Here is a 144,179-nt window from a genome sequence, read left to right on the forward strand (position 1 = left end):
CTGGGCTCTTGGTTGCCTTTTGAAAGGCAGGCAGCAAGATCCCACATTTGGTGACAACGTCACACATGCTACTGAGGAAAACTCACACTTTGTCATCCTCAAAGAACAGACACAACCCCCACCCATCCCCGATGAGGATATAATATCAGAGGGGATAAAGCGGTGTGGGAGTGAACCCAGGGGATTGGGCGGATGGCAGAATGACTACCATTCCAGACCACGCTGCCTCTGCAGTCTTCAGTGTGGTCCGGTGGTATCTGCAGAGCATTGGGTTCAGGTTCAGGCAGTACTTTCATGACTGTGACTAAGTAGAAAGCATTTGTCATGGAGATGAATGCAGTCATGGCCGGGGACCTGTGAGTTTCTAAACTCAGGTTTACACCTTGGTTCACTTTGGCGTCAGGACCCAGCAACTCTGTATGATACTTGGCAAGAAACTCATGGAGCATCCTGAAATGTTTCCTTGGATCTCTGGCATAACTGTATCTCATTTTTAAAAGAGCCATCTGATAGAATCCCCCAGTGGATACTTTTCCCACAGTTTTCTAGCAGACAGACTTTCTGTATCCCCGACTCACATCACATGAAGTCTGAATTCGCCGTGTGAACACACATCTGTTCAAATGCGCTTCATATAAGGTGCTGTGCTCAGTCGCTCAGTCATGCCTGACTCTTTGTGACCCCATGGAGTATAGACCACCAGGCTCCTCTGTCCGTGGGATTCTTCAGGCAAGACTACTGGAGTGCATTGCTATTCCCTCCTCCAGGGGATCTTCCCAACCCAGGGATCAAACCCAGCTCTCCCACACTACAGGTGATTTCTTTCACATCTGAGCCACAGGTCAAGCCCTAATGTAAGTTATGTGTGTACCTCTCTCCTTTCTGTAAAAATACTGATCATGTGAACACATCTAGTTTGTATTGGGGAAGCTGTAGTACATACCGCAACCTTCAGTTAATTTTGTGATCTTCTGTCCATCATCATTTTCAAAATAAAGTACCAGGATGTTGTCTGATACATGAATGATTTGCAAATAATTTGCACCTTCGACTGTGGCAGAGGAAAAACAAACAAACAAACATCAAACCTCAATATGATTAGCTTATTTTCTTTTCATTCGAGCCTGACTTATTCTTCACATGCTATCGTGAGTCTTGCCTTGGATGGTGAACTGTATCTCACTGAGATTTCTAGTGATGCGTTGTTAGAAGTAGTTAAGACAGCTAGTGAACTAGGAAAGCTTTCTCCACCCCACCCCCTCTTCTCCTGAAGATGAAGACTTCCAGTCTTCTAGACTGAGCAGTCTTTGAATGAAAAAAAAGTTGTCTATTGTGACTCTAGGAGGTGTTGAACCTCAGCCATCTCATAGGACCTCACAAGAACTGACTGTTAAATTTTCAAGAATTTTGTAACCCAGTTTGCAAGTACAATCATGGTTAGAAAGGAATTCAAAAATTTAAATGAATGATATTAAAATAAATGTCAGTCCATCATCCAGAGTTATTTCCTAGGACAAGAGGAGATAAAAGAGGTACAGATTAGTCTATTGCAAAATGTTGGGCATATATAATGTGAAATGCTTGCAGATTAGATCCTGCGGCTCTGTGTCCACAGTTGAAATTAAAATAAATGCATAAGACCACGATTAGAGTGCTCTGTTGTACATTTTTTCCCCATAAAAATGAAACATACAGACATTTGATCACTGAATAGACTATTACAGTACTGATATTAATATTTGAGATTTATGTCCTCTTATTTTAATTATAGGTAGAAATCTATGTTAATCCCCCTTTTAAATTATGTATTAATATTCATATTTGAGAATTATTTCTCCTTATTTTAAGCTATAGAGATAGAAGTCTATGCTAAAGTCCCTTTCAAATTATGTAAAAAATGAGGTTGAAATTTTGGCTGTTATTTTAACTGTTTCCATTTTTGGACTTTAAGTTAATCATGTTCTACTTACTAAACCTGTTAATGAAAAACTTTTAATATTTAAAGAATTTCTTTAGTCCAAACAAATTTAATCATGTAGGTCAAGTAAAAGAAAAAATTGTAAAACAGTCATTATTATCCTAAGTAGGTGATCACACTTCTCCATGCCCAAGGAACATGAGGAGTCCATGTTCTGGGGCTTTTTCTCAGAGACCATCAGTGGCCACATTCCAACCTCGGACTTCATCCTGGTGTTGTGGGACGGAATTGATTGCTGAAAAGTTAAATGGCTTTTCCAAGGTTGCACTGGTAACAAGTACAGGAAATAGTCCACCCATCGAGACATCTAGTTGTTTTGGGTGAAACACAGACCATCCATCTGAACATGCTCCATGCTTTGGGGAAGACCACCTGTCCGAGGAGCTGGAATACTCACATTCTATGAAGTAAACACCTCCTTCTTGTCTCTTTAGCACTCCTGAGAAAAACTGGCATCTCCCGTCAGATCTGAAAAACACAGCAGACAAGACAATTCCTTCCCACCCGTTCACTCCCCAGGGCTTGAGGAGGACACCCTTCTGGGAATAGAGTTCGCACACCCAGCTTCACAGCCATGCCTCACATCTCTCGCTGCACATTGGAGCCTGGACCCCATGTCAGAAGTCAACAGACTGCTGGCTTTCAGCTGAGGAGGACTGTGCTTACTTGACGTAAAATGAAATGGAGAGGTGTTCGCAGTCATCAGTACATTCGATCTTGCGATTGTAACACCTCAGCGGGCCCCCTTCCACAATCTTCTCCTTGTTATCCGCGGCCGAATAAATCGTGCGCCACTCGCCTGTAACCTAAGAAGGAAGTTCCTCATAAACAGCAGTCAATCTCTTTTCTGCTTACTTACCAATACACAGCACCGCTATGCTTCTGCGTTTACCACAGAAGAGAAGCAAATTGAATCTTATTAAAGCAAAGAGGAGTCCCTCCCTCTACCTTGCAGAACAACATGACAGGAAATCATCTTTCCTATTGGAGCGCAAAGCGTAGAATTCAGAAAGTTTTGCAGACAATTTAGAGTGTTTTGAAATAGCTAAAAGCACGCCTGTAAAGACCGTGACAGTTCATATCTTTCTGAACGTTAGCTTGTTAGGCTTTTTGTTTGTTTCTTTTGCCTACAGATGAATAAGATAAATGAAAAATAACCAAGAACAGATAAACAGAGGGCAATATTACGTTCATGTAGATATGTCGACCACAGAAGGTACACAATCTGGTCATACATGTACACAGAATCATCTCTGTCAGATGCACACACAGCCTCTCACACACACATGCACACACACACACACACACACACTCGATCAAGCAAGCAAGACCTCCTAGCAGATCAGCTCATGCTGGGTACCTTTGAGGGGTCTATCTCAGCTGGAGTTTCCTGGGCGGCACAAACCAGGACAAGGACGAGACTCAGCAACAGAACCTTCATCTTGTGACTCTCGACGTCCTTCTTCTACAGAATCTGAGGGCTCCCCGGTTACTGGAGAGTATGTGCACTGGTCCCGCTTTTTATAGGATACATCCCTTGGCAGAATACATATTGGTCAAACAGTGGCTAATGGCACCATCACGGTGACCTAAGCATAATCTTCTGACATCCTGGTTGGCAGCGGAGCAGTTTGGCATTCTGTCCTTCTTATACAACTCCTGTGTTATTTCTTTCACATTGAAGAGGTCTGTTTAAGCTTATTTTCTAAAACGAATGTTGGCACCTTTGGTTTAAGAAGATAAATAGGAGGTATCTCTACCAGGAATCAGTTACCAGGGAATTCGTCAGAGGGGTCAATATATATATTTTTAATATTAAAATTGCACTACAGATGATGTACAATATTTTTTTGCTACAAGTGTAGCACATAGGTATTTATAATTTCATTTCTACCTTTAGACTTATAAAATATTGCCTTTTTTATTCCCTATGTTTTCCAATCTTTATTTTTCAAATAATCTTTGTATGTTATTAAGAGTTGGGCACGACTGAGCAACTGAACTGAACTGAACTGACCTCTTATTCCACTCCTTGTCTGCGTGTTACTGACTTCTTTCCCTCAGCATATTCATTTGAATAAACATCTATGTATTTTTCTAGACTCCTTCCCCACTGCCCCTGCATAGTGCCATCAGGATATGTCCCACTTTTATCCATTCCGGTGTTGATGGATACACATTTATAGACACGATTTCGTAAGGAAGTGAGCCATCTTAACTCCTGGGTAGAGACTTAGGGGTTGAGCTGCTGGATCTCTGTGGCTCTGATTTTCGATCCCTACCAACAGGAGATGAGAATTTCCGTTGCTCCATCCTTGCCAGGACTCAGTATGGTCAGCTGTTTTCATGTCAGAGACTGTAATGAGTGTGTTAGTGCACACAGTTTCAGGAGTATTTTCCATTTCCTCGGTGAGTAAAGTGGGGTGGTTGCCATCTGTTTATTCCCTTTGTCAGGCATCTCTGCAAGTCGGTTTGTTCATTACTGTGTGAATTATTTGTTTTTCATGAAGTCTGTAGGTTTTTACCTTTTCTGGATATGAGTCTCTTTTCAGATGGAGATGTGCGAATATTTTCCCCCTGTCACTGGCTTCACTTGTGTTTCCTTAAGGTTGTCCCTCAAAGATGTAAATATTTTGATTGAGGCTTGGTTATTAACATTCTGTTCCCAGTGTGGGATCCTGTTTGGTGTATATTTTAATCAGTAACCGCCTAATCTTTGATCACTGTGTCCACCTGTGTTTTAACTCTAGAGTCTTTCTTGCTTTGGGTCTTACATACACGTCTATGAATCTCTCTGTGTTAGTTGTAAAACGTGGAGCAATGAAAGAGTTGAAGTTATTAATTTTTTTTTTTTGGTTACATGAATTCTCAATTTTTCCCACAGTTTTCCTTATAAGATTATTGTTCTCTTCGGAATTTCCTTTGTAACTGTATCCAAAATCTATTTGTCTCTATATTCCTGTCCTTTCCCCACGAGCATATTTGGTTGTGTTCTGCTTTGTGTTTCTCCATTCTTGGTTCTCTTTTTGGGGCAGTGTTAAAAAGACAGTTAGAACATGAGGATCACACGAGTGGCCTTCAACAAGTTTGTGTCAAAAGCAAAGCATTCACGGTTCCCATCTTGTGAAAATAGAATTGTCATCCATTTACGGATCATTAGAGCAGTACACGTTTCTGCTGATTTTCACAAAGCGTGTCTGAAAGAGCAAGACATTAGTTTTGCTGCATTTTGGAGCCAAAAGAAATAATCCTTGAATAAATGGTGGCTTCAGAGTTCTCAGCATAAGCAAATACTCAGTTTCACACATAAGGGTTTAATTGACTTAAGTTCTACTTCAGGTGTTTTTTTTTTTTTTCTTTTGTTATATTTTTTCCTGTTTATTTATAACTAGCTAAAGAGCTCCTGTGATTTAAAAGAAATATGTAATGAACTGAATGGTGACTATGACAAATGGGATTGCACATATACCTGTCAGTGGCTTTTAAGTGTTTTTATCACACACACACACACATACACACACGGGGTAAAATGAGTAACAGATGTGTTAGTCAACTTATGTCTTATGTAAATCACCAATGATGGTTTTTCTTTGACTCTAGCTTCCTATTCCTGATCTTCCTGCAAACTTCTAAGAGTTGGTATATCCACACTGATTAAAGTTTATACACTTGTGAGAGAGGATCCCTCTTCCCCAGGATGTGATATATTGTCAACTGGATAGAGATCCTTGAAAATAATTTTTCAGGTAAAATTTTTTTTAACAGTTCCTATTTCCTGCCTGGTTCCTAATGCTTTCATTATTCACACGTCAACTGTTTCCCTGAGAATTTTTTAAAAGTATTTTAGTGGGGTATCTCAGTGGCCATACTTCTTATAGCTTCTGGTAAGGGTTTGTTTTTGTTTTAAATTTTACAATGCACACTGGCTCTTGCTTGCTGTGTTCTGCCTTTCGCTCGTGATGGAGGGAGGGCTTGTCGTTGTGATGGTTCTCTTGTTCAGGCTCTGGAGCACGAGCGGAGTTTGTGTAGTGTGTGGCCTTTGCTATCATACACACGTGGGATCTTCCAGGATATGGATTCAGTGTGTGTCCCCTGTGTTGGCAGGTGGAATCTGAACCACTGGACCCCTGGGGAAGTCCGTCTGCTCCGTTTGTCCTTTCTTCGTTTTAATTCTTGTTTAAGGTCGCTTCCTTGGGTCAGACCTAAGTGAGCATAGCTTCATTCTTCCTGGGGCTATTAGTAGCTGTCCTCCACACCGCGCCAGGAGCAATATTGGACACCTTCCAACCTGGAGGGGGGCGGCTCATCTTTCAGTGTTGTGTCTGTTTGCCACTTTCTACAGCTCATGGGGTTCCCACAGCGAGAATACTGCAGTGGTTGGCCACTGCCCCCCTCCAGTGGGCCGCCTTCTGTCAGAACTGTTCACAATGACCCGTTCTGTCTTGGGTGGCCCTACACGAAATGGCCCGTAGCTTCGCTGAGTCATGCCAGCCCCTTCAGCACAAAAGGCAGTGATCCATGTAGGGAGTATAGCTTATTCGTCAACCGCCATTGTTCTGTTTTCCATCAACAACCCGAGTCAACGGACACCAGTATCTTGACCTTGGACATCAGTGTGTGCTTGTAACATGCATTCAGAGTGCACGCAGCTTAGAGTGAGCCCTGGCAGGGTCCAGGCCCAGTGCCCTATTCTGTCTTGCCTCTCACTGCACAGCCGTTCAGGTGCACCCAGCCTTCCACCTCCTCATGAATCCACCAGAGGTCTCCAGAGTGGTCTAGGATGGCCTCATCTTTTTCACCTCCCTGACACATTTTTCCTGGTGCCTTGTCTGGTCAAGCGGCATGACCTACGGGACACCCATGATGCTTCTTTGGCCCATTGGTTGGCACCAGTCAATGACTATTACTTTGAGAAATATCTGATGAGCAAGCACCTTCTATGCAGAGCTTTAGGTAACTCTGCACCTGCATTGCGTCAGCATCAAAGTCTCTGCTTCTGGGGTTTGAGAAGGAGAGTAGCCCCCCTCTAGTCGGACATCACAGACCCTGTGCTTTGTAAACACCATCACTGCCCTTTCTTTAGTAAACACTGTTCACTTTTGGGGTGTGTGTGTGTGCCCGCGCGCGCTCAGTTCATAAATCATGCCTGACTCTAACGGCTCCTTGGACTGTAGCCTGCCAGACTCCTCTGTTCATGGATTCTCCAGGCAAGAATACTGGAGTGGGGTTCCATTACCTTCTCCAGGGTATCTTCTTGACCCAGGGATCAAACCTACATCTCTTCCATCCCCTGAAACAGTAGGTGTATTTTTTTTACCACTGTGCCCCCTGGAAGCCATGTAAGACTTCATTCTGAAACATCCCTACCACCTCCTGCAACCCCACAGCAGATGAACACTGCTTGACACCATCGTTGAGTTGTTTCCAGGTTCCACTTAGGACAGCTCAGAATAAGGTACCTGAAAACCAATCCCATTTCTCATGTGACAACTGATCAGAACCTCATTTCAGCATATAAAACTACCTTCTGTGGCTTTTTCTCTCATCTCACAGAAACACTTGCAGAATTCACACCATGCATCCTAAACAGAGTTATTTCCACCTTCTTTGTACACTCGATTTTCCACACAGTTGAATTTACATGTGTAGAGTCTTTGCAAATATAGAAACTTTGTTCACTACAGATATGTGCTTTAATCAATTTATTGATCAGTTCAGGAATCCAGTAACATTAGCAAGAGCAGAGGACATTCATAGTTGGACAGCCGTGGGTTCAGGGTCATGATTTGCTGGGAGAGAATAAATGATGATTTGGAGGAAAAGGTCTACCGTCTTCATATGGATGATTGGAAGACCTTAGTGCTTTGATGCTGCTCTATTCTTGCTTCATTTTTCTCGTTTAACATGAAAAAAAGTAAAACTTTGTTGACCTGATTAGCACGAATATGATATTGTCTGAAACATGATAGAAGCAGTTGCTGATGGAAGCAGTGGGGAAATTTTCCTACAAGACTCATTTCACAGAAGTTGGTCTGTGTGTGTACCCCTGGGGGTTCCATGAAATTACCATGTGGTGAAACTAGCTGTGAGCAGTCTGGTATGAGGTCTGATATTGAGAGACACTAAGTTACATGTTCACAGCTCTTTGAGATGCAGGAGATTATATGCTGTGTGCCCTGTGCCGCTTACATCTTCTGTGATATCATTTATCATCACGCATGTGTTGTGGCTGCGAGCCCATTCATTCACAGTGGGATTCCCCAGCGATCATCATCACTCCCAGCTCAGGCCTTCACACCACCTCCGTTGTCCTCAAAGCATCTCACAGTGGATTCTACACCAACGTCAGTGTTTAGATATTCTCATCCAAAGACTAAGGAAGCCCAACCCTTTGACACTTGGCAAGGTGAAGGGTTTGATCATCCCAATCTTTTTTTTAAGTTAATTTTTATTGAAATGTAGTTGATGTTCAATGTTGCGTTAGATTCAGGTACAGAGCAAAGTGACGCATTGATACGTTTGCTGCTGCTTTCTCGGTATGTTGTTGCTACCGTGACGGTATGCACTATAGCTTCCCAGATTCCTGCGTCCGTTGGAATTTCCAGGCAAGGATACTGGTGTGGGGGTGCCATTTCCTATTCGAAGGACCTTCCTGACGCAGGGATAGATTCACGTTTCCTGTGTCTCCTGCATTGGCAGGCAGATTCTGGAACTCGGAGTCACCTGGGAAGCCCTCACTTACGTATATGTGTAGGTAAATGTATACCTTTTTTCATTCTTCTTCTTAAAAGTTATTAGAAGACACTCAGTATAGGTCCCTGTTCTCTCCAGTTGGTCTTTGTCATTTATTTAATGTATTTTAGTGTCTATCTGCTCATATTATCTGTGTTTGAGTCTGCCTCCGTTCTTTATTGGTTCATTTGAATGCTATTTTAGATTCCACGTGGAAGTGATGGCATATGATATCTGCCTTTCTCTTTCTGAGCTACTTTACTTAGTAACATCATCTCTAACCCCATCCAGGTTGCTGCAAATGGTATTTTTCATTCTTTTTGTGGGCTGAGTAATAGTCCATTGTGTATGTACCCCATTCTTAAAGAGGCAAAACCCCCCCTCCCCCAAAGTGTTAAGCTACTGAGGAAAAAAAAAAAATATGTTGTAAGCGTCATAATTCTACTTACCCAACCGCTCTTCACTGTTCTTATGGAGGACAATTGTCTGTGAAAGAGAATGAATAAGAGGGAAAATGATTATTGACATGCCTCTATTTCAAAGGATTATTTCAAAACAGCTCTTATTCAAGATATCTCTGCCAATAGGTAATTTGAATGGAATGTTCTGGTAATGTGTTTTCATTTTGGAAACCTGTCATCCTCTGGGGCTTTACCTGTTTCGATGACATTTTCTATATTTTCATTTGGAACCTCCCTTTCGCTGTTCAGCTGCTGATACTTCTGAAGTTCTTCTTGAGTGAAACTGGTTCCTTTGGCTGGATTTCATAGCAGACAGGGCAGAAGAGGTGTGTGTTAGAATCCGTTATGGGTTGTAGAGAGTCAGCTGGCCCCTACCTGTAGTGATAGGTAAGTCTCAGCAACACCACTGCCCTCCACCATCACCTAAACCCTGCTTTCCAGGTAGTTATTTACAGAGGTGCCCAAGTGCACACAGGTCTTCAGATGTGTCCGTGGGGGTAGAGTCCACACGGTTAACACGTTATCCCCTTCCAGTTCAGAAAACTAGTGATTGAACTGCTAATCATTCAGCTGAGACCTTAGGCAGCCCCCTGTGAGATGCAGTCTTTCATGGGACATCACAGAAGGTCATGGGGGGTCTGAGACTCGGAATTCCTCCCAACTCCATCTCTTCCTATCCACGTTGTTGACATTCTAGAAGTCCATCCCTGCTGTTTTCATGAACCCTTGTGAAATGAATGGGCACGGGAATGGGGAAGTTTTGAAACCACACTGGTCCTAGTGAGATGGAACAGAAGCTTGTGTTCCTTGCCCCACCCACCCTGTTTTTTGGCCTGCCTTTTGTCTGTGAAATATTTAAGTCAAAGGATAAGTTTAATCAGAGAAATGAGAATGCGGGAAAGCAAAGGGAAATGGTCGAAAGAGACCAAGGAAGAATAGTGTAGTTATGGAGCAAAGACAAGTACCTGTAGTTCCCCTCCAAGGACAACAGATACTGTTCTGGGTCATATCCTGCAAGCTGTTTGTTACCCCATGGACTCTAGCCCGCCAGGCTCCTCTGCCCATGGGGATTTTCCAGGCGAGAATACTGGAGTGGGTTGCTATGCCCTCCTCCATGGAATCTTCCCTACCCAGGGATCAAACCCAGCTCTCCCACATTGGATGTGGGTTCTTTCCCAGCTGAGCCACCTGAAGCCCTATCGTAAGGTGTCTGTACCTCTCTCCTTAGTGTAAAAGTACTGATCATAGGAGCTCATCTACATAAGCTCCAGGGCTTACCAAGACCTTCAGTCATTTTTGTGATCCTCTCCCCATCATAATTTTCAGCATAAGTTACCAGCATGTTTTCTGACACATGAATCACTTCCAAAGTATTGGTACCGTCGACTGTGACAGAAAAAAAAAATTCAAACCTCCGTATGATGAACTTCTTTCCTTTTCAGTTGAACATGTGTTATTCTTCTCACGCTCTCTATCGTCTGTTTTCCCTCTGATGGTAAACTTTGTCTCAAAGACATTTCTAGCGGTGTATTCTTAGAATCTTTAAGAGAGCTAGTGAAGTAGGAAAGCTCTCTCCACAGCCCCCTCTCCTGAAGACCATCAAGAATTTCAGTCTTCTAAACTGAGCACTCTGTGGACGATAGCAAAGTTGCTTGTTTGCAACTATAGTTGAACCTCAGCCATCTCATAGCCGCTCACAAGAGCTGACTGTTACACTTTTAGGAATTTTGTGACCCAATTTGCAAGTACCATCATGGTTAGAAAGCAATTCTAAAAAATTAGATGAATCTTAGTAAAATGAGAGTTACTGCATATCCAGAGTTATTTCCTAGCATAAGAGCTAACAAAAGAGGTATACGTTAGTCTACTGTCTAATGCTGGACATACATACTCTTGAACGATTGCAGATTAGATCCTGTGGCTGCATATCCACAGCTCAAATTAAAATAGTTGCATCAGACCAAGATCAGAGTGCTCTGTTGTATACGTTGTCAATGAAAATGAATCCTGTGGACACTGGATCACTTAATGTAATGTTACAGTGTTGGTATTAATACTTGAGGATCATTTCCTGTTATTTTCAAATACAGAGATAGAAACCTGTTAGTGCTCCTTTCAGCTTATGTATTGATATTATATTTGAGAAATATTTCTTGTTATTTCAAACTGTGGAGATAGAAGTCTATGCTAAACTCACTTTCAATATATGTAAACATTCTTTGAAATTTTTGCTCTTGTTTTGAAGTGAAGTGAAAATCACTCAGTTGTGTCTGACGTGTGAACCTCGGCCTGTCACCCATCAGACTCCCCTGTCCATGGGATTCTCCAGGCAAGAATACTAGAGTAGGTAGTCATTTTCTTCTCCAGGGTACTTCCAAACCCAGGAATAAAACCTGGGTCTCCTGCATTGCAGAGCTCTTATTTTAGCTGCTATCATTTGGGGGCTTTAAATTAATCATGTTCTACTTACTACACTTACTAATAAAGAAGGTTAATATTTAAGAAATTTCTTCACTTTAAGCAAATTTGATCATGTAGATGAAATAAGAGGTAAAAACAACTTTGAAAGAGTCTTTATAATCTTAAAATAGTAATATATACATAATCTTATGCCCTTCACCACGCCCAGGGAACATGTATAGCCACCGTTCTGGGACTTTTTCTCAGAGACCATCAATGGCCACATTCCACCCTTGGACCTCATGCTGGTGTTGTGGAACAGAATTGATTCCTGAAAAATTAAATGGCTTTTCCAAGATTGCATTGGTAATGAGTAGAGGAAGCAGTCCACCCATCCAGACATCTAGTTTTCTTTGATGGAACCAAGGCTATCCAACTGAGCATGTTGCATGGTTTTGGGAAGACAGCCCATCAGAAAAGCTGGAATACTTATATTCTATGACGTACACATAGCCTTCTTTTCTCTTTGCCACTTCTGTGAGCAACAGACATGTGCCATCGTCCCTGAAAAACCAACAGACAAGACATTCCTTCTCACCATCCATTTCCCAGCGCTTGAGGACACCCTTGAATAGAGTTCGCACCCTCAGCTTCACAGCCATGACTCACACCTTTCACTGCACATTGGAGCCCAGACCCTATCTCCAAAGTCAGCAGTCTCCTTGCTTTCCATTAAGGAGGATTGTGCTTACTTGAGATAAAATGTAATGGAGAGAGATTCACAGTCATCGATGCATTCAATCCGACGGTAGTAATTCCTCAGTGGGCCCCCTTCCACAATCTTGTCCTTGTTATCTGCAGCTGTGTAAATGGTACGCCACTCTCCTGGAATCTAAGAAGGAAGGTCTCCATAAGCATCAGTCAATATCTCTTTTGGTTCAACCTTATTAAGCAGAGTTCTACCCCTTACCTTGTTGAATAACATGACATGAATTCATGATTCCTGTTCGAGCAGAAAGCATAGAATTCAGGTTTTTTTTTTTTTGGAATAAAACATGTCATGATTGGTCATGACTCTGAATGATAGCATGATAAATTGTTTCCTTTTTTTTTTGTTAGCCTATAGACGAATAAGAGGAAGAAAAAATAAAAGACTAGATAGACAAACGGTTGTATTTTTCTCAGGTAGTTACATGGACCCCAGTATATATATAATCTGATCCTGCATATAAATGAGCTAATCTCTTACATGTACACAAAAACAAGCACACACACACACACATGCACCCAGACATACACACACACACACACACACACACACACACACACACACACACTCAAACAAGCAAGACCTTCTAGGAGATCACCTCATTCTGCGTACCTTTGAGGGGTCTATCTCAGCTGGAGTTTCCTGGGCAGCACCAACCAGACCACAGAGGAGAGTCAGGAACACGACCTTCATCTTGGGATTCTCGTGGCCCTTCTTCTAGAGAAGCTGAGGGCGTCCCAGCTGTTGGAGAGGTTGTGAATTGGTTGCACTTTTTATAGGATACGTCTCTTGGCAGAATACATAATGATCAAACAGTGGTCAGTCACACCATGTGCTTACATAGATGCCATCTTCCCATATCCTGGATGGCAGCTGAGCTTTTTTCGTGGTTTTCTGTGGATCTTATAAAGCTATTTACTTTTAGACAAGCTGCAGTGGACCTGGACATTAAGTCTTTGCTGTAAATAAGAAATCACAGGACACTTGAGGTATTTCCAGGACAGTGATATTTATATTCTTGTCCATCCTCCAAGCGTCCAAGACACATATCCTCAACCTCTGTGTTATTTCGTTCCCATTGAAGAAGTCTGTTTAAGATTATTTTCTACAAGTACAGATGGCACTGTCCAGTTTAAGAAGATAAATATGAGTTGTCTCTACCAGGACTCAGTTCTCAGGGCCTTCCTCAGAGGGGTCTGCATGTTTTTTATATTGAAATTGAAATATAGTTGATGTACAATATTTTTTGGTACAGGTGTACCACATAGGTATTCATAATTTTATTGCTCCTTTTAAAGGCTTTTTTTTTGTAGGCTTTTTTTTTTATTGCCTATGTAGTACAGTATATATTTATAGGTGATTTATTTTAACATAGTAGTTTGTACCTCTTATTCCACTCCTCCTGTCTGAAACTACCACTTTCCTTCACCCCACTGGTCATGACTAATTTCTTCTCTGTATCTTTTTTTGTTGTTGTTATATTCTGGAGTTTGTTTTATTTTTTATTTTGCACATATAAGTGGGATGCAACACTTTGGCTCTCCATTCTTTTATTTTTTCTTCATTTTATTTTTCTGTAGGTTTATAAAAAACTTAGCATGTTATCATTCATAGAGTCCTGAACTGTCACAGCCATTTGCCATGATATCATACAATATTTGTCTTTCTCCATCTGACTGCTTTCACTTAGCATAATACCCTAAGGTCCATCCACATTGCTCTAAAATTCACATATTTATGGTTGGCAAGTATTCCACTGATTTGTGTATGGATATACACAAATAGATACCGGAGAAGGCAATGGCACCCCACTCCAGCACTCTTGCCTGGAAAATCTCACGGATGGAGGAGCCTGGTAGGCTGCAGTCCATGGGGTCGCTAGGAGTCTGACATGACTGAGCGACTTCCCTTTCACTTTTCACTTTCATGCATTGGAGAAGGAAATGGCAACCCACTCCAATGTTCTTGCCTGGAGAATCCCAGGGATGAGGGAGCCTGGTGGGCTGCCGTCTATGGGGTCGCACAGAGTCAGACATGATTGAAATGACTTAGTAGCACACACAGGTACGTCTGTGTGTGTATACGTATATAGATGTTCAAGCTGAGTTTAGAAAAGGCAGAGGAACAAGAAATCAAATTGCCAACATCCATTGGATCATCCAAAAAGCAAGAGAGATCCAGAAAAGCATATGTGTGTGTGTGTTAGTTGCTCAGTCGTGTCTGACTCTTTGCGACCCCACAGACTGTAACCAGCCAGGCTTCTCTGTCCATGGATTTCTCCAGACAAGAATACTGGAGTGGATTGCCATTCCCTTTTCCAGAGGAACTTCCCAACTCAGGGACTGATCTCTCGTCTCCTGCATCGCAGGAAGGTTCTTTACTCTTTGAGCTACAGGTAAGTCCATCTACTTCTGCATTACTGACTATGCCAGACTTTGACTATGTGGATCATAACAAAATGTGGAAAATTCTTCAAGAGATGGGAATACCAGGCCAACTTACGTGCCTCCGGAGAAATCTGTACGCAGGTCAAGAAGCAACAGTTAGAACAGGACATAGAAGAATGGACTGGTTTCAAGTTGGGAAAGGAGTACATCAAGGCTGTATGTTGTCACCCTGCTGATTTAACTGATATGCAGAGTACATCATGAGGAATGCTGGGCTGGAAGAAGCACAAGCTGGAATCAAGACTGCCAGGAGAAATATCAGTAACCTCAGATATGCAGATGACACCACTGTTATGGCAGAAAGTGAAGAACTAAAGAGCCTGTTGATGAAGGCTAAAGAGAAGAGTGAAGAAGCTGTCTTAAAACTCAACCTTCCAAAAACTTAGATCACAGCATCTGGTCCCATCACATCATGGCAAATAGAGGGGAAACAATGGAAACAGTGACAGACTTTATTTTCTTGGGCTCCAAAATCACTGCAGATGGTGACTGCAGCCATGAAATTAAAAGTCACTTGCTCTCTGGAAGAAAAAGCTATGACCAACCTAGACAGCATATTGAAAAGCAGAGACATTACTTTGCCAACAAAGGTCCATCTACTAAGAGCTATGGTTTTTCCAGTGGTCATGTATGGATATGAGAGTTGGACCATAGAGATGGCTGAGTGCTGAAGAATTGATGCTTTTGAACTGTGGCATTGGAGAAGACTCTTGAGAGTCCCTTGGCCTGCAAGGGGATCCAGCCAGTCAAACCCAAGGGAAATTAGTCCTGAATATACATTGGAAGAACTGATGTTGAGGGTGAACCTCTAATAATTTGGCCACCAGATGCAAAGAACTGATTCATTGGAAAAGACCCTGATGCTGGGAAAGATTGAAGGTGGGCGAGAAGGGGATGACAGAGGATGGCATCACCAACTCAATGGACATGAGTTTGAGCAAACTTGGGAAGATGATGAATGACCAGGAAACCTAGCTAGTTGCAGTCCATGGTGCTGCAAAGAGCCGGATATGACTGAACGACTGAACTGAACTAATGTGTATATATATACATTTTATATATATATATATATATATATATATATATATATATATGCATAAACTTCCTATGCTTCTTTGGGCTTCCCAGGCAGTGCTAGTGCTAAAGAACCCACCCGCCAATGCAAGAGATGAGTGCAGATTCCGTCCTTAAGTTGGGAAGATCCCCTGGAGAAGGAAATAGCAGCCAACTTCAGTGTTCTTGCCTGGAGAATCTCATAGACACAGGAGCCTAGCGGGCTACAGTCCCTGGGGTCACAAGGGTTGGACATGACTTAGTGACTAAACCATCATCACCATGCTTTCTTTATATATTTTATTTAAATTTAATGAAAAATTTTCAACAGGAGAAAATTTTCATCTTCTGCCCCACTCAAGAATGCCTCCCAAATTCATCTCTCCGATGTACTTTTGCCTTTAGGTTATAAGCTATAGTCAGTGCAGCGTATGAGATTTCTGCCCTGCATGCAGCCCCTGACACTGAGATCCAGGTTCTTTCAACCATCCTCCTGCCTGTTGATGCATCAGGCAAACTAGATTAACGAACCTATGGGCAGCCACTCTCTAAATGACAGTCTCTTGGACAGTCTGCTTCCAGGATGCCACCAGCACGATGATGATCATCAGTTCAGTTCAGTCGCTCAGTCATGTCTGACTCTGTGACCCCATGGACTGCAGCACGCCAGGCCTCCCTGTCCATCAGCAACTCCCAGAGTTACTGAAACTCATGTCCATTGAGTCAGTAATTCCTTCCCACCATCTCATCCTCTGTTGTCCCCTTCTTCTCCTGCCCTCAATCTTTCCTGGCATCAGGGTCTTTTGAAATGAGTCAGCTCATCGCATCAGGTGGCCAGAGTATTGGAGTGTCAGCTTCAGCATCAGTTCCTCAAATGAACATTTAGGACTGATTTCCTTTAGGATGGACTGGTTGGATCTCCTTGCAGTCCAAGGGACTCTCAAGAGTCTTCTCCAACACCACAGTTCAAAACCATCAGTTCTTCAGTGCTCAGGTTTGTTTTCAGTCCAACTTTCACATCCATACATGACCACTGGAAAAACCATAGCCTTGACTAGACGGACAGTTGTCGGCAAAGTAATGTCTCTGTTTTTTAATATGCTGTCTAGGTTGGTCATAACTTTCCTTCCAAGGAGTAAGCGTCTTTTTATTTCATGGCTACAGTCACCATCTGCAGTGATTCTGAGCCCCAAGTCAGCCCCTGTTTCCACTGTATCCCCATCTATTTGCCATGAAGTGACGGGACCAGATGCCATGATCTTAGTTTTATGAATGTTGAGCATCATCTTGTAGGATTTGAAATAGCTCAACTGGAATTCCATCACCTCCACTAGTTTTGTTCATAGTGATGTTTCCTAAGGCCCACTTGACTTCACATTCCCAGTTGTCTGGCTCTAGGTGAGTGATCACACCATTGTGATTGTCTGGGTCATGAAGATCTTTTCTGTACAGTTCTGTGTATTCTTGCCACGTCATCTTAAAATCTTCTGCTTGTGTTATGTCCATATCATTTCTGCCTTTATTGAGCCCATGTTTGCATGAAATGTTCCCTTGGTACCTCTAATTTTCTTGAAGAGCTCTCTAGTCTTTCCCATTCTACTGTTTTCCTGTATGTGTTTGCACTGATCACTGAGGAAGGCTTTCTTATCTCTTCCTGTTATTCTTTGGAACTCTGCATTCAAATGGGTATCTTTCCTTTCCTCCTTTGCTTTTCACTTCTCTTCTTTTCGCAGCTATTTGTAAGGCCTCCCCAGACAGCCGTTTGCTTTTTTGCACTTCTTTTCCATGGGGATGGTCTTGATCCCTGTCTCCTGTACAATGTCACAAACCTCCGTCCATAGTTCATCAGGCACTCTGTCTGTCACATCTAGTCCCTTAAATCTATTTCTCACTTCCACTGTATAATCATAAGGGATTTGATTTAGGTCATACCTGAATGGTCTACTGGTTTTCCATACTTTCTTCAATTTGAGTCTGAATTTGGCAATAAGGAGTTCATGATCTGAGCCACAGTCCGCTCCAGGTCTTGTTTTTGCTGACTGTATAGAGCTTCTCCATCTTTGGCTGCAAAGAATATAGTCAATCTGATTTTGGTGTTGACCATCTGGTGATGTCCATGTGTAGAGTATTCTCTTGTGTTGTTGGAAGAGGGTGTTTGCTATGACCAATGCATTCTCTTGGCAGAACTCTATTAGCTGTCGGGAGCCAGCATGAGGAATTCCACTCGTGACAAGGTCATGCGGCAGAACTCTGATGGCAAGGCTAATCAGACCTCAGGTTTTTCCCCTGGAATTTCCTGAGCATCCACCCCTCAAAAATAAGAATCTGCCTGCTTTTCCACTCTTCTAATATTCTCTGGAAAAAGTCAAATCAGGGCTTTAGTCTTCTGCATTTGAAAGGGATGTTTCAGTTAAAACCCCCTCTGATAGCTCTCTAGCTTGCCTAACAGGTTCCCTCGGACGTCTTACAGCTTGTGAATTGCTTACAGGCCCCCAACTGCGAGAAGCACAAAGTTTAAAAGCATCTTAAAGATACAGAGCCTTTTCTAAAGAGTTAAAAATTATATTGGTAGAGGGTTTTCACTGTTGACTCAATGACTGCTGCCAGGCCTCCGTATTCTTTACCTTTTTGGCACTTGGGAGGATGTTAATCAATGTAAACGAGATATGGAAAAAGATATATAGTAGTTTTGATGTTATCAACACTAGACTTTTGAGTTAATTACTTTTCTCTTTGTTATATATCACTGCACTCCTCTTGTGTCCTTGCTACGTAAGAATGTAACTTTATTTAGTGCTTTCTGAGAATGGCACCAGACTTTGGGAAGATCAACACAAATAAGTCTTCTGGTTGACAAACCCTTATCAGAAAAAAGGCTGTAAAATGTTAATTTGCACTTTTTGGCCAGAAGATGATGTAAATCACCTAAGACTTTTGTATACAATTAGGTATGCAGAGAGAAAAGCCTGGTTTTCATAACAGTCTGGACTGCTAACGCTGCATAACTTTGTGTTAACCATTGATCTCCATGTTTTATCAAAAGTATAAAAGGCCTTCTGAACAACAGAGGACAGAGCCAGTCGCTGGACTGGTTTCCCCCGTGTCTCCTCTTTACTCTAATTTCAGGCTGAATTCCCATCTGGAGTGGGGTGGCTCACTAAGTCTACTTACTTGCCCTGGTTTTTAAGACCCGCATGAAAGAGAGCTTAAGGAGGGGCACCCTTAGATATTCAAGTGGGCGCCGGTGGCCCAGCATAGATAGTGCAGGCTCCTTGTCTGGAACTTTATTGGCCTTCCCCGTAAGCCAAGTTATTCAGCCTTCTTTCTCCACTTAATTTTCCTACTATACTATTGTTTCTTAATCTAATCTTATATTAATAAACAAATAAGTCTTTCCTCGCCAGCGCCGTCCTTGCTTTGAATTCCCTGGATTCACCGGGGCTGGACCCGGCAATTAGCCTTTGCCCTGCTTCATTCTGTACTTCAAGGCCAACTCTACCTGTTACTCCAGGTGTCTCTTGACTTCCTGCTTTTGCATTCCAGTCCCCTATAATGAAAAGGACATCTTTTGGGAGTGTTAGTTCTTGAAGGTCTTTTAGGTCTTCATAGAACCATTCAACTTCGGCCTCTTCAGCATTACTGGTCAGTACATAGACTTGGATCGCCATGAATTTGAATGGATTGCCTTGGAAACGAACGGAAACCATTTTGTTGTTTTTGAACTGCATCCAAGTACTTCATTTACAACTCTCTTGTTGACGATGATGGCTACTCCATGTCTTCTAAGACGGCAAGACAGTAAGTCTGGCGAGTTCGCATTTAGAATCAAACCCTGTTCCTGCCAGAGACTCTCAGAGGGCCCAAACAAACCTTGTGCTCACCAGAGATCCCACAGAGACTGAGACAGAACTGTGTTTGGGCATCTCCTGCGGAGGTACATGTCAGCTGTGGTCCACCGCACCGACAGGGGTTCTGGGTGTGGCTATGACATAAATCGTCTTGGAGGAGGTCGCCATTAGCCCCACTATAGAGAAGCCAGAACTTACAAAGATTGGGAAATAGACTCAGAGGACACAACAGAACCTTGTTCACCAGGACTCAAGAGAAACGAACACTGACCCCATAGGAGACATGCCTGTGGGTGTCCGGGAGTCTCTGGCGACGGTGTGGGTCAGTGTTGGCCTGCTGCAGGGTTGTGGGTATGGACTGTGGCAGTGCATGCTTGGGATGTTTTGATGGAGGTCACCATTTTCTTCATTACCGCCACCATAGTTTGAGTGAAGTGAAGTGAAGCCACTCAGTCGTGTCTGATTCTTTGGGACCCCATGGACTATAGCCCACCAGGCTCACCGGTCCATGGAATTTTCCAAGCAAGCATACTGGTGTGGGTTGCCATTTCCTTCTCCAGGGGATCTTCCCGACCCAGGGATCGAACCTCGGTCTCCAGCATTGCAGGCGGATTCTTTACCATCTGAGCCACCAGGGAAGCCTCCATAGTTTGGCCCATCGGTTCGGCAGTGGTCAGGCACACGGTCAGGGTCTCGGTATGGGAATGGCATTAATCCTCTTGGAGGATGTCACCATTAACCCCACTATAGAGAAGACAAAACTTACATAGGACGGGGAAATATACTCAGAGGGCACAACAGAACCTTGTGTACCAAGACTCAAGAGAAATGAACACTGACCCCATAGGAGACATGCCTGTGGGTGTCTGGGAGTCTCTGGCGACGGCCTGGGTCAGTGTTGGCCTGCTGCAGGGTTGGGGGCGTGGACTGTGGCAGTACATGCCTGGGATGTTTTGAGGGAGGTCACCATTTTCTTCATTACCCCCACCATAGTTTGGCCCCAGGTAAATAGCAGGGAGAATCCCAGGGATGGGGGAGCCTGGTGGGCTGCTGTCTATGGGGTCTCACAGAGTTGGACACGACTGAAGGGACTTAGCAGCAGCAGCAAATAGCAGGGAGAGAACACAGCTCCACCCATCAACAGAAATTGGATTAAAGGTTTACAGAGCATGGCCCCGCCCATCAGAGCAAGAGCCAGTATCCCCCTCAGTCAGCCTATCCCATCAGGAAGCTTTCATAAGCCTCTTACCTCTCTCCATCAGAGGGCAGACAGACTGAAAACCAGCATCACAGAAAACTAACCAGTCTAGTTGCATGGACCACAGCCTTGTCTAAACTCAGTGTAACTATGAGCCCTGGTGTGTAGGGCCACCCAAGACGGACTGATCATTGTGAAGAGTTCTGACAAAATGTGGTCCCCTGGAGAAGGGAACGGCAAGCCACTTCAGTATTCCTGCCTTGAGAGCCCTATGAACAGTATGAAAAGGCAGAAAGATAGGACACTGAAAGAGGAACTCCCCAGGTTGGTAGGTGCCCAGTATGCTACTGGAGATCAGTGGAGAAATAACTCCAGCCAGAATGAAGAGATGGAGCCAAAGCAAAAACAACACCCAGTGGTGGATGTGACTGGTGGTGGAAGCAAGGTCAGATACTATAAAGAGCAATATTGCATAGGAACCTGGAATGTTAGGTCCATGAATCAAGGCAAACTGGAAGTGATCAAACAGGAGATGGCAAGAGTGAACGTCGACATCTGAGGAATCAACAAAGTAAAATGCACTGGAATGGCTGAATTTAACTCAGATGACCATTATGTCTACTACTGTGGGCCAGAATCCATTAGCAGAAGAAATGATGACCATGGTAATAATAAAAAAAGAAAATGCATGGATCCTGATTAGAGCTGTAAAATACAAAAATTAAACTAGACCTGTGTTACTGAACTGAGCTGTACAGCTGAACTGAAAGAAGAGTTTTTAAAACTCTTGGTTGAGATGTAACTGACATACAACAGAAACTCACATATTTCTGATTGTACAGTGGATAAACTTTGGATGAATAGAGCTGTGAAACCTTTTCCCCAGTTAGTATCTGAGTATATCTGTCAGCTTCAAAACTATCCTTGGGCTCCCTGATGATACCTACTTCTGCCCTTTTCAACCACCTCCCCCAGCCCAGACTTGGGAACCCACTCCTCAGTTTGCTGGCACAATAGGTTAATTGGTATTCTTTAGAATTTTTCAAACTTTGAATCTGTGTGTGTGTGTGTCTGGCTTATTTCCGTCAGCATGTTCGTTTGAGCAAAACCTAAATTTTTGTATTCCCATGGGCCCTGCATGGTGTCTTCAGGGTATGTCCCACTTTTATCCTTTGCAGTGTTGATGGATACATGTCCATAGGCAGGTTTTCTAAGGAACTAAGCTGCTCATCGGCTGGGTCGTCACTTAGGGGTGGAACTGCTGGGTCTCAGTGACTTCTGAGTCTTGATTCCTGCCTACAGGAAACGAGAGTCGCCTTTGCTCTGTCCTTGCCAGCATTCCATGCGCCCAGTCGTGTTCCATTTAGATAGTATAATAAGTGTGTGGCGGTATGCAGTTACACTTGTGATTTCCGTTTTCTGAATGAATACAGAGGGGCGGCTGCAATTTGTCTATTCTCTTTGTGAAGTGTCTCTGCAAGTCATTTGTTCACTCCTGAGTTTATTAAGGTTTTATTTTTTTATGTAGTTTGTAGGTTTTTAAGATATTCTGGATATGAGTCCCTTTTCAGATAGAGATGTGTCAATATCTCTCCCCCATCGCTGGCTTCTCTTCTGCTTCCTTAAGGTTGTCCCCCAAAGATGCAAATATTTTGACTGAGGCTTGGCTATTAACATAGTGTTCCCAGTGTGGGATCCTGCTTGGTGTATATCCTAATCAGTAACTGTGTAAACTTTGGCCACAGAGTATCCACGTGTGTTTTGCCTCTAGAGTCTTTCTTGCTTTCTGTCTTACACAGGTCTGTGAGTCTTTCTGTGTAACTTGTAAAACACGTAGCAATGCATGGGCTGAAGTGATTATTATTATTATTTTTTTGGTCATATGAATTTCCAATTTCCCTGACAGTTTTCCCTATACGATAATTATTTTACTGAATTTCCTTTGTTACTGTATCCAAAGTCTATTTGTCTGTATATTCCTGTCCCTTTCCCAGGAGCAGATTTGGTTGTGTTTTGGTTTATCTTTCCCCACTCTAGATTCCTTCCTTTGGGCAAGGTAAAGACAGTCAGAGGATGAAGGTCATATGACTAGCCTTCAGCAAATCTGTGCCAAAAGCAAAATGTTCACGGTTCACAAGCTTGTGAAAATAGGATTTTCATCCATTTATGCATCTTAGAGTATTGTATGTATGTTTTGATTTTCACAAAGGGTGTCTGAAATAGCAAGACATTAGTTTTGCTACATTTTGGAGCCAGAAGAAATAATCCTTGAGTAAATGCTGGCTGCAGAGTTTTCAACAGAAGTAGATATTTACTTTCAAACATAAGGCTTTAATTGACGTAAGTTCTACTTTCTTTCTTTTTTTTTTTTTTTGTATGTGTTTTTCTGTTTACTGTATTATCTGAAGAGCTCATGTGATTTAAAGAAAGATGTAATGAACAGCATGGTGACTATGATGAATAGGATTGCACATACACCTATCCATTGATTAGAGCAGAACTTTAAGTGCTTTTATCTCTAACACACACACACACACACACACACACACACACACACACACACATGGGCTTACTACGTGAGGAGACCAATGTATTATTTAACTTGTGTCCTATGTAAATCACCAGTGACATTTTTTATCTGACTCTACCTTCCTGCTCGTTAACTCCCTGGAAAGTCCTGAGTTCCTAGATTCAGTGGATTAAATGTAATGCACTTGTGATAGAGGATCCCTCTTCCCCAGGATTTGCTATAGCCTCAACTGGATAAAGTTCCTTGAAAGTAATTTTTCAGATGAATTTTTTTAATGGTTCATGTTTCTTACCTGATTCCTACTGTTGTTTTCATGATTCAATCTGCACCTTTTCCTGTTAGAATTTTTAAGACACTTTTAATGGTGTGTCTCAGTAGTGATACTTCTTATAACCTCTGCTCAGGTTTTTTTTTTTTTTTTTTAATTTAAAAACACAGACTGGGCCTCAGTGCTGTGCTCTGAGTGCTTTTCTCTACTTGAAGTTCGAGCGCTTCTCATGGGGACAGTTCTCTCTTTCAAGCTCTTTAGCACAAACACAAGTCCATGGGCTTGTCATTCAGCACGTGGGATCTTCCCCGATGAGGAATTCAGTCTGTGTCCCCTGCATTGGCAGGTGGATTCTGAACTAGTGGGCCTCTGGAGAAGTCCCTCTGCTCAGAGGTTTTGGTTTGTTTCTTAGAATTAGTTGGGTTTTTTTTTTTTTTTAACTTTTTGTTGTTGTTGTTGTTGTTTAATTTTTTACTTTTTAAAAAAATTTTTTATTTTTACTTTATTTTACTTTACAATACTATATTGGTTTTGCCATACATTGACATGAATCCACCACGGGTGTACATGCGATCCCAAACATGAACCCCCCTCCCACCTCCCTCCCCACAACATCCCTCTGGGTCATCCCCGTGCACCAGCCCCAAGCATGCTGTATCCTGCATTTTAGGCTGGCTTCCTTGGGTGAGACCTAAGTGAGCATAGCTTCACTCTTCCCAGGGCTATTAGCAGCTGCCCTCCACTCTTCCCCAGTAGCAATACTGGACACCTTCCAACCTGGAGGGCTCATCTTTCACTGTCATATCTGTATGCCATTTGACACAGCTCATGCGGCTCTCCCAGCAAGAAAACTGGAGTTGGTTTGCCATGCGTTCCTCCAGGGAATCACGTTCACGTTCTGCCAGAACTCTCCACTGTGACACGTTTGTCATTGGTGGCCCTACACGAAACGGCTCATAGCTTCACTGAGTCATGCCTTTCAGCACACAGGCAGTAGTTCAGGAAGGGGGCACAGCTTATTCGTCAACCAATACTGTTCCATTTTCTGTCGACAACTTGAGTCAATGGACACAAACACCTGGACCTTGGAGAGCCGTGTGTGGTTGTAACATGCATTCAAGGTGCGTGCAGCTTGCAACGAGTCCTGGCAGGCAACATCCCCAGTGCCCTGTTTTGTCTTCCCTGTCACTTCTCAGCCTTCCAGCTGCACCCAGCCTTCCACATCCTCAGGAGCCTACCAGGGGGCTCCAGAGTGGTGTAGGACTGCCTCATCTTTCCCATACCCCTTATAGACTTTTCTGATCTCTTGTCTGGTCCAGTGTCATGACCTGCGGGGGTGCCCTTGATTCTCCTTTTGCCCATCAGTTGGCAGCAATCCATGCCTATCACTTTGAAAAGTGTCTGATGAGGGGCTTTTATGCAGAACTGTAGGTAGCTCAGCACCTGCAGCAGCATCAAGGCCTCTGCCTCCGGGATTTGAGCTGGAGAGTGGCTGCCCCGAGTCAGACACTGCAGACCCCGTGCTTTGTAAATACCACCCGAGCTCTTTCTCGGTAAACACTGTTCATGTCTGTTGTTTGTGTGTGTGTGCTCAGCTGAGAAATCAGGTCGGACTCTTGCCACCCCGTGGACTCTAGCCTGCCAGGCTCCTCTGTCCGTGGGATTCTCCAGGCGAGAATTCTGGAGGGGGCTACTACTTCCTCTTCCAGTGCATCTCCTTGGCCCAGGGATTGAACCTGCAGCTCAGGTGTCTCCTCTCTTTGTAGGTGTATCTTTTTTCCCCACTGCACTTCCTGGAAGCCCATGTAAGACTGCATTCTGCAACATCCTTACCACCCCTGGCAACGCCACAGCAGATGAACGCTGCTTAACACCATAGTTCAGTTATTATTTCAGGTGCCACTTGGAACAGCTCAGATTCTGTTTGTAGTTGTCTGACTAACCAGTTCCATCTCTCACATGACATCTGGTCAGAAGCTTATATCACCATATAAAAGTGCCATCTGTGGTTTATTCTCCCTTCTCGAAAAGAGACTTGTGTGATTCACACCATGCGTCCTATGTAGATAAATGTATACTTTTTTAGATTCTTCTTCTTCAAGTTATTAGAAGACATTGGGTATAGTTCTCTCTGCTCTTCAGTAGGTCTTTGCTGTTTATTTTACATATTTTAGTGTGTATTTGCTAATTTACCCCTTGCCTGCTTCCCCTTTGGTAACCATTAGTTTTTTCTCCGTTGAGAGTCTGTTTCTGTTTTATTAATGGCTCATTTGCATCGTAGTTTAGATTCCACATGGAAGTGATAAAACCATGTTTCGCTTTCCTTTGTGACTTGCTTAGGAAGATCATCTCTAGCTCCATGCATGTTGCTGCAAATGGCCTATTTCATCCTTTTTTTCATGGGTGGGCAATACTCCACTCTGTATGTATCTCATTGTTAAAGCACTGAACGCCTCCCCCCGCCAAAGTGTTAACCTAGTGAAAAAAAGCTCAGTGTTATATGTGGTATATTTCTACTCACCCAACTGATTTTCTCTGTTCTCGTGGAGGACAATTGTCTGAGAAGGAGAATGAATATGGGGAATAATGACCGTTGACATGCCTTTATTTCCAAGAATTATTTCATAACAGCTCTTTACGAAGATGTCTGTGCCAAGGGGCATTTTGAATTGAATGTCCTAGGGATGTGTTTCCATTTCAGATACCTGTTGTCCTCTGGGGCTTTACCTGTTTCAATGACATTTTCTATATTTTCATTTGGAATCCCTCTTTCATTGTTTAGTTCCTGATACTTTTGAAGTTTTTCTTGAGTGAAGCTGTCTCCTTTTGCTAGATTTCATAGCAAACAGGGCGGAAGAGGTGTGCCTTAGAATCTTTCATAGGTTATAGAGAGTCACCTGGCTCGTACCTGTAGTGATGGGTAAGCCTCACCAACACTGCTGCCCTCCACCATCACCTAGACAGTGCCCTCCAGATAGTTTTCCACAGAGGTGCCCAAGTGTGCACACTGGTCTTCAGCTGGGTCCGTGGCGGTAGAGTCCACACGGTTAACATGTTCCACTCCTCACAGCTCCCGAGTGAGCTACAGATCATTCAGCTCTGAGCTTAAGCATGCCCCAGGGAGATGCAGTCTTTCGTGGAACGTCGAAGAAGGCCGTGGACAGTCTGTGACTCAGAACTCCCCCCAACTCTAAACTCTTCCTGTCCATTTTTTCCACATCCTAGAAGTCCATCCCTGAGGTTTTCATGATCCCTCCTGAAATGAATGCGGCGGGGGAATGATTTGGATTTTTCAGAAGCACACGGACCCCATTGAGACAGTGCAGGACCCTGTGATCCTTGCTCCACTCAGCATGATTTTGGCCTGCCTTCTGTCTGTGAAAGATTCTACTCAAAGAATAAGTTTAAGCAGAGCAGTGAGAACATGGGAAATAAGGAAGCCAGTCAAAGGGAGCAAACAATGGTGTGTTCGTGAAGCAAAGACAAGGACCTCTATTTCCTCCCCAAGGGGCAATAGATACCGTTTGGGGCCATCCTGTGAGCTGTCTTATAGACACTGAAAGCCACACCCAGTGGACAGGTTAACTTCAGGATGACCAGACTGTAACCGTGACATAAGCTGCCACGATTCAGAGAATTGACGTCAAGGACGTGGGATTATAGCGACCCTGGAGCTGTCGATTAACTGTGCTTGAAACAGTGATGATGATGCTGGTCAGACCACCAATCAAGTTCAAAGTGACTGTCTGAGTTGACTCTGTTGTTTCTGCAAGGAGCCTGTGCCTCTGTCTATAGAACTCTAACTTCCTGAATGTCAGTTGTGGGGTGGGGCATTCAGCCTTTGTACAGAAGTCCACCCTCTGCCCAGTTGTTGGCATCTGAATGAAAGAAGGCTTTTCTTTCTATGAAGCTGGCCTCTTATTTGGCTTTTGAAGGGTGGGCAGCAGGAACCCACTTTTGGTAATCACATCACAGATGCTACTGAGGAAAAAACTCACGCTTTGTCATCCTCAAAGACCAGACACAACACCCACCCATCTCCAGTGAGGGTATAATATGAGAAAGGATAGAGGGACATGTCAGTGAACCCAGGGATTGGCCAGATTTCAGAATGACTGACATTCCGGACCGCACTGCCTCTGCAGTCTTCAATGCGGTCCAGTGGTATTTGCCAAGCTTTGGGTTCAGGTTCAGGCAGTACTTTCATGACTGTGATAAAGAAGAAAGTGTTTGTGGTGGAGATGAATGCAGTCATGGCCGGGACCTGTGAGTCTGCTAAACTCCGAGTTAAACCTTGGTTCTTTTTGGTGTCAGGACCCGGCAACTCTGTTGTGTGATACTTGGCGAGAAAGTCATGGAGCATCCTGGAATATTTCATTTGCAGTCTGGGATAAGTGTATCTCATTTTTTTTTAATAGTTCTTGAGCTCTGCTTTTATTTTTAAATTTATTTATTTTTTTAATTGAATGAGCTCTGCTTTTATTATTTTTTAATTTTATTTTTTAATTCATTTTAAAAATTATTTTATTATTTTATTTTTTTTTACTTTACAATACTGTATTGGTTTGGGAACTTGTGTATCTCATTTTTAAAAGCGCCATCTGATAGAATCCCCAGTGGATACGTTTACTCATTTTTCTAGCAGACAACCTTTCTATATCCCGGACTCATGTCCCGTGAAGTCTGAATTCTCCATGTGAACACACGTCTGTTCCAGTGTGTTCCATATAAGGTTCTGTGCTTAGTCACTCAGTCATGCCCAACTCTTTGTGACCCCATGGACTGTAGCCTATCAGGCTCCTCTGTCCATGGGTATTTTCGAGGCAATAATAGTCGTGTGGGTTCCCGTGCCCTCCTCCAGGGAATCTTCCCAACCCAGGGATCAAACCCAGGTGTCCCTCACTGCAGGTGGGTTCTTTCCAATCTGAACCACCAGTCAGGCCCTGATATAAGTTATGTGTGTACCTCTCTCCTTTCTGTAAAAACACTGATCGTGTGAACACATCTAGTTTATATTGGGTAAGCTACAGTACCTACTGGCAACTTCAGTTACTTTTGTGATCTTCTGTCCATCACCATTTTCAAAATTAGTTACCAGCATGTTATCTGGTACATGAATCAGCTGCAAAACATTTATACCCGTGTCTATAACAGAAGGAAAAAAAATCAAACTTCAATATGATTAACTTCTTTTCATTTGAGAGTGTCTTATTCTTCACATGCAATCATCAGTCTTCCCTCAGATGGTTGACTCTATCTCACTGAGATTTCTAGCGATGTGCTGTTAGAACTGGTTAGTCAACTGGTTAGTAAACTAGGAAAGCTTTCTCCGCACCCCCTTCTCCTGAAGAGAATGAAGACTTCCCGTCTTCTAGACTGCGCAGTCGGTGGATGAGTCAAAGTTGCTTATTGCAGCTCTAGTAGGTTTGAATCTCAACCATCTCATGCGAGCTCACAAGAGCTGACTGTTAAATATTCAGGAATTTTGTGACCCAGTTTGCCAGTACAGTCATGGTTAGAAAGGAATTCAAAAATTTTAAATGAATGATATTTAAATCAAAGTTAGTACATCATCCAGAGTTATTTAGTAGTAGAAGGGCTAATTGAAGACGCACAAATGAGTCTATGGCAAAATGTCAGACGCATAAACTCTGAAATGATTGCAGATTTCTTCCTGTGGCTGTGTTTCCACAGCTGAAAAATAAAATAAATGCAGCAGACCAAGATTAGAGTGCTCTATTGTATATTTTTTCCCGTCATCATGAAACATGGACATTTGATCACTGGATAGAATATTACAGTATTGATATTAATATTTGAGATTTATTTCCTGTTATTTTATTACAGATAGAAATCTATGTTAATTACCCTTTCAAGTTATGTATTAATATTCCTATTTAAGAATTATTTCTCGTTATTTTAAGCTATAGAGATAGAAGTCTATGCTAAAAGTCCCTTTCAAATTATGTAAAATTTAGTTTGAAATTTTCACTCTTATTTTAGCTGTTGTCATTTTAGGGCTTTAAGTTAATTTTGTTCTACTTACCAAACTTGCTAATGAAAAACTTTTAATATTTAAAGAATTTCTTTACTTAAAGCAAAATTCATCATGTAGGTCAAGTGAAAGAAAAAATTGTGAAAAAGTCCTTATTATCCTATGTAGGTTATTTCAGTTCTCCATGCCCAAGAAACGTGAGGAGTCAATGTTCTGGGGCTTTTTCTCAGAGACCATCAGTGGCCACATTCGACCCTTGAACCTCATCCTGGTGTTGCGGGAAAGAATTGATTGTTAAAAAATTAAATGGCTTTTCCAAGGTTGCCCTGGTAATGAGTAGAGGAAATAGTTCACCGATCTAGACGTCTAGTTGTCTTGGATGAAACGGAGACTATCAATCTGAACACGTTCTTTGGTTTGGGGAAGACAACCCGAGAAGCTGCAATACTCACATCCTATTTCGTAAACATCTCCTCCTTCTCTCTTTAGCACTTCTGTGGATAAATGGCATCTCCCGTCAATCTTGAAAAGCCAACAGACAAGACATTCCTTCATCACCATTCACTCCCCAGGGCTTGAGGACACCCTTCTTGGAATAGAGTTTGCACACCCAACTTCACAGCCATGACTCACACCTCTCAGTGCACATGGAGACCAGACCCCATGTCAGAAGTCATGTTCTCTGTGGAGGCAGATTGTGCTTACTTGGCATACAATGTAAGGGAGACGTATTCACAGTCATTGATACATTCAGTCTGAGGATAGTAACCCCTCAGTGGGCCCCCTTCCACAACCTTCTCCTTGTTGTCTGTGGTGCATAAATGGTGCGCCACTCTCCTGTAACCTAAGAAAGAAGTTGCTCATAAATGCCAGTCCATCTCTTCTCTGGTTACTCACCAATATACAGCACTACTATGCTTCTGCATTTACCACAGAAAAGATGTAAATTAAATCTTATTAAGCAAAGAGGAGTTATACCCCCTACCTTGCTGAATAACACGACATGAAATTGTCTTTCCTGTTGGAGCAGAAAACATCAAATTCAGAGATTTTAGCAGAGAATTCAGAGTTATTTGAAATAAATGAAACAATGACAATAAAGATTGTCACAGTTCATAACTTTCTGAATGATAGCACTTTTTTTTAACATACAGACAAGATTAAAAAAGAAAAAAAAAGGGAAAGAGCAGATAGACAGAGGGTGATATTATGCTCATGTAGATACGTGGACCAAGATATGTATACAAGCTGTTCATGTATAGAAACATATAAAAGAATATCTGTGCCACGTGCACACACAACCTCGCAGACACACACACTCAAACACACACTCACACACTCAAACAAGCAAGACCTTCTAGCAGATCAGCTCATGCTGGGTACCTTTGAGGGGTCTATCTCAGCTGGAGTTTCCTGGGCGGCACAAACCAGGACAAGGACAAGACTCAGCAACAGAACCTGCAACTTCTGACTCTCATCGTCCTTCTACAGAATCTGAGGGTGCCCAGTTACTGGACAGAATGTGCATTGCTTCCACTTTTTATAGGACCCATCTCTTGGCAGAGTACATAGTGATCTAACAGTGTTTAATCACAAGACGTAGGTTACATAGATGTGGTCTTCTGACATCCTGGTTGGCAGCGGAGCATTTTGGCATTCTGTGCTTCTTATACAGCTCCTGTGTTATATCTTTCACATTGAAGAGGTCTGTTTAAGCTTGTTTTCTAAAACTGATGATGGCGCCTTCAGTTTAAGAAGATAAGTATGTGGTGTCTACCAGGAATCAGTTATCAGGGCATTCCTCAGAAAGGTCTATATTATTTGAATATTGAAATTGAAATATAGTTGATGCACAATATTTTTTGTTACAGGTGTACCTTATAGGAGGTATTCATAATTTTATTTCTCTTTGTGAAGTTATAAAAATATTGGTTTTTTTATTCCCTGTGTTGTACAATCTTTATTTTTCAGATAATCTTTGTCCATTATTTATCTTATACATAGCACTTTGTATCTCAACTTCCATTTCCTCGTGTGTGTTTCCAACTTCTTTCCCTCCGCATATTTGTCTGAATAAACATCTATATTTTTTTATAGACTGTTCCCATTACCCCTGCATAGTATCATCAGGATATGTCCCATTTTTATCCATGCCAGTGTGGACGGATGCATGTTCATAGACGAGTCTTTGTACGGAAGTGAGCCATCTTATCTTCTGGGGAGAGACTTGGGCGTGGAACTGTTGGATCTCAATGCCTTCTGATTTTCGATTCCTGCCAACAGGGAATGAGACTTTCCATTGCTCCATCCTTGCCAGGACTCAGTGGGGTCAGCCATTTTCATTTTATTATTATAATAATGTGTGATTGTATCCAGTTTCCATGGTACTTTCCATTTCCTGAAAGAATAAAGAGGTGGAATTGCCGTTTGTCTATTTTCTCTGTTAAGTGTCTCTGCAAGTCACTTGTTCATCACTGAGTGAATTATTTGTTTGTTTTCTATGAAGTTATTACGTTTTTCAACACATTCTGCACACGAGTCTCTTTTCAGATGGAGATATGCCAATAGATTTCCCCCATCGTTGCTGGCTTCTCTTGTGTTTCCTTAAGCTTGTCCCTCAAAGATGTAAATATTTTAATTGAGGCTTGATTATTCACGTTCTGTTCCCAGTGTGGGATCCTGGTTGGTATACATTCTAATCAGTAACAACCTAATCTTTAGTCAGAGATTATCCACCGCTTCACCTCTAGAGTCTTTCTTGCTTTTGCTCTTAAATGTAGGTCTATGAGTTTCTGCGTAAATTGTCAAGCATGGAGCAATGAAAGGATTGAGCTCTTGGTATCTTTTTTGCATGTGCGTTTCCAATTTCTCCAATAGTTTTCCCTATAAAATTATTATCTTCTTCTGAATCTCCTTTGCATCTGTATCCAAAATCTGTTTGTCTCTATATTCCCATCCCTTCCCCTAGAGCAGATTTCTTTGTGTTCTGGTTTGTGTTTACCCATTCTTGATTCATTTTGGGGGGGCAGTCTTAAAGACAGTTAGAACGGTAAAGCGTCTGTCTATAGTGCGGGAGACTCGGGTTCAATCCCTGGGTTGAGAACATCTGCTGGAGAAGGAAATGGCAATCCACTCGAGTACTATTGCCTGGAAAATCCCATGTTCAGAGGAGCCTGGGGGTCCAGGCTGGGAGTCCATAGGGTCGCAAAGAGTTGGACATGACTGAGCGACTTCACTTACTTACTAAAGACAGTTAGAACGTGAAGATCACATGCATGGCCTTCAACAAGTTTGTCTCAAAAGCAAAGCTTTCATGGTTCACAAGCTTGAGAAGATAGGATTTCTCATCAATTTATGGATATTCAAAAGTGAAAGTAATTCAGTCACATTCAGCTCTTTGTGACCCCATGGACTATAGAGTCCCTGGAATTCTCTAGGCCAGAATACTGGAGTGGGTAACCATTCTCTTCGCCATGGGATCTTCTTAACCCAAGAACTGAACCCAAGACTCCTGCACTGCAGGCAGATTCTTTGCCAGCTGAGGCACCAGGGAAGCCAGAGTAGTGTGTGTTTCATTTTACTGAGGGTGTCTGAAAGAGCAAGACATTAGTTTTGCTACGTTTTGGAGCCAAAACACATAACTGTTGAATAAATGCTGGCTGCAGATAAGGAAATGGAAACCTACTCCCGTGTTCTTGCCTGGAGAAATCCAGGGATGGAGGAGCCTGGTGGGGTACCGTCTATGGGGTCGCACAGAGTCAGACACAGTACTGAAGCGAGTTAGCAGCAGCAGTAGCAGCTTCATCCTTTCTGGGGCTATTAGGAGTCGCTCTCCACTCTTCCCCGGCAGCAATATTGGACACCTTCCAACCTGGCGGGCTCATCTGTCAGTGTCATGTCTGTTTGCCTTTTTATACAGCTCATGGGGTTCCCACAGCAATGATACTGGAGCGGTTGGCCACGCGCTCCTCCAGTGGGTCACGTTCTCTCGGAACTCTTCACTATGGTCTGTCCTGCCTTGGGTGGCCCTGCACGAAAAGTTTCATAGCTTCACTGAGTTATGCCAGCTCCTTCAGCACACAAGGCAGTGATCCAGGAGAGGGTATAGCTTAGTCGTCAACCACTACTGTTCCATTTTCTGTCAACAACTCCAGTTAATGGATACAAATATCTTGACCTTGGAGACCACAGTGTGGTTGTTACAAGCAATTAAATGCATCTAGCTTACAAAGAGCCCTGGCAAGGTGGGTGCCCGGTGCCTGATTTTGCCTTTCCTCTCACTCCTGCAGGATTTCAGGTGCACCCAGCCTTCCTTATCCTCAGAAGCCCATGACAGAAACATGGGCTGTCTAGGACTGCCCTAGTTGTCTAGTTATCTAGGACTGCCTCATCTTTCCTATCTCCTTTAAACATTTTTCCTGGTCTCTTTTCTGGTCCCACCAAAGAATACTCAAACTGTTTTTTTGTTTTTTGTTTTTTTCTTGCATGGGAGGTCCTCCAAAATCACTGCAGATGGTGACTGCAACCATGAAATAAAAAGACGCTTACTCCTTGAAAGAAAAGTTATGACCAACCTAGACAGCATATTAAAAAGCAGAGACATTACTTTGCCAGCAAAGGTCCATCTAGGCAGGGCTATTGTTTTTCCAGTGGTCATGTATGGATGTGAGAGTTGGACTATAAAGAAAGCTGAGTGCCGAAGAATTGGTGCTTTTGAACTGTGGTGTTGGAGAAGACACTTGAGAGTCCCTTGGATTGCAAGGAGATCCAAGCAGTCCATCCTAAGGACATGAGTCCTGGGTGTTCATTGGAAGGACTGATGCTGAAGCTGAAACTCCAGCCCTTTGGCCACCTGATGCAAAGAGCTGACTCTTTTGAAAAGACCCTGATGCTGGGAAAGATTGAAGGCATGAGGAGAAGGGGATGACAGAGGATGAGATTGTTGGATGGCATCACCGACTCAATGGACATGAGTTTTAGTAAACCCAGGGAGCTGGTGGTGGACAGGGAGGCCTAGAGTGCTGTAGTCCATGGGGTCGCAAAGAGATGGATAGGACTGAGTGCCTGAACTGAACAGAACTGTCTGGTCCAGTTGCATGATCTATTGGGTACCCATGATGCTATTTTCTTCCCATCAGTTGGCACCAATCAATGACTATTATTTTGAAAAATGTCTGATGAGGAACTTATATGCAGAGCTTTAGGTAATTCTGCATCTGCATCAGCATAAAGGCCTCTGCTTCTGAGGTTGAGCTGGATAGTAGCACCCCCTAGTTGGACACGAGAGACCCCGTGCATTGTAAACACCATCAGTGTTCTTTCTTTAGTAAACACTGTTCAGTTTTGTTGTATGTGTGTGTGTGCTCAGTTGATAAATTGCGTCTGACTCTTGTGACCCCATGGACAGTAGCCCACCAGGCTCCTCCGTCTGTGGGATTCACCTGGCAAGAATCCTGGAGCAGATTACCATTTCCTCCTCTGGGGCATCTTCTCGACCTAGGGATCAAAGTTTATCCTTGTGTCTCCTGCCTTAGTAGGTGTATTCTTTCCCACTGTGCCCCCTGGGAGACTGCAGGCTGCAAAATCCTTACCAGCCCCTGCAACCTCACAGCCGATGAACACTGCTTAACCCCATACTTGAGTTGTTCTCATGTGTTCCTCAGGACAGCTCAGATTCTTTTTGAAGTTGTCTGACTAAGCAATTCCATCTCTCCCGTGACATCTGATAGGAACCTTATGTCACCATATACAACTACCCTCTGTGGGTTTTTCTCTCTTCTCGGAAACACACTTGCAGAACTCACACCACATGTCCTAAACAGAGTTACCTCCTCCTTTGTTGTACAAAGGACGATTTTCTTCATAGTTGAATTTATGTGTTGTGCACATTGGCCAATGGAAGTTTGTTCACTACACATATATGCAGGAATGAATTTATTGATCAGATTAGGAATCCAGTAACATCCGGAAGAAGAGAGGACATTCCTAGTTGGAAACCCGTGGGTTCTGGGTCATGATTTCCTGGGAGAGAGGGAATGATGATTTCAAGGGAAAGGTCCATTATCTTCATACGTATGATTGGGACACATTCCTGCTTCGATGCTGCCGGTATTCTTCCTTCATTTTTTTCTTTGAGCCTGAAAGGAGAGTAAAAGGTTGTTGAGCTTTCTGGGGTTAATATGATATTGCCCAGAGGTGGAATTATAAAAGAAAAACCGTTTTTAATGGAAACAGTGTAGAAGTTTTCCTACGCGATTCATTCTGCAGAAGTTCATCTGTGTGTGTTTGCCCCTGTGTGGTTGCACAGAACTACCACCAGGTGAAATTAGTTGTGAGCAGTCTGGTATCAAGTCTTATGTTGAGAGGTACTACATTACGTATTCAGAGCTGTGAAATGTAGGAGATTGTAAACTAAGTGACTTCTGTAGGCTCATATTTCATCAGGGATGTGTAGTGGCTACCAAGTCGTTCCCAGTGGGATTCCCCAGCAATCATCGTAACTCACAGCTCAGGGCATCACACCACCCCCGTTGTCCTCAAAGCATCATTCTGTGGAGTCTAGACCATGTCAGTCTTTAGATATCTAATCCAAATACTTAAGGAAGTCTGAGCTTTTGGCCAGCGGCAATGTGAAATGTTCTGTCATCCCATTCTTCTTGAAAATTGATTTTTATTGATGTGTAGTTGATGCACAATGCTGTATTACAGGAACAGGAAAGTTGCTCAGTCATGTCCAACTCTTTGCGGCCCCATGGACTGTAGCCTACCAGGCTCCTCTGTCCATGGGCTTTTCCAGGCAATAGTACTGGAGTGGATTGCCATTTCCTTCTCCAGCGGATCTTCCTGACCCAGGGATCGAACCTGGGTCTCCCGCATTGTAGACAGATGCTTTATGTGGCATTAGTGTCATGTATAGAGGAAAGTAATTCATCTAAACATTTGTTGTTTCCGAGTCACTAAGGTGTGTCCCAAACTTTGCGTCCTATGGACTATATCTTGCCAGACTCCTCTGTTCATTGGATTTTCCAGGCAAGAATATTGGATGGGGTTTCCATTTCCTACTCCAAGGGGTCGTCCTGAGCCAGGGATAGAACCAGCCTCTCCTGTGTTTCCTGCATTGGCAGGCAGTTTCTTGACCTCTGAGTCACCTTGGAAACCCTCATTAATACATATGTGTGTGTGTGTGTGTGTGTTTGTGTGTGTGTGTAGGTAAATGTATACCTTTTTATCAATTCTTCTTCTTTTATGTTACTACAAGACATTGACTATAGTTCATTGTAGATCTTTTTAGTTTATTTTATATATTTTACTGGGTATCTGCTCATCTGAAACTCCTAATTTACCCTTTGGTAACCACTAATTTTCTCTATGTTTGAGAGTCTGATTCTGTTTTATGAATGGTTCGTGTGCATCATGCTTTAGACTCCACATAGAAGTGATAGCATATATTTGTGTTTCTCTTTCTGACTTAACTTCTCCCAGTAAGACCATCTCTAGGTCCTTCCACGTTGCTGCAAATGACAGTATTTCATTCTTTTTCATGACTGGGTAATATGACATTGCGTATGTATCCCATTCTTAAAGCAGTTAAAAATACCCTCCCGCCCCCCTTCCCCCAAAAAATGTTAACCTACAGAAAACAAACTCAGTGTTGCTACCTGTCACCTGTCTACTCACCCAACTGATGTTCTCTGTTCTTGTGGAGGACAGTTGTCTGTGAAAGAGAATGAATAAGGGGAAAGATGGCCACTGACATGCCTCTGTTTCCAAGGATTATTTCAAAGCAGCTTTTATAACAGATGTCTCTGCGAAAGGGAAATTTGATAGGAATGTCCTAGTGATGTGTTTTCATTTCCGATACCTGCTGTCCTCTGGGGCTTTACCTGTTTCGATGACATTTTCTATATTTTCATTTGGAATCCCCCTTTTACTGTTCAGCTCCTGATACTTCTGAAGTTCTTCTTGAGCGAAGCTGTCTCCTCTGCCTGGATTTCATAGCAAACAGGGCATAAGAGGTGTGCATGAGAATCCTTTATTGTTACAGAGAGTCACCTGGCTCCTACCTGTAGTGTCCAGTAAGACTCAGCAGCACCATTCTCTCCCCATCACCTAAACCCTGCTCTCCAGGTAGTGTTCCACAGACGTGCCTGAGTGTGCTCACAGGTCTTCCGGTTTCTCCATGGGGTGAAGTCCACATGGTTAACATGTTATCACGTTCCCATTCTCACAAGTACTGAGTGAGCTACAGATCATTCACCTGTGAGCTTAAGCTCACAGTGAGATGCAATACTTTGTGGTACACTGAAGAAGTTCATGGCGAGTCTGAGACTCAGAATTCTTTCCAACTCTAACTCTTCCTGCTCACTTTGTGTGCATTCTAGAATTCCATCCCTGGGGTTTTCATGAACCCTCATGCAATGAATGGAGAGGGGAATGATTCGGAATTATCAAAAGCACACTGACCCCCCAATGAGACGGTGCAGGACCTTACGTTCCTTGCCCCACCTCTGACATTTTCTGCCTGCCTTTTGTCTGTGAAAGATTTTAGTCAAAGAATACGTTTAATCAGAGAATTGAGGATGTAGATAGCAAAGGAAAACAGACAAAGGAGATGAAATAATGATAATGTAGTCATGAAGCAAAGACGAGGACTTGTGGTTCCTCTGCAAGGGCAGTAGATATTACTCTGGGTCATATCCTGCGAGCTGTCTTACAGACACTGAAACCCCCACCTAGTGGACAAGTTTACTACCTGATAACCAGACTGCAGCCACGACAGAAGCTGCCACGATTTAGAGAACTGACGTCCAGGAGATGGGAACATAGCGACCCTGGAACTGAAGATTAACTGTACCGAATACATCAAGATAATGCTGGTCACCCGCTCACGGCCAATTTCAAAACGACTGTCAGAGCTGACTGCTGTTTCTGCAAGAAGCCCCCTCCCTCTGTTTACAAGAGCTCCTGCCCCACTGGTTGCCAGTTGTGGGGTGGGGCAGTCAGCCTTTGGACAGAAGTCGACCCTCCCACTTTGTTTTCAGCATATGAATGAAAGCAGGCATTCCTTCCTACGAAGCTGGGCTCTTAGTTGGCTTTTGAAAGGCGGGCAGCAAGAACCCACATTTGGTAAAAACATCGCATGGCCCACTCAGGGATTCGTTCAGGCTTTGTCATCCTCAAATACGACACAGAACAGCCATCCACCTCCGATGCCCATATAGTAGCAGAAAGGATAACGGGATGTCAGAGAACCCAGGGGATTGCGCGATGGCAGAATGATTGACGTGCCTGTCCACACTTCCTCTGCGGAATTCAGTGTCATCGAGAGGTATTTGCAGAGCTTAGCGTTCAAGTTCGGGCAGTATTTTAAACATTGTGACAAAGAAGAAAGAGTTTGTTGTAGAGATGAATGCAGCCATGGCCGTGACCTGTGAGCCAGCTAAACTCAGACGTAAACCTTGGTTCTCTTTGGCATTAGGACCTGGCAACTCTGTTGTGTGATACTTGGTGAGAAACTCATGGAGCTTCCTGGAGTATTTCATTTGGAATCTGGGACAAGTGTATCTCATGTTTAAAAATGCCATCTGATAGAATTCCCAGTAGGTACATGTCCTCATTTTTCTCGTAGACAGACTTTCTATATCCCTGACTCATGTCACATGAAGTCTGAATTCTCTGTGTAAACACACGTCTGTTCTGGGCTTCTTCATATGGTGGGCTACGGTTAGTTGCTCAGTCCTATCTGACTCTGATCCCATGAACTCTTGCCTGCCAGTCTCCTCTGTCCATGGGGTTCTCCAGCCAAAAATACTGGAGTGGGTTCATATGCTCTCCCCCAGGGATTTCCTGACCCAGGGAGAGAATCCAAGTGCCCTACATTGCAGGTGAGTTCTTTCCTGTCTGAACAGCAGCGAAGCCATAATATAAAGTATCTGTGTACTTCTCACATTAGTATAAAAATGCTGATCATAGGAACACATCTACTTTGTACTGGATCAACTACAGTGTGTACCAACACCTTCAGTTATTTTTGTGATCTTCTCTCCATCATCATTTTCAAAATAAGTTACCACCATGTTGTCCGACACATAAGTCAACTGCAAAACATTGGTACCCGTGACTGTAACAGAAAAAGAAGAAATCAAGCCTCAATATGATCAACTTCTTTTCTTTTCATTTGACCGCGTCTTCTTCTTCACATGCTATCATCAGTCGTCCCTCGGACGGTGAACCTTGTCTCACTGACATTTCTAGCGGTGTGTTGCTGAAACCAGTTCAGACAGCTGGCGAACTAGGAAAACTTTCTCCACACCCCTTTCTTCTGAAGATGAAAGACTTCCAGCCTTCTAGACTCAGCAGTTGGTGGACGAGGCAACGTTTCTCATTGCAGCTGTAGTTAAGTGTTGAACCTCAGCCGTCTCATACCAGCTCACAAGCTCCAACTGTTAAATTTTCAAGAGTTTTGTGATCCAACATGGAGGTGCAGTCATGGTTAGAAAGGAATTCTAAGAATTTGAATGAATCATAGTACAATGAAAGTTAATGCCCAATCCAGAGTTATTTCCTAGGACAAGAGCTTAAAAAAAGAGGTACAAATGAGTCTATTGTGAAATGTTGGACATATACACTCTGCAGTGATTTCAGATTAGATCCTGTGGCTGTGTGTCCACAGTTGAAATTAGAAAAGATTCATCAGACAGAGATTAGAGTCCTCCGTTCTACATTTTTTCCATGAAAGTGAAATATATGGACACTTGATCACTTAATATATTACAATATTGATATTAATATTTGAGAATTATTTTCTGTTATTTTCAACTACAGAGATAGAATCTCTGTTAATACGGCTTTCAAATTATAGATTGATATGTGTATTTGAGAATTATTTCTCCTTATTTTAAGCTATAGAGATAGAAGTCTATGGTATAAAGTCCCTTTCAATTCTGTAAAATTAGTTTAAACTTTTGGGCTCTTATTTTAGCTGTTGTAATTTGGGGGGCTTTAAGTTAATCATGTTCTACTTACTAAACTTGCTAATGAAGAACCTTTAATATTTAAAGAATTTCTTTAGTTTTTGCAAATTTGATCGTGTAGGTCAAATGAAACAAAAAAAATTTTGAGAGAGTTGTTACAGTCCTAAGTAGGTTATCACACTTCTCCATGCCCAAGGAACATGAGGAGTCAGTGTTCTGGAGCTTTTTCTCAGAGACCATCAGTGGCCACATTCCAACCTTGCACCTCATCCTGGTGTTGTGGGACAGAATTGATTGCTGAAAAGTTAAATGGCTTTTCCAAGGTTGCATTGGTAATGAGTACAGGAAATAGTTCACCCATCCAGACATCTAGTTGTCTTGGATGAAACAGAGACTATCCATCTAAACATGTTCCATGGTTTTCTGGAAGACATCTCTTCTGAAAAGCTCAAACACTCACACTCTATGACATAAACATCTCCTTCTTGTCTCTTTAGCGCTTCTGTGAATAACTGGCATCTCCTGTCATCCCTGAAAACCAAACAGACAAGACATTCCTTCTGACTGTTCATTTCCCAGGGCTTGAGGACACCCTTCCGTGAATAGAGTTCACACACCCAACTTCACAGCCATGACTCACACCTCTCACTGCACATTGGAGACGGGACCCCATGTCAGAAATCAACAGACTGCTTGTTTTCAGCTGGGTCAGATTGTGCTTACTTGGCGTAAAATGTAAGGGAGGGGTATTTGCAGTCGTTGATACATTCAATCTGATGGTAGTAACACCTCAGCGGGCCCCCTTTCACAATCTTCTCCTTGTTATCTGCAGCTGCGTAAATGGTGTGCCACTCTCCTGTAACCTAACAAGGAAGGTGTCTGTTAACATCAGTCAATCTCTTTTCTGGTCCGCCACCAATACACAGCACTGTCTTGGTTCTGCATTTACCACAGATGAGAAGTACATTGAATCTTATTAAGCACAAGATTGGAAAAGGTCAGTTTTCATTCCAATCCCAAAGAGAGGCAGTGCCAAAGAATGCTCTAACTACTCCACAATTGAACTCATCTCACACGCTAGTAAAGTAATGCTTAAAATTCTCCAAGTCAGGATTCAGCAATACACGAACCATGGAATTTCAGATGTTCAAGCTAGTTTTAGAGAAGGCAGAGGAACCAGAGATCAAATTACCAACATCTGTTAGATCATCAAAAAAGCAAGAGAGTTCCAGAAAAACATCTATTTCTGCTTGATTGACTATACCAAAGCCTTTGACTTTGTGGATCCAAGAAACTGTGGAAAATTCTGAAAGAGATGGGAATAGCAGACCACCTAACCTGCCTCTTGAGAAACCTATATGCAGGTCAGGAAGCAACAGTTAGAACTGGACATGGAACAACAGACTGGTTCCAAATAGGAAAAGGAGTATGCCAAGGCTGTATATTGTCACCCTGCTTAATTAACTTATATGCAGAGTACATCATGAGAAACGCTGGGCTGGAAGAAGCACAAGCTGGAATCAAGATTGCCGGGAGCAATATTAATAACCTCAGATATGCAGATGACACCACCCTTATGGCAGAAAGTGAAGAAGCACTAAGGAGCCTCTTGATGAAGGTGAAAGAGGAGAGTGAAACCGTTGGCTTAAAGCTCAACATTCAGAAAACTAAGATAATGGCATCCGGTCCCATCACTTCATGGGAAATAGATGGAGAAACAGTGGAAACAGTGTCAGACTTTATTTTTTTGGCCACCTCATGTGAAGAGTTGACTCATTGGAAAAGACCCTGATGCTGGGAGGGATTGGGGGCAGGAGGAGAAGGGGACGACAGAGGATGAGGTGGCTGGATGGCATCACCGACTCGATGGACGTGAGTCTGAGTGAACTCCGGGAGTTGGTGATGGACAGGGAGGCCTGGCGTGCTGCAATTCATGGGGTCACAAAGAGTCGGACATGACTGAGCAACTGAACTGAACTGAACTGTGTTATTCCTTTCACACTGAAGAGGTCTCTTTAAGTTTATTTTCTAAAACTAAAGATGGTACTGTCCTGTTTAAGAAGATAAATATGTAGTATCTCTACAGGAATCAGTTTTCAGGGAATTCCTCCTAGGGGTCTCTGTTTTTTTATGTTGAAATTGTGGCATAGTTGATGTACAATTTTTTTGTTGTTGTTGTTACAGGTATACCGTATAGGTACTCATAATTGTATTTCTCCTTTTGAAGTTATAAAAATATTGGCTTTCCCCTCCTTTGTTGTACAATCTTTACTTTTCAATCTTTGTCCATTATTCATTTTATAAATAGTACTGTGTGCCTTATTCCACTCCTCCTGAGTGCGTGTTTCCGACTTCTTTCCCTCAGCATATTTATTTGAATAAACGTCTATATATTTTTATAGACTCCATTACCATTGCCCCTGCAAACTATTGTCAGGATATGTCCCATTTTTATCCATTCCAGTGTTGATGGATACGTGTTCATAGACAAGTCTTTGTAAGGAACTGACCGTGTTGTCTTGTGGGTAGAGACTTGGATGTGAAACTGCTCGATCTCAATGCCTTCTGATTTTCAACTTCTGCCAACAGGAGATGAGACTTTCCATTGCTCCATCCTTGCCAGGACTCAATATGGTCAGTTGTTTTCATTTCAGAGATTATAATAAGGGTGTGACTGTGTCCAGTTACAGTAGTAACTTTCATTTCCTGAATGAATAAAGTGGTGGGATTGCTGTGTGTCTATTTTCTCTGTTAAGTATCTCTGCAAATCATCTGTTCATTCCTGAGTGAATTATGTTTTTTTTTAAATTTTTAGGTTTTTAATATAGTCTGGATAGAGTCCCTTTTCAGATATAGATGTGCCAATATTTTTCCCCACTTGCTGGCTTCTCTTGTGCTTTCTTAAGGGTGTCTCTCAGAGATGTAAATATTTTGACTGAGGCTTAGTTACTAGCGTACTGTTCCCAGTGTGGGATCCTGGTTGGCATATATTCTAATCAGTAACCACCTAATGTTGGTCACAGAATATCTGCCTGTGTTTTGCCTCTAGAGTCTTTCTTGCTTTTGGTCTTACATACAGGTCTATGAGTCTCTCTGTGTCAGTTGTAAAACAAGGAGCAATGAGGGGGTCGAAGCTTGTTTTTCTTTTTTTTCTATTTGGCATATGAATTCACAATTTCTCCAAAAGTCTTCTCTGTATGATTATTATTTTCTACTGAATATCTTTTGTAGGTATTCAGCTCAGTTCAGTCACTCAGTCATGTCCGACTCTTTGTGACCCCATGAACCGCAGCATACCAGGTCTCCCTGTCCACCACCAACTCCTGGAGTCCACCCAAACTCCAGGTCCATTGAGTCGGTGATGCCATCCAGCCATCTCATCCTCTGTCATCCCCTTCTCAGCCTGCCATCAATCTTTCCCAGCATCAGGGTCTTTTTAAATGAGTCAGCTCTTCGCATGAGGTGGCCAAAGCATTGGAGTTTCAGCTTCAGCATCAGTCCTTCCAATGAACACCCAGAACTGATCTCCATTAGGATGGACTGGTTGGATCTCCTTGCAGTCCAAGGGACTCTCAAGAGTCTTCTCCAACACCACAATTTGTAAGCATATCCAAAATCTATTTGTATATTCCTGTCCCTTCCACAAGAGCAGATGTGTGTGTGTGTGTTGGTTTGTGTTTCCCCATTCTTGGTGCCTTTATTTTTGGCAAGGTTAAAGATAGTAGGAACATGAAGATCATATGACTAGCCTTCAACAAGTTTGTGTCCTAAACAAAGTGTTCATGGTTCAGAAGCTTGTGGAAATAGAATTTCTCATCCATTTATGGATCATTAGAATATTATATATTCTGTTGATTTTCACAAAGGATGTCTAAAATAGCAAGACATTAGTTTTGTTACATTTTGGAGCCAAAATAAATAATCACTGGGTAAATGCTGGCCACAGAGTCCTCAACATATGCCGATATCACATTAAAACTTAAGGCTTTAATTGACTGAAGTTCTACTGGTTTTTTTTTTTTCTCTCTTTTTGTATGCATTTTTCTGTTCAGTTGTAATTACCTGAAGACCTCCTATGGCTTAAAGAAAGATATAATGAACAGCATTTTGACTATGGAACTGAACTGAATAGTACTTCACACTTACATGTCAATCACTTAGAGCAGAAATTTAAGTGTTTTTAATCTCATATACACACAAACACACACACACGTACATGGGGTAGCTATGTGAGGAGACAGATGTGTTAGTTCTCTTGTTTCTTATGTCAATCAGCCATGTCATTTATTCTTTCACTCTTCCTTGCTACTCCTTAACCCCCTGCAAACTTCTAAGTGTTTGTACATCCACATTGGTTAAATGCAGTCCACTTGTCATATATCCCTATTCCCCAGGATTTGATATATCGTCAACTGGATAAAGATCCTTGAAAATAATTTTTTAACCACTCTGTATAATAGGCTCCAGTTTCATTTGCCTCATTAGAACTGATTCAAATGTATTCTTTTTAATGGCTGAGTAATACTCCATTGCGCATATGTACCACAGCTTTCTTATCCGTTCATCTGCTGATGGACATCTAGGTTGTTTCCATGTCCTGGCTATTCTAAACAGTGCTGCGATGAACATTGGGGTACACATGTCTCTTTCAACATTTCAATGTATGGCAAAACCGATACAGTATTGTAAAGCAAAATAAAGTGAAAATAAAAATTTAATGGTTCGTATGTCCTGCCTGGTTCGTAATGTTGCTTTCATTATTCAAACTGCAGCTTTTTCTCTTAGAAGTTTTAAGCTCTTGTAGTGGTGTGACTCGTGGTGACGGTTCTCTCTTCCGGGCTCTTTACCTCAAGCACAGCTGATGGAGTGCATGGGCTTGCTTGTTGTACAGCATGTGGAATCTTCCCAGATGAGGAATTCAATCTGTGTCCCCTGCATTGGCAGGCGGATTCTGAACCACTGGGCCCCTAGCGAAGTCCCTCTGCTCAGTTACTTTTTTCCTGTTTCTTAGTTTTGCTTCTTGTTTTAGGCTGCCTTGCTCGGGTGAGACCTAAGTGAGCATAGCTTCCTTCTTTCTGGGGCTATTAGCAGTTGTCCTCCACACCTTCCCAGTAGCGACACTGGACACCTTCCAACCTGGGGGACTCACGTTCAGTGTCATATCTCTTTGCCATTTGACGCAGCTCATGGGGATCTCACAGCAAGAATACTGGAGTGGTTTGACACTCTCCTCCTACAATATATCATGTTCTGTCAGAGCTCTTCACAGTGACACATTTGTCATTGGTGGCCCTACACGAAATGGCTCATAGCTTCACTGAGGCATGCAAGCCCCTTTAGCACACAAGGCAGTCATCCATGAAGGGAGTATAGCATAGACATCAATCAACATTTTTCTGGATTCTGTCAACAACTTGAGTCAAAGGACACCAATATCTTGACCTTGGAGAGCCGTGTGTGGTTGTAACGTGCATTCAAGGTGCGTGCAGCTTACAATGAGCCCTGGCAGGGAACGTGCCCAGTGCCCTGTTTTGTCTTCCCATTCACTCCACAGCCTTTCAGCTGCACGCAGCCTTCCATGTCCTCAGGAGCCTACCAGAGGTCTCCAGAGTGGTCTAGGACTGCCTAACCTTTCCCATCCCCCTTATACATTTTTCCTGGTCTCTTGTCTGTTCGAGGGGCATGACCTACATGATGCCAAATATTTTCCTTTTTTCAAATCAATTGGTACCATTCAATGAGTATTGCTTTGAAAAATGTCTGATGAGGAACTTTCACGCAGAACTTTAGGTAACTCTGCACCTGCAGCGAGGCCTCTGCTTCTGGGGTTTGAGCTGGAGAATAGCCCCCTTAGTCGGACACCACAGACCCCATGCTTTGTAAACACCATCAGTGCTCTTTCTTTAGTAAACACTGTTCACTTTTGTTGTATGTGTGTGTGTGTGTGCTCGGTTGATAAATAGTGTCTGATCTTGCGATCCCGACCCCATGAACTGTAGCCCACCAGGCTCCTCTGTCCATAGGATTCTCCAGGCAAGAACACTGCCATTTCCTCCTCCAGGGCCCTTCTTGACCTCGGGATTAACCTGTGTCTCCTGCAGCTCTTGCATTTGTAGGTATATTTTCTTTACCACTGCACCCCCAGGTAGCCCATGTGAGACTGCATGCAAAACCCTTTCCACCCCTGCAGCCCCACAGCGGATGAATGCTGCTTAACCCCAGAGCTGTGCTGTTTTCAGGGGCCACACTGAACAACTCAGATTCTGTTTGCAGTTGTCTTGACTAACCAATCCCGTCTCTCATGTGACATCAGGTTGGAATCTTATACTGCCATATACAACTACCATTGGTGGTATATTCACTCTTCTTTGAAGGACACTTGCATGATTCACACCATGCGTCCTGAGCAGAGTTATTTCCCCTTTCCTTGAACACTCGATTGAAATTACATGTTTTGTGCATTTCAAAATGTAGCACCTTTGTTCACTACACATTTGTGCTTTAATCGATTTATTGATCAGTTTAAGAATCCAGTAACATCAGCAAGAGCAGAGGACACTCATAGTTGGAAAGCTGTGGGTTCAGATTCTTGATTTCCTGGGAGAGAAGAAATGATGATGTCAAGGAAAAGGTCTATTATCTTCATCTGGATGATTGGGACACATTAGTGCTTCGGTGCTGCTCATATGCTTATTTCGTTTATTTCTTTAAACATGAAAAAAAAAAAGTAGCACTTGTTGAGCTGATTAGGAAGAACATGATGTTGGTGATAGCATGAAAGAGAAAAGAGAAGCAGTGGATGGTGGACCCAGTGGAGAATTTTCCCTGCACCTTTCACAGAAGTCCTTCTGTGAGTGGGGCCGTGAGGGATTATCCTACAAGACCCTTTTCACAGAAGTCCCTGTGTGTGTCCCTGTGGGCTTGCATAGCGTTACCACCTGATGAAATTAGCGGTGAGCAGTCCTGCATCAGCTCGTCTGCTGAGAGTCGCTAGGTTACATATTCAGAGGCCTGAGATGTAGGAGATGATATCCTGTGTCACCTGCGCGGCTTACGTCGTCTGCAGTCTCCTTTATCATCACGGATGTGTTGCGGCTGCAAGGTCCTTCGTTCCCAGTGGGATTCACCGGGGGGGTCATCACATCTCACAGCTCGGGGCTTCACACTGCCTCCTCCTCTGTCCTCAGAGCATCTCACCGTGGAGTCTAGACTGGTGTGAGTGTTTAGATATTTAATCCAAATACTAAGGAAGCCCGGAGTTGTTGCCACCTGGCAAGGTAGACTTCTTTGTTATCCTATTCTTTTTCTGTAAGTTAATTTTAATTGGAAAGTCCTTGGTTTGCAATACTGTGTTACTTTCTGCCGTACAGCAGCGTGATTTATTTATACCTTTGTTGTTGTTATTTAGTCACTAAATTGTGTCCCACTTTTTGTGTCCTATCGACTGCAGCTTGCCAGACTCCTCTGTCTTTTGGATTTCCGGGGCAAGAATACTGGTGTGGTTTACCATTCCCTGCTCCATGGGATCTTCCCCTTTTCAGGGATAGAACTCACCTCTCCTGTGTCTCCTGCATTGGAAGGAAGATTCTTGACCTCTGAGTTACCTGGAAAGCCCTCAGTAAATGAGAAAATGTAGGTAAATGTATGCCGTTGTACATTCTTGTTCTTGTGAGTCATTTCAAGACATTGAGCATAGTTCTCTCTGCTCTCCAGTAGGTCTTTGTCATTTACTTTTGTGTCTATCTGTTCATCTCAAACTCTCAGTTTATCCCTTGCTACTTCCCCTTGGTAACTATTAATTTTGCCTGTGTTTGAGAGTCTGTTTCTGTTTTATGTATGGTTATTTTAGATTCCATGTGGAAGTGATAGCATATATTTGCCTTTCTTTTTCTGACTTCCTTCACGTAGTAAGATCATTTCTAGATCCATCCATATTGTTGCAAATGGCATTATGTCATTTTTTCTTCATGGCCAGGTAATATTCCACTGTATACATATACCATTCTTAAAGCAGTACAACCCCCCCCCCCCCCCCAAAAAAAGTGTGAACCTAGTGAATAAAAGCTCAGTGTTGTTGGTGTCACATGTCTACTCACCCAACTGATGTTCTCTTTTCTTATGGAGGACAATTGTCTATGAAAGAGAATGAATAAGGGGGAAAATTACCATTGACATGTCTCTATTTCAAAGGATTATTTCAGAACAGCTTTTATAAAACATGTCTCTGTCAATAGGAAATTTGACTTGAATGTCCTAGAGATGTATTTCCATTTTGGGTACCTGCTGTCCTCTGGGGCTTTACCTGTTTCAATGGCATATTCTATATTTCCATTTGGAGTCCCCCTTTCACTGTTCAGTTCCTGATACTTCTGAAGTTCTTCTTGAGTGAAGCTGTCTCCTTTCACTGGATTTCACAGCAAACAGGGCAGAAGGGGTGTGCGTTAGAATCTTTTATAGGTTATAGTCGGTGATGCCATCCAGCCATCTCATCCTCTGTCGTCCCCTTCTCCTCCTGCCCCCAATCCCTCCCAGCATCAGAGTCTTTTCCAATGAATCTACTCTTCTCATGAGGTGGCCAAAGTACTGGAGTTTCAGCTTTAGCATCAGTCCTTCCAAAGAACACCCAGGGCTGATCTCCTTTAGAATGGACTGGTTGGATCTCCTTGCAGTCCAAGGGACACTCAAGAGTCTTCTTCAACACCACAGTTCAAAAGCATCAATTCTTCAGCACTCAGCTTTCTTCACAGTCCAACTCTCTATACATGACCACTGGGAAAACCATAGCCTTAACTAGACATACCATTGTTGGCAAGGTAATATCTCTCCTTTTCAATATGCTGTCTAGGTTGGTCATAACTTTCCTTCCAAGGAGTAAGTGTTTTTTTAATTTCATGGCTGCCGTCAACATCTGCGGTGATTTTGGAGCCCCAAAAAATAAAGTCTGACACTGTTTCTACTGTTTCCCCATCTATTTCCCATGAAATGATGGGACCAGATGCCATGATCTTCGTTTTCTGAATGTTAAGCCAACTTTTTCACTCTCCTCTTTCACTTTCATCAAGAGTCTCTGGTTCCTCTTCACTTTCTGCCATAAGGGTGGTGTCATCTGCATATCTGAGGTTATTGATATTTCTCCTGGCAATCTTAATTTCAGCTTGTGCTTCTTCCAGCCCAGCGTTTCTTATTATGTACTCTGCATATAAGTAAAATAAGCAGGGTGACAATATACAGCCTTGACATACTCCTTTTCCTATTTGAAACCAGTCTATTGTTCCATGTCCAGTTGTAACTTTTGCTTCCTGACCTGCATACAGGTTTCTCAAGAGCCAGGTCTGGTGGTCTGGTATTCCCATTTCTATTAGAATTTTCTTTTTTTTTTTTTTTTTTTAATGTTTAATATAATTTTATTTATTTATTTTTTTTTTTGGTGGGAATGTAAATTTTTTTTTTTTTTAAATTTTAAAATCTTTAATTCTTACATGCATTCCCAAACATGAACCCCCCTCCCACCTCCCTCCACAGTTTATTGTGATCCACACAGTCAAAGCCTTTGGCATAGTCAATCAAGCAGAAATAGATGTTTTTCTGGAACTCTCTTGCTTTTTCAATGATCCCGTGAATGTTGGCAATTTGATCTCTGGTTCCTCTGCCTTTTCTAAAACCAGCTTGAACATCTGGAAGTTCACGGTTCACGTATCACTGAAGCCTGGCTTGGAGGATTTTGGGCATTACTTTACTAGCATGTGAGATGAATGCAGTTGTGCGGTAGTTTGAGCATTCTTTGGCATTGTTTGGCATTGCCTTTCATTTGGAATAAGTGAGCATACCTTCATTCTTTCTGGGATTATTAGTAGGGGTCCTCCACTCTTCCCAGTAGCAATAATGGAGACCTTCTGACGTGGTGGGGGTGGAGCTCATCTTTCAACCTCATAACTTTTTGCCTTTTTATACAGTTCATGCAGTACTCACTGTAGGAATCCTGGAGTGGTTTGCCACTGCCTGCCCCAGTGATCACATTCGGACAGCACTCTCTGGGATGACACGTCTTTCTTGGGTGGCCCTACACGAAATTGCTCATGCCTTCACTAAGTTATGCATAGCCATTTGCCACACACGTCTGGAGAAGGGAATGGCAAATGGCAAACCACTTCAGTATTCTTGCCTCGGGAACCCCATGAACAGTATGAAAAGGCAAAAAGATGTGACAATGATCACTGATCTTCCGGGGCCAGTAGGTGCCTGATATGCTGCTGGAGACGAGTGGAGAAACATTTCCAGGAAGAATGAACAGGTGTAGCCAAAGCGAAGACAACGGTCAGTTGTGGATGTGTCTGGTGATGGAAGTAAAGGCTGATGTTGTGAAGAACAATATTGCATAGGAACCTGGAATGTTAGATCCGTGAGTCAAGGTAAATGAGAAGTGGTCAGACAGAATATGGCAAGACTGAACATCAACAATCTAGAGATAAGTGAACAAGAGGGACTGGATTGGGTGAATTTAATTCAGGTGACCCTTATATCTACTACTGTGGGCGAGAATCCTTTAGACGACATGGAGTAGCCCTCATAGTCAACAAAAGAGTCCAAAAGGCAGTACTTGGATGCAGTCTCAAAACGACAGAATGATCTCTGTTCGTTTCCAAGGCAAACCATTCGATATCACAGTGATCCAAGTCTCCTCCCCAGATGCTAATGCTGAAGAAACTGAAGTCGAACACTTTTATAATGACCTAGAAGACCATCTAGAACTAACATCGAAAAAGATGTCCTTTTCCTTATAGGCGACTGGAATGCTAAAGTAGGCAGTCAAGAGATCCCAGGAGTAACAGGCAAGTTTGACTTTAGAGTACCTAATGAAGGAGGGCTAAGGCTAACAGAATTTAGCAGAGAGAATGCACTGGTCATAGCAAACACCCTCTTCCAGCAACACAAGAGACGACTGCACACAGGACATCGTTAGATGGTCAATACGAAATGATATTGGTTATATTCTTTGCCACACGAGGCAGTGATCCATGCAGGCGGCATAGACTAGTAGTCAACCACTAATGTTTCATGTTCTTTGAACAGTTCAAGTGATCAGGCACTAAGATCTTATCCTTGGAGAGCTTTGTATGGGTGTAACATGCATTCAAAGTGCATGTAGCTTACAGTAAGCTCTGGGTGACCAGGGCTCTAGTCTGTCCTTCCTGCCCCTCCACTAGTTTTTCAAGTGGACACAGCCTTCCACATCCCCAGAAACCTACCAAATGTCTCCAGAGTGGTCTAGGGCTACCTCATCTTTCCCATCTCCCTGAGACATTTTTTCACAGTTTCTTGGCTAGTCAGCCGCACGATCATTTTGGGTACCCACAATATTCCTTTCTTTTCCCCTTCAGTTGGCACCAATCAATGAATATTATTTTGAAAACATCCCTGATGAGGCGCATTTATGCAGAACCTCAGGTTACTCAGGACCTGCATCAGTAGGCCACTGCTTCTGGGGGTGGAGCTGGACTTAGCTGCCCCAAGTTGGACACGACAGACCCCGTTCTTTCTAACTACCATCAGTGCTCTTTCTTGAGTAAATACTGTTCACTTTTTGCTGTACACATATCCATGCTCAATCAGTAAATGGCATCTGACTCTTTGCGACCTCATGCACTGGAGCCCACTGGGCTCCTCTTTCCATGAGATTCTCAGGCAGGAATACTGGAGTGGGTTGCCATTTCCTCCTCCAGGGGATTTTCCTGACCTAGGGGTCAAAACTGCATTTTTTTACGTCTCCTACATTGCCAGGCAGGTTCCTTACCACTGTGCCACCTTGCAAGGCCGTGTAACACTGTATTCTGCTAAATCTTTACCACTAGCAGCTTCCCTGATGGTTCCACTGGTGAAGGATCCGCCTGCAATGCAGGAGACCTGGGCTCGATCCCCTGGAGAAGGGAATGGCTACCCATTCCAGTACTCTGGCCTGGAGAATTCCACAGACTGTATGGTTCATGAGGTTCACAAAAATTGGACACGACCGAGCGACTTTCACTTCACTTCACTTCACCCTGCAGCAGATGAACACTGCTTAGCTGCATAACTGACTTGGTTTCAGGTGCCAGTCAGGACAGAACATAATCTATTTTGAAGTTGTCTGACTGACTAGTCCCATCTCTCATGTGGCATCTGGTGGGAACCTTACATCACTTAATAATAAACTACCAAATGTGGCTTATTCTCTCTTTCACCACAACACTTGCAGGATTCACACCGTGTGTCCTAAACAGAGTTATTTCCTCCTTCATTGTATACTTGATTTTCTGCCTGATTGGATTTACAAGTTTTGTGCATTTTCAAATATGGCACATTTCCTTACTGACACATATGTACGTCAATCAGTTCATTGAATAATTTAAGAATTCAGTAACATCAGCAAGAGCAGAGGAGATTCATTGTTGGAAAGCCATGGGTTGAGGGTCATGATATCCTGGGAGATAAGAAATGATGATTTCAAGGAAAGCGTCTGTTATATTCATATGGATGATTGGGACACATTAGTGCTTCTATGGTGCTCATATTCTTTTTTTTTTCCTTTAAACAAGAGAAAAAGTAATACATTGTTGAGCTGATTAGGATTAACATGATATTGGCCAGAGCATGAAAGGGAAAATAGAAGAGGTTACTGATGGGAGCTGTGGATAAATTTCCCTACAAGAGACAGTTCACAGAAGTCCCTCTGTGTGAATGCCCCTGTGGGTTTGTATAGAATCACCATCTGGTGAAACTAGCAGTGAGCAGTTGTGCATCAGTTGTGTTATGCTGAGAGACACTAAGTTACGTGTGCACGTGTCCAGGATGTAGGAGATGATATAGCAGGTAACTTGTGCCACCTATATCATCTGTAATCTCATTTATCATCATGAAGGTGTTGTGGCTGCAAAGTCCTTCATGCACAGTGGGATTCCCCAGGGATCATCATATTTCCCAGCTCTTCTTCCCAGGTCTTCTCCTTTGACCTCAGAGCATCCCACCGTGGACTGCAGACCAATGTGAGTGATTGGACATTTAAATCCAAAGACTTAAGGAAGCCCGAGACTTTGTCACGTGGTAAGGTGCATATTTTGTTATCTCAGTCTTTTTTTAAAAATTAATTTATATTGAAATGTACATATTGCAGGCAATGTAATTTATTTGTGCGTTTCTTCTTGTTCGGTCACTAAGTCACATCCGTCTCTTGTGTCCCTGTGGAATGTAGACTGCTGGACTACTCTGTCCGTGGGATTTCCCATGGAAAAATATTGGAGTGGGTTGCCATTTCTTCCATCAGGCTATCTTTATGACCCAGAGATCAAACTCACATCTCCTGCATTGGAAAGCAGATTCTTTACCATTGAGCCACCAGAGAAGCCCTCAGTTATACATCTGTGTACGTAATATATACCTTTTTAGAATGTTGTTGTTTATGGGTTATTACAAGACAAGTAGATTTCTGTGTTATATAGTAGTTCCTATATCGTAGGTCCTGTTATTTATTTTATGTATAGTAGTGTATATCTATTAATCTCAAACTCCTAATTTACCCCTCCCCCCAAATTTTCTCTTTAGTAATGACAAATTTGTCTCCTGTGTCTGTGAGTCTGTTTCTGTTTTAGAAATAGTTCATTTGCATCTCATTTTACGTTTCCCCTGTAAGTGATGTCATATGATATTTGCTATCCTCTTTCTGACTTCCTTCACTTAGTATGATCATCTGAAGGTCCAACCGTGTTGCTGCACATGGAGTTACTTCTTCTTTTTCTTAGCTGAGTAATAGTTCATTGTGTATCTATCGCATTCTTCAAGCAGTACACAACAGAAGAAATGTCTTCACTTACAAAGAAAACTCAGTATTGTATGTATCACTATTCTACTCACCCAGCGGAGGTTCTCAGTTCTTGTTTAGGACAGTTGTCTGTGAAAGAGAATGGATAAGGGGAAAAAAAGACCATTGACATGCCTCTATCTCAGAGGATTGTTTTATAGCAGCCTTGGTAAAAGATGGCTGTGCGAATAGGAAATTTGAATCGAGTGTCCTTGTGATGCGTTTTCATTTATGATACCTGTTGTCCTCTGGGGTGTTACCCGTTTTGGCGGCATTTTTTCAGGAATCCCTCTTTCGTTGTTTGGTTCTTCATACTCCTGAATTTCTTCTGCAGTGAAACTGACTCCTTCGGCTGGATTTCATAGCAAACAGGGCAGAAGGTGTGTGCATTAGAATCTTTCATAGGTTGTAGAGTATCACCTGGCTCCTACCTGTAGTGTCCAGTAAGCCTCACCAACACCACTGCCCTCCACCATCACGTAAACGCTGCTCACCAGGTCATTCAGTACAGTGGTGCCTGAGGTGCACACAAGTCTTCAGATGGGGGTCCATAGGGGTACAGTGCACACAGTTAACATTTTCTCACATTCTACTTGTTACAACTACTGAGAGAACCACAGACCATTCACCTGTGAGCTTAAGCATCTCCGAGTCAGATGTAGACACTAATGGTATGTCAGAGAAGCTCCTGGTGGGCCCTGAGAAGGTCCTGGTGGGCCCTGAGAAGGTCCTGGTGGGCCCTGAGAAGGTCATGGTGGGCCATGAGACTCAGAAATCCTCCCAACTCTTAACTCTTTCTGTGCAACTTGTCTAATTAATTAGTAACTGAAAGTTTCTCAGTTGTTTCTGACTCTTTGTGACCACATGGCCTGTAGCCGGCCAGGCTCTTCTGTCCATGGAATTCTCCAGGCCAGAATACTGGAGTGGTTTGCCATTTCCTTCTCAAGGGAATCTTCCCAACTCTGGGATAGAACCTGGTCTCCTGCACTGCAGGAGGATTCTTTACTATCAGCCACCAGGGAAGGCCAAGAATATTAGAGTGGGTAGGCTATCCTTTCTCCAGTGGATCTTCCCAACTCAGGAATCAACCTGGGGTCTCCTGCATTGCAGACAGATTCTTTACCACTGTAATTCTTCCTGTGGTTTCATGAACCCCAGACACATGAGATGGTTAGATAACATCACCGAGGCAATGGACATATTTTGAGCAAACTCCGGGAGACAGTGAAGGACAGAGGAGCCTGGTGTGCTGGAGTCCACAGAGTCGCAATGAATCAGGCAGGACTTAGCAACTGGAAAACAATATTCAAATGACTGGGGGAAAATGACTGGGACTTTTCACCAGGCACCTTAATCCCATTACACATGCTACTGAGGGGAAAATACACACTTTTTCATTCTCAGAGAGCAGACACAATCCCCACTATCCACCAATGTGGATATAATATCAGAAAGGTTAAAGCTACCTGTCAGTGACTGCTGTGGGGTTGGCCAGATGCATAATGATTAACATACCTGAACACATGACTCTGAAAGTTCAGTAGGGACCAGTGCTTATTTTCAGAGCATTGGGTTCAGGTGTCAGGCATCCTTTAAGTGATTTTGACAAAAAATAGAGTATATGTGGTGTAGATGAACGCCGTCAAGGATGGGGCCTGTGAATCTGTTAAACTCAAATTTAAACCTTGGTTCACTTTGGTGTCAGAATTTGGCAACCCCAATATGTGATATTTGGCAAGAATCCTATGGACCATCTTGGAATATTTCATTGCATCTTCATGATAAGTGTATCTGATGTTTTAAAATGCCATCTTATAGAATCCCCCGTGGATACATTGGTTCAGTTTCCTATTAGACAACATTTCCGCCGCCCTGACTCATGTGATATAAAGTCTGAATTCTCTCGCTTGAACACATGTCTGCTGTAGTGTACTTAATATAATATAAGCTGTGTATGCACCTCTGTTCTTAATATAAAAATACTGATAATACGAACATGACTAGGTTGCATAGAATATGCTACATACGTACCGAGGCACGAGTCACTTTTGTGGTCTTCACTCTATCAAAGTTTTCAGCATAGAGTGCCAACGTGTTGTCTGATACACGAATCAATTCAGAAAAATTTTTACACATGTCTGTGACCAAAAAAACAAAAAAATTGAAACCTCAGTACAATTAACTTTTTTCCTTTTCAACTGGACATATCTTGTTCTTCACACACTGTCTTCAGTCATGCCTCCTATGGTAAACTCTGTCTCACTGACATTTCTAGAGGCTGTGTTGCTAGAATGAGCTAAGACAGCTAGTGAACTAGGAAAGCTTTTTCCACACACCCCTCTTCTTAAGACACCAAGGACTTCCGGTCTTCTCGACTGAACGGTCTGTGAATGATAGCAATGTCGTTTATTGCAGCAACTATCGTAGGTGGTGGGACTCAGCTGTCTCATACCAGCTCACAAGAGCTGACTGTTCAATCTTCAGGAAAGTGGTGGCTGAATTTGCAAGTACAGTGGTGATTAAAAATTAATTCTATAAATTCTAATAAATCATATTAAAAGTTATAGAAAAATCAAAGTCATTTACTAGTATAAGAGGTGATAAAGGGGGTAGAAGTGAAGATATTAGAAAATGTTGGACATATGTACTTGAAATGATTCTTAGTTTCTGTGGCTACATGCCTACAGTGGAAATTATAAACGGCGCTTCAGGTGAAGATTAGAAAACTCTGTTGTACATTTTTCCTGTGAAAATAAAATATTTAGACATTTAATCCCTTATTATGATAATATTAAGTGATTACACTGTTAAGTATTGGATTTGAGAATTATTTCCCATAATTTATACTATAGAGATAGAACTCTGAAACGGTGTTCCTTTTGCTTTCACATTATGCAAAAATTAGTTTGAAACTTTTTGGCATTTTACCTGTTTTCATACTTTTCTGTGAGATTTTAATTGATTAGTTTCTACCCCTTAAATACATACATGCAGAACTTTCAAGATTTAAAGAATTTCTGTAGTTAAAGCAAATTTGATCATGACGGTCAAACAAAGGGTCAAATAAATATGTGGGTCAGTTAGTGTTGCAGAGAATTTGCCTGTCAGTGCATTAAATGGGAGTAGGAAATGACAACCCTCTTCCGTCTTCTTGGTGGAAAATCCCATGGACAGAAGATCCTAGTGGGCTACAGTCCACGCAGTCACAAAGAGTCAGAGCAACTAACACGCTTGAGAGGATGCACGTATCAGACACTCTGGAATACTCACATCCTTCGACATAAACATACCTGTCTTTCTTTGCAACTATGTTGAGTAACATGCATGTCTCCTAACGCCTGAAAAACAAGACATCCCTTCCTCACCATTCCCTCCCGGTCTGTTCTGCAGCGCTTTAGGACACCTTTCCATCAATAACATCCACACACTCAACTTCACAGACATGACACACACCTTTCAGTGCACATTGAAGGCAGGACCCCATCTAGGTAGACAGCAGTCTCCTTGTTGTCATTTTAGGCAGATTGTACTTACTTGACATAAAAAGTAATGGAGAGTTGTTCTCAGATGTTAATACACTGAAGCCGAAGTATGTATCCCCTCAGTGAGTCTCCTTCCTCAATCATCTCATTACCCACGGCCGTGTAAACGGTGCAGCGTTCTCCTGGTATATAACAAGGATGGTTTCCATAACCATCAGGCAGTCTCTTTAGTTGTTTCGTACCAATACACAGCGCACTCTTTGCTTCTGCATTTACTTCAAAAAAGAAATACATTCAATCTTATCAGGTGAAGATGAGTTCTACCCCTCACCTTGCTGAACAACATGAAATGAAGTAATGATTCATATTCAGTCACAAGCATAGCATTCAAGGTTTCTTGAAAGAGCTGAATGAATGCCACTGAAAACCTTGGCCTTCATAGCTGTCTAAATGAAAACATGTTAGGGTTTTTTTTTTTTTTCTAACATACAGAAAAACAGAATAAAAGACAAATGCAAAGTGCAGAAAGACAGCTTTCTATTATGCTCACGTACAGACATTGCCCATGGTACATATAAAATCTGTTTGTACATGTAAACAAGACTCTTTCACACACTCACACACAGACACACACACACACACACACACTCACAGTACCAAGACCTTCTCCTGCTTCATCTCGTTCTGGGTACCTCTCAGGGGTCTAGCTCAGCTGGAGTTTCCTGAGTGACACAGACCGCAACAAGGACAAGAGTCAGCGACAGAACCTTCATCTTATGATTCTCCTGGTCCTTCTTCTGGAGAAGCTGAGGACATTGGAGAGGATATGAGTTGGTGCCACTTTTTATAGGACAGGCCAACTGGCAGTATACATAATGATCAAACAGTGGTTAACCACATGACCTTGCTTATTTGCAGCTGGTTCTCTAATATCCTGCTTGGCAGATGCGCCTACGTAGCAATCTGCAGTTATTATAATGAGATTAATTGGAGGACCATCTACAATGGATCTGGACGTTTGTCCTTCAGACTAAGTGAGAAATCCCAGGACGTATGAGGTATTTCAAGGACAGTGATATTTTTATTCTTTTATAGTCTCAGTTTCCAAATGGGATCCACAGTGCAAGACACATAGCCCCAAGTCCTGTGCTCTTTAACATCGAAGAGGTCTCTTAAGCTTCTTTTCTAAAACAAACGATGGGCCTGTCCAGTTTAAGAAGATAAATATGGGGCATCTCTACCAGGAATCTGTTATCAGGGCATTCTTCAGAGGAGGAAATAAATATAGTTGATGGTCACATTTTTTTTGGGGGGGGGTTACAGGTGTTCCGTGTAATGATTCACAATTTTGTATACTTCATTTATAGTGTAAAAATACTGTCTTATTCTCTATGTTGTTCAATACATCTTTTAACATAATTTTTTTCAGCTTAGCTTACACCTCGTACTCTGCTCATCATATATTACCTCCACCCCTTTCCTCCTCCCACTGGTTACCGCTACTTTGTTCTCTGTGAGTCTCCTCCTTTTTTGTTATATTCAATAGTTTGATTTATCTTTTAGATTGCATGATAAGTGATATTATACAGTCTTTGCCTTTTTCCGTCTGACTAATTTCATTTAGCCTAATGCCCTGGGTGCCATCCGCATTGCTGCAAATGGCAAAAGGTTCAATGTTTTATGGTTGGGTGGTCTTCCACTGTGTTTGCGTATGGATACAAACACACTTGTGTGCATCTGTGTGTACACACAGAGACATCTGTACATGCATTCTATGACGTCTTTGGGCTTCCCAGAAGGTACTAGTGGTAAAGGACCCACCTGCCAACGCAAAAGATGTAAGTGATGGGTCACAGTTCAATCCCTGACTCAGGAAGATCCCCTGAGGGAAGAAATGGCAACCCACTTCAGTGTTCTTACCTAGAGAATCCCACCAGCAGAGGAGCTGGGTGGGCTACCGTCCATGGGGTCACAAGGGTTGGACATGCTTAGGGACTAAACCATCATCACCACGGCGGCTTTATATTTATATTTTAATATTTAAATTTAACGAAATATTTTCATCATGAGGCAAATTCTTATCTTCTACCCCACTCAAAGATCCCTCCCAAATTTGTCTCTACCATTTCATTTTACCTTGAGGGTACAATCATGTCACTAGAGCGTATGAGATTTCTGCTTTACATGTATCCCCTAACATGAAAATCCAGGTTCTCTTAACCATCGTTCTGACTGTTCATACATCAGGCAAACTAAAGACACCATGGACAGCCACTGTCTAAGTAGAACTCACTTGGACAGTTTGCTGCCACCAGCCCTGTGATGACCGTGGTGAAAATGAAACAAGGGAATGAATGAATACTGACTAGAAGTATATAAAAAAGAAGAAATTGAACTTGACCTCTGTAAATGAGATGACCTCTATAGCTGAACTGAGAGATGAGTTTTTAAAACTCTTTGTTGAGATGTAAACGATACACAGCAAAATTTCACGTATTTCAGGTGGTACCATTGCTAAGCTGTGACTAAATAGAGCTGTGCAAACTTTTCCCCAGTCAGTATGTGAGCATATCTGTTATGTTCCAAACTATCCTTTGGCTTCTTGGTCATCCTTTCTCCTCTAGCCCCTTCTCCACTGCCTCCCCAAAACCAGGTTGGGGAACCCCTTCCTCAGTTTTCTGCAACAATAGATTAGTTGGTCTTCTTTTAGTTCAGTTCAGTCGCTCAGTCGTGTCTGACTCCTTGCGACCTCATGGACTGCAGCACGCCAGGCCTCCCTGTCCATCACCAACTCCCGGAGTCCACTGAAATCCATGTCCATCGAGTTGGTGATGACATCCAGCCATCTCATCCTCTGTTGTCCCCTTCTCCTCCTGCCTCCAATCCCTCCCAGCATGATGGTCTTTTCCAATGAGTCAACTCTTCACATCAGGTGGCCAAAGTACTGGAGTTTCAGCTTCCGCATCAGTCCTTCCAATGAACACCCAGGACTGATGTCCTTTATGATGGACTGGTTGGATCTTCTTGCAGTCCAAGGGCCTCTCAAGAGTCTTCTCCAACAGCACAGTTCAAAAGCATCAATTTTTTTAGATGTTTTCAAAAATTAAATCTGTGTGTGTTTCTGGCTTCTTTCACTTGGCATATCCATTTGAATAAACTTTTTTTTTTTCAGACCCCATTCCCATTGCCTCTGCACAGTATCATCAGGATATGTCCCATTTTTATCCATCCAGATATTGATGGCTACATGTTCATAGAGAGGTCTTTGTGAAGAACGGAGCTGTCTTATCTCCTGGGCAGAGACTTAGTGGTGGAACTGCTGGATCTCACTGCCTTCTGATTTTCGATTCCTGCCAACAAGAGATGAGAATTTCTGTTGCTCCAGATCCTTGCCAGGACTCAATGTGGCCAGTTGTTTTCATTTCAGAGATTGTCATAAGTGTTTGATGCTATCCAGATTTAGTAGTAATTTCCATTTCCTGAATAAATAAAGACTTGGGATTGCCATTCGTCTATTTTCTTTGGTATGTGTCTCTCCAGGTCCTTTGTTCAATACTGAGTCCATTATTTGTTAACTTTGTATGAAGTTTGCAGGTTTTTAATATATTTGAATATGAGTCCCTTTTCAGATGGAAGATGTGCCAATAATTTCCCCCCCAGTCGCTGACTTCTCTTGTGCTTCCTTATGGTTGTCCCTCAAAGATGTAAATATTTCCATGTTGATTGAGGCCTGCTCACTATAATGCCGAATTCCCAGTGAAGTATCCTGCTTGGCGTATATTCTCATCAGTAACCACTTAATCTTTGGTCTTGGAATTTCCACCTGTAGTTTACCTGTCGAGTGTTCCTTGCTTTAGGTCTTACATGTAGGTTTACCAGTCTCTCTGTGTTAGCTGTAAAACATGGAGCAGTGAATGGGTTAAAGCTCTTTTGTATTTTTTTGGCATATGGATTTCCAATTTCTCCGAGAAATTTACTCATATTATTTTCTACCGAATTTCATTTACAACTTTATCCACAACCTATTTGTCCCTTCCCCAGGAGCAGGATTTGGTAGGGTTTTGGTTTGTTTTTTCGCCATTATTGATTCCTGCTTTGGGCAATGTTAGACACATTCAGAACACGATGGTTGCATGACTAGCCTTCAACAAGTTTGTGTCAAAAGCAAAGTGTTCACTGTTTACACCTTGTGAAAATAAAATTTCTAAGCCATTTATAGATCATTAGAGTATCATATATTTCTACTGATGTTCACAAGAGGTATCTGAAATAGCACAACATTAGTTTTGCTATGTTTTGGAGCCAAAAACAAATGATCATATCAGGTCTTATGTTGAGAGGTAGTAAGTTACGTATTCACAGGTCCGAGATGTAGGAGACCATATATGTAAAATGCGCCACTTACATCCTCTGTAGTCTCATTCATCATCATGAAGGTGTGGCTGCAAGGTCATTCATTCAGAGTGGGATTCCCTGGGAATCGTCATATTTCAAGCTGAGGGCTTTACACAGCCTCCTCCTTTGCCTTCAAAGTGTCTCACCATGGAGTCTAGCCCAGTGTGTGTATTTTTAGATTTAAATCCAGGGACTAAGGAAGCCTGAGCCCTTGGCACGTGGCAAGGTGAAGTGTTTTGTTATCCCATTCTTTCCTAAAATTAATTTTTGTTCCAATATAGTTGCTGTGCAGTGTTCTGTTAGTTTCAGTAAAAAGCAAAGTGATTCATTTATACGTTTGTGGTTGTTTAGTTGCTAAGTCGTGTCCCATTCTCTTGTGAGCACACACACACACACACACACACACACATATATATATATATATGTATATATGTATATATATATATATATATATATATATATATATATATATAGCTTCCCAGATGCCTCTGTCCATTGGATTTTTCAGGCAAGAATACTGGTGTGGGGTACCATTTCCTACTCCAAGGGATCTTCCCAACCCAGGGATAGAACCTGCATCCCCTGTGTCTCCTGCATTGGCAGGCAGATTCTTGACCATTGGGTCACCTGGGATGCTCTCAGTTATAAATATATGGAGGTAAATGTACACCTTTTAAAATTCTTCTTCTTATAAGTTATTACAAGACATTGAGTATAGTTCTCTGTGCTATCCGATAGGTCTTCATTGTTTATTTTATATATTTTGGTGTGTATCTGTTCATCTCAAACTCCTAATGTATCCTTTGCCTGCTTTCCCTCAGCTCAGTTCAGTTCAGTCACTCAGTCGTGTCCGACTCTAGACTTCTTTTCTAGAGAAAAGAAACTCAGCCTTGTATTTGCCACATTTCTAGTCACCCAACTGATGTTCTCTCTTCTTATGGAGGACAACTGTCTGTGAAAGAGAATGAATAAGGCAAAAAGTGACCATTGATATGCCTCTATTTCCAAGGCTTATTTCATAACAGCTTTTCTAACATCTGTCTGTGTGATTGGGAACTTTGAATTGGATGTCCTAGTGATATACGTTCATTTCAGATACCTGTTTTCCTCTGGGGCTTTCCTTGTTTTGATGAGATTTTCTGTATTTTCATTTGGAACCCCATTTTCCTTGTTCAGTTCCTGATACTTCTGAATTTCTTCTTGAGTGAAACTGTTTCTTTGGCTGGATTTCATAGCAAACAGAGCAGAAGAGGTGTGCACTAGAAGCCTTTTTAGGTTATAGAGTGTCGCCTGGATCGTACATATAGTGTCCGGTAAGTCTCACCATAATTACTGCCCTCCACCATCACCTAAATAGTGCTCACCATGTAATTTTCTACAGAGGTGCCCAAGTGTGTAAACAGGTCTTCAGATGTGTCTGTGGGAATAGAGTCCAGATAATTAACATGTCATCACATTCTAGTTCTCGCAACCTCTGAGACAACTACAAATCATTCACCCGTGAGCTTAAACATGCCCCAGTGACATGCAATCTTTCATGGCACATCGGAGAAGGTTGTGGCGAGTCTGAGACTCAGAATTTGCCCCAACTCTATCTCTTCCTGTCCACTTTGTCTATATCCTAGAAGTCCATCCCCGGGGTTTTCATGAACACTCGTGGACTGAATGGGGTGTGGGGAATGATTTGGAATTTTCACCAAGCACACTAATCCCACTGATAAGGAACAGGACCCTGTGTTCCTTGCTGCACCCACCATGTTTTCAGCCTGCCTTTTCTCTGTGACAGATTTTAGTCAAAGAATAAGCTTAATCAGATAATGGAGAATGTGCAAAAGCAAAGGAAAACAGCTAAAGGAGACCAGATAATAATAATGCAATCATGAAGCAAAGCCAAGGACCCGTAGTTCGTCCCTAAGGGCAATAGATTATAGTCTGGGTCATGTCCCCTGAGCTATCTTAGAGACACTGAAACCCCTACCCAGGGGACAAGTTTACTACAGGATGACCAGACTATTGTCATGACATAAGCTGCCATGATTCAGAGAAGTGACGTCAAGGAGATAGGGACATAGCAACCCTGGAACTGACGATTCAGTCAGTTCAGTCGCTCAGTCGCGTCTGACTCTTTGCGATCCCATGGACGGCAGCATGCCAGGCCTCCCTGTCCGTCACCATCTCCCAGAGTTTGCTCAAACTCATATCAATCAAGTTGGTGATGCCATTCAACCATCTCTTTCTCTGTCAATGCCTTCTCCTGCTGCCCTCAATTTTTCCCAACATCAGGGTCTTTTCCAATGAGTCAACTCTTCACATCAGGTGGCCAAAATATTGGAGTTTCAGATTCAACATCAGTTCTTCCAATGAACACCCAGGACTAATCCTTTTGGATGGACTGGTTGGATCTTGTTGCATTTCAAAGGACTCTCAAGAGTCTTCTCCAAAACCACAGTTCAAAAGTATCAATTCCTCGGCACTCAGCTTTCTTTTTAGTCCAACTCTCACATCCATACATGACTACTGGAAAAACAATAGCCTTGACTACATGGACCTTTGTTGGCAAACTAATGTCTATGCTTTTTTATGTTGTCTAGGTTGGTCATAACTTTTCTTCCAAGGAGTAAGCAGTGTTTAATTTCATGGCTGCAGGCATCATGTACAGTGATTTTGGAGATCAATTAATAAATAAAATCTGTCACTCTTTCCATTGTTTCCCAATCTTTTTGCAATGAAGTAATGGGACAAGATGCCATGATCTTAGTATTCTGAATGCTGAGTTTTAAGGCAACTTTTTCACTCTCTTTCACTTTCATCAAGAGGCTCTTTAGTTCTTGTCACTTTCTGACATAAGGGTGTATATGCCAATAAAATGGACAACTTGGAAGAAATGGACAAATTCTTAGAAAAGTATAACTTTCCAAAACTGAACCGGGAAGAAATAGAAAATCTTAACAGACCCATCACAAGCACAGAAATCAAAACTGTAATCAGAAGTCTTCCAGCAAACAAAAGCCCAGGACCAGAAAAGTGAAAGTGAAGTCACTCAGTCGTGTCGGACTCTTTGCAGCCCCATGGACTGTAGCCTACCAGGCTCCTCCCTCCATGGGATTCTACAGGCGAAAGTACTGGAGTGGGTTGCCATTTCCTTCTGCAGGGGATCTTCCCAACCCAGGACCAGGTGGCTTCACAACTGAATTCTACCACAAATTTAGAGAAGAGCTAACACATATCCTACTCAAACACTTCCAGAAAATTGCAGAGGAAGGTAAACTTCCAAACTCACTCTATGAGGCCACCATCACCCTAATACCAAAGCCAGACAAATATGCCACACAAAAAAAGAAAACTATAGGCCAATATTACTGTTGAACATAGATGCAAAAATCCTTAACACAATCCTAGCAAACAGAATCCAACAACATATTAAAAAGATCACACATCATGACCAAGTGGCCTTTATCCCAGGGATGCAAGGATTCTTCAATATTTGCAAATCAATCAATGTAATTCACCACATTAATAAACTGAAAAATAAAAGCCATATGTTTATCTCAATAGATGCAGAGAAGGCCTTTGACAAAATTCAACATCCATTTATGATAAAAACCCTCCAGCAAGCAGGCATAGAAGGAACACACTTCAACATAATAAAAGCCATAATTGATAAACCTGCAGCAAACATTATCCTCAATGGTGAAAAATTGAAAGCATTTTCCCTAAAGTCAGGAACAAGACAAAGGTCCCCACTCTCACCATTAGTACTCAACATAGTTTAGGAAGTTTTAACTATGACAATCAGAGAAGAAAAAGAAATAAAAGGAATCCAGATTGGAAAAGAAGAAATAAAACTCTCACTGTTTGCAGATGACATGATCCTCTACATAGGAAACCCTAAAGACTCTACCAGAAAATTACTAGAGCTAATCAATGAATATAGTAAAGTTGCAGGATATAAAATAAACACACAGAAATCCCTTGCATTCTTACACACTAACAATGAGAAAACAGAACGAGAAATTAACCTTGCATTCTTACACACTAACAATGAGAAAACAGAACGAGAAATTAAGGAAACAATTCCATTCACCATTGCAATGAAAAGATAAAATACTTAGGAATAAATTTACCTGAAAAAACAAAAGGTCTATATATAGAAAGTTATAAAACACTGATGAAAGAAATCAAAGAGGACACAAATAGATGGAGAAATATACCATGTCCATGGATTGGGAGAATCAAGATTGTGAAAATGAGTATGCTACTCAAAGCGATCTACAGATTCAATGCAATCCTTATCAAGCTACCAACGGTATTTTTCACAGAGCTCTAACAAATAATTTCACAATTTGTATGGAAATCCAAAAACCTCGAGTAGCCAAAGCAATCTTGAGAAAGAGGAATGGAACTGGAGGAATCAACCTGCCTGACTTCAGGTTAAACTAGAAAGCAACAGTCATCAAGACGGTATGGTACTGGCACAAAGACAGAAACATAGGTCAGTGGAACAAAACAGAAAGCCCAGAGATAAACCCACTCACCTATGGACACCTTATCTTTGATGAAAGAGGCAAGAATATACAATGGAGCAAAGACAATCTCTTTTACAAGTGGTGCTGGGAAAACTGGTCAACCACTTGTGAAAGAATGAAACCAGGACACTTTCTAACAGCATATACAAAAATAAACTCAAAGTGGATGAAAGAACTAAATGTAAGACCAGAAACTTATAAAACTCCTAGAGGAAAACATAGGCAAAACAGTCTCTGACATAAATCATAGAAGGATCCTCTATGACTCACCTCCCAGAGTAATAGAAATAAAAACAAACATAAACAAATGGGACCTAATTAAACTTAAAAGCTTTTGTACAATGAAGGAAACTATGAGCAAGGTGAAAAGAATGCCTTCAGAATGGGAGAAAATAGTAGCAAACGAAACAATTGACAAACAATTAATCTCAAAAATATATGAGCAACTCCTGCAGCTCAACTCCAGAAAAATAGACGGCCCAATCAAAAAATGGGCCAAAGATCTAAACAGACACTTCTCCAGAGAAAACATACAGATGTTTGTTTGTTTCAACACACACTTGAAAAGATGCTCAACATCACTCATTATCAGAGAAATGCAAATCAAAACCACAATGAGGTACCATCTCACGTCAGTCAGAACGGCTGCTATCAAAATGTCTACGAACAACAAATGCGCAGAGGGTGTGAAGAAAAAAGAATCTTCTTACACTGTTGGGAATGCAAACTAGCACAGCCACTGTGGAGAACAGTATGGAGATTCCTTTAAAAATTGAAATAGAACTGCCTTATGACCCAGCAATCCCACTGCTGGGCATACACACTGAGGAAACCAGAATTGAAAGAGACACGTGTACCCCAGTGTTCATTGCAGCACTGTTTACAATAGCCAGGATATGGAAGCAACAGATGTCTATTGGCAGACGAATGGATAAGGAAGCTGTGGTACATATACACAACAGAATATTACTCAGCTATTAAAGAGAATGCATTTGAATGAGTTCTAATGAGGTGGATGAAACTGGAGCCCATTATACAGAGTGAAGTCAGTCAGAAAGAAAGACAGCAATACAGTATAGTAAAGCATATATATGGAATTTAGAAAGGTGGTAACAATGATCCTATATGCAAGACAGCAAAAAAGACACAGATATAAAGAACAGACTTTTTAAAAATCATTATTTCTAAATTAGGTTTTGCCACACATTGACATGAATCAGCCATGGGTGTACATGTGTTCCCCATCCTGAGTATATTAACAGATATATATATATATGGAATTTAGAACAATAGTAATGATGAATCACTGCAGATGGTGACTGCAGCCATGAAATTAAAAAACGCTTACTCCTTGGAAGAAAAGTTATAACCAACCCAGATAGCCTATTGAAAAGCAGAGACATTAGTTTGCCAACAAACATCTGTCTAGTCAAGGCTATGGTTTTTCCAGTGGTCATGCATGGATGTTAGAGTTGGAATGTGAAGAAAGCTGAGCGCCGAAGAATTGATGCTTTTGAACTGTGGTGTTGGAGAAGACTCTTGAGAGTCCCTTGGACTGCAAGGAAATCCAACCAGTCCATTCTAAAGGAGATCAGTCCTGGGTGTTCTTTGGAAAGAATGATGCTGAAGCTGAAACTCCAGTACTTTGGCCACTCTTGCGAAGAGTTGACTCATTGGAAAAGACTCTGATGTTGGGAATCATTGGGGGCAGGAAGAGAAGGGGATGACAGAGGATGAGATGGCTGGATGGCACCACTGACTCAATGGACATGAGTCTGAGTGAACTCTGGGAGTTGGTGATGGACAGGGAGGCCTGGCGTGCTGCAATTCATGGGGTCACAAATAATCGGACATGACTGGGTGACTGAACTGAACTGAACTGAACTGAATGATGGCCCTATATGCAAGACAGAAAATGAGACACAGATGTACAAAATAGTCTTTTGGGCTCTGTGGGAGAAAGCGAGGGTAGGATGATTTGAAAGAATAGCTTTGAAACATGTATATTTCCATATGTGAAACAGATCGCCAGTCCAGGTTCCATGCATGAGACAGGGTGCTCAGGGCTGGTGGACTGGGATGACTCAGAGGGGTGGGATGGGGAGGGAGGTGGGAGGGATGGTCAGGATGGCGAACAACATGTACACCCATGGCTGATTCATGTCAATGTATGGCAAAAACCACCACAATATTGTAAAGCAATTAGCCTCCAGTTAAAATAAATTAAGAAAAAGGTGAAGAAGCTCTATACACTTAGCAAAAACAAGACTAGGAGCTTGACTGTGGCTTAGATCATGAACTCCTTATTGCAAAATTGAGACTTACATTAAAGAAGGTAGCTGATGATTAAGTGTACCTTAATCAGTCATCAAGTGTACCTTTAAGTGTACCTAAAACATAGTTACACAGTTCAGACCACCAGTGACCAATTTCAAAATGGGTGTTGAAGGTACCTGTGCTGTTTCTTCATGGAGCCCCCTCCATCTGTCTATAGAGATCTTACCCACTGGGTATCAGTAGTTGAGATAGACAGCCTTTGAACAGAAGTCCAACCTACCCCTGGTTGTTGGCACCTGAACGAAAGCAGACTTTACTTTCAAAAAGTTGGATTCTTGGTTGGCTTTTGAAGGGTGGGCAGCAGGATCCCACTGTTGGTAGCAACATCACACATGCTACTGAGGGAAAAATTTATGCATTGTCATCCTCAATGACCAGACACAACCCCCTCCCCACCCCAATGAGGATATAATATCAGGAAGGATAAAGGGACATGTCAGTGAACCCAGGGGCTGGCTGGATGGCAGAATGACTGACATGCCTGTCACACTGCCTCTGCGGGATTCAATATGATTCAGTGGTATTTGCAGAGCATTGGGTTCAGGTCTCAGGAAGTGTTTTAATGATTGTGACAAAGAAGAAAGCATTTGTGTTGGAGATGAATGCAGTCATGGCTGGGACCTGTGAGTCTGCTAAACTCAGATTTATCAGATTTGGTTCACTTTTGTGTCAGGACCCAGCAACTCCATTGCGTGATATTTGACAGGAAACCGATGGACCGTTTTGGAATATTTCATTGGATCTCTGGGATAAATGTATCTCATTTTTCTAAAAAAGCCATCTGATAGAATCCCTAGTGGATTCATTTCCTCATTTTTCTAGCAGACTCTACCATTCTGCGGCACTGACTCATGTCACATGGAGTCTGAATTCTCTGTGTGAACACATGTCTGCTCCAGCGTTCTTCACGTGAGGTGCTGAGGTTAACATGTCCAACATTTTGCTACCACATGGACTGTAGTCCACCAGGCTACTCTGTCCATGGGGATTTTCCAGGCAAGAATACTGGACTGGGATGTTATGCCCTCCCCCAGGGTATCTTTCCATCCCAGTGATCAAACCCACGTCTCCCACATTGCAGGCAGATTCTTTCCTATCTGAGCCACCAGCGAAACCCTAATATAAAGTATACGTGTACATCTCTCCATAGCATAAAAATACTGATCCTATGAACAGATCTACCTCATATCAGGTAATCTACAATATATGCCAACACCTCGATGTAATTAACTTCTTTCCTTTTCAATTGAATGTGTCTTATTCTTCACATGCTGTCTTCTGTCTTCCTTCTGATGGTGAACTCTGTCTCAATGACATTCCCAGTGGTGCGTTTTTAGAACTAGTTATGACAGCTTGAAGTAGGAAAACTTTCTCCACACACCCCTCTCCTGAAGATAATTAAGACTTCCAATGTTCTAGACTGAGCAGTCTGTGAAGGACAGCAAAGTTGCTTATTGCATCCATAGTAGGTGTTGGAGCTCAACCATCTCATACCAGCTCACAAGAACTGACTGTTAAATTTTTCAGAATTTTGTGACCCGGTTCACACATACAGTCATGGTGAGAAAGGAATTCTAAAAATGTAAATGAATCATATTACAAGTTTGTGCATCAACCAGAATTATTTCCTAGGACAAGAGGTCATAAAAGAGGTACCGATTAGTCTATTGTAAAGTGTTGACATATATACTCCTTAATGATTACATGTTAAATCCTGTGGCTGCATGTCCACAGTTGAAATTAAAATAAATGCATCAGACCAAGATTAGAGTGCTCTGTTATACCTTTTTTTTCCCATGAAAATAAAGCAGATGGACATTTGATCACTGAATTGAATATTACAGTATTGATATTAAGATTTGAGAATATTTTTGCTGTTATTTTCACCTACTGAGATATAAGTCCGTGTTAATTCCCCTTTTGAATTATGTATTGATATTCATATTTGAGAATTGTTCATCATTATTTTAAATTATAGAGATAGAAGTCTATGCTAAAGTTGCTTTCAAATTATGTAAAATTTAGTTTGAAAGTTTGACTCTTATTTTAACTGTCCTCATCTTTGGGCTTTAAACTAATCATGTTCTACTTACTAAACTTGCTAGCGAAGAACTATTGTTTATTTATTTTAGGTACTAAACTGAATTTGTTTATTTCTTTTTCTTCTCCAACATCACAGTTCATTTTTTTAAATATAAATTTATTCATTTTAATTGGAGGCTAATTACAATATTGTATTGAACTTTTAATATTTAAAGAATTTCTTGAATTAAAGCACGTTTGATCATGTAGGTCAAATAAAAAGATAGGAAAAAAATTCACGGAGTCATTGTAATCTTAATTAGCTTTACACAGTTCTCCATGCCCAGGGAACACAAGGCGTCAACGTTCTGGGGATTCTTCTCAGATACCGTCAAAGGCCACGTTCCAACCTTGGATCTCATCCTGGTGTTTTGGGACAGAACTGATTGCTGAAAAATTAAATGGCTTTTCCAAGATTGCATTGGTAATGAGTAGAGGAAATAGTCCACCAATCCAGACATCTAGTTGTTTTGTATGGAACCAAGACTATCCATCTGAACACGTCCCAAGGTTGTGGGAATACATTGGAAAAGCTCAACACTACATTTTGTGACATAACGCATCTCCTTCTTGTCTCTTTGCCACTTCTGTGAATAACAGGCATGTCCTGTCAACCCTGAAAAGGCAACAGACAAAACATTCCTTCCTCACCAGCCATTCCCCAGGGCTTGAAGACACCCTTTCGAGAATAGAGTTCACATACTCAACGTCACAGCCATGACCCACACGTTTCACTCACATTGGAGACCAGACCCCATTCAGAAGTTCACAGTCTCCTTGTTTGCAGTTGGGTCCGATTGTGCTTACTTGACATAAAATGTAAAGGAGATGCGTTTGCAGCAGTTGATACATTTTGATCTGATGATAGTAACCTCTCAGTGGGCCCCCTTCCACAATCTTGTTATCTCTGGCCATGTAAATGGTATGCCAGTCTCCAGTAATCAAAGAAGGAAAGTCTCTATAAACGTCAGTTAATTTCGTCTCTGGTTACTTACCAATACACAGCAATATATCTGCTTCTGTATTGTCCATTGTAAAGGAGATCAGCCCTGGTATTTCTTTGGAGGGAATGATGCTAAAGCTGAACCTCCAATGCTTTGGCCACCTCATGCAAGGAGTTGACTCATTGGAAAAGACTGATGCTGGGAGGGATTGGGGGCAGGAGGAGAAGGGGACGACAGAGGATGAGCTGGCTAGATGGCATCACTGACTCAATGGACATGAGTTTGAGTGAACTTTTGGTGATGGACAGGGGGGCCTGGCGTGCTGCAGTTCATGAGGTTGCAAAGAGTTGGACACGACTGAGCGACTGAACTGAACTGAACTTATCACAGAGGAGAAGCAAATTGAGTCTTATTAAGCAAAGAAGTGTTCTACCCCCTACTTTGCCAAATAACATGAAATGAAATTGTGATTCACATTTGCGTAGACAGCATAGCATTCAGAGTTTTTTGAAACAGTGAAAACAACATCAGTAATGACCGTGATATTTCATAACTCTCTGAATGATAGCATGTTAAGATTTTTTCTTTTATGAAAAGAAAATGAAAGAGTGGATACGTAGAGGGCTTTATAGCTAGAGATATTATGCTCATACAGATACGTGGACCAAGGTATCCATACAGTATGTCCTTCGTACAAACAAGAATATCTCTGTCACATGCACACACCAACAACCTCACACACAAACACAGACACAGACACAGACACACACACACACACACAGACACACACACACACACACACACACACACTCAAACAAGCAAGACCTCCTAGCAGATCAGCTCATTCTGGGTACATGTGAGGGGTCTATCTCAGCTGGAGTTTCCTGGGCAGCGCAAACCAGGACAAGGATAAGAGTCAGTAACAGAACCTTTATCTTGTGACTCACATGGTCCTTCTTCCAGAGGTGAGAGTGTGCTGCTTGTTGGATAGGCTGTGAATTGGTTCCACTTTTTATAGGATATGTCTCTTGGCTCAGTACATAATGATCAAGCAGTGATTAATCACAAGGCCTTGGTTGCATAGCCGTAATCTTCTGACAGCTTGGTTGGCAGCTGAGCTCTTTTAGCATTCTGTGCTTCTTATAGTGATATTAATTTTAAGAGAAGCTACAGTGGGTCTAGATGTTGTGCCTTCAGAGTAAATAAGAAATCACAGAACTCAAGAGCTATTTCAAAGACAGTAATTTTTATATTCTTTTCTGTCCTCAGATTTCAAAATGGGACAAACAGCCCACATCAAATATCCTCAACTCCTATCTTATTTCTTTCACGTTGAAGAGGCCGGTTTAAGCTTATTTCGGTGGCTCAGACGGTAAAGCGTCTGTCTACAATGCGGGAGACCCGGGTTCGATCCGTGGGTTGGGAAGATCCCCTGGAGAAGGAAATGGCAATCCACTCCAGTACTCTTGCCTGGAAAATCCCATGGACAAAGGAGCCTGGTAGGCTACAGTCCATGGGGTCGCAAAGAGTCAGACACGACTGAGTGACTTCACTTTCACTTTCTAAAACCAAAGATGGCACTGTCTGGTTTAAGAAGATAAATCTGTGGTGTCTCTACCAGGAGTCATTAATCAGGGCATTCTTCAGAGGGGTATTACTGATGTACAGTTTTGTTGTTGATGTTATTATGGGGTATGATGTAGATACTCATCGTTTTATTTCTCTTTCTAATGTTAAAAAAATATTGGCTTTTTTATTCCCTATGTTATACAGTATATTTTTGTACATTATTTATTTTCTACATAGTAGCTTGTACTTCTTACTGCACACCTCCTGTCTTAACCCAGCACTTTCCACCACCCCACTCATCACCACTGGTTTGTTCTCTCTGTGCCTGCTCCTTTTTTGTTATATTCAAAAGCTCGTTTCATTTTTTTTTCAATTCCACATATGAGTGATATCATACAGTACCTGTCTTTCTGCATCTGACTAATCTCACTTAGCATAATGCCCTCCAAGTCCATCCATGCTGTTGCAAATTTCTCATTTTTATGGTTGCCAAATGGTCCACTGATTTGTGTATGATACACACAGATGTGTGTGTGTGTGTATACACCCACCCACACATACATATATATACATATGCACAGGTATTCCACCTATATATGTATTTACAGGTGCACAAATATTCCATGTATTTGTGTATGGATACACATAGATACGTGTGTGTGTATATACATATATATGTGCACAAGTATTCCACTGTATTTGTGTATGATGCACACACATATGTGTGTCTGTGTGTGTGTATATATATATATATTCCTGTCTGTCCATGAATCAGGCAAACTAGATGAAAGAAACCAAGGGCATTCGCTCTCTAAATGACACTCACTTGGGCAGTTTGCTCCCATGATGTCACCAGCACTATGATGTTCATGTTCATAATAAGAAAGTTACTTTCACAGCATCATTTTTTAGGGTTTTCCAAATTTGCTGGCGTATTGAGTGCAGCACTTTCACAGCATCATCTTTTAGGGTTTGAAATGGTTCAACTGGAATTCCATCACCTCCACTAGCTTTGTTCATAGTGATGCTTCCTAAGGCCCACTTGACTTCACATTCCAGGATGTCTGGCTCTAGGTGAGTGATCACACCATTGTGAGTATCTGAGTCGTGAAGATCTTTTTTGTACCATTCTTCTGTATATTCTCGCCACCTCTTCTTAATATCTTCTATTTCTGTTAGGTCCATACCATTTATTTCACTTATTGTGCCCATCTTGGCATGAAATATTCCCTTGGTATCTCTAATTTTCTTAAAGAAATCTCTAGTCTTTCCCATTCTAATGCTTTCCTCTGTCTTTACATTGATCTCTGAGGAAGCCTTTCTTATCTCTCCTTTCTATTCTTTGGAACTCTGCATTCAAATGGGTATATCTTTCCTTTTCTCCTCTGCTTTTGACTCCTCTTCTTTTCATAGCTATTTGTAAGGCCTCTTCAGACAGCAGTTTTGCTTTTTTGCATTTCTTTTTCTTGGGGTGATCTTGCTCCCTGTCTCTTGTACAATGTCATGAACCTCTGTCCATAGTTCATCAGGTAGGCCCTTAAATCTGTTTCTCACTTTCACTGTATAATCATAAGGGATTCGATTTAGGTCATACCTGAATGGTCTAGTGATTTTTCCTACTTTCTTTAATTTGCGTCTGAATTTGGCAACAAGGAGTTCATGATCTGAGCCACAGTCAGCTCCCAGTCTTGTTTTTGCTGACTGTATAGAGCTTCTCCATCTTTGGCTGCAAAGAATATAATCAATCTGATTTTGGTGTTGGCCATCTGGTGATGTCCATGTGTAGAGTCTTCTCTTGTGTTGTTGGAAGAGGGTGTTTGCTCTGACCAGCACATTCTCTTGGCAGAACTCTGTTACCCTGCTTCATTCTGTACCATAGGACAATTTGCCTTTTACTCCAGGTTGTTCTTGTCTTCCTGCTTCTGCATTCCAGTTCCCTATAATGAAAAGGACATCTTTTGGGGGTGTTAGTTCTAGAAGGTCTTGTAGGTCTTCCTAAAACTGTTCCACTTCAGCTTCTTCAGCATTGGTGCTCGCAGCATAGCCTTGGATTACCGTGATACTGAATGGTTTGCCTTGGAAATGAACAGAGATCATTCTGTCGTTTTTGAGACTGCATCCAAGTACCGCATTTTGGACTCTTTCATTGACTATGACGGCTACTCCATTTCTTCTAAGGGATTCTTGCCCACAGTAGTAGATATAATGGTCATCTGATTTAAATTCACCCATTCCAGTACATTTTAGTTCACTGATTCCTAAAATGTCAATGCTCACTCTTGCCATCTCCTGTTTGATCATTGCCGGTTTGCCTTGATTCATGGACCTGACATTCCAAGTTCCTATGCAATATTGCTCTTTACAGCATCGGACCTTGCTTCCATCACCAGTCACATCCACCACTGGGTGTTGTTTTTGCTTTGGCTCCGTCTCTTCATTCTTTCTGGACTTATTTCTCCACTGATCTCCAGTAGCATATTGGGCACCTACCGACCTGGGGAGTTCCTCTTTCAGTGTCCTATCTTCTTGCCTTTTCATACTGTTCATGGGGTTCTCAAGGCAAGAATACTGAAGTGGTTTGCCATTGCCTTCTCCAGTGGACCCCATTTTGTCAGAACTCTCCCCCATGACCCGTCCATCCTGGGTGGCCCCACATGGCATGGCTCACAGTTTCATTCAGTTAGACAAGGCTGTGGTCCATGTGATCAGATTGGTTTGTTTTCTGTGACTGGGGTTTTCAGTCTATCCTCTGATGGAGAAAGAGAAGAAGCTTATGGAAGCTTCCTAATGGGAGAGAATGACTGAGCAGGGAAACTGAGTCTTGCTCTGATGGGAGGACCATGCTCAGTAAATCTTTAATCCAATTTTCTGTTGATGGGTTGAGCTGTGTTCCCTCCCTGCTATTTACTTTGGGGCCAAACTATGGTGGAGATAATGAAGATAACGGTGACCTCCCTGAAAATATCCCAGGCATGTACTGCCACAGTCCATGCCCCCAACCCTGCAGCAGGCCACCACCAACCCACACCTTCACCAGAGATTCCTGGACACCCACAGGCGAGTCTACTGGGGGTCACTTCCTTTCTCCTGGGTCCTAGGGCACAAGGTTCTGAAGTGCCCTCCAAGGGTCTATTCCCCAGTCCTGTGTGAGTTCTGGCAGCTCTATAGTGGGGTTAATGGTGACCTCCTCCAAGAGGACTTATGCCATACCCACACCCAGAGCCCCTGTCCCTGCAGCAGACCACTGTCAACCCATACCTCCACAGGAGATGCTCAAACACAGTTCTGTCTCAGACTCTGTGGCGTCCCTGGTCCTGGTGCACACAAGGTTTGTTTGAGCCCCCTGAGTGTCTCTGGCAGGAACAGAGTTTGATTTTAAATGCTAATTTGCCCTTCCTACCATCTTGCTGGGGCTTCTCCTTTGCCTTTGGGCATGGAATATCTCCTCACAGTGCTCCAGTGTCTACCATTTTACTGAGTTCTTTTCTCCGTGCGTCTGTGTGGCACTGGAGCAGCAAGCTGCCGAGAGGAGATACCCTACATCCAAGGTCAGGAGTGGAGCCTGCCCTTCGCTGGAGCAGCCATGAAGAGATATCCCACGTCCAAGGTCAGGAGCGGTGGCTGCACTTCGCTGGACTGGCCACAACAAATTGTGGAAAATTCTTCAAGAGATGGGAATACCAGACCACCTGACCTGCCTCCTGAGAAACCTGTATGCAGGTCAGGAAGCAACAGTTAGAACTGGACATGGAACAACAGACTGGTTGGTTCCAAACCGGGAAAGGAGTCCGTCAAGGCTGTATATTGTCACCCTGCTCATTTAACTTATATGTAGAGTACTTCATGAGAAACACTGGGCTGGAAGAAGCACAAGCTGGAATCAAAACTGCCAAGAGAAACATCAGTAACCTCAGATATGCAGATGACACCACCCTTATGGCAGAAAGTGAAGAAGAACTAAAAAGCCTCTTGATGAAAGTGAAAGAGGAGAGTGAAAAAGTTGGCTTAAACCTCAACGTTCAGAAAACTAAGATCATGGCATCTGGTCCCACTGCTTCATGGGAAATAGATAGGGAAACATTGGAAATAGTGAGAAACTTTATTTTTTGGGGCTCCAAAATCACTGCAGATGGTGACTGCAGCCATGAAATTAAAAGACGCTTGCTCCTTTGAAGAAAAGTTATGACCAGCTTAGACAGCATATTAAAAAAGCAGAGAGATTTCTTTGCCAACAGAGGTCCAGCTACTCAAAGCTATGGTTTTTCCAGTAGTCATGTATGGATGTGAGAGTTGGATTATAAAGAAAGCTGAGTGTTGAAAAATTGATGCTTTTGAACTATGGTGATGGAGAAGACTCTTGAGTGTCCTTTGGACTGCTGGAGATCCAACCTGTCCACCCTACAGGAAATCAGTCCTAAACGTTCATTGGAAGGACTGAGGCTGAAGCTGAAACTCCAGTCCTCTGCCCACCTGATGTGAAGAAGTGACTCACTAGAAAAGACCCTGATGCTGGGAAAGATTGAAGGCAGGAGGAGAAGGGGATGACAGAGGATGAGATGGTTGGATAGCATCACTGTCTCAATGGACTTGAGTTTGAGTGAACTCCAGGAGTTGCTTTCATTATTCTAACTGCAGGTCTTTCTCTGAGAATTTTCTAAGCTGTTTTAGTGGTGTGTCTCCGTGGTCACACTTCTTATAACCTTTGCTAAGTTTTTTTTTTTTTTTTTTTTTAACGCACAGCATAGGTTTGTTGCCGTGCTCTGCATTTCTCTATTTGTGGTTCGAGGGCTTCTTCTGGTGATGGTTCTCTTGCTGGGGCTCTGGAGCACAAGCATATCTGATGCAGCACATAGACTTGGTTTCCTCCAGCGTGTGGGATCTTCCAGGATCAGGAATTTAATCCACATCGCCTGCACTGGCAGATGGATTGCAAATCATTGGACCCCTAGGAAAGTGCCTCTGGTCAGCTTTTTTTTTTTTTTTTTCCCTGCAGTTAAGTCAGCACAGCTTCATTCTTTCTGGGGTCATTAGTAGGTGTCCTCCACTCTTTCCCTGTAGCAATATTGGACACCTTCTGACATGGTAAGGGGACGGCTCATTTTTCAGTGTCATATCTTTGTGCTTTTTTTATACAGTTCATGCCGAACTCATGGCAAGCATCCTGAAGTGGCTGGCCACTCCCTCCTCCAGTGGCTCACATTCTGTCACAACTCTCCGCTATGGCACGTCTTTCTTGGGTGGCCCTATATGAAACTGCTCATAGCCTTACTGAGCTATGCATATGCCTTTGCCACACATCTCTGGAGAAGGGAATGGCAAACCCCGCTGGTATTCTTGCCATGAACAGTATGAAAAGGCAAAAAGATGTGACGGTGAACGATGAACTTCCCAGGTCGGTAGGTGCCCAGTATGCTACTGGGGAAGAGTGGAGGAATAACTCCAGAAAGAATGGAGACACAGAGCCAAAGAGAAGGCAGCACCCAGGTGCGGATGCGCCTGGAATGGAAGTGAAATTCAATGCTGTAAAGAATAAAATTGCATAAGAATCTGGAATGTTAAATCCAAGCATCAAGGTAAAATGCAAGTGGCCAAACAGTAAATGAAAAGAGTGGACATTGACATTTTAGGAATCAGTGAACTAAAATGGACCAGAATAGGTGAATTTAATTCAGATTAATTAATTAATTAAATTTTATCAATTAATTAATATTAATTAATTAAATACTGTGGGCAAGAATACTGCTCACAGTATTTATTGGGGGCAAGAATATTGTGGGCAAGAATACCTTAGACAATATGGAGTAGCCCTCATAGTCAACAAAAGAGTCTGAAACGCAGTACTGGGGCGCAGTCTCAAACATGACAGGATGATCTCTGTTCGTTTCAAAGGCAAACCATTCAGTCTCACAGTAATCTAAATCTCTGCCTCAACCTCTAATGCGGAAGAACTTGAACAGTTCTACGATGCCCTAAAAGACTGTCTAGAACTAACACTGAGAAAGATGTCCTTTTCCTTATAGGGGACTGGAATGCTAAAGTAGGCAGTCAAGAGGTCCTAGGAGTAATAGGCAAGTTTGACCTTAGAGTACAAAATGAAGGAGGGCTAAGGCTAACACAATTTAACAAAGAGAATGCACTGGTCATAGCAAACACCCTCTTCCAACAACACAAGAGGCGACTCTACACAGGACATCACTAGGTGGTCAATACGAAATGATATTGATTATATTCTTTGCCACACGAGGCAGTGATCCATGCAGGCGGCACAGGCTAGTAGTCAAGCACTAATGTTCCATGTTCTTTGAACAGTTCAAGTGGCCAGGCACTAATATCTTATCCTTGGAGAGCTTCGTATGGGAGTAAGGTGCATTCAAAGTGCCTGTAGCTTACAGTAAGCCCTGGGTGACCAGAGCTCTATTCCGTCTTTCCTGCCCTTCCATTAGCTTTTCAGGTGGACACAACCCGGGAATTGCCCTGAGGTCTCCTGCATTGCAGGCAGATTCTTTAGCAGCTGTAATTCTTTCCTGTGGTTTTCATGAACCTTGGGCAAATGAGATGGTTAGATAACATTACTGAGTCACTGGACATGCTTTGAGCAAACTCCAGGAGACAGTGGAGGACAGAGGAGCCTGGTGTGCTGGAGTCCATGGAGTCGCAGTGAGCCAGGCAGGACTTAGTGACTGAACAACGATATTCAAGAGATGGCGGAGAAAACGATTTGGACTTTTCACCTGGCGCATTAATCTCATCATGCATGCTACCAACGGAAAAATACATGCTTTTTCATTCTCAGAGAGCAGACATAGCCACCACCTTCTGCCAGTGTGGATAGTAATAGCAGCAAGGTAAAGCTACCTGTCAGAGAGCCCGTGGGGTGGGCTGGATGCACACTGATTGACATACCTTGCTATATGCCTCTGAAGGATCAGTGGGAACAAGGGGTTATTTTCAGAGCATTGGGTTCAGGTGTCAGGCATCCTTTAAGTGATTTTGACAAAAAATAGAGTGGATGCAGTGTAGATGGCTTCCCTGGTGGCTCAGACGGTAACGTGTCTGCCTACAATGTGGGAGACCCAGGCTCGATCCCTGAGTCAGGAAGATCCCCTGGAGAAGGAAATGGCAACCCACTCCAGTACTCTCGCCTGGAAAATCCCATGGACGGAGGAGCCTGGGGTTGCAAAGAGTTGGACATGACTGAGCGACTTCAATTTCATGTGGTGTAGATAAATGCAGTCAAGGACAGGACCTGTGAGTCTGTTAAACTGAAATTTAAACCTTGGTTCATTTTGGTGTCAGAACCCAGCAACGCCAATATGTGATATTTGGCAAGAATCCTATGGGCCATCTTGGAATATTTCATTGCCTCTCCATGATAAGTGTATCTAATGTTTTAAAAGCCATCTGATTAAACCCCCAGTGGATAGATTTGTTCATTTTTCTAGTAGACAACCTTTCCGCAGTCCTGATTATGTCACGTGAATTCTGAATTCTCTGTGTGAACACACACCTGCCGTGGTGTCTTTAATACAAGATGTATACGCACTTCTGTCTTTAGTATGAAAATATGGATAATATGAATATGACTAGTTTGCATAGCACAGAAGGCGATGGCACCCCACTCCAGTACTCTTGCCTGGAAAATCCCTTCAGCAGAGGAGCCTGGTAGGCTGTGGTCCATGGGGTCGCGAAGAGTCAGACATGACTGAGCGAATTCCCTTTCACTTTTCACTTTCATGCATTGGAGAAGGAAATGGCAACCCACTCCAGTGTTCTTGCCTGGAGAATCCCGGGGACGGGGGTGCCTGGTGGGCTGCTGTCTATGGGGTCACACAGAGTTGGACACGACTGAAGTGACTTGGTAGTAGCAGCAGCAGTTTGCATAGAATAAGCTACAGTACATACCGAGGGCATAAGTCATTTTTGTGGTCAAAAACTCCATCAAAGTTTTCAGCATAGAGTACCAACGTGTTCTCTGACACAGGAATCAGCTCGGAAAAAATTTTTTTACCCATGTCTGTGACAAAAAAAAAAAAAAAAAAATTGAAACCTAAGTATTATTGACTTCTTTCCTCTTCAGTTGGACTTTTCCTATTCTTCACATGCTATCTTCAGTCTTCCTTCCCATGGTGAACTCTGTTACACTGACATTTCTAGAGGCTGTGGTTGCTAGAATGAGTTAAGACAGCTAGTGAACTAGGAAAGCTTTTTCTGCACACCCTTCTTCTGACTTCCAGTCTTCCAGACTGAACAGTGTGTGAATGAGAGAAACATTGCTTATTGCAGCTATAGGAGGAGGTGGAGCTCAACCATCTCATACCAGCTCACAAGAGCTGACTGTTAAAATTTTTAGGAATGGTGTGACCAGATTTGCAAGCATGGTCATAAGTAAAAAAAAGAAAGTAATTCTATAAATAAGCCATATTAAAATAAAATTTTATAGAAAAACCAAAGTCATTTACTAGTACAAGAGGTAATAAAGAGGTAGAAATGAGGATATTACCAAATGTTGCACATATGTACTCAAACCGGTTCTTAGTTCCTGTCGCTGCATGTCCCCAGTGCAAATTATAAAAGATGCTTCAGGCGAATATTAGAATGCTCTGTTGTACATTTTTTCCCCATGAAAATCAAATATGTAGACATTTGATCACTTAATATTAAGTGATTTCACTATTAAGTATTGAATTTGAGAATTATTTCCAGTATTTTAAACTATAGATAGAAGTCTGAAACAGTGTTCCTTTGCTTTCAAGTTACGCAAAAATTTAGCAGAATTTTTTGGTCATTTTACCTCTTTTCATAATTTTCTGTTAGATTTTAAAGATTCTACGTCTTAAATACATATGTAAGTAACTTTTTGTTATAGCATTTCTTTAGTTAAAGCAAATTTTCTCAATCATGTGGGTCAGATAAATAATTGGGTGGGTCAATGTTGCAGAGAATCTGCCTGCCAGTGCGGTACATGTGGGTTCGATTCCTTGTTGTTGAAGATGCCCTGGAGGAGGAAATGGCAACGCACTCCAGTCTTCTTGCCTGGGATGATATCCCATGGACAGAGAATCCTGGTGGGCTGCAGTCCACGGGGCCGCAAAGAGTCAGACAAGACAGAGCAACCAACACACTTGAGAAGATGCACGCGTCAGAAACTCTAGAATATGCACATCCCACGACATAAACATCCCCGTCTCTCTTTGCAACTACATGGAGTGGCATGCATGTCTCGCAACACCTGAAAAAGGAAGACCTTCCTTCCTCACCATTCCTTCCCCGTCTGATCTCCAGGACTTTAGGACACCTTTGTGTCAATAGTGTTTACACACTCAACTTCGCAGCCATGACTCACATCTTTCACTGCACATCGATAGCAGGACCCCATCTAGGTAGACAGCAGTCTTGCCATTTTCAGTTTAGGCAGATTGTGCTTCAGTTCAGTTCAGTTCAGTTCAGTCGCTCAGTTGTATCTGACTCTGCGACCCCATGAATTGCAGCACGCCAGGCCTCCCTGTTCATCACCAACTCCCTGAGTTCACTCAGACTCACGTCCATCGAGCCAGTGATGCTATCCAGCCATCTCATCCTCTGTCGTCCCCTTCTCCTCCTGCTCCCAAATCCCTCCCAGCATCAGAGTCTTTTCCAATGAGTCAACTCTTCTCATGAGGTGTCCAAAGTACTGGAGTTTCAGCTTTAGCATCATTCCTTCCAAAAGAACACCCAGGGCTGATCTCCTTCAGAATGGACTGGTTGGATCTCCTTGCAGTCCAAGGGATTCTCAAGAGTCTTCTCCAACACCACAGTTCAAAAGCATCAATTCTTCGGTGCTCAGCCTTCTTCACAGTCCAACTCTCACATCCATACATGACCTCTGGAAAACCATAGCCTTGACTAGACGGACCTTAGTCGGCAAAGTAATATCTCTGCTTTTGAATATACTATCTAGGTTGGTCATAACTTTTCTTCCAAGGAGTAAGTGTCTTTTTATTTCATGGCTGCAGTCACCATCTGCAGTGATTTTGGAGCCCCCCAAAATAAAGTCTGACACTGTTTCCACTGTTTCCCCATCTATTTCCCATGAAGTGATGGGACCGGATGCCATGATCTGAATGTTGAGCTTTAAGCCAGCAGTCTTGCCATTTTCAGTTTAGGCAGATTGTGCTTGCTTGACATAAAAAGTAGTGAAGAGATGTTTGAGTTGGTCCCACTTTTTATGGGATGGGTCTCTTGGCAGAATACATATGGATCAAACAGTGGTTAATCACACAACCTTGGTTATTTGCAACTCTTTCTCTTTTATCCTGGTTGGCAGGCGAGCTTTTCTGGCAGTCTGTTCTTATTATTATGAGGTTAATTCGAAGAGAATCTACAGTGGATCTCGACATTTGTCCTTCAGACTAAGTGAGGAATCACAGGGCATACGAGGTATTTCAAGGACAGTGATATTTGTATTCTTTTTATATCCTCAGTTTCCAAATGGGACAGACAGTCCAAGACACATAGCCCCGAGTCCTGTGTTGTTTAACATTGAAGAGGTCTGTTAAGCTTCTTTTCTAAAACAAAGGATGGTCCTGTCTGGTTTAAGAAGATACATATGTGGCTTCTCTATCAGGAATCAGTTGTAAGGGCATTCCTCAGTGGAGGAAATAAGTATAGTTGATGTGTATTGGTTTTTGTTGTTGTTGTTGTTGTTACAGGTGTTCCATATAATAATTCACAATTTTGTATACTCCATTAATAGTATAAAAATATTGTCTTATTCTCCACTTTGTTCAATATATCTTTTTACATTATTTATTTTATTCAAATTAGTTTATACCTCTTACTCTGCTCCTCATATGTTATCCTCACCACTTCCCCCCACCCATTGGTCTCCACTGATTTGTGCTCTGTATCTACACTGCTGCTGCTAAGGCGCTTCAGTAGTGTCTGACTCTGAGCGATCCCATAGATGCCAGCCCACCAGGCTCCTCCGTCCCTGGGATTCTCCAGGCAGGAACACTGGAGTGAGTTGCCATTTCCTTCTCAGACGCATGAAAGTGAGCAGTGAAAGTGAAGTCGTTCAGTCATGTCCGACTCTCTGTGACCCCACGGACTGCAGCCCACCAGGCTCCTCCGCCCATGGGATTTTCCAGGCAAGAGTACTGGAGTGGGTCTCCATTGTCTTTTCCCTGTGTGTATGAGTCTCCCATATTTTGTTATATACAATAGTTTGTTTTGTCTTTTAAATTCCACATTGAGTGATATAATTGGAGAAGGAAATGGCAACCCACTCCAGCATTCTTGCCTGGAGAATCCCGTTGAGAGAGGAGCCTGGTGGTCTACAGTCCATGGGGTCGCAAAGAGTAGGACACGACTGAGCAACCAACACACTATATAATAATGTGTTTGTCCTTGTCCATCTGACTTATTTTACTTAGCGTCATATCCTGGAAGTCCATCCATGTTGCTGCAAATGGCAAAATTTCACCGTTTCATGGTTGCGTAGTATTCCATGGCTACAGTCCATGTGGTCTCAAGAGTTGGGACATGTTTAGTGACTAAAGCATCATTACCACCACCGTGGCTTCTTTATATTTATATATATTTTAGATTTACTGAAATGTTTTGAACAAGAGCACATTCTCATCTTCTCCCCTACTCAAAGATCCCTCCCAAATTCCTCTCCACAATTTCATTTGGCCTTGAGGCTATAACTAGCATATGAGATTTCTGCCTTATATACAGCTCCTGAAACTACATGTAAGTTCAAAACGATATCCTTTAGCTTCTCGGTGACTCTGCCTCCTGTCCCTTTCGCAGCTGCCTCCACAACCTAGACTTGGGAACCTACCGCTCAGTTTTCTAGCATGACAGATTATTGGTATTCTTTAAAATTTTTCAAAAATTGAACCTCTGTGTGTTTCTCACAGGTTTCACTTAGCATATTTGTTTAAATAAATATCTTCATATTTTGTAGACTCTGTTCCCATTTCCCCTGCATATTATCTTCAGGATATATCCCATTTCCATCCATTCAGATGTTTGTAGATACATGTTCACACACAAATCTTTGTATGAATCTGAGCTGTCTTATCTCCTAGGTACCTGCTTGGGGGTGGAACTGCTGGATCTCACTGCCTTCTGATTTTTGAGTCCTGCCAACAGGAGATGAGAATTTCCATTACCCCATCCTTGCCAGGACTCTGTATGGGCAGTCATCTTCATTTCGGACATTATAATAAGTGTGTGATGCTATCCAGTTACACTTGTAATTTCCATTTCCTGAATGAATGAAGAGGTGGGATTGCCATTTGTCTGTTTCCTTTGGTGTCTCTCCAAGTCCTTGGTTCATTACTGAGTGAATTATTTATTTTTTTTTAATGAAGTTTGTAGGCTTTTAATACATTCTGCATACCACTTCCTTTTCAGATTAAAATAACATTGCTCAATCATGTCCACCTCTGACTGCATGGTGTGTAGCCTTCCAGGCTCCTCTGCCCATGGAATTTTCCAGGCAGGAATACTTTAGTGCGTTGCCATTTCCTTCTCCAGAAGATCGTACTGACCCAGGGAGTGAACCCAGGTCACCTCCATTCCTTTCTTCCCCAGTAGCATGTTGGACATGTTGCAATACTGCAGGGGGTGTTGTCTCAGCTTGCAGTGGCATATCTGTTAGCTGTTTCACACAGCTCGTGGGGTTCTCATGGCGAGAATACTGGAGTGCTTTGCCACTCGGTCCTCCAGCGGATCTCGTTCTGTCAGACTCTCCACTATTCGTGTGTATGGCTGGCGCTACACGAAATGGCTCATAGCTTCACTGAATTATGCAAGCCCCTTCACCACACAAGTCAGTGATCCATGAAGGGGAAAATAGCTTAGTCCTCCAGCACTCTTGCTCCATTCTCTTACAACACAATTCAAGTGACCAGGCTCAAATGTCTTGCCTTTGGAGACCTTCATATGCATGGAACAGACAAAGTGTGTGTAGCTCCCAGTGAGCCCTGGGTGACCAGTGTTCTGTTCTCTCTTTCCTGTCACTCCTGTTGAATTTCAGGTGCACACAGCCTTCCACATCCCCAGGAGTCTATCAAGACCTCCAGAGTGTTCTAGGATTGCTTCATCTCTCCCATCTCCCTTAACCACTTTCCTGATCTCTCGACTGCTCCAGCGGCATGACCGTTCTGGGCACCCACAATGCTCCTTTTTTCCCATCAGGTAGGTCCACTCCAGTACTGTTGCCTGGAGAATCCCATGGATGGAGGAGGCTGGTAGGCTGCAGCCCATGGGGTCGCTAGGAGTCAGACACAACTGAGTGACGTCACTTTCACTTTCACTTTCACCCTTTGGAGAAGGAAATGGCAACCTACTGCAGTGTTCTTGCCTGGAGAATCCCAGGGACAGGGAACCTGGTGGGCTGCCATCTATGGGGTCATGCAGAGTTGGACACGACTGAAGCAACTTAGCAGCAGCAGCAGCAGCAGCAGCGGGCACCAAGCAATGACTATTATCTTAAAACACCCCTTGCGAGGGACTTTTCTGCAGAGTGGAGATAACCCAGCACCTGTATCAGCAGGAAGATCACTGCTTCCGCGGTTGGGGCTGGGCAATAGCCCTGAGTTGGATACCAGAGACCCAGTGCTTTGTCTCGATCGTGACTGCTCTTTCTTGAGTAAGTACTGTTCAGTTTGGTTGTATGTGTCTGTGTGTTCAGTTGATAAATCGTGTCTGACTCTTTGCCACCTCATGGAATGTATAGCCCACCAGATTCCTCTGTTCATGGGATTCTTCAGGCAAGATGACTTGACTGGGTTTCCAGTTCCTCTTCCAGGGTGTCTTCTCAACCCAGGGATCGAACCTGAATCTCTTGCATCTCCTGCCTTTCTAGGTGTATTTTTTTTTTTTTAACCAGTGCACCTCTGGAAGCCCATGGAAGACTGCATTCTGCTAAATCGTTACACCCCCTGCAACCCCACAGCAGATGAATACTGCTTTACCTCATAGTTGAGTGAATTTCAGCTGCTACTTAGGACAGCTTCCATTCTACTCGAAGTTATCTGACTGACCAACCCCATCTCTCTCATGACTTCTGGTGGGCACGTTATACAACCCTACAAAACCACCACCTGTGGTTTATTCTCTTCTCAACAGCACCCTTGCAGGATTCACACCATGCGTCCTAAACAGAGTTCCCCTGCTTTATTGTTGCTAGATTTTCCGAACAGTTGAATTTACGTTTCGTGTGGTTGCAGTTATGCACGTTTGATCACTACACATCTGTGCATTAATCAATTTATTGATCAGTTTAGGAATCCAGTAACATCAGCAAGGGCAGAGGAGACTCATACTGAAATCCATGTTTCCAGGATCATGACTTCCTGGGAGAGAAGAAATGAGGATTTCAAGGAAAATATCTTTTATCTTCATATGGCTGATTGTGACATATTAGTGCTGTGATGCAACACATATTCTTTCCTTATTCACTTCTATAAACAGAAAAAAATGTAGAACGTAGTTGAGCTGATTAGGATTAACATGATATTGGTCAGAGAATGAAACAGAGAATAAAAGCACTTGTGGTTGAAAGCACTGGAGAAATTTCCCTACAAGACGCATTTTGCAGAAGTCTCTCTGTGTGCATGCCCATAGGGGGTTGCCTAGAACTACCTATCACCTGATGAAACTATTTGTGAGCAGTCGTGGGTCAGCTGGTATGTTGAGAGTTGCTGAGTTGCATATCTACAGCTCCCTGGTGTAGGAGAATACTGTGTAACCTGTTCCTCCTACGTGTCCTATAAATCTTATTTTTCATCATGAAGGTGTTGTGGCTGTAAGGTCATTCACTCGCATTGGTATTCACCAGGGATCATCGTATTTCACAGCTCAGGGCTTCACACAATCTCCTCTTTGGTCCCCGAAGCATCTCACTGTGCAGTCTAGACCAGCGCGATTGTTTAGATATTTAATTCCTAACACTTAACGGGATCCCCAGCCCTTACCATGTGGAAAGGTAAAGAGCTTTGTGTTTCCTTTTCCTTTTTAAAACTAATTGTTATTGGAATGCAGTTGATATGCAATGTTGACTTAGTTTCAAGTGTATAGCGACATGATGGTTTATGCATTTTGTTGCTGTTGTTGTTTAGGCACCAATCCTGTCCCACACCTTTGTGTTCCTGTGGACTTTAGCCTGCCAGACTCCTCTGTCCATGGGATTTCCCAGGCAAGCCTACTGGAGTGGGTTGCCATTTCCAACTCCCGGAAATCTTCCCGACCCAGGGATCAAACCCAGATTTCCTGCATTGGCAGGTGGATTCTTTATCACTGAACCATTAGGAAGCCCTCAGTTAGACATGCATGTATATACAAGCCAGGAGTGTATATCTCTTAAACCCAAACTCCTAGTATATCCCTCTCCCCATTTTCTCTTTAGGAACCATGAGGCGTTTTTGGACTCTGAGCCTGTTTTTTTGTTTCGTAAATAATACATTTGTGCCATTTTTTTGTTTGGTTCCACATGGAAGTGATATCAAGCTTGCCTTTCTCTTTCTTACTTCCCTTAGCATGACAATCTCTAGATGTGCCCTTGTTACTGCAAATGGTATTATTTCATTCTTTTACATAGTTGAGTAATATAGTCCCTTGTGTATATATCCCATGGTTAAAGTGGGATGCCCCAGAAAAAAAGTCTTTACCTTAGAAAGAAAACTCAGTGTTGTGTATGTCATTAATCTACTCACCCAGAAGAGGCTGTCAGATCTTATTGAGGACAGTCGTCTGCAAAAGAGAATGAATAGGAGGAAAAATAATCAGTGGCATGCCTCTGTTTCAAAGGATTCTTTCATAACAGCCTTTGTAAAAGATGACTGTGCGAATAGGAAATTTGAATCGAGTGTCCTCATGATATGGTTTAGGAAATTTGAATCGAGTATCCTCGTGATATGGTTTCATTTCGGATTCCCTGTTGTCCTCTTGGCTTTACCTGTTTGAGTGAGGTCTTTTACATGTTCTGGTGGAATCCCCCTTTCTTTGTTCAGTTCCTCATACTGCTGAGTTTCTTCTTCAGTGGTGCCATCTCCTTTGGCTGGGTTTAATAACAAAGAGGGCAGAAGAGGTGTGTGTTAGAATCCTTGGCAGCTTATAGAGTGTCACCCAATCCGAGGGTCCAATCGGTCTCATCATCACCATTGCCCTCTTCCATCACCTAAACCCTGCTCATGAGGACAGTTTCTACAGAGGTGCCTGAGTGTTCACATCAGGTCTTCAGATGTGTCCAGGGGATAGAGTCCACATAGTGAACATTTTATCATATTCCAGTTCTTACAACTACTGAGTGAACTACAGACCATTCGCCAGTGAGCCTATGCATCTCTAAGTCAGATGCACGCTGGAATGGTCCATTGGAAAAGGTCATGGTGGGTCCTGAGACTCAGATATCCTCCCAAGTCTAACTCCTCCTGTCTACATTGTCTGCATCCTAGAATTCCATCTCTGGGTTTTCCTGGACCTTAACCTATTAAGATGTGTAGAGACCATCACTGATTCAATCGACAAATTTTGAGCAAACTCTGGGAGACAGTGGAGGTCAGAGGAGCTTTGTGTGCTGCGGTCCATGGAGCCGCAATGAGTCAGACACGACGTATGACTGAACAACAATGTTGAAATGAATGGGGGATACATTTTTTGGAGTTTTCACCAAGCACACTAATCTCATCGCACATGTGAGACAGAGAAAAACTCAGGCTCTGTCACCCTCAGAAAAGAGACACAAGTCTCACCCACCCACAATTTGGATATAATATCAGAAGGGATAAAGGGTCATGTAAAATGCACCTTTTGGTTGGCCGATTGTCAGAAAGATTGACATGACTGAGCACGCTGCTTCTGAAGCATTCTATATGATCCAGGGTTGATTTGCAGAGGTTTGAGTTTAGATTTTAGGTATTATTTTAATGATTGTGGCAAAAAAAAAAAAAAAAAAAAGAGAGAGAGAGAGAGAGAAAGCATTTGTATTCAAGAGGAATCAGTCATGGCCAGGACCTGCGAGTGTCTGAACTCCAAGTTCCAACCTTGGTTTACTTTGGTGTCCAAACCCGGCAACTCCAATATGTGATATTTATCAAGAAATGATTTGGGAGAATGACATTCTAACATGTATACTATCATGTGAATTGAATCGCCAGTCTATGTCTGACGCAGGATGCAGCATGCTTGGGGCTGGTGCATGGGGATGACCCAGAAAGATGTTATGGGCAGGGAGGTGGGAGGGGGGTTCATGTTTGGGAATGCATGTAAGAATTAAAGATTTTAAAATTTAAAAAATAAAAAACTAAAAAAAAAATAAAATAAAATATCCTACACAAAAAAAAAAAAAAGAAAGAAACGCATGGGGCATCCTGGAATATTTCATTGCACCTCCTGGGTAAGTGTATCTATTGTTTTTTAAAATGTCATCCAGTAGAATCCCCAGTGGATGCATCTTTTCAGTTTTCTACCAGACCACCTTTCTTCAGCCCTGGATCATGGCACATGAAGTCTGAATTCTCCCGTGTGAATTCATGTCTGCTCTAGTGTGCGTAATAAAATATAAGGTGTCCATGCACCCCTGTCGTTAAACGAAATGATGGTAATATGAGCACTGTTAATTTGCTCAGAGTAAGCTTCAGTAACGTACCAAGGAGTTGAGTTACTTTTGTAACTTTCACACCATCAAAGTTTTCACCGTAGACTGCTAATGAGTTCTCTGACACAAGAATCAGTTTGAAAGAGTTTGAACCCATATCTGTGACAGGGAAAAAAAAATCAAATCTCAGTGTGATTAACGTCTTTACATTTGGACATGTCACATTCTTCACGTTTATCATCAGTCCTCACTCTGCTCGTGAGATGCCACCATCTCCCTGGCATTTCCTGTGGTCTGTGGTTAGAACCTGCCGGAACAGTTAGTGAGCTTGGAAGGCTTTCTCCACACACCCCTCATCTTAAGACAGTAATGACTTCCAGTCTTCTAGACCAAACAGTCTGTGAACAATAGCAAAGTTTTGCTTATCGCAACTATAGTAGGAGTTGGACCTCAGTCATCTCATATGAGTTCGCCAGAGCTGACTGTGAGAGTTTCAGGATTTTTTTGACCAAATTCACAAGTACAGTCATGATTACAAAGATATCCTGTGAATTTAAGGAAATCATGTGAAAATAAAACTTAACAGATAAAACAAAGTGACCTTCTGGTATAGAGGTAATCAGGGAGGTATAAATGAAAGTATTGCCAAATGTTAGAGATATATACTCTGAAATGTTTCCTAATTAGGTCCTGTGTCCAATATCCACAGATGAAAAACAAAAAAATGCCTCTGACCAAGATTAGAATGTTCCATTGTACATTTTCCCCATGAAAATCAAATAGGTATTTTTCATTATTTAACATTACAATATTGGTATTTGAGGTTTCTTTCTAGTATTGAAATTATAGAGATAGAGGTCTGTGCCAGTGCCCGTTTTGGTTTCAAATTAGGTAAAACTTAGTGTGAAAGTTTTTGCTGTAATTTTAACTATTCTCATACTTATCTGTGAGATTTAAGTGAATCAGGTTCTACTTCTTCAACATGCTAAAAGAGAACTCTTCATGTTTAAAGAATTTCTTTAGCTAAAGAAAATTTGATCTTGACAGTTAAATAAGGGGTTTCTCAGGTGGCTCAGCAATAAAGAATGTGCTTGCCATTGCTGGAGATGCAGGAGACTTGAGCTCAATCCCTGGGTCAGGAAGATGCCCTGGAGGAGGAAATGACAACCCATTCTAGTGTTCTGCCTGCAGCATCCCATGGACAGAGGAGCCTGGTGGGCTAGAGTCCATGGGGTCAGAAATAGTCGGACACAGCTGAGCAACTGTCATAGTTGGAAAGACACACACATTGGCAGAGCTCGAATACTCACATCCTACTTGATAAACATCCCCTTCTCTCTCTGCAACTATATTGAGGAATGTGCATTGCTTGGGAAACCTGAGAAGCAAACAGACAAGAGGTTCCTTTGTCATCATCTGTTCCCCAGAGCTTGAGGGCACCCTCCCATCGATAGAGTTCACAAACTTATCTTCACAACCATGACTCACACCATTCACCGCACATTGTCGACCGGACCCCATGTCAGAAGTCAGCAGTCTCATTCTTTTCAGTTTAGGCAGATTTTGCTTACTTGGCATAAAATTTAATGGATAGTGAGGAACAGCTATCAATACATTCAAGCCGACGGACGTATGTCCTCAGGGGGCCTTCTTCCTCAATCTTCTCCTTGTTATCTGCAGCTGTAAGAATGCTGCGTCAGTCTCCTGTAATCTAAGATAGAAGGTCTCCATAAATATCACTCAGTCTTTTCACTGGATTCTCACCAATACCCAACCCAATCATTGCCTCTGCATTTACCTCAGAAGAGAAAAAAAATTCAATCTTATTAAGCAAAGTAGGATTCTACCCCCTGCCTTGCAGAATAACATGAAATGAAATAATCATTCATATTCAAGCAGAAAGCATAGAGTTTGAGTTTCTTAAAATAGCTAAAAGAGCAACATTAAAGACCATGTCAGCTCATTGATCTCTAAAATATAGCATGGTAGGCTTTTTTCTTTTATTTTTTCACGTAGAGACAAGTAATTGGGGGGGGGGGAGGAATACAAAGAGCAGAAAGATACAGGGTTTTATTATTCTCATGTAGATAGGTGGACCATGGCACGTCTATACAATCTGGTCATACATATAAACAAGGCTCTCTCTCTCTCTCTCTCTCTCTCTCTCTCTCTTTCTCTCTCTCTCTCTCTCTCTCTCTCTCTCTCTCTCTCTCTCTCACACACACACACACACACACACACACACACACACACATTCACAGACCAACAAAGACGTTCTCCCAGATCAGCTAAATTTGGGGCTATCTCTCTCTCTCTCTCTTTCTCTCTCTCTCACACACAAACACACACACACACTCAGAGACCAACAAAGACGTTCTCCCAGATCAGCTAAATTTGGGTACCTGTGAGGGGTCTAGCTCAGCTGGAGCTTCCTGGGCAGCACAAACCAGACCAAGGAGAAGAGTCAGGAACCCAGCCTTCATCTTGTGACTCTTGTGGTCCTTCTTCTACAGAAGCTGAGGGCGCCCCAGGTGTTGGAGAGGTTGTGAATTCATCCCTCTTCTTATAGGATGGATCTCTTGGCAGAATACATAATAAACAAACTATGGTTAATCACAAGATCTTAGTTACATAGACATCATCTTCTGATATCCTTGTTGGCAGGTGAGCTTATTTTATAACCTGTGGTTTTTATAAACAGATAAATTTTAAGGGAAGCATTGATGTGGACAATTCCCTTTACATTAAATGAGAAATTAAAGAACATACGAGGTATTTCAAAGACGCTGATACTTATATTCTTTAATATCTGGGACAAACAGTCCAAGACTCATAGCCCCAACTCTTGTGTTATTTATTTAGCACTGAAAGGCCAGTTTAAACTTATACCCTAAAACTAAAGACAGTATAATCTGGTTTAAAAGATTAATATGTGGCTTCTTTACCAGGAATTCGTTGTCAGGGCATCCCTCAAAGAAGTCTGTATTTTTTTGTTTTGAAATTGATATATAGTTGATGTACCAAATTATATAAGTTAGAGATGTACCATATGGTGATTGTAATTTTTATGTACTCCATTTATAGCTATAAAATATAGGCTTTATTCCCTATGCTGTACCATATATCTTTGTACACTGTTTATTTTATATATAGTAGTTTGTACCTCTTATTCCCCTCCTGTTACATTACCCCTGCACCCATTCCCACACTTCTAACCTCTAGTTAAATATTTGGATAGAGGCCTGGTTACTGTTCCCACTGAAGGATCCTTCTTGGTGTGTATTCTAATCAGTAACCACCTAATCTTTGCTCACAGAGTATCCACTTGTGTTTTACTGCCAGAGTCTGTCTTGCTTTTGGTCTTACATATAGGTATGTGAGTTTCTCTGTGTTAGTTGTAAAACATGGAGTAATGAATGGGATGGAGTTCTTTTTTTTTTTTTGGGGGGGGGTGCATATGGATTTCTAATTTCTCTAGCAACTTATCTCTATAAGTTCAGTTCAGTTCAGTAGTTCAGTCTTGTCTGACTCTTTGTGACCCCATGGACTGCAGCACGCCAGGCCTCCCTGTCCATCACCTACTCCCGTAGTTTACTCAAACTCATGTTCACTGATTTGGTGATGCCATCCAAACATCTCATCCTCTGTTGTCCCTCTCTCCTCCTGCCTTCAATCTTTCCCAGCATCAGGGTCTTTTCCAATAAGTCAGTTCTTCCCATCAGGTGGCCAAAGGATTGGAGTTTCAGCTTCAGCATCAGTCTTTCCAATGAATATTCAGGACTGATGTCCTTTAGGATGGATTGGTTGGATCTCCTTGCAGTCCAAGGGACTCTCAAGAGTCTTCTCCAACACCACAGTTCAAAAACATCAGTTCTTCGGTGCTCTGTATTCTTTACAGTCCAACTCTCACATCCATTCATGACTACTGGAAAAGCCCTAGCCTTGATTGGATGGGACTTGTTGGCAAAGTAATGTCTCTGCTTTTGAATATGCTGTCTAGGTTGGTCATAGCTTCTCTTCCAAGCAGTGAGCATCTTTTAATTTCATTGCTGAGTCATCATCTGCACTGATTTTGGAGCACTCCAAAAATAAAGTCTCTCACTGTTTCCATTGCTTCCCTGTCTATTTCTCATGAAGTGAAGGGACAGATTTGCCATGATCTTAGTTTTCTGAATGTTAACTTTTAAGCCAACATTTTCACTCTCCTCTTTCACTTTCATCAAGAGCCTCTTTAGTTCCTCTTCACTTTCTGCCATAAGGGTGGTGTCATCTGCATATCTGAGGTTATTGATATTTCTTCTGGCAATCTTGATTCCAGCTTTTGCTTCATCCACCCCAGCATTTCTCATGATGTACTCTGCATATAATTTAGATAAGCAGGGTGACAATATACAACCTTGACACATCCTTTCCCAATTGGGAGCCAGTGTGTTGTTCCATGTCCAGTGCTAACTGTTGCTTCCTGACCTACATACAGATTTCTCAAGAGGCAGGTCAGGTGGTCTGGTATTCCCATGTCTTGAAGAATTTTCCTCAGTTTGTTGTGACCCATACAATCAAAGGCTTTGGCATAGTCAATAAAGCAGAAGTAGATGTTTTTCTGGAACTCTCTTGCTTTTGTGATGATCCAGTGGATGTTGGCAATTTGATCTTTGGTTCCTCTGCCATTTTTAAATCCAGGCTTGAGCATCTGGGAGTTCACAGTTCACATACTCTTGAAGCCTAGCTTGGAGAATTTTGAGCATTACTTTGCTAGCGTGTGAGATGAGTGCAATTGTACAGTAGTTTGAACATTCTTTGGCATTGCCTTTCTTTAGGATTGGAATGAAAACTGACCTTTTACATGCCTGTGTCCACTGCTGACTTTTCCAAATTTGCTGGCATATTGAGTGCATCACTTTTACAGCATCCTCTTTTAGGATTTTAAATAGCTCAACCGGAATACCATCACGTTCACTAGCTTTGTTTATAATAATGCTTCCTTGGGCCTAGTTGAATTTGCATTCCAGAAAGTCTGGCTCTAGATGAGTGATCACACCATCATGATTATCTGGGTCTTGAACATCTTTTTGTGTGTAGTTCTGTGTATTCTTGCCAGCTCTTCTTAACATCTTCTGCTTCTGTTAGGTCCATACCATTTCTGTCCTTTATTGTGCCCATATTTGCATGAAATGTTCCCTTGGTATCTTTAATTTTCTTGAAAACATCTCTAGTCTTTCCCCTTCTATTGTTTTCCTCTATTTCTTTGCATTGATCACTGAGGAAGGCTTTCTTTTCTCTTCTTGCTATTCTTTGAGTCTCTGCATTCAAGTGGGTATATCTTTCCTTTTCTCCTTTGCCTAACGAAACTAATCAAAGTGATCACATGGACCATAGCCTTGTCTAACTCAATGAAACTATGAGCCATGCCATGTAGGACCACCCAAGATGGACGGGCATGATGGAGAGTTCTGACAGTGTGTGATCCACTGGAGAAGGGAATGGCAAACCCCTTCAGTGTTCTTGCCTTAAGAAGCCCATGAATGGTATGAAAAGGCAAAAATATAAGACAATGAAAGATGAGCTCCCCATGTTGGCGGGTGCCCAATATTCTACTGGAGAAGTGCGTAGATATAACTCCAGAAAGAACGAAGAGATGGAGTCAAAGCAAAAAAGCGCCCAGTTGTGGATATGACTGGTGATGGAAGTAAAGTCCAAACCTGTAAAGAACAATATTGCATATGAAACTGAAATGTTAGGTCCAGGAATCAAGGCAAATTGGAAGTGATCAAACAGAAGATGGCAAGAGTGAATATCATCATTAAGAATCAGTGAACTGAAATGGACCAGAATTGGTAATTTCATTTCAGATGACCATTATATCTACTACCATAGGCAAGAGTCACTTAGAAGTGGAGTAGCACTCGGAGTCAACAAAAGAATCTGAAATGCAGTACTTGGATGCAATCTCAAAACAACAGAATGATCTCTGTTCTTTTCCAAGGCAAACTATTCAATGTCACAGTCATCCAAGTCTAATGCTGAAGTCATCCAAGTAATGCTGACGAAGCTGAAGTTAAACATTTTTATGAAGACCTACAAGACCTTCTAGAACTAACACCCTAAAAAGATGTCCTTTTCATTATAGGGGACTGGAATGCAAAAGTTGGAAGTCAAGAAATAACCTGGAGTAACAGGCGAATTTGGCCTTGGAGATCAAAATCAAGCAGGGCAAAAGCTAACAGAGTTTTGCCAAGAGAACACACAGGTCATAGCAAACACCTTCTTCCGACAACGCAAGAGAAGAGTCTACGCATGGGCATCACCAGATGGTCAATTCGAAAATCAGATTGATTATATTCTTTGCAGCCAAAGATGGAGAAGTTCTGTAAAATCAGCAAAAACAAGACCGGGAGCTCAGATCATGAATTCCTTATTGCAAAATTCAGACTTAAATGGAAGAAACAGGGAAAACCACTAGACCCTCCAGGTATGACTTAAAACAAGTTCCTTACGTTTGTATAGTGAAGTGAGACTCAGAATTACTCCCAAGCCTAACTCTTCTGTCCATGTTGTCTATATCATAGAATTCTGTCTCTGGGATTTTCCTTGACCTTAATCAATTAAGATGGATAGATAGCATCAGTGCCTCAACGTACATGAGTTTGAGCAATCTCTGGAAGATAGTGGAGGCTAGAGGAACCTTGCATGCTGTAGTCTATGGAGCCGTAATAGTCAGACACAACGTAGCAACTGAAAGCAATGTTGAAATGAATGGGGGAAAAATATTTGGAGTTTTCACCAAGCACGCTTATCTCATTGTACATGCTACTCAGAGAATAACTCAGGTTCTGTCATCATCAGAGACCAGATACGAGCCCCATCCATCCCAAATATGCATATAATATCAGAAGGGATAAAAAGTCATGCTATTGAACTTTGTGGTTGGCCAGATGGCAGAGTGACATGTTTGACCACAGTGCACGTGAAGGATTCTATGTGATCCAGTTGTTATTTGCGGTTTGGGTTCAGGTGTCTGGAGAAGGCAATGACACCATACTCCAGTACTCTTGCCTGGAGAATCCCACGGACGGAGGAGCCTGGTGGGCTGCAGTCCATGGGGTCGCTACGAGTTGGACACAACTGAGCGACTTCCCTTTCACTTTTCACTTTCATGCATTGGAGAAGGAGATGGCAACCCACTCCAATGTTCTTGCCTGGAGAATCCCAGGGACGGGGGAGCCTGGTGGGCTGCCGTCTATGGGGTCACACAGAGTCAGACATGACTGAAGCAACTTAGCAGCAGCAGGGTTCAGATGTCAGGTATTATTTTAGTGATTGTGACCAAAAAAAAAAAAGTTAAGCATTTATATTCAAAATGAATGCAGTCATGGCCGGGACCTGTGAGTCTAGGAACTCAAAGTTTAAACCTTAGTTCACTTTAGTGTCCATACCCGGCAACTCCAATATGTGATATTTAGCAAGAAATCCATGAAACATCCTGGAATATTTCATTCCACCCCCTGGGTAAGTGTATCTAATTTTTAAAAAAAGTCATCTGGTAGAATCCCCAGTGGACGCATTTCGTAAGTTTTCTAGTAGACAAGCTTTCTGCATTCCTGGTTCATGTCACATCATGTCTGAATTCTCGCATATAAACTCATGTCTTCTGTACTGTGCCTAATAAACGATAATGTGTCCTTAGTATAAGGACTTGTGTCCTTAGTATAAAAATATTGATAATATGAACATAGTTAATTTGCATAGAATAAGCTACAATAATCATAAGGGATTTGATTTAGGTCATACCTGAATGGTCTAGCGGTTTTCCCTATTTTCTTCAATTTGAATCTGAATTTGGTAATAAGGAGTGCATGATCTGAGCCAGTCAGCTCCTGGTCTTGTTTTTGTTGACTGTATAGAGCTTCTCCATCTTTGGCTGCAAAGAATATAATCAATCTGATTTCGGTGTTGACCATCTGGTGATGTCCATGTGTAGAGTCTTCTCTCGTGTTTTTGGAAGAGGGTGTTTGCTATGACCAGTGCATTTTCTTGGCAAAACTCACTAGACCATTCAGGTATGACCTAAATTAAATCCCTTATGATTATACAGTGGAAGTGAGAAATAGATTTAAGGGCCTAGGTGTGATAGACTGCCTGATGAATTATGGAATGAAGTTTGTGACATTGTACAGGAGACAGGGATCAAGACCATCCCCATGGAAAAGAAATGCAAAAAAGCAAAATGGCTGTCTGGGGAGGGCTTACAAATAGCTGTGAGAAGAAGAGAGGCAAAAAGCAAAGGAGAAAAGGAAAGATACAAGCATCTGAATGCAGAGTTCCAAAGAAAAGCAAGAAGAGATAAGAAAGCCTTCTCCAGTGATCAATGCAAAGAAATAGAGGAAAACAACAGAATGGGAAAGACTAGAGATATCCTCAAGAAAATTAGAGATACCAAGGGAACATTTCATGCAAAGATGGGCTCAATAAAGGGCAGAAATGGTATGGACCTAACAGAAGCAGAAGATATTAAGAAGAGGTGGCAAGAATACATGGAAGAACTGTACAAAAAAGATCTTCATGACCCAGATAATCATGATGATGTGATCACTAATCTAGAGCCAGACACCTTGGAATGTGAAAACAAGTGGGCCTTAGAAAGCATCACTACGAACAAAGCTAGTGGAGGTGATGGAATTCCAGTTGAGCTGCTTCAAATCCTGAAAGATGATGCTGTGAAAGTGCTGCACTCAATATGCCAGCAAATTTGGAAAACTCAGCAGTGGCCACAGGACTGGAAAAGGTCAGTTTTCATTCCAATTCCAAAGAAAGGCAATGCCAAAGAATACTAAAACTACCGCACAATTGCACTCATCTCACATGCTAGTAAAGTAATGCTCAAAATTCTCCAAGCCAGGCTTCAGCAATACATGAACCGTGAATTCCCTGATGTTCAAGCTGGTTTTAGAAAAGGCAGAGGAACCAGAGATCAAATTGCCAACATCCGCTGGATCATGGGAAAAGCAAGAGAGTTCCAGAAAAACATCTATTTCTGCTTTATTGACTATGCCAAAGTCTTTGACTGTGTGGATCACAATAAACTGGAAAATTCTGAAAGAAATGGGAATACCAGACCACCTGGCCTGCCTCTTGAGAAATCTGTATGCAGGTCAGGAAGCAACAGTTAGCACTGGACATGGAACAACACACTGGTTCCAAATAGGAAAAGGAGTACGTCAAGGCTGTATATTGTCACCCTGCTTATTTAACTTCTATGTAGAGCACATCATGAGAAACTCTGGACTGGAAGAAACACAAGCTAGAATCAAGATTGCCAGGAGAAGTATCAATAACCTCAGATATGCAGATGACACCACCCTTATCACAGAAAGTGAAGAGGAGCTAAAAGCTTCTTGATGAAAGTGAAAGAGGAGAGTGAAAAAGTTGGCTTAAAGCTGAACATTCAGAAAATGAAGATCATGGCATCTGGTCCCATCATTTCATGAGAAATAGATGAGGAAACAGTGGAAACAGTGTCAGACTTTATTTTTCTGAGCTCCAAAATCACTGCAGATGGTAACTGCAGCCATGAAACTAAAAGATGCTTACTCCTTGGAAGAAAAGTTATGATGAACCTAGATAGTATATTCAAAAGCAGAGACATTACTTTGCCGACTACGGTCCATCTAGTCAAGGCTATGGTTTTTCCTGTGGTCATGTATGGATGTGAGAATTGGACTGTGAAGAAGGCTGGGTGCCAAAGAATTGATGCTTTTGAACTGTGGTGTTGGAGAGTCCCTTGGACTGCAAGGAGATCCAACCAGTCCATTCTAAAGGAGATCAACCCTGGGATTTCTTTGGAAGGACTGATGCTGAAGCTGAAACTCCAGTCCTTTGGCCACCTCATGCGAAGAGTTGACTCATTGGAAAAGACTCTGATGCTGGGAGGGATTGGGGGCAGGAGGAGAAGGGGACGACAGAGGATGAGATGGCTGGGTGGCATCACTGACTTGATGGACGCGAGTCTGAGTGAACGCTGGGAGTTGGTGATGAACAGGGAGGCCTGGTGTGCTGTGATTCATGGGGTCATAAAGAGTCGGACACACCTGAGCAACTGAACTGAACTGAACTGAACTGAACCAACAGTCAATGGAACTATGTTTGCTCCAAATTTTTGCCAGGACTTGGTGTAACCAGTTGCTTTCCTTTCAGATATCATAATAAGTGTATAATGGGATCTAGTTACAGTTGTAACTTCCATCTCTTAAAGAAATAAAGATGTGGGACATCTTATAATGTCTGTACTTCCCATTTGTCTATCTTCTCTGGTTAAGCGTCTCTGCAAGTTATTTGGTCATTACCCAGTAGGTAATGTATTTCCTTATTTTAAAGGTTGGAGATTGTTAATGTATTTTGGATACAAGTCCTTTTTTTCAGATAGAAGATGTGCAAATATTTTTCCCCCTTCTGGCCACAGGCTTCTCTTATCTTTCCTTAAGCGCATTCCTGAAGTTTGTAAACATTTCTGTGTTGATCAAGATCAGGTTACTATCGTACTGTTCCCAGTGAGTGAATCTGCCTAGGTGTATTTTCTAATCAGTAACCTTAGTTTTAGGTCACAGAGCTTCCACCGTGCTTTATCTCTAGAGTACTTCTTGCTCTAGGTCTTACATATAGGTCTATAAATCTCTCTGTGCTAGTTCTAAAACACAGAGTGATGAATGAAGTTCTTTTTTATATTTTTTCTGGCAAATGGCTATCCAGTTTTCACAACAAATTTGTTCCACAAATTTATTATTTTCCACTGAATTTCCTTTGTACTTTTATGCAAAATCCATCTGTGTGTATATTTCTGTCTCTTTTTCCTGGCACAGGTTTCATTTTTGTTTTCATTTGTTGTCCCCCATTCTTTATTTGTGTTTGAGACAGCAGTAAATTAGACAATTGAAAAATGAGGGTCATATGACTAGCCTTCAACAAGTTCGTGTCATAAGTGTTAAGAATTCACGGTTCACAAACCTGTGAACATAAGATTGCTCATCCATGTATAGATCCTTACAGTATTATGTTTTTCTACTGATTTTCCCAGGGAGCTATCTAAAGAGCAAGGCATTATGTTTGCTACGTTTTGAACCTAAAACAAATAATCATGGAGAAAATGCTTGAGACTTGCAGAGTCCTCAACATAAGCAGATACCCAGTTTCAAACACAAAGCTTTATTGACTTAAGTGAATCCTTTGTTGTTTTTATTTAGCTGCTCAGTACTGTGTGACTATTGCAACCCCATGGACTGTAACCCACAACCCACAGGGCTCCTCTGTCCATTGGATTTTCTGATAAGGCATACTGGAATGGGTTGCTATTCCCGTCTCCAGGGGATCCTCCTGATCCAGAAATTGAACCCGGGTCTCCTGCATTGCAGGCAGATTCTTCCCCGACTGAGCTATCAGGTGTTTTTGTTTAGTTATAATTCCCTGAAAAGATCCTGTGATTTAAAGAAAGAGGTAATGAACAGTATGGTGACTATAATTAATAATATATCATGTATACTTGTCATTCACTTAGAACATAGCTTTTAAATGTTTTTATTTCACTCCCAACACACGCACAGGGTAACTATGTGATGAGACAGATGTGTTCCTTCACTTTTTTATTATTAAAATCACAAGCGGCTTTTACTTTTCGATTGCACCCTCCTAGTCCTTAACTCCCGGAAAACTTTAAGAGTACACTGATCCACACTGATTCAACTCAGTCCTGTTGCTATTGTGTTGTTCAGGCCCTCGGTGGTGTCCAACTTTTTGCAACCTCATGCAATTCAGCACCCCAGGCTTTCTTGTCTTTCACCATCTCCCAGAGGTTGCTCATACTCATGTCCGTTGAGTTGGTGATGCCATCCAACCATCTCATCCTCTGTTGTCCCCTTCTCCTCCTGCCTTCAATCTTTCCAAGCATCAGGGTCACTTCCAATGAGTTGGCTCTTCGCATACCGTGGCCAAAGTTTTGGAGCTTCAGTGTTGGCATCAGTCCTTCCAATGAATATTCAGGATCGATTTTGTTTAGGATGGACTGGTTGGATCTCCTTGCAGTTGCAGGGACTCTGAAGAGTCTTCTCCAACACCACAGTTCAGAAGCATCAATTCTTCAGTGCTCAGCTTTCTTTTTGGTCCAACTCTCACAACCATATTGGAAAAAACCATAGCTTTGATTACACAGATGTTTGTTGGCAAAGTAATGTGTCTCCTTTTTAACACGCTACCTACATTTGTCATAGCTCTTCTTTGAAGGAGCAAGTGTCTTTTAATTTCATGGCTGTAGTTACCATGCCATGTATCAGATGGATATATTGTCAACTGGGAGAATGACCTTGAAAATAGCTTTTGAAGATAAAATATTTTTTAGCGGCTCATGTTTCCTGTTTGCTGACTGACACTTTCATTATTTATACTGCAGCTATTTCACTTTAAATTTTTGAAACTTTTAGTGGTCTGTCTCCCTGGTCACACTATTTATTGGTCACATTTTTTATTATTATATTTAAGAGCATTTGTATAAACCTTCCTTTCATTCAATAAGAAGCCTGTTTGTATTGCAAAGGCTTTGAGTAACGTCTCTTCCATTAGTCTTATGCACAAAATGGAAGAGGGTTTTATAATTAACACCTGAACTTGTGTCTGTCCACACAATACCGTCTACTTCAGTCAGCAAAGCTGCACTGTCATTTAGTAAGTTTTGATTTTGGCTGCATTTCTCCTGTGACCTGCCACCTATCCACACTCAGTTTTTTGCTTCATTTTCATGTGGTGCAGATACCTGAGAGCTCGGAGTTATAGAGAGTGCCAGGTACACATGTTCCCATAGACTCTTCTAGCAAAATAACTTGGGGAACAGGAACCCACATAGACACCTAAATGAAATTATTATTATTATTATTATTGACAGTAGTTTGGAGTTGATGTGTAGCAGGCCATGAAACAGTTCCTATTGCCAAATTTTCGAAATGTATTTATGAACTGCTCCTGTTAGACCAGAGCAAATGAAAGAATGATGCTAGAACCAAGCATACATTCAGAGAATGGAGCTGAGGGCTGGAGTCCCTGAAAATAAATGAGGTGCTCACAGCAGTGGTGGTGAATGGTGACAGAGAAGACAAATTCTATTCTGTCCCACATAAAGACTAAAAATTACCGTTTTCCTTGTCAGCATAATGTCAGTTCAGGTCAGTTCAGTCACTCAGTTGTGTCCAACTCTTTGCCACCCCATGAACCACAGCACGCCAGGCCTCCCTGTCCAACACCAACTCCTGGAGTTTACCCAAATTCATGTCCATTGAGTTGGTGATGCCCTCTAACCATCTCATCCTCTGTCGAGCATAATGTAGGTGCTTTGAAATATTTCAACTAACTGAGAAATGCTTTATTTCGGATAAACTGTCCTTGGGCTTCCATCATAGCTCAGTTGGTAAAGAATCTGCCTGCAATGCAGGAGGCCCTGGTTTGATTCCTGGGTTGGGAAGATCCCCTGAAGAAGGGAAAGGCTACCCACTCCAGTATTCTGGCCTGGAGAATTCCATGGACACAGTCCATGGTGTCACAAATCGTCGGACAGATCTGAGCAACTTTGAGTTACTCACTTACTATGAACTTTGCTCAAGGGATCTATAGTCTATTTATGAAACAATTGAGAAAATTGTATTATAAAATGTTATGAGATAGATAAATGTAGAACGCAAAGATGAATATATTACCAAAAGCCGGAAAGTAAAAAGGAAGAAACTGTTTGGATTAATTAAAAAACTATTTGGATTAAGCTGAAGAAACTATTTGGATTAAACTATTTGAAGGATAAAAATAAATAAATGAATAAAGAAATACGGAAGGATGAACAGTGTGGCCTTAAGCAGAAATGTGGGTATTTGGCCTGAAAGTTAGGTTAGCATCAGGGGTTTTTTTTTTTTTTTTTTTTCTGTGTCAACTCAGTTGCTCCAGGCCACCCATGATCTTGGTTCTCCGACCGTGGACGGAACTCAACATTCTGTGCTTTAGAAGCTGGAGTCTTAACTGCTAAACCACGGAGACAGTTCCTGAGTCAGTATTATTGAATTTCAAGACAACAATCATGTAAGATTTGTTTGTTTTTTTTTTACTCCTTGGAGATTGCTAAAAATGTTGAAGCAGGAAGTGACATGGGGAAGCATGTTTACCTGGATTCTGAACAAAGGGCGCCTTGGGCATGGTGTGAGCTGTGTTGCTAAGCTTCCGGGTGGTGGTAGACTTGTGTCTCGAGAATACCGACTTCTGATGAGACACAGCAGGGAAGTGGCGTTTCATCTGAGACATAAAGTAGCAGGAGGAATGCACTGTGGTGGTTCTGGACTCCAGTTTTGTGCCCCTGTCCCTGGTTCCCTGCAGGGTGAGAGTGCCCGCTGACCTCAGGTTACCACGTGTCTTGCTGACACGGCTGGCGGGATCCTGAGGTGTGTGTGTGTGTGTGTGGCAGGGAGACACACCGTGCTGGGAGCTGAGCCCTGCAGTTCTTTTCGTTGTATTGAGATTTAGTGATGCCCTCCTGGCTTCCTCTTACCGCTTTATAAAAACAAAATGGAAGTATCATTGATTTCCACTGTTGTGTTAGTTTCTGCCATGCAGCAGTGATTCAGTTACACATATAGACAACGTCTAGTGTTTTTCAGACTCTGTTCTGTTACAGATAGGTATGACATTGAATATAGTTCCCTGTGCTGTGCAGAAGCACCTTGTTGTTCCTCTCACTGCTTCTGGCTCATCTTTAGAATGTTCTAAAACCCTGCTTGTCCCAGGACCTCGTTATCTGTTGGCCTGATGCTCCTGCAGTGACAAGGAAAGTGTCTCTCAGCATCCCTCTGTCTCCTTTAGGAGATTCAGAGGAAGTAGCTCAATATCTATGTACAGCGTAAGGTGTGACAGGTCACGGCAGTGTTCATGTGCCCTAGGCAGTATTCCATGTGCGTAAAGTTATGTACAGCTGCCTTTAATGTATTGATACATTCAGGTATGTGACACATGAGTGGATGTCCATGGGATTTTCCAGGCAATAGTACTGGAGTGGGTTGCCATTTCCTTCTCCAGCAGATCTTCCCGACCCAGGGATCAAACCCAGGTCTCCCGTGCTGTAGACAGATGCTTTACCATCTGAGCCACCAGGAAAGTACTTGGAAACTATATAAACATGTATGTGTTCACACCCGGCAGCTCTGGGCCTTTGTTGACCATGCAGGCCTTCTGTACTTGCAGTGAGTGGGGTCTTCTCTCCAGTTGTGGTGCACTGGCTGTTCATTGTGTAGCTTAGCTTGTTGTGGAGGCTGGGCTCCAAATTGCGGAATTCAGTAGTTGCTGCACTTGGGCTCAGTATTTAGGGCATACAGGCTGAGGTGTCCCAAGGTATGCAGAGTTTTCTCGGGCTTGGGATGAAACCCACGTCCCCTGCATTGACAGGTGGAATCTTTTACCACTGGGCCCTCACAGAAGTCCTAGTATTTATTCATAAATTGGATAAGTCAAGTAAATAACTTGTATACTTGTGTACATCTTGTAATGTCAATCTCACAACTATACATGATTCAGTTCAATTCAGTTCAGTGACTCAGTTGTGTCTGACTCTTTGCGACCCCGTGAATCACAGCTCGCCAGGCCTTCCTGTCCATCACCAACTCCTGGAGTTCACCCAAACTCATGTCCATCCAGTCAGTGATGCCATACAGCCATCTCATCCTCTGTTGTCCCCTTCTCCTCCTGCCCCCAATCCCTCCCAGCATCACGGTTTTTTCCAACTCTTTGAATGAGGTGGCCAAAGTATTGGAGTTTCAGCTTTAGCATCAGTCTTTCCAATGAACACCCAAGACTGATCTCCTTTAGGATGGACAGGTTAGATCTCCTTGCAGTCCGAGGGACTCTCAAGACTCTTCTCCAACACCACAGTTCAAAAGCATCAATTCTTTGTCAATCAGCTTTCTTCACAGTCCAACTCTCACATCCATACACGACCACTGAAAAAGCCATAGCCTTGACTAGACGGACCTTTGTTGGCAAAGTAACGTTTCTGCTTTTCAATATGCTATCTAGGTGGGTCATAACCTCCAAGGCATAAGCTTCTTTTAATTTCATGGTTGCATGATTAATTAAACATTAAATATATATATAAGTACAACTACACACTGTTATTACAGTAGGTATTGATAACACTCAACCATGTATCCATTTATAATGATATAATATTGATGTTTATATTGCAAGTTTTATGGAAAATTATTTCTGTATTTATAAATAAAACATAAAGTTACATTTCTATTTGTGGTATATTACAATTCAGTTCAGTCACTCAGTCATGTCTGACTCTTTGCGACCCCATGAATTGCAGCACACCAGGCCTACGTGTCCATCACCAATTCCCGGAGTTCATTCAGACTCATGTCCATCGCTAGTCAGTGATGCCATCCAGCCATCTCATCCTCTGTCGTCCCCTTCTCCTCCTGCCCCCAAGCCCTCTCAGCATCAGAGTCTTTTCCAATGAGTCAACTCTTCGCATGAGGTGGCCAAAGGACTGGAGTTTCAGCTTCAGCATCATTCCTTCCAAAGAAATCCCAGGGCTGATCTCCTTCAGAATGGACTGGTTGGATCTCCTTGCAGTCCAAGGGACTCTCAAGAGTCTTCCCCAACACCACAGTTCAAAAGCATCAATTCTCTGGTGCTCAGCCTTCTTCACAGTCCAACTCTCACATCCATACATGACCACAGGAAAAACCATAGCCTTGACTAGACAGACCTTAGTTGGCAATGTAATGTCTCTGCTTTTGAATATGCTATCTAGGTTGGTCATAACTTTTCTTCCAAGGAGTAAGCATCTTTTAATTTCATGGCTGCAGTCACCATCTGCAGTGATTTTGGAGCCCCCCAAAATAAAGTCTGACACTGTTTCCAGTGTTAGGAAATGGTATATTTATTAAATTCATCTGGTGTAATACAAACATACATATGAGCCTGTGTCTTTCTTATATTCTTATTCCCTGTGAAGAAGAATTACAGAGTCAGGAAATGTGGGCCCACCATCCCATGAGCGAATCCTTAAATATGTTTTGGAATTTAAAAAATTTTTAATTTCAACTAATTAATTTACCTTACTTAGTTTAAAAAAATTGATCTTACTTTGCACAATAATGGAAGAAATGGCTCCCCTTTCCACAGTCTCCAAAGGATCCAGTGAGTTGGGAACTGTCATGAGGTGCTTACTGCCTGGTAATGTTTTCTCAAGAATTAAATGGCAGCAGCTGTTTTCCTGACTCAGCGAGTCATACACCTCCCATCTCCTGACCACACCCCCACTTTCTGCTGGCCTTATGAGAGAGTTATGGAAACTCTGAATCCTTCTGTGTTCGAGAAGAGTCACCCCTTCACTCATCAGGTATTTGAGAAACGTCTGTAAAGTGTAGCACGTATGGTGTCTGTGTGCAATCTTGGAGCTTTCTATTCTCATCAGCTACAGAGTTGTCCCCATGGATTTCAGTCCAGAACAAAGAAAAATGGCATGCACACACACACACACACACACAGAAACATAGACACACGAACACATACACACACACAAAGACACACACACACACACGGACACACAGAAACACAGACACACAAACACATAAACACACACACACAAAGAGACACACAGACACAAACATGGGCACACAGAAACACACACGTACACACACAGACACACACACATGGACGCACAGAAATAGAGACACACAAACACATAAACACACACAGACACACACAGACACAAACACAGACAGACAGACACACACACAGATACACACAAAGAGACAGACACACAGATACACAGAAACACAGACACACAAACACATAGACACACTCAGACACAAACTAACACCCATACACTCAAACACATGCACATACACAGACACATACAGACACACACAAATACACACACAGACGCACACACACACACTATTTTCACCATTGTAATTCTACGCATTATAGGCCTGTAAAATAAAATGAGTTTATTAGAGAGTTTGTTCCTCCAAGACATATACAGGCAGTTTCAAACCATGAAAAGTATTTGATGCTTTCATATAATTAATTAGCATATAACACATATAATTTATTATAGATATAATTTATGATAGGTATAACTCATTATAGATATGGTTTACTGTATATGGGGAGAAGGAAATAGCAACCCACTGCAGTATTCCTGCCTGGAGAACTCCATGGACAGAGGAGCCTCGTGGGTCCATGGGGTGGCAAAGAGTCAGACACGATTGAGTGACTAACACATGTTATATATGGAGTATCTATATAAGTTATATAATTAATATAGAATCAGCTGAGAGACGTCAGGTAGATGTCTGCAGTGAAGTGAAGCCCACAGCACAGAACAAAAATACCAACAGGCACTTAGAGACCGGAGAAATAGCAGACTTCAGCCCAGCCATGCAGTGAACTGCATTAAGTCTGAATGAACTAGACATCTGAATGAAGCGGAAGGCAGATTGTCTTTTGTGTTTGTGAAGGAAGACAGGGCTACACGTATTCTTTTCTTTTTTTTTTTTACTTTGCCTTTATTATTCTAGACTTCTCTACAAATATCTTAGGATTGGCCTGGTCATGACTATCCAAGCTCTGAATATGACCTGAACTACCTGCGTTCTCTTCTCAGTGCATGGTAACCCTTCCTGCACAGAATCCACTTCCGATGGATCTTAGTGAAACTGAGCAGGACCCCATGGCCCTTTCCCCCATGTCCTCCACCTGTCTTTTGTCTGGGGAAACACTTGAGCCAGAGAATCAGTTTAATCAGAGAAGGGAGAAACACAGAAGCAAAGAAAAAACAACCACCCATACTAAACACTAATAGTTTAGTGAGTAAACAATTTCAAGGCCTTTAGTTTTTCCTCAAAGGTTGTAGACAGTATTCTGAGCCACGTCCTGGGAGCTATCTTACAGACACTAAAACCACCACCAAGTGGACAAGGTAACTACAGGATAACCAGACTGTAGTCATGACCTGCTGCTGCTGCTGCTAAGTTGCTTCAGTCGTGTCCGACTCTGTGTGACCCCATAGACGGCAGCCCACCAGGCTCCACCGTCCCTGAGATTCTCCAGGCAAGAACACTGGAGTGGGTTGCCATTTCCTTCTCCAATGCATGAAAGTGAAAAATGAAAGTGAAGTCATTCAGTCGTGTTCGACTCTTGGCGACCCCATGGACTGCAGCCCACCAGGCTCCTCCGTCTATGGGATTTTCCAGGCAAGAGTACTGGAGTGGGGTGCCATTGGCTTCTCCGAGTCATGACCTAAGTTGTCATAATTCTGAGAACTTGCCTCATGGGACAAGGGAGAGAAAATGACCCTGAAACTGATGATTGTTTTTGAGTCGCTCAGGCGTGTTCTGAGTCTTTTCCAGGCCATAGGCTGCAGCCCACCAAGCTCCTCTGTCCATGGGATTCTCCAGGCCAGAATACTGGAGTGGGCTATCATTTCCTTCTCCAGGGGATCTTCCTGACCCAGGGATCAAACCCACATCTCCTGAATTGCCAAGTGGGTTCTTTACCACTGAGTCACCTTGGAAGCCCCGTTTTATATCAGCGCAGTGGTACAGAGTAACAGATGTAAATTCTCATTTTTTTAATCTCTCTGGGGGCAGTTGTTTCCATTATTGTTTCGAATGTAGGGCTGAGCACACTGTTGTGTTTTTTTTTTTTAATTTACTGAGTCACTGGTAATAAATGTATAGAGTCTTAGTTCGATGCAGTGTGCAGCCACTGAAGCTGCTGCTCAGTATATGTTTAATTTTAAAACACACCCTGGGTATTTGTTGTATTCTCTGCGTTTCTCTGCTGTGATTTGAGGCCTTCTCATTGTGGTGGTTACTGAGTCTCACAGGCTATAGAGAAGGTGGATTCCCAACCTCTGGGCCCCTAGAGAAGTACCTCTGCTCAGTTTTTTGGTTTTATTTTTTGGTCTGGTTTAACTCTTGCTGTCATGTTAAGTCTTCCTTGCAAAACTAGACAGCATATTATAAAGCAGAGACAGTACCTTGCCAATAAAGGTCCATATAGTCAAAGCTATTGTGTTCCAGTAGTCATGTAAGGATATGAGAGTTGGACTATAAAGCTGAAAGTGAAAGTGAGGTCACTCAGTCGTCCGACTCTTTGCGAGCCCATCAACTATAGCCCACAGGCTTCTCCGTCCATGGGATTTTCCAAGCAAGAGTACTGGAGTGGGGTGCCATTGCCTTCTCCAGGGGATCTTCCTGACCCAGGGATCGAACCCAGGTCTCAGGGACTGAACCCAGGTCTTCCACCTTGTGGGCAGACGCCTTACCCTCTGAGCCATTTTTCAGTCAATGCTAAAGAAAGCTGAGTGCCAGAGAATTGATGCTTTTGAACTGTAGTGTTGGAGAAAACTCTTGAGAGTCCCTTGGACTGCAAGGAGAGCAACCTGGTCAATCCTAAGGGAAATAAACCCTGAATATTCCTTGGAAGGATTGATGCTAAAGCTGAAACTCCAATACTTTGGCCACTTAATGGAAAGAACTGACTTATTGGAAAAGACCCTGATGCTGGCAAAGATTGGATAAGATGGTTGGATGGCATCACTGACTCAACAGACATGAGTTTGAGCAATCTCCAGGAGTTGGTGATGGACAGGGAGGCCTGGCGTGCTGCAGTCTATGGGGCTGCAAAGAGCTGGATACGACTGAGCGACTGAACTGAACTGAAATGGGCTGAATCTCTTGTCTGGTCCAGTGGCGTGACCGTTGTGTGTTCCCACGTGGCTCCTTTGTTCCCTATCATTAGGCACCAATGAATGACTATTATTTTAAAACACCCCTGACGAGTTACTGAACAGCTACAGATAACTCATCACCGCCATCAGCAGCAAAGCCACTGTTTCCAGGAGTAGAGCTGAATGCTAGCAACCCCAAATAGGACACCACATGCCTAGTATCTTGTATCTAACCTCGGTACTCTTTCTTGAGTAGTTACTGTTCACTTTTGTTGTGTGTGTGTGTGTGTGTGTATGTGTGTGTGTATGTGTGTATGTGTCCAATCAATAAGTTGCATCTGGCTCTTTGAGACCCCATGGACCCCATAGCCTGACAGGTTCCCCTGTCCATGGGAGTCTCCAGGCAAGAATGCTGGAGTGGGTTTCCATTCCCTTCGCCAGGGGATCTGCCCAACCCAGGGAAGGGTCCCATGTGTCTTGTGTGACCTGAATCAGTCAGCATATTCTAAACCAGTGAACCACCTGGGAAACTCATGTAACCCTGCATTCTGCCAAATCCTTACCACTACCGGCAACCCCACAGCAGGTGAGCACTGCTTAAAAACAGAATTGAGTTGTTTTCCCATGCCAGTTCAGAAAGCACAGGTTCTATTTGAAGTTCACTAACTAACCATCCTCATCACTCACATGACCTCAGGTGGAAACCTCGTATGACTGTATAAAACTGTTGAAAGGGAAAGTCACTCAGTCATGGTGGACCTTTGTGACCCCATGGACTATACAGTCCATAGAATTCTCCAGGCCAGAATATTGGAGAATACATGGCCTTCTCTGGTGTTCTTCCCAGCCCAGGGATCTAACCCAGGTTTCCTGCATTGCAGGTGGATTCTGTACAAGTTGAGCCATAAGGGAAGCTCAGAGAAAATCAGTATCTGTGGTTTATTCTCTCTTCTCAGCAAAACACTTGCAGTGTTCACACCATGTGTCCTAAACAGAGTTACCTCCTTCCACATGCTGTACTCAATTTTCTAGATAGTTGGATTTACACATTTTTTTTGTATTTGTAAATATGGCATCTTTATGGACACATATGTGTATTAATCATTTTATTGAACAGTTTAGAAATTCAGTAACATCAGCAAGGGCAGAGGAGATTTTCAGCAGGAAAGCCATGGGTCCAGCATCATGATTTCCTGGGAGAGAAGAATGGATGATTTCAAGGAAAAGGTCTGTGATCTTCATATGGATGAATGGGACACATTAGTGATGTGATGCTTCTCATAGCCTTACGTCATTTTCTTCTTTAACCATGAAAAAATTGAAGACGTTGTTGAGATGATTACGATTAACATGATGTTGGAGAATGAGAGATAGAACAGTTACTGCTGGAAGTAGTGAGAAATTCCCTTACAAGACCCATTGCACAGAAGTCCCTCTGTGTGACTGCCCATGGGGTTTGCATAGAATTGCTACTTTGTGTCCATCTGGTAAAGCTATGGGGTTTTTTTTGTTTTATTTTGTTTGTTTGTTTTTCAGTAGTCATGTATGGATGTGAGGATTAGACTGTAAAGAAAGTTGAGCACCAAAGAACTGATGATTTTGCACTGTGGTGTTGAAGAAGACTCTTGAGAGTTCCTTGGACTGCAAGGACATCCAACCAGGCCATCCTAAAGGAAATAGGTCCTGAATTGGAAGGACTGATGCTGAAGCTGAAACTCCAATACTTTGGCCACCTGATGCGAAGAACTGACTCATTTGAAAAGACCCTGATTGTGGGAAAGATTGAAGGTGGGAGGAGAAGGGGATGACAGAGGATGAGATGGTTGAATGGTATCACCGACCTGATGGCCATGAGTTCAAGCAGGCTCAGGGAATTGGTTTTGGACAAGGACGCCTGGTGTGCTGCAGTCCATGGGGTACCAAAGAGTCAGACATGACTGAGCGACAGAACTGAGCTAAAATTAGCTGTGAGCAACCCAGTATCAGGTCTTAGGATGAGAGTTATTAAGTTACATATGCACATGTCTGAGATGTAGGGGAGTATGTCCTGGGTCACCTATGCTGCTTAACATCTATAAATCTTCCTCACAGTCATCAAGATGTGGCTGCAAGATCATTCATTCACACTGTGGTTCCCCAGAGTTCACCATGTTTCACAGCTCAGGGCTTCACACAATCTTCTTTGTCTGCAAAACATGTCACTGTGGGGTCTAGACCAATGTGTGCATTTAGATGCTTAAGTCCAAACCCATGTATGAGCCCTAGCCTTTGCCACTTAGCAAGGTGGACAGTTTTGTGATCGTTTTTTTTTTTAAATAAAGTTTTATTGAAATTTAGTTGATGTGCCAAGTCGTGTTAGTTTCCGGCGCACGGCAAAGTGCTTTATGCATACATTTGCTGTTTTTATTTAGTTGCCAAGTCATATCCCACTTTTTTGTCCCTATGGTACGTTGCCAGACTCCTCTGTCTTTGGCATCTTCTAGGCTATCGGAGAAGGCGATGGCACCCCACTCCAGTACTCTTGCCTGGAAAATCCCATGGACAGAGGAGCCTGGTAGGCTGCAGTCCATGGGGTCGCTGAGTCGGACTCGACTGAGCGACTTCACTTTCACTTTTCACTTTCATGCATTGGAGAAGGAAATGGCAACCCACTCCAGTGTTCTTGCCTGGAGAATCCCAGGGACGGAGGAGCCTGGTGGGCTGCCGTCTCTGGGGTCACACAGAGTAGGACACGACTGAAGCAACTTAGCAAAAGTAGCAGCAGCAGGCAAGAATATTGGAGTGGTTGCTCATTAACTATTCCATGACCCGTGTCTCCTGCATCAGCAGGCAGATTTCTTTATACTGAGCTACCAGGGAAGCCCTCAGTTATACACATATGTATGTAAATATATACCTTTTTACATTATTCTCTTTATAGGTTATTACAAGTCATTGAGTACAGATATCTGTGCTCCACAGCAGATTCTAGTTGTTTATTTTGTGTTTAGTAGTATGTGCCTCTTAAACCCAAACTCCCAAATCATCGCTTCCCCCAGTTATCACTTTGGTAACCATATTTTGTTTTCTGGGCCTTGAGTTTGTTTCTATGTTGCAAATAGTTTATTTGTGTTGTATTTTACATTCCCCATGTAAGGGATATCATATGATATGTGCTTTTCTATTTGTGACTGTTTGATTATCTCTGGGCCCATCCATGTCCCTGCAGATGGCATTATTTCAGTCTTTGTCAGGGTTGAGTTATAGCCAATTGTGTATATATCCCATTCTTAAAGCAGTATGCCCCCGAGCAGGGGTGGCGGGGGGGAAGCCTTAACATGCTAAAGAAGAATCAGTGTTGTTAGGTATCATGTGCTACTCACCCAACAGGTGTTCTCAGTTCTTATTTAGGACAGTTGTCTGTGAAAGAGAATGAATAAGGGAAAAATTGACTATTGGTAAGGCTATGGTTTTTCCAGTAGTCATGTATGGATGTGAGAGTTGGACTGTGAGGAAGGCTGAGCGCTGAAGAATTGATGCTTTTGAACTGTGGTGTTGGAGAAGACTCTTGAGAGTCCCTTGGACTGCAAGGAGATCCAACCAGTCCATCCTAAAGGAGCTCAGTCCTGGGTATTTATTGGAAGGACTGATGCTGAAGCTGAAACTCCAGTCCTTTGGCCACCTCATGCGAAGAGTTGACTCATTGGAAAAGACTCTGATGCTGGGAGGGATTGGGGGCAGGAGGAGAAGGGGACGACAGAGGATGAGATGGCTGGATGGCATCACTAACTCGATGGACGTGGGTCTGAGTGAACTCTGGGAGTTGGTGATGGACAGGGAGGCCTGGCGTGCTGCAATTCATGGGGTCGCAAAGAGTCAGACACAACTGAGCGACTGAACTGAGCTGAACTGATCTTCATGATGTGTTTTCATTTCTGATACCTGCTGTCCTCAGGGCCTTTACCTGTGTTGGAGCCATCTTCTGTATTCTCATTTGGAATACCCCTTTCATTGTTTATTTCCTCATACTTCTGAATATCTTCTTGACTCAAACTGTCTCCTTTGCCTAGATTTCATAGCAAACAGGGCAGATAGGTGTGTGTTAGAATCCTTCATTGGTTATAGAGTGTTCACTGGCTGGTATCTGTAGTGTCCAGTAAGTCTCACCATGACCACTCCCCTCCCCCATCACCTGAACCCTGCTCAGGCAGGGAATTTTCTACAGAGGTGCCCGTGTGTGCACACAGGTCTTCAGATGGGTCTGTGGCGGGGGTAGAGTCCACATAGTTTCCATTTTCTCACATTCCAGTTCTCACAACTACTGAGAGAACTACAGACCGTTCACCTGTGAGCTTAAGCAGCCCCGAGTCAGCGCTGACTCTAGTGGAACATCCGAGAAGGTGATGGTGGCATTGAAACTCAGAATTTCTCCTAACTCCAACCCTTCCTGTCCACTTTGTCTGCATCCTAGAATTCCTTCCCTGGGGTTTTCATGGTCTCCAGTCAAAGGAGTGGCTAGAGAGCAGCACTGACTCAATGAGCATACGTTTGCACAAACTCTGGGAAAGAGTGGAAGACAGAGGAGCCTGGCGTGCTGCAGTCCATGAAGTCGCAAAGAGCCAGGCAGACGTTAGTGCCTGAACAACAGTATTCAAATGAAGGGGGAGAAGTGATTTGAACATTCACCAAGCACTAATCTCATCACACATGAGGGGAAAACCTCAGAATTTGTCATCCTCAGAGACCAGACACTCCCCCTACCCAGCCACAACATGGATTTAATATCAGAAAGGATAAAGGGGCCAGGCAGTGACCCTGTGGGGTTGGCCGCATGGCACATGATTCCCATGCCTGACCACATTGCCTCTGAAGGATTCAATATGATCGAGTGGTTATTTGGAGAGCATTGAGTTCAGGTCTCAGGATTTATTTTAACGATCGTGACAAAGAATAAAGCATTTGTGGTGGAGACAAATGCACTCATGATCTGAAACTGTGAATCTGCTAAACTCAAATTTAAACCTTGGTTCAATTTGGTTTCAGAATCTGGCCACTCCAATATGTGATATTTGACAAGAATCCCATGGACCATCCTGGAATATTTCATTGCACCTACAGGATAAGTGTATCTAATTATTTTAAAAGCCACATGATAGAATCACCACTGGGTACATTTGCTCAGTTTCCTATATAACAACCTTTGGGCACAACCCTAACTCATGTCACTGAGGTCTGAGTTCTCCTGTGTGAGTACATGTCTGCCCCAGTGTGCTTAATAAAATATACTGTCTGTAATGCTTCTGTCCTCAATACAAAAATCCTGATAATATGAACATGACCAGTTTGTATAGAATGAGTTTTACAGTACATACCGAGGGCATAAGTCACTTTTGTGGTCTTCTCGCCATCAAAGTTTTCAGCATAGAATACCAACATGCTTTCTGATGCAGGGATCAGTTGCACAGAATTTTTACCCATGTCTGTGACAGAAAAAACATAAATTCAAACCTCAATACAATTAACTCCTTTCCTTTTCATTTGGGCATCTCTTATTCTTCACATGCCTTTCATGGTGACCTTTGTCTCATTGACATTTACGGTGGGTGTGTTGTAAGTAACAGTTAAAACAGCTAGTGAAATAGGAAAGCTTTCTCCACAGGACTCTCTTCTGAACATAGTACAGTCGTCCGGTCTTCTGGACTGAACAGTCTATGAATGATAGTGAAGTTGCTTATTTCAACTGTATTAGGTGGTGGAGCTGAACCATCTCATACCAGCTCATAAGATGACCATTAACTTTTCAGGAATTTTGTGACCGAATTTACAAGGACAGTCCTGATTACAAAGGTGTTCTCGAAATTTAAGCAAATCATGTTAAAGTAAAAGTTAATAGATAAAGTAAAGTTTTTTTCCTAGGGGTGGTAAAAGAGCTAGAAATGAGGCGATTGCCAAATGCTGGAGATACTTTCTCTGAAATGATTCTCATTTAGTTCCTGTGACTGCATGTCGACATTGGAAATTTAAAAACATGCAGGAGACCAAAGTAGAATGTTCCATTGCACATTTCGCCTTGAAAATCAAATATGTATACATTTAGTCACTCACTGTTACAGCATTGGTATATGAGAATTCTTTCCAGTATAGCAAACCACACAGATAGAAATCTGTGGTAAGTCCCCTTTTTTTTTCTATATCATAAAAATTATTTTGAAATTTTTCTGTTACTTTATTCTCATACTTTTTCCGTGGCATTTAATTTAAGCAGGTTCTACTTCTTAATCAGGCTAGTAAAAAAAAACTTTTAATATTTAAAAAATTTCTTTAGTTAAAACAATTTTTATCTTGTAAGCTTAAATAAGTGGTTTCCAAGGGGGCTCAGCTGTAAGCAATCTGCCTGCTAGTGCTAGAGATGCCTGAGATGTCCCTTTGATCCCCAGGTCAGGAATATCCCTGGAGGAGGAAATTGCAACCCCCTCTGGTATTCTTGCCTGGAATATCCCATGGACAAAGGAACCTGTAGCCTATAGTCCATGGGGTCGTTAAAAGTCAGTCAAGACTGAGCGTCTGAGCACAGACACATGCATGTCAAATAAAAGGAAAAAATTTTTTAATGGATTGTTGCAATCTTAGGTAGCTGTATACACTTCCCGATGTCTGAAGAACAAGGGGAATCCGAGTTCTGGGGTTTTTTCTCAGATGTGATCAATGACACCTTCCAAATTGGGCCTTATCCTAGTCTTCTGGTGCCTGGAAAATTTAATGTCTTTCCCAAGGTGGCCTTTGTAATGAATAGAGAAAATAGTATCCCAGTCCAGACGTCTAGTTGTCTTAGATGGAGCCAAAACCATCGATCTCACCAAGGCCCATCGTTTTGGGCTTCCTTGGTGGCTCAGACAGTAAAGAATCTGCCTGCAATGCAAGAGACCTGGCTTCCCTTCTTGGGTTGGCAGGATTCTCTGGAGAAGGAAACGACTACCCACTTCTCAATTGCAAGGATATCAAAGTAGTCAGTCTTCTAGGAAACCAACCCTGAATATTCATTGGAAGGACTGATTCTTAAGTTGAAGCTCCAACTCTTTGGCCACCTGAAGGGACGAGGTGACTCTTTGGAAAAGGCCCTGATGAGGGAGAGTTTGAGGGCTTCAGGAGAAGGGGGTGACAGAGGACGAGATGGTCGGATGGCATCACTCAATGGACATGAGTCTGAGCAAACTCTGGGACGTGGTGAAGGACAGGGAAGCTTGGCACCCTTCAGGCCAAGGGGTCACAAAGAGCAGGACACGACTGAGTGACTCACATACTTGCAGAGAGGCACACATTGACAAAGCTCGCCCACTCACAATCTACATCGTACACATTTTCTTCTGCTCTCTGTGCCACTACTGTGATTAAGGTGCAACTATTGTAATTCCTGAAAAAAAAAAAAAAAAAAAACAGACAAGAGATTCCTTCATCACTATCCGTTCCCCAGCGCCGGAGGTCACCCTTCCATGAGCAGAATTCACACACTCATCTTCACTTGCATCACCCCCACCGTTCACTGCCCATTGGAGACCAAAATCCCGTGATAGAACTCAACAACCTAGTTGTGTTCAGTTGGGGCAGATTGTGCTTACGTGAGAATAAAAGTAATGGACATTTTTTCACAGTTGTCAATGCATTCAAATTGGCGGAAGTATGTCCGCAGGGGGCCTCCTTCCTCAATCTTCTCCTTGTGATCCGCGGCCATGTAAATGGTGTACCAGTTTGCTGTAATCTAACAAGGAAGGTCTCCACAAACATCAGTCAATCTGGGTACATGTTTTTCACCAATACCCAGCACAGTCTTTGCTTCTGTGTTTCCCTCAGAAGAGAAGTAAAGTCAGTCTTATTAAGCAGACTAGTGTTCTACCTCCCCTTGCCGAATAATGCAATAATAATAAGGCAATAATGATTGTGAAATGCAATAATGATTCATATTCAAGCAGAAATAATAGAATTTAGAGTTCCTTGAAATAGCTAAAACACCACCATTAAAAACCATGACAGTTTGTGACTCCCTAAATGATAGCATATTTGCTTTTTTTTTTTTTCTTACGTACAGACAAATAAGATGAAAACCAGATACAATGAGCAGGAAGAGAGAGGGTTGAGTTACGATCATGTAGATATGTGTATGTGTGTCGTACAGACACAAGCCGGTAATCCATGTAACCGAGACTGTCTCTCTCTTGTCACACTCACAGAACCAAGACCTTCTCTCAGATCAGCAGAATTTTGGGTACCTTTGACGATTCTGGCTGAGCTGGAGCTTCCTGGGCAGCACAAACCAGACCAAGGAGAAGAGTCAGGAACACAGCCTTCATCTTGTGACTCTAGTGATTCTTCCTCTACAGAATCTGAGGGTTTCTCAGTTGTTGGAGAGGTTGTGAATTGTTTCCGCTTTTTATAGCATACATCTCTTGGCAGATTACGTAATGATCAAACAGCGGTTAATGAGAAAACCTTGGTGGCAGAGATATTATCTTCTGATATCCTGGTTGGCAGCTGAGCTTTTTCCACAATCCATGGTTTTTATAAATGTATTAGTTTTAAGAGAAGCCGTAAGTAAATTTGGACATTTGGCTTTCAGACTAGATGAGGAATCACAGCACATAGGAAGTATTTCAAGCACAGTGAGATTTATATTACTTTGTATGTTGGAGATTATGAGTGCAATGACATAAAAGAAGACGCACTCACAAGAGACAGACACTCTGGCCAGAGGAAATATAATAACTGCGCAAGCAAGCAGCCTTGCAGTTTACTTTTATATAGCCCCCCTGGGCAGAGTTCCAGACAGTATGACCAAGCCTTTTCAGTATAGCACATGTGCATAAATGTTATCGTACAGCAAAAAGGAGTGAAATTCCGGCCTACTGCAGAGTCTGTCCAGAGCCCTTATCACAAGAAGGGAATGTCCCCTTGTATGCAAGGGAGCATTAATCTCAAGGCTGTGTCCGTCTCCTTGGCAGAACATCTTGTTTGCAAGCAGCACATCTCCACTTTCCCTATTGTGGCTACATTAACCCTTCATTGTATCCTCAGATTCCAAAATGGGACACACAGTCCTAGACACATAACCCCAAATTCTGTGTTATTCCTTTAGCATTGAAGCAGTCAGCTTAAGCTTATTTTTCAAAAATAAAGATGGTACTGTCTGGTGTGGCTTAGTCACTCAATTGTGCCCGACTCTGGTCCCCATGGACTGTAGCCCCCCAGGCTCCTCTTGTCCATGGGATTTCCCATGCAAAGCGATTGGATTGAGTTACCATTTATCTCTCCAAGGGATCCTCCCGACCAGAGATTGTACCCGGGTCCCCTGCATGCAGGCAGTCTCGTGTATTGCAGGTGAATTCTCTACTGACTGAGGCGTGAGGGAAGCCCCTGTCTGGGGTAAGGGCACTCATATGCGGCGTCTGTCCCAGGAACCGGTTATGAGGGCATTTCTCAGAGGAGTCTTTATGTTTTATTTGAAATTGAAGTATCAGTTGATGTACAGTTAATTCAGTCACTCAACTGGGTCCGATTCTTTGCAGTCTCATGGACTGCAGCATGCCAGCCTTTGCTGTGCATCACCAACTCCCAAAGCTTACTCAAAGTCATGTCCATCGAGTTGGTGATGCCATCCAACCATCTCATTCTCTTGTCATCCGCTTTTCCTCCTGCCTTCAATCTTTCCCAGCATGAGGGTCTTTTCCATTTTTAAGGATACAAACATGATATGATATAAACATATCATGTAGTGATTCATAATTTTTTATGTACATAATTTTTTATCATTATAAGAATATTGACTTTATTCTCTGTGTTGTACAATATAGTTTTGTACACTGTTGATTTTATACTGAATAGCTAATACCTCTTATTCCCCTCCTGTTATGTTACCCCAACCTCTTTGCTCTCCACCCTAGTAACCATTAGTTGATTGTGTGTATCTGTTGGTTTGCTGCTTTTTTATATTGACCTGCTGGATTTATTTTTTAGATTTAACATATAAGTAATATCAGGAGAAGGCAATTGTACCCCGCTCCAGTACTCTTGCCTGGAAAATCCCATGGATGGTTGAGCCTGGTGGGCTGCAGTCCATGGGTCGCAAAGAGTTGGACACGACTGAGCGACTTCACTTTCACTTTTCACTTTCATGCATTGGGGGAGGAAATGGCAACCCACTCCAGTGTTCTTGCCTGGAGAATCCCAGGGACAGAGGAGCCTGGTGGGCTGCCATCTATGGGGTCACACAGAGTTGGACACAGCTGAAGTGACTTAGCAGCAGCAGCAGCAGCAGCAGCATAAGCAATACCATACAGTATTTGTCTTTATCTGTTTAAATTCTTTCACTTAGCCTATACCCTCAGTGTCCACCCAAGTTGCTACAGATGGAAGAACTTCAACTTCGTTATGGTTGTGTAGTATTCTATTGTGTGTGTGTGTGTGTGCGTGTGTGTGTGCGTGTGTGTGAGTGTGTGTATACATTATGGCTTCTTTTAGTTCAGATTGTTATATGTAAATTTAATGAATTAGTTTCAACAAGAGAAAATTCTGATTCCCTACCCTACTCAAGGATTCCTCCCAAGTTCATCACCACAATTTTGTTTTGCCTTGTGGATATAACCTAGTCTCACTACAGTGGGTAAGATTTCTGCTTTATTTTTAGCTCCTGATACTAAGATGTGTGTTCTTTCAGCCTTCCTCCTGATCTGTTCATGCGTCAGGGAACCCAGATTAAACAAATCATGGGCAACTACTCTGTAAATAATACTGGGACAGTTTGTTCTCAGGATGACACCAGCTCTGTGATGATCTTGTTAATAATAAAGAAAAAAAAGGGGGGAGGATAATGATTAGAGATATAAAATTATAGAAATTGAACTGAACCTCTGTAACTGAACCAAGCAAACTCCAGGAGTTGCTGATGGACAGAGAAGCCTAGTGTGCTGTAGTTCACAAGATTGTAAAGAGTCAGATGTGGCTGAGCGACTGAACTGAACTGAACTCTATAGCTGAAGTGAAAGGTGAGATTTTAAAACTCATCTAGTTGAGATTCAACAAAAGTTCACATATTTGAGGTGCACCGCTGATAAGCTCTGGATGAAGTGAGCTGTGAAAACCTTTCCTCAATCAGCAGGGTGAGTTTATCTGTCAAGTTCAGAACTCTGCTTGGGCTCCTAACTCATCCTTTCTTCTGACCCTTCTCAGTCACCTCCCACCTGGTCCTGGCAACCCCCTCTTCAATTTTCTGGCACAATAAGTCAATTGACATCCTTTAGAATTTTCCAAAAATGGAATCTGTGGGTGTGTTTCTGGCTTCTTTCCCTTAGCATGTTTATTTTAATAATTGTCTATATTCTTTGTAGACTCCATTCCTATGGACCCCTGCATTGCATTATCTTGGGACATCCCTGATAGCTTAGTTGGTAAAGAATCCACGTGCAATGCAGAGACCACAGTTTGCTTCCCGGGTTGGGAAGATTCCCTGGAGACAGGATATGCTACCTGCTCCAGTATTCCTGTTCTTCCCTTGTGGCTCAGGTGGTAAAGAATCTGCCTGCAATTCGGGAGGTCCTGGGTTCAATCCCTGGGTTGGGAAGATCAACCTTTTGGCTTCCCTGATAACTCAGTTGGTAAATTATTATCTTGCTTGGGCACAGTGATGTGTGTGGGCTCACTTGCTAAGTGTGTCCAACTGTTTTGAAGCCCCGTGGACTGTAGACTTTGTCCATGGACAGATTCCTCTGTGGGGATTTCCCAGGGAACAATACTAGAGTGGGTACTATTTTCTCCTCCAGTTTATCTTCCCAATCCAAGAATGGAACCAGTGTCTCCTGCACTGGCTGTTGCTGCTACTGCTGCTGCTAAGTCACTTCAATCGTGTCCGACTCTGTGCGACCCCACAGATGGTAGCCCACCAAGCTCCTCTGTCTCTGGGATTCTCCAGGCAAGAACACTGGAGTGGGTTGCTGTTTCCTCCTCCAATGCATGAAAATGAAAAGTGAAAGTGAAGTCGCTTAGTCGTGTCGGACTCTTAGCGACCCCATGGACTGCAGCCCACAAGGCTCCTACTTCCATGGGATTTTCCAGGCAAGAGTACTGGAGTGGGGTGCCATTGCCTTCTCCACCTGGCAGGGGGGTTCTTTACTCCTGAGCCACCAAGGAAGTATGGATATATCCCATTTTATCCATTCACATGTTTATGGATAAAAGTTCACAGACAAGTCTTTATAAGAAACTGAGCCATAGTATCTCCTAGGTGTACACTTGGGGTGGAAATACTAGATCTCAGTATATTCTGATTTTAGAGTACTGCCAACAGTCATTGAGACTTTCCTTTGCTTCAGATCCTTGCCAGGACTGTGTGATCAGTTGTTTTCATCTCAGACGTTAAAGTGTGTGAGTGTATCCAGTTACTGTTGTAACTCTCATTTCCCAAGGGAATAAAGCCATGGGACAACTTTTCAGGTCTCTACTTCCCATTTGTCTATTTTCTTTGCTAACTGTCTCTTTGAATTATCTGGTCATTATGGAGTGAATTATTTGTTTCCTTATTATGAAGGTTGGAGGTTGTTTATGTAGTCTGGGAACAAGTCCTTTTCGAGATAGAAAAGCAAGTATTTTTCCTTAGCCCCAGGCTCCTTTTGTACTTTCCTAAGAGTGTTCCTCAATTTGGTAAACATTTTTGTGTTGATCTAGGCCTGGTTAGTAACACAGTACCCCTGTGAATGAATCTGCCTTGGTATATTTTCCAATCAGTAACCTCTTGGTCTTTGATCACAGAGCTTCCTCCCATGTTTTACCTCTTGAGTCTTCTTTGCTTTGGAAGTGAAAGTCACTCAATCGTATCCGACTCTTTGTGACCCCATGGACTATACAGTCTTTGGAATTCTCCAGCCCAGAATACTGGAGTGGATAGCCTTTCCCTTCTCCAGGGGATCTTCCCAACCCAGGGATTAAATCCAGGTCTCTGGCATTGAAGCCGGATTCTTTACCAGCTGAGCCACAAGGGAAGACCTCTCTTGTTTTAGGTCTTACATATAGGTCTATGACTCTGTTATTTCTAAAACATGAAGCAGTGAATGCATTGAATTATTTGTTTTGGGCATATGTATGTCCCACTTTTCCAGCAACTTTACTCCATAAATTTCTTATCTTCCACTGAATTTCTTTTGTATTTTAACGCAAAATTCGATTGGATGTGTATTCCTGTCTCTTTTCCTGGTGCAGGTTTCATTTTGTTTGGTCCCCCGCCTCCATTCTTTATTTGTGTTTGAGACAGTATTTAATTAAAGACAATTAGAAAATGAAGCTCATATTTCTAACCTTCAACACGTTTGTGTCAAAAGCATAAAGTGTTCATGGTTCACAAACTTGTGAGTATAGGATTGCTCATCCATTTATACTAGATTACAGTATTATGCTTTTCTTCTGATTTTCCCCCAGAGCTATCTAAACCAGCAAGACAATATGTTTGAACCAAATTTTGGTTTGAGCTAAATTTTGAACCAAAAACAAATAATATTGAATAAATGCTTGAGATTTGCAAAGCCCTCAACATAATCAGATACTCAGTCTCAGACATAAAGCTTTATTGACTTAAATAAGTTATTGTTGTTGTTGTTTAGCCACTAGGTGCTGTCTGACTATTGCGACCCCACAGACTGTAACCCACCAGGCTCCTCTGTTCCTGGAACTTCCCAGACAAGAATACTGGAGTAGGGTTTCCATTCCCTTCTCCATGGGATCTTCCTGACCCAGGATTTGAACCTGGGCCTCCTGCATTGCAGGCAAATTCTTTCCCAACTGAGCTACAAGGTGTTTTTGTTTAGTTATAATTACTTGAAGAACTCCTGTGATTTATTGTTGTTTAATTATAATTACCTGAAGAACTGTGATTTATTGAAAGGTGTAATGAACAGCATGGTGTCTATAATGAGTATTGTGCCTATGCTTGTCGCTCACTTAGAGCATAGCTTTTAAGTGTTCTTATCTCACCCATGTAACCCACAGACAAGGTAAGTGTGTGAGGAGGTAAATATATGTATTTACTCATTTCTTATTAAAATCACAATGGTATTTACCCCTTGAGTATACCTTCCTGCTTCTTGTTCAGTTGCTAATTCGTGTCCAACACTTTGCGACCCCATGGACTGCAGGCTTCCCTGTCCATCACCAACTCCCGGAGCTTGCTCAAACTCAGGTCTATTGAGTCGGTGATTCCATCCTACCACAGCCTCCTCTGTCATCCCCTTCTCTTGCTTTCAACCTTTCCCAGAATCAGGGTCCTTTCTACTGAGTCCTGCTCCTTAACTCCCTGCAAAGTTTAAGAGTTCATTGATCCACATTGATTAAACTCAATTGAAGACTGAGATTAAATTTGCCATAGATTCCTCTTTTCTAGGATTTTATATATTGTTAGCTGGAGAAGATCCTTGAAAATAATTTCTGAAGATACAAATTTTGCAATGGCTATTTCCTGCCTGTGACTAAGTCATTATTTAAACTGCAAAAATTTCACTTAAAATTCTTCACACTTATTTTACTGGCCTGTTTTCCTGGTCATTTTTAAAAATTGTATCTCATGACTGTTTTTAATAGCAACTGTATGAACGTTGCTTTCATTCAGTACAAAGTCTGTTTATATTGCAAAAACTTGGAGTAATGTCTCTTCTCGTTAGCCTTGTATGCAAAATCAAAGAAGGTAGTATCATTAAGACATGAATTTGCGTCTGTCCACCCAGTAAAATCTACTCAGTCAGAATAGCTTCGTTGTCATTTAGCAAGTGCTGCAATTTCTGGCTGCATTTGTCCTGTGACTTTCTGCCTCCTATGTTCACTCACTTCTTGATTTCATTTTCATCGAGTGCTAATAACCAAGAGCTTAGAGATACAAAGAGGGCAAGGTACACATGTTCCCATAGACCTAACCAGCAAAATACATTGGGGTATAGGAACCCACACAGACCCCTAAATGAAATCCGTTTTTTTGTTGTTATTTCCTAAAGTAGTTTGTACTCGATGTGGAGCAGACCTTGAAACAGTTCCTATTGCCAAGTTTCAACATGTATCTAAGGATTTCCCCCTTTTAGATTGGGAAAGTTGAGAGAATGACATTGGTGTTCAGATAGGGCATAGATTCAGAGAAGGACATTGAGGACTGCTGTCCCCAGTAATTAATCAGGTGCCCACAGCCGTGTGGTGGATAGTGACTGAGAGGACAGATTCTTCTGTCCCAGTTAAAGACCTAAAGTCTTCTTGTTTTCCCTGTACAAAATAATGTAGATGCTTTGCAATATGTAGTCTGAGAAATTCTTAAGGAAAGAATTCTTTACACCATATATAAAACAGATGACTAGCGCAAATTCAGTGCATGAAGCAGGGCACCCAAAGCTGGTGTTCTGGGACAACTCAGAGAGATGGGGTGGGAGAGAGGTGGGAGGAGGGTTTCAGGACAGGGGGGACCCATGTACACCCACGGCTGATTCATGTCGATGTATGGTAAAAAACCACCACAATATTGTAAAGTAATTAGCCTCTGATTCAAATAAATTAATTAAAAATAAATAAACAACACTTGGGCTTCCCTAGTGGCTCAGATGGTAAAGCGTCTGTCTGCAATGCAGGAGACCCAGGTTCAGTCCCTGGGTTGGGAAGATCCCCTGGAGAAGGAAATGGCGGCCCACTCCAGTATTCTTGCCTGGGAAATCCCATGGACCGTGGAGCCTGGTAAGTTACCCTCCGTGGGGTCGCAGAGAGTTGGACACGACTGAGCGACTTCACTTTCACTTTCAAAATTAATTAATTAGAAAAACTAAAGAATTATTTAGTACCATAACTCATATCAAGGCATGTGTAGTCTATTTATGAAAAAATGTAGAAAATTATAAAATATAATATGGTAGATAAATAAAGAACACAAAGATGAATACATTACCAAGATAAAAAAAAGTGAAAAAAAGATGAAGAAACTATTTGGATTAAATACAGATAGATGAACAGTGTGTGTTTAACAGCAGTGTGGGTGTTTGGCCTGAAAGTTAGATTGGCATTAGTATTTTTTGTTTTTTTGTTTTTTCGACTGTGTCAACAGCTCCAGGACATGCATGATCTTTGTTCTCTGACCATGCGTGGAACCCAACATTCTGCGTTTTGGAAGGTGGAGTCTTCAACTGCTGGACCGCCAAGACAGTCCCTGCATCAGTATTGTTGAATTTCAAGTCAAGACTCAGGTAAGATTTAGTTCTTTACTCCCTGGAGATTGCTAAAAATGTTGAAGCAGGAAGTGTCATGATGAGGCACGTTTACATGGGTTCTGAATGAAAGGCACCTTGGGCATGGTGTGAGCCATGTTGCTAAGCTTCCGGGCGACGGTGGACTTGTGTCTCGAGAATATTCACTTCTGACAAGGCACGGTAGGGGAGTGGTGTTTCATCTGAGATATAAAGTAGCAGAAGGAAGTCACTGCTTCTGGGCTCCATTTCTGCGCCCCAACCCTGGCCTGCTGACCCTCAGGTTACTGTGTGTCCTACTGAGGACAGGTCAGCACGTGGCTGGTGGGATCCTGGGAATGGAAGTGGGTGTAGACGCACCCTTCTGGGAGCCGAGCCCTGCAGTTCTTTTCTTTTCTTTTTTCTTTTTTTTTAATTTTTATTTTTACTTTATTTTACTTTACAATACTGTATAGGTTTGCCATACATTGACATGAATCCACCACGGGTGTACATGTGATCCCAAACATGAACCCCCCTCGGAGCTTTCTGTGATTTGATTCCCTCCTGCCTTCCTCACCTCTTTTTAGAACAGTGAAATATCCTTGATTTATGGTGTTGAGTTAGTTTCTGGTGTGCAGCAGTGATTCAGTTATACATATATTTATATCTAGTGTTTTTCACAGAGAAGAATATGGCAACCCACTTGAGTATTCTTGCCTGGAAAATCCCATGGATGGAGGAGCCTGGTGGGCTGCAGTCCATGGGGTCGTGAAGAGTCAGACACAACTGAGCGACTTCGCTTTCACTTTTCACTTTCATGCATTGGAGAAGGAAATGGCAGCCCACTCCGGCGTTCTAGCCTGGAGGATCCCAGGGATGGGGGAGCCTGGTGGGCTGCCGTCTATAGGGTCACGCAGAGTCGGACACGACTGAAGCTACTTAGCAGCAGCAGTGTTTTCAGATTCTGTTCCACTATAGATTGAGATGAGATATTCATTATACTTCCCTTGTTGCTCGTCTCACTGCTTCTGGCTTACCCCTAGAGTGTACTAGAACCCTGGTTATCCCAGGATTCCATTATCTGGTAGCCTACCTGCTCCTGTACTGACAAAAAAATGGATGGTCAGCATCTTTCTGCTTCCTTTAGAAGACTCAGAGGAAATAGCTCCATATCTCTCTACAGTACCAGGATGTGCTATCAGCCGTAATCTATTTATGTAGTATTATCTGCATCCACATTTATTATATTGATATGGTCAGCCAAGTAAGACATGAGTGAGAAGTATATAAGCATTTCATGCATTTATTTATGTTTAGCTGTGTTGGGTCTTTGTTGAGTATGCAGGCTTCCTGTACGTGCAGCGTGTGGGGGTTACTCTCTAGTTGTGGCAAACAGACTTTTCGCTGCAGCGGCTTCTGTCGTTTTGGAGGCCGGGCTCCTGAGCACGGGCTTCAGGAGTTGCATCACATGGGCCCATTAGTTGTGGTGCGAGAGCTTTCCTGCCCCGTGGCACATGGAATCTTCCTGGAGCAGGGATCAAACATGTGTCCTTTGCACTGGCAGATGGATTCTTTACCATGAGGACACTAGGGACTTCCAATATCTATTTATAAATTTATGTAAACCATGTAAACATTTTTGTATTTTGGTATTTTATTACATGAAACTCAGACATGATTAAACAGTAAATATATATCCTCAGTTATACATTGCTATCACCTTATACATGGATAGTGCACAAACAGCCCTGTATCCATTTATAATGCTATATTATTGATAACTATATTGCACATTTTATGGAAATTAATCCTTGGAAGGAAAGCTATGACAAACCTAGACCGCATATTACTTTTCCAACAAAGGTCCATCTAGTCAAGGCTATGGTTTTTCCAGCCATCATATATGGATGTGAGAATCGGACCATAAAGAAAGCTGAGCGCCTAAGAATTGATGCTTTTGAACTGTGGTGTTGGAGACGACTCTTGAGAGTTCCTTGGACTGCAAGGAGATCCAACCAGTCCATCCTAAAGGAGATCAGACCTGAGTATTCACTGGAAGGATTGATGCTGAAACGGAAGCTGCAATCATTTGGCCACCTGATTTGAAGACCCGACTCATTGGAAAAGACCCTGACGCTGGGAAAGATTGAGGGCAGGAGGAGAAGGGGACGGCAGAGGATGAGATGGTCGGAAGGCATCACGGACTCAATGGACATGGGTGTGAGCAACCTCTGGGAGTTGGTGATGGACAGGAAAGCCTGGCATGCTGCACTCCATGGGGTTACAGAGTCGGACACGACTGGACTGAACTAAACTGATGTATTTATAAGTAAATAAGCAAGCAAGAGTTACATTTATATTTATTGTATACTTATGAAATGGCATATTTATTACATTCATCTGGTACAGTACACATGTGCAGTATAAACATTTGCCCTCCTACAAGTTATGTTCTCATTCCTTGTGAAGAATAATTGCAGAGTCAGGAAATGTGGACCCACCATCCCATGAGCGAATCCTTAAATACATTTTAGAATTCAAAAACCTTTGTTTCAATTAACTAATGCACATGAGGCACTTTAAAAAATTCTTGTTAATGGAAGAAATGGCTCCCCCTTTCCAGACTCACAGTCTCCAAAGGATCTAATGAGTTGGGAACAGTCATGAGGTGTTTACTGCCTGGTAATGTTTGCTCAAGAATTAAATGGCAGCATCTGTCTCCCTGACTCAGCAATTCATGCACCTCCCATCTCCTGACCACACCCCCACTCCCTGCTGGCCTTGTGAGTCAGTTAGGGAAACTCTGGATCCCTCTGTGCTCGAGAAAAGTCACCCCTTCACTCGTCAGATTATTAGAGAAACGTCTATAAACTGTAGCACGTGTGGTGTCTGTGTGCAATCTCTCAGTGACCTCTTCCCATTAACTACAGAGCTGTCCCTGTGGTTTTCACTCCAGGATCAAGAAAAATGGGGCACACAGACACATGCAAACACAGACACACACACACACACACACACACACAGACATATACACACACCCTCATAGACACACACACAAACACACAGACACAGACACACACATACATACACAGAGACACACACACACAGATACATAGACACACACACTCATAGACACACACACAGAGACACACACACACACAGAGAAATAGACACACACACAGACACAGACACACACATATATACACACACACTCATAGACACAAACACACACACAGACACACACACACACATAGACACACATACAGAGACATAGACACACACACTCAGACACACACACAAACACACAGAGACACACACACACAGAGACATATACACACACACTCATAGACACACACACAAACACACAGACACAGACACACACATACATACACAGAGACACATACACAGACACACACACACACACACTCATTCATAGACATAAACACACAGACACAAACACAGAGACATATACACACACTCATAGACACACACACAGACACACACACATACCAACACACAAACGGACACACACACACAGACACACATACTCAGACACTCACACACACAGAGACATATACACAATCACTCATAGACACAAACACACACAGACACACACACACACATAGACACACATACAGAGACATAGACACACACACTCATAGACACACACACAAACACACAGACACAGACACACACATAAAAACACAGATACACATACACAGACACTCACTCATAGACACATAAAAACACACACATGGACACATGCACACACAGAGACACACACAGACACTCACACACACAGAAACATATACACACACTCATAGACACACACATACAAACACAGAGACACATACACACAGATACATAGACACACACACATACAAACTCACACATGGACACACGTGCACATGCAGACACAGACACTCACTCATAGACACACAGACACACACACACAGACACACACACACACACCCTCATAGACACACACACAAACACACAGACACAGATGCACATACAAACACAGACACACACACACTCACTCATAGACACACAGACACACACACATACAAACACACACACGGACACATGCACACACAGACACACAGACACAGACATTCACACACACAGAAACTCACACACACTCATAGACACACATACAAACACACAGACACAGACACACACATACAAACACAGAGACACATACACACAGATATACAGACACACACACTCATAGACACACACACACAGAAACACACAGAGACATATACACACACACTCACAGACACACACATACAAACACAGACACACACAGACACTCATTCATAGACACAAACACACACACACAGACACACACAGACACACACACAGAGACACACACACAGAGACATAGACACACACACTCATAGACACACACACAAACACACAGACACAGACACACACATACAAACACAGACACACATACACAGACACTCACTCATAGACACACAGACACACATACAAACACACACACGGACACACGCACACACAGACACACACACAGACACTCACACACACAGAAACATATACACACACACTCCTAGACACACAAACACACAGACACAGACACACACAAACACAGAGACACATACACACAGATATATAGACACGCACACATACAAACTCACACACGGACACACGCGCACACACAGACATGCAGACACACGCAAACACACACAGAAACACACATACAGACACAGAAACACACAGACACACATGCTATTTTCATCATTGTAACTCTAGGGATTATAGTCTTATTAAATTAAAAGAGTTTATTAAAGAGTTGGGACCTCCCAACTGATTGTACAGGAAATTACAAATCATGAAATGTATTTGATGCTTTACTATAATTAAATGTAATTAGTTAATATGTAATATGTATATAATTTAATGCGCATATAATTTAGTTTATATAATTTACTATAGTTATAATGCATTATATATAGAGTATATATATATATATAAAACATATAATTGGTTTAGAATCATCTGAAAGGCCTGAGGGAGACATCTGCAGGGAGATGAAATCCATGGGACACAAGAGGAGAACCAACAGGCAGTTAGAGACTTGAGAAATGCCAGACTTAAACCCAGCCGTGCAATGAGCTGCATTAAATACAAATGAAATGAACAGTGTAATAAAGAAAAAGGCAGAAATTGTCATTTTGGATTTTCAAAGGAAGACTGATGTACATGAATTCTTTTTTCCTTTTTTTCCCTTTGGTTTTATGATTAAGATTTCTCTACAAACACCTTGCTGCTGCTGCTGCTAAGTCGCTTCAGTTGTGTCTGACTCTGTGCAACCCCATAGACGGTAGCCCACCAGGCTCCTCTGTCCCTGGGATTCTCCAGGCAAGAACACTGGAGTGGGTTGCCATTTCCTTCTCCAACGCATGAAAGTGAAAACTGAAAGTGAAGTCTCTCAGTCATGCCCAACTCATAGTGAGCCCATGGAATGAAGCCTACCAGGCTCCTCCGTCCATGGGCTGTTCCAGGCAAGAGTACTGGAGTGGGTTGCCATTGCCTTCTCTGCTACAAACACCTTATAATTCCCTTGATCATGACCTTTGGAAATCTTAATATAAACAGAACTGCATGTATTTTAATCACAATGCATGGCAACTCTTTGTGGACAAAACCCCCTTCCCAGGTATCTTACTGAAACGGAGCGGGACCCTATGGTCCTTGCCCCTCACGTCCTCCACCTGCCTTTGGTCTGTGGAAAAACTTTGGCCAAAGAAGCAGTTTAATCAGAGAAGTTAGAACATGCAGACAAAGGAAAACAGTCCAAGTCTAAACAGTAATAGTATAGCATCAAGGCCCGTTAGTTTTTCCTGAAGCACTATAGACAATATTCTGAGCCATGTCCTGTGAGCTGTCCTGTATTTACTGAAACCTCCACTAGGTGGAGAAGTTAGCTAGACTGTAGCCAGGATGAACGCTGTCACAGTTCCAAGAAGTAGCCTCAAGAAAATGGGAAGGAACGGACCCTGGAACTGAAGACTGCTGTTGTTCAGTCGCTAAGTCATGTCCACCTGTCCACTCTTCTCACCACATAGACTATAGCCCACCTGGCTCCTCTGTCCATGGGATGCTCTGGGCAAAAACACTGGAGCAGGTTGCCATTCCCTTCTCTAGGGGATCTTCCCAACCCAGGGATCAAACCCATGTCTCCTGCATCGGAGGTGGATTCTTTACCAGATGAGCCACCTTGAAGCCCTTTTTGTTATACACCTTTAAATAACTTCCAGAACTCTAAAATAGTCGTCTTTGATAACGTCATGGTTTTGTGAGCTTCATAGTTGTCTTGGTTGTTGGAAGAGAGAATTTTCCAAGTTCCTCTTTCAGTCTTTCCAGAAGTCCTATAACAAGCTTTGGATGTTTTGATTGCTGAAACTCCTCAATAGACCTTCCCATCGGTGAATTTTTGTTAAGAAAACAAGGGTCTCCTGCATGCTAAGTGTATTATTCATTGCCAGTAGGTAAGTGGAAATTTTGTTTACCTAAAATAGGTCCTGGCTTCGTGTGTGTGCCATGCTGATGTGGTCTCCTAGTCAAACTGGATTCTGTAAGTATTGGGGGTTTGTGCATTATAGCCACGAGTTCTTCATCTTCCATCTGCATTGTCTTCCTGCAACTTAAACTTCTCATCTTTAATGGCTAGTCATTATAGTCTATTGGAGAAGGAAATGGCAACCCACTCCGGTGGTCTTGCCTGGAGAATCCCAGGGACAGGGAAGCCTGGTGGGCTGCCGTCTATGCCGTCTACGACTGAAGTGACTTAGCAGCAGCAGCAGCAGCATTATAGTCTATAGGAGCTTCCCTGATAGCTCAGTTGGTAAAGAATCTGCCTGCAATACAGGAGACCCTGGTTCAATTCCTGGATGGGGAAGATCCCATGGAGAAGGGATAGGCTACCCATTCCAGTATTCTTGGACTTCTCTGGTGGCTCAGACAATAAAGATTCGCCCACAATGTGGGATTCCTGAGTTTGATCCCTGGGTTGGAAAGATCGCCTAGAGAAGGGAAAGGCTACCCACTCCAGTATTCTGGCCTGGAGCATGCCATGGAGTGTATAGGGTTCCATAGGGTTGCAAAGAGTCGGACACAACTGAGGGACTGTCACTTTCATCATAGTCTAAGGGAAATGATATCTCTCATTTTCAGGAAAGAACTATAAGTAGATGAGGTGTGGAGAGAGTATACCAGTTGAAGCTTTCTCTAAATTACAGCACTGGTCATTTTGTCTTGACATGTGTGTATGTGTGAGGTCAGTCTTTGTGACCCCATGAATTGTAGCCCCAAACACAGAATGGTATTTTGAAACAGTCCCATCTCTCACTGACATCTGGTGGGAACTTCATGTCAAAGTTAGTCACTCAGTTTTGTCTGACTCTTTGGGACCCCCATGGATTATAGCCCACCAGACTCTGTCCATGGGATTCTCCAGGCAAGAATACTGGAGTGGGTTGCCATTCCCTTCTCCAGGGGATCTTCCCGACTCAGGGATTGAACCCAGGTCTCTCTCATTGCAGGTGGATTCTTTACAGCCTGAGTCCCCAGGTAAGCCCTGGGCAATATTTTATTAAAATATAAAACTACCATCTGTGATTTATTCTCTCTTCTCACCAAGACACTTGCAGGATTCACACCCTGTGTCCTAAGCAGAGTTACCCTCCTGTCACATTCTTTACTCAGTTTCCTGCATACTTGCATTTACATGAATCGTGCGTTTGGAAACATGGCACCTTTCTTCACTGACACATTTGTGCGTTGATCAGTTTATTGATCAGCTTAGAAATTCAGTAACATCAACAAGAGCAGAGGAGATTCATGGCCAAGAAAGCCATGGGTCCAAGATCATAAATTCTTGAGAAAGAGGAAATGATGATTTTGAGGAAAAGGCCCTCTATCTTCATACGGATGATTGTGACTCATTATTCATGATGATCGGTCTTATATTCTTGCTTCCTTTTCTTGTTTAAACATGAAAAAGATGTAAAGCATTGTTGAGCTGATTAGGATTAACACGATATTGGTCAGAGCATGAAAGAAAAAGTGGAGGCAGCGGCTAGTGGGAGCAGTGGAGAAATTTCCTGACAAGGCCCATTTCACAGAAGTCCCTCTGTGTGTGTGCCCATGTGGGGTTGCCTAGAACTACCGCCCGGTGAAACTAACTGAGCAGTGCAGTATCAGGTCTTATCTGAGAGTTCCTAAGTCACATGTTCACAGGTCCACGATGTAGGGGATCGTATATGATGTAACCTGTGTCTTATCTTCTGTAATCTTATTTGTCATCATACATGTGTTGTAGCTACAAGGGCCTTCATTCTCAGGGGGATTCCCCAGCGATCGTCATATCTCACAGCTCAGGGCTTCACACCGTCTCCACCTTTGTCTTCCAAGCATCTCACTGTGGAGTCTAGACCAGCGTGACTGTTTGCACGAAGTTTAAATCCAGACACTTATGGGAGCTCCCGCCTTTGTCACCTGGCAAGGTGCAGTGTTTGGTTGTCCTATTGTTTTCTAAATCAGTTTTTATAGAACAGAGGATGAGATGTTTGGATGGCATCACCAACTCAACGGATGTGAGTTTGGGCAAGCTTTTGGAGTTGGTGATGGACAGGGAAGCCTGGAGTGCTGCAGTCCGTTGGGTCGGGAACAATCAGACGTGACTAAGAGACTGAATGGAACTGATACTGAGATGTAGTTTATTTGCAATGTTGTGTTAGTTTCAAGTATGCAGCCAAGTGATTCCTTTATACATTTCTTATTGTTTAATCACTAAGTTGTCTCCCACTCTTTTGTCTCCTATCGACTGTAGCCCACCAGACTCTTCTGTCCCTGAGATTCTCCAGGCAAGAATACAGGACTGGGTTGCCATTTCCTTCTCTAGGGGATCTTCCCGACCAAGGGACTGAATCTGCATCTCCTGCATTGGAAGAGGGATTCTTTATACTGAGCTTCCAGGGAAGCCCTCAGTTACACACATATGTAGGTAAATGTATACCTTTTCAGATTTTTTTCTTTATATGTTATTTCAAGACACTGAGTATAGATATCTTTGCTCTAGAGCACATTCTAGTTTATGTTTGGTAGTATGTCTCTCTTAATCCCAAACTCCTATTTTATCCCTCCCTTCCCCCGACATTTCCCTTTGATAACCATCAGCTTGTTTGCTGTGTCCGAGAGTTTCTGTTTTGTAGATATTTGCATCATATTTTATGTTCCACATGTAAGAGATATCATATGATACTTGACTTCCTCTTTGTGATGTATTTCACTCAATATGATCATTTCTTGGTCCGTCCATGTTTTTGAAACAGCATGATTTCATCCTTTGTTATGTTAGACTAAGAGTCCACCGTGTCTATAACCCATTCTTAAAGCAGTATGCCCCAGGAAAAAAAAAAAAAAAAAACAAACAAACTCTTAACCTGCTAAAAAAATACTCAGCGTTGTTCGGTATCATGTTTCTACTCACGCAACGGATGTTCTCAGTTCTTATTTAGGACAGCTGTCTGTGAAACAGAAGGAAAAAGGGGGGAAATGACCATTGAAATGCCTCTATTTCCAATAATTATTTCATAACAGCCTTTATAAAAGATGAATGAGTGAACACGAAGTTTGAATCGAGAATCCTCAAGCTGTGTTTTCGTTTCTGATCCCTGTTATCTTCCGGGGCTTTACCTGTTTTGGTGGCGTCATCTATATTTTCATTTGGAATCCCCCTTTCACTGTTCAGCTCCTCGTGCTTATGAATATCTTCTTGAGTCAAACTGTCTCCTTTGCCTGGATGTTATAACAGAGCAGAAGAGGTGTGCGTTAGAATCCTTCCCAAGTTACAGAGTGTCCTCTGGCTCTTACCTGTAGTGATCGCTAAGTCTCACGGTCATCACTGCCCTCCCCTATCACCTAGACCCAGCTTACCTGGGAATTTTCTACAGAGGTGCCAGAGTGTGCACACAGGTCTTCAGGTGGGTCCATGGGGTGGAGTCCTTATAGTTAACCTGTTAGTTCTCCACATTCCAGTTCTCACAACTACTGAGAGAACTGCACACCACTAACCTGTAAGATTAAGCAGCCCCAAGTCAACCTGTCTCTAATGGTACAGCCCAGATGGTCATGGTGGGACTTGAGACGTAGAATTCCTCCCAGCTCTGACTCTTGCTGTCCACTTTGTCTGCATCCTAGAATTCCATCCCTGGGGTTTTGATGCACTCCAGTCAAATGTGGTGGATAAGATAGCCTCATGGACTCAGTGGACATGATTTTGAGCAAACTCTGGGAGATAGTGGAGGACAGAGGAGCCTTGTGTACTGCAGTCCATGGGGTGGCAAAGAGTCAGGCAGGACTTAGTGACTGAATGACAATATTCAAACAATGGGGGAGAAATGGTTTGAACTTTTTGCCAGGCACACTAATTTCATCACACATGCTACTGAGAGAAAAACTCGCGTTTGTCATTCTTAGGGACCAGACACAGACCCCACCCACCCCAATGCACATGTAATACTATAAAAACTAATGGGACTTAGCAGTGACCCCATGGGGTTGCCTGGACGGCAGAGTGATCGACATAACTGACCAAATGCCTCTGAAGGATTCAATATGAAGGAGTGATTATTTGAAGAGCATTGATTTCAGGTCTCAGGATTTATTTTAACAGTTGTGACAAAGAACAAACCATTTGTGGTGGAGACGAATGCATTCATGATGGGGAACTGTGAGTCTGCTAAACTCAAAATTCAAGCTTTGGTTCACTTTGGTGTCAGAATCTGGCAACTCCAATATGGGATATTTGCAAAGAAATGCATGGACCATCCTGGACTATTTCATTGCACCTCCAGGTCAAGTGTATCTACTTTTTGTAAAAGCCACATGATAGAATTGCCAGTGGATACATTTATTCAGTTTCTTAGTAGACAACCTTTCCTCTGTTTTAACTCATGTCACGTGAAGTCAGTTCTCCCATGTGAACACGTCTGCTTCAGTGTGCTTAATAAAATATAACATTGGTGTGCACTTCTGTCCTTTGTATAAAAATACTGATGATATGGACATGATTGGTTTCCATAGAATAAGCTACAGTACATACCAAGGGCATGAGTCACTTTTGTCTTCCTGACTCCGTCAAAGTTTTCAGCATAGAATAGTATCAAGTTTCCTGATACACGATTAACTTCAAAAGAATTTTCACCCATGTCTGTAACAGAAAAAAATTCAAACCTCAATGCAATCCACTACTTTCCTTTTCAACTGGACATGTCCTGTTCTTCTCAAGCTATCATTAGTCTTCCCTCCGATGGTGATCTTTCTCACTGACATTTCTAGGAGTATGTTGTTAGAACCGGTTAAGACAGGTAATGAACTAGGAAAGCTTTCTCCAAAGACTCCTCCTCTTGCTAAGACAGCAAAACCTTCCAGTTTTCTAGACTGTACAGTCTGTGAACGATAGCAAAGTTACTTTTCACTATAATAGTAGGAAGTGGACTTCAGCGACCTCATACCAGCTTCTAAGACCCGACAGTTAAATTTTCAGGAATTTTGGAACCGAATTCTTAAGTACAGTCATGATTTAAACAGCAGTTCTACAAATTTATGTACATCATATCAACTCATAATTTAGCTCAGATGACCACTACATCTACTACTGTGAGCAAGAATCCCTTAGCAGAAATGGGGTAGCCATCATAGTTAACAAGAGTCCAGAAAGCAGTATTTGGATACAATCTCAAAAATGACAGAATGAACTTTGCTCATTCCTAAGGAAAACCATTCAGTATCACAGTAATCCAAGTCTATGCCCCAACCAGTAATGTTGAAGAAGCTGACCTTGAACAGTTCTATGAAGACCTACAAGACCTTCTAGAACTAACACCCTAAAAAGATGTCCCGTTTATTATAGGGGACTGGAATGCAAAAGTAGGAAGTCAAGAAATACCTGGAGTAACAGGCAAAAATGGCTTTACAGTACATAATAAAGCAAGGAAAAGGCTAATAGAGCTTTGCAAAGAGAACACACTGGTCATAGCCAAACTCTCTTGCAACAATAAGAGAGAAGACTCATGGAGATCACCAGATGGTCAATACTGCAATTAGATGCATTAGATTCTTTGCAGCCAAAGATGAGGAAGCACTATAGAGTCAGCAAAAATGAGACTGGGAGCTGACTATGGCTCAGATCATGAACTCCTTATTGCCAGATTCAGACTTAAATGGAAGAAATTTGGGAAAACCACAAGACCATTCAGGTATGACCTAAATCACACCCCTTATGATTATACAGTGGGAGTGACAAATAGATTCAAGGGGCTAGATCTGATAGGCAAAGTGCCTGAAGAATGATGGATGGATGTTCTTGCCATTGTACAGGAGGCAGGGACCAAGATCATCCCCAAGAAAAGGAATTGCAAAAGGGCAAAATGGTTGTCTGAGGAGGCCTTACAAATAGCTGAGAAAAAAAAAAAGAGAGAGAGAGAGAGAAGTTAAAAGTATAAGAGAAAAGGAAAGATATACCCAATTGATTGAAGAGTTTCAAAGAATAGCAAGGAGAGACAAGTAAGCCTTCCTCACTGATCAACGTGATGAAATAGAGGAAAACAATAGAATGGGAAAGAATAGAGATCTCTTCAAGAAAATTAGAGATACCAAGGGGACATTTCATACAAGATGGGCTCAATAAAGGACAGAAATGGCATGGACCTAACAGAAGCAGAAGATATGAAGAAGAGATGGCAAGAATACATGGAAGAGCTATAGAAAAATATCTCCATCACCCAGATAATCACAAGATTGTGATCACTCACCTACAGCCAAACATCCTGGAATGCAAAGTCAAGTAGGCCTTAGGAAGCATCACTACAAGCAAAGCTAGTGGAGGTGATCGGATTCCACTTGAGCTATTTCAAATCCTAAAAGATGATGCTGTGAAAGTGCTGCACTCAATATGCCAGCAAATTTGGAAGACTTGGCAGTGGCCACAGGACTGGAAAATGTCAGTTTTCATTCCAATCCCTAAGAAAGGCAATGACAAAGAATGCTCAAACTACCACACAATTGCACTCATTTCACATGCTAGCAAAGAAATGCTTAACATTCTCCCAGCCAGGCTTCAGCAGTACATGATCCGTGAACTTCCAGATGTTCAAGCTGGATTAGAAAAGGCAGAGGAATCAGAAATCAAATGCCAAAATCTGCTGGATCATGGAAAGAGCAAGAGAGTTCCAGGAAAACATGTACTTCTGCTTTATTGACTATGCCAAAGCCTTTCACTTTGTGGATCACGACAACCTGTCAAAAATTCTTAAAAGATGGGAATACCAGACCACCTGAGCTGCCTCCTGAGAAATCAGTAGGCAGGTCAACATGCAACAGTTAGAACTGGACATGGAACAACAGACTGGTTCCCAACTGGGGAAGGAGTACATCAAGGCTGTATATTGTCACCCTGCTTATATACAGAGTACATCACGAGAAATGCTGGACTGGATGAGGCATAAGATGGAATCAAGATTGCTTGGAGAAATGTCAATAGTCTCTGATACACAGATGACACTACCTTTATGGTAGAAAGTGAAGAAGAACTAAAGAGCCACTTGATGAAAGTGAAAGAGGAGAGTGAAAAAGTTGGCTTAAAATTCAACATTCAGAAAACGAAGATCATGGCATCTGGTCCCATCAATTCATGACAAATAGATGGGGAAGCAATGAAAACAATGACAGAATTTATTTTGGGGGCTAAGACATCACTGCAGATGGTGACTGTAGCCATGAAGTTAAAAGACGCTTACTCCTTGAAAGAAAATTCATGACCAACTTAGACAACACATGAAAAAGCAGAGACTTTACTTCTCCAACAGGGGTCCATCTAGTCAAAGCTATATTTTTTCCAGTAGTCATGTATGCACATGAGAGTTGGACTATAAAGAAAGCTGAGCACCGAAGAATTGATGCTTCTGAACTGTGGTTTTGGAGAAAACGCTTTAGAATTCCTTGAACAGCAAGGAGATCCAACCAATCCATCCTAAAGGAGATCAGTCCTGAATATTCATTGGATGGACAGATGCTGAAGGTGAAACTCCAGGCCACCTGATGGGAAAAACTGACTCATTTGAAAAGACTCTGACTGGGAAAGATTGAAGGCTGGAGAAGGGGATGACAGAGGATGAGATGGTTGAATTGCATCATTGACTCAATGGATATGAGTTTGAGTAAGCTCTGGGAGTTGGTGATGGACAGGGATTCCTGGCCTGCTACAGTCCATCCAGTTGCAAAGAGTTGGACATGACTGAGTGACTGGACTGAACATCAAATTAAAATAAAAGTTAAGTTAAGCCAAAGTTGTTTAATAGTACAAGAGGTTACAAAATGGGAAGAAATAAGGTTATTGCCAAAAGTTGGAGATATATTCTCTGAAATGATTCTTATTTAGTTCCTGTGGCTGCATGGCCATTTTGCAAATTTTTTTTAAAAATGCAGGAGACATAATTAGAATGCTCCATTGTACTTTTTCTCCTTGGAAATCATATATGGAGACATTAGATCACTCAGCACTACCGGATTTGTATTTGAGAATTATTTCCAGTTTCATAAACTATAGAGATTTTCTTAGCAAAACTCTATTAGTCTTTGCCTTGCTTCATTCTGTATTCGAAGGCCAAATTTGCCTGTTACTCCAGGTGTTTCTTGACTTCCTACTTTTGCATTACAGTCCTCTATAATGAAAAGGACATCTTTTGGGGGTGTTAGTTCTAAAAGGTCTTGGAGGTCTTCATAAAACCGTTCAACTTCAGTTTCTTCAGTGTTACTGGTTAGGGCATAGACTTGGATTACCGTGATATTGAATGGTTTGCCTTGGAAACGAACAGAGATCATTCTGTCGTTTTTGAGATTGCACCCAAGTACTGCATTTCAGACTCTTTTGTTGACCATGATGGCTACTCCATTTCTTCTGAGGGATTCCTCCCCACGGTAGTAGATATAATGGTCATCTGAGTTAAATTCACTCAATCCAGTCCATTTTAGTTTGCTGATTCCTAGAACGTCGACGTTCACTCTTGCCATCTCCTGTTTGACCACTTCCAATTTGCCTTGATTCATGGACCTGACATTCCAGGTTCCTATGAAATATTGCTCTTTACAGCATCGGATCTTGCTTCTATCACCAGTCACATCCACACCTGGGTATTGTTTTGCTTTGTCTCCATCCCTTCATTCTTTCTGGAGTTATTTCTCCACTGATCTCCAGTAGCATATTGGGCACCTACTGACCTGGGGAGTTCCTCTTTCAGTATCCTATCATTTTGCCTTTTTATACTGTTCATGTGGTTCCAAGGCAAGAATACTGAAGTGGCTTGCCATTCCCTTCTCCAGTGGACCACATTCTGTCAGACCTCTCCACCATGCTTGCCCATCTTGGGTGGCCCCATAGGGCATGGCTTAGTTTCATTGAGTTAAACAAGGCTGTGGTCCTTGTGATTAGATTGACTAGTTTTCTGTGAGTATGATTTCAGTGTGTCTGCCCTCTTGCAACCTACCATCTTACTTGGGTTTCTCTTACCTTGGTTGTGGGATATATCTTCAGGGCTGCTTTAGCAAAGGGCAGCTGCTGCTCCTTACCCTGGACGAAGGGTATCTCCTCACCCTCGCCCCTCACCATGACCTTGAATGTGGAATAGCTCCTCTAGGCCCTCCGGGGCCGCGCAGCCACAGCTCCTTGGATGTGCTGTAGCTCTTCCTCTCCTACGCCCCTGGCCTTGGGCATGGAGCACTT

The 144,179-nt window shown here is 42.4% G+C and overlaps 4 protein-coding genes across 5 annotated transcripts in view; all 4 read right to left on the reverse strand.

Annotated features, from left to right (window-relative positions):
• LOC101116799 (allergen Bos d 2) overlaps positions 1-3,472 on the reverse strand; it is a 6,873-nt gene extending 3,401 nt beyond the window's left edge. For both annotated transcript variants that reach the window (XM_004021895.4, XM_012106177.3), the window contains exons 1-4: positions 3,339-3,472; positions 2,645-2,784; positions 2,376-2,446; positions 944-1,051 (exon numbers count right to left, since the gene is read on the reverse strand). In XM_004021895.4, coding sequence (XP_004021944.2) covers positions 944-1,051; positions 2,376-2,446; positions 2,645-2,784; positions 3,339-3,419 — 400 coding nt within the window. In that variant the 5' untranslated portion in view covers positions 3,420-3,472. The remainder of the gene's footprint in view (positions 1-943; positions 1,052-2,375; positions 2,447-2,644; positions 2,785-3,338) is intronic.
• A 3,192-nt stretch (positions 3,473-6,664) lies between these two features.
• Positions 6,665-13,033, reverse strand: LOC114111404 (allergen Bos d 2-like). The gene is made up of 6 exons (XM_027963190.2): positions 12,953-13,033; positions 12,324-12,463; positions 12,067-12,135; positions 10,450-10,559; positions 9,366-9,467; positions 6,665-6,807 (listed from the first exon to the last, which is right to left on the reverse strand). Exons 1-6 carry the CDS (start codon positions 13,031-13,033, stop codon positions 6,665-6,667), a joined length of 645 nt encoding a protein of 214 aa, XP_027818991.1.
• A 6,748-nt stretch (positions 13,034-19,781) lies between these two features.
• Positions 19,782-93,925, reverse strand: LOC114111402 (allergen Bos d 2-like). The gene is made up of 6 exons (XM_042241951.2): positions 93,811-93,925; positions 41,376-41,515; positions 41,113-41,183; positions 39,692-39,799; positions 26,412-26,513; positions 19,782-19,864 (listed from the first exon to the last, which is right to left on the reverse strand). Exons 1-6 carry the CDS (start codon positions 93,889-93,891, stop codon positions 19,782-19,784), a joined length of 585 nt encoding a protein of 194 aa, XP_042097885.1. The 5' UTR covers positions 93,892-93,925.
• A 19,332-nt stretch (positions 93,926-113,257) lies between these two features.
• LOC121818205 (allergen Bos d 2-like) lies at positions 113,258-120,563 on the reverse strand. The gene is made up of 7 exons (XM_042241828.2): positions 120,410-120,563; positions 119,762-119,901; positions 119,486-119,556; positions 117,518-117,625; positions 116,110-116,211; positions 115,529-115,565; positions 113,258-113,467 (listed from the first exon to the last, which is right to left on the reverse strand). The coding sequence occupies exons 1-6, from the start codon at positions 120,488-120,490 to the stop codon at positions 115,549-115,551; spliced, it is 519 nt and encodes a 172-aa protein (XP_042097762.1). The 5' UTR covers positions 120,491-120,563; the 3' UTR covers positions 113,258-113,467; positions 115,529-115,548.
• Positions 120,564-144,179: the final 23,616 nt, after the last annotated feature.

The sequence above is a fragment of the Ovis aries genome, chromosome X (genome assembly GCF_016772045.2).
Source record: "Ovis aries strain OAR_USU_Benz2616 breed Rambouillet chromosome X, ARS-UI_Ramb_v3.0, whole genome shotgun sequence".
NCBI classification, from domain to species: Eukaryota; Metazoa; Chordata; class Mammalia; order Artiodactyla; family Bovidae; genus Ovis; species Ovis aries.

Excerpts from the sequence above, each read along its gene's own strand:
- LOC114111404 (XM_027963190.2), bottom strand. The coding sequence starts at position 13,033 with ATGAAGGTCGTGTTCCTGACTCTCCTCTGTGGTCTGGTTGGTGCTGCC. Across the intron at positions 12,464-12,952 it reads CTGAGATAGACCCCTCAAAG|ATTCCAGGAGAGTGGCGTAC; the intron begins GTACGCAGAATG and ends CTTCCTTCTTAG. Across the intron at positions 10,560-12,066 it reads GGCTATGTGTACGTCATAGA|AGTCGACGGTACCAATACTT; the intron begins ATATAAGTATTC and ends TTTTTCTGTCAC.
- LOC114111402 (XM_042241951.2), bottom strand. The coding sequence starts at position 93,891 with ATGAAGGCTGGGTTCCTGACTCTTCTCCTTGGTCTGGTTTGTGCTGCC. Across the intron at positions 39,800-41,112 it reads AGATGTTTATGTCATAGAGT|TCACGGGTACCAATGTTTTG; the intron begins GTGAGTGTTTGA and ends TTTCTGTTACAG. Across the intron at positions 19,865-26,411 it reads AGAAAATGTCATTGAAACAG|TGGGGCTAATGGCGACCTCC; the intron begins GTAAAGCCCCAG and ends GCTTCTCTATAG.
- LOC121818205 (XM_042241828.2), bottom strand. The coding sequence starts at position 120,490 with ATGAAGGCTGTGTTCCTGACTCTTCTCCTTGGTCTGGTTTGTGCTGCC. Across the intron at positions 117,626-119,485 it reads AAATGTGTACGATGTAGATT|ACATGGGTAAAAATTCTGTG; the intron begins GTGAGTGGGCGA and ends TTTCTGTCACAG. Across the intron at positions 116,212-117,517 it reads AAAAGTGACTTATGCCCTCG|GCAAAGGAGACAGTTTGAGT; the intron begins GTATGTACTGTA and ends TATGAAATCTAG.